Source organism: Meles meles, chromosome 11 (genome assembly GCF_922984935.1).
Source record: "Meles meles chromosome 11, mMelMel3.1 paternal haplotype, whole genome shotgun sequence".
Lineage (NCBI taxonomy): Eukaryota > Metazoa > Chordata > Mammalia > Carnivora > Mustelidae > Meles > Meles meles.
In genome coordinates, this window is record NC_060076.1 from 54,126,652 (window position 1) to 54,270,830 (window position 144,179).

Below are 144,179 nucleotides of genomic sequence, written 5' to 3' on the forward strand. Positions count from 1 at the left end.
TCTTAGCTATGTTTATAATTACCACTGGATGGTCATTAAATAGATTTTCATGAGCCAGACACAAAAGACCACATGCTCTCTGATTCAATTAATGTGAAATTCTAGAAAAGGCAAAACGATGGTGATAGAAAGTAGATCAGCGACTGACGATTGACAGAGGCAAGGGACTGGTGGTAGGTAATTGATAGCAAAGGGGCACAGGGAACTTTTGAGGGTCCTCTATATTATGACTGGGATGGTGTTTTGTAAACATTTGTCATGGAATTACAATTTACACTGGGTGAATTTTATTTGGGTAAAATAGAGTGGACAAAAAAAATGCCTCAACCCCAAAAAATAAAGCTCTTAATTTCCTAGTTGGATAGTGTGATTATTTCACATGTTAGAAGCAAGAATAAATTTCTGGGGGCACCTGAGCGGCTTAGTCAGATAAGCGGGGGACTCATTACCGCTTAGGTCCACACCAAGCCCCACCCCCATCCCGGCTGGTGGTGGAGTCTGCTTAAGAGGTTGTCTCCCTCTCCCTCTGCCCCTCTCACTCTCTCTCAAAAAATTAAAAAAAAAAATTTTTTTTAAAAAAGAATAAATTTCTAAAGTCAGTCAACAAATACTTGTTGAGTACCTACTATGTGCAAGACACTGTTCCAGGTGCTGGGGATAAAGCCTTAAAAAGGACAGCATGTCTCTACCTTCACAGAGTGCAGTTCAAACACGAATTAGATACATATGTTTGGGATTACAAGAGAGGTCAGTATGGGATGCTATGGGGACACAACTGTGACAGGGAAGTGGGGGGAGGGGTAGAGGAGCTCCAAGTTGTGTAAATATCTGTCCCGTGAATTTTCTTTCATTTTTCAAACATATACAGAAGAAAACACAGCGTACCTCTATCTGGCATGGTGTTCGGGGACGTGGCGTGACGGAGGCTTCTGGGTGACAGGTGATCCTGAGGCACCCAGGGCTGTCCCCTGGTCCCACTCTGTGCGACGGGGGTGTCCACCTGGAGAGGGAAGCGGACTGGCACTGGCCCAAGGACCAGGTAGGTGCTTCCACCTGCCTCAGGGGTAGCGTGGCTTGACCTTGAGCTCGTCAACCCGGCGTTCTCCTGGCTGCAGGGTAGCACAAGCCCTCGGCACAGCGCAGGAAGCCAGTCCCCTCAAGTACTCTCCCAGAAGGGGGGCCAAAGGACGTGAAGTCCGGGACAGGGAGATAACTCCTTCCAGGAGATGACCCCGCCCACTGCTGACCCCGCCCACATGGGGGTCGAGGCAGATGCGGGCTGGGGACGGAGACACGGTGCGGGAACCTGGTTGGCTCTTCAGTTTGAGCCGCGTGGGAGGGCGGGGCGAGGCCGGCGGGGGGCGGGGCTTGCGGCCAGGCGGGCAGCTCCGCGCCCGCTGGGGAAATGGATGCTCTGCGGGTCCGCGGGCGCCGGGGGCGGGGAAAGCACTCGCTCTGCGGCGCGCTGGCCCCGCCCGGGCCCGGGCCGGAGCGCGGGGCCGCCCCCTTCCTCCCTCACTGGCGCTGGGCTGATCCGGGAGCCGAGAAACGGAGCCGGTCCTGAGCTCCCTGTTTGGTTTTTGGGTGGCGGCAGCCTGAGGAGGAACATGGCGTTCGTAGGCAACGGAGCCGACCTGGAGGCGGACGAGGTACTGGCTGGTGGGGGTGCGGGCACTGTCTCTGGAGTCCCGGAGGGATGAGCGAGCCGATCTGGGACGGCCAAGGTCCCGCCCCCTTGGTCCCCAGTTCGGGACCCGCAGTCTCCCGTCCGGAGGAAGGGGCAAGGGCAGGGGCACCCGGCCTGGAAGGTCTGTCCGGACGCGAGCGTGAAGGGCGCTCGGAGCGGAGGCGCTGCGGAGGGTCGGGGCGCGGGCGCCGTGGGGTGGTGGCGATAGAAGACACCACGTCCGGGCTGCGGGTGGATGGGTGCGAGCGCGCGGAAGCGCGGGACGGAGCACCGCGCTGTTCTGAGCTTCTTCAGGAGCGCCGGGCTTTTTGAGGTCTGACCCTGAGGTCTCGACACTGGCCCTCTGCGGTGTGTTGAGTATCACTTCTGTGGAAGTTTCCAGGTGGCTGAACCGAAGGGCTTACAGTTGGTGACAGGAGGGGGCTAGCTGGGGAGTTTGCACGAGCGGGCGGGGCACGGGCTGCCGAGCGGGCTGGAGGGCTGGGGGACTGGAGCAGCAGCCCGGGAACTGGTGCTTTCTCCTCCGTCCGCAGGGCGCAGGCCTTTCTCTCGCAGGTCCGCAGTGTCGGTGGTGGACGGAGGTGGGGGGAGGCGCTTGGAGAACCGACTCCTGCCTCCTGACTTCTCAACTGTATTTAAGTAATTAGTCACTTCCTCCAGTGGCCGGCGCGCGGGGTCTGAGCACCCTCGGGAGCGCGCGCTGGACCTGTTGATTTATTGACTGTTCCTTTCAGCACTTGGCAGCTCCGGAGAGACGCTCCCTCTTGCGCTGGAAGTTGAGGCCGGCCCCAGGAGCAGCCGCCACAGCACCCACAGTTGCTGCTGCTGCCATTTTACCTGACTTGAATTTTACAAGTCGCTGCTGGAGGTGGATTTAGTTTCAAATGATGCAATAGTGGAAGATCTGGAGGAGGCGGGTTAAGATTCCTGTCCATCTCTTTAATGTTGGGAAACTCCTGACAACGAATACTGTCTTTTCAATGTAGCCCTTAAAATAAAAGCGAAACAAAAACCAAACGACAGCTCCTTCACTCGATTGACAGGCAAGAGGGCAAGTCAGGCTGTTTTAAACCTTCTTACAGCCGGTCCCTTGCAATGAGGACCCCAACACCCCAAACCAATGAACTAGAGCTTGCTAAGTTGCATCTTTTTATTGTTGAAACTTTTACACTACACGTGAGGTAAATGATGAAATAGCGTATTTGTTGCTATTTTCATCCATGACAACCTTTCTTTATTTATAGCTTTAGCCTGTCCTTTGGTATGGCCTGGAGGCTTCTGTTTTTCTTTCTTCCTGTCTTAGTTCTTTTCTATAATTGAGGTAGAAAAACTAATCGTGCTTTGCCTGTACATACCCTCCTTCCCTCAAAAGTTTTTATGGCTGTCTGTTGTATATTAAGTATTTATATGTCTGGCATGCAAGGCTCTCTACGGTATGATTTCAGTTTGATGTTCCAGCCGGTGCCCAGCTGCTTCCCTATGTACAGTTAGTTTAATCAGTGTTATGCTGGTATTACAAAGGAGGACACAAGACTGGCAGTACATAGTAAATGTGGATTGAAATTTTTGAATCCCTAGTCTGCTTGTCCAAAAAGATTTGGTACTCTTAAGGCTATATAATGTCAGGGCATTGTTGAGTGAGAAAGGGGTTGCTATTAATAATTAATGCTTGGACAATAGGTGTAAACTGGGACTGTCCTGGGCATATTCAGACCTATGGCCACCCTAGCCATACCCACTGTCTGCAAGATGAGCTGAAGCGTTGAGAGGCATTAGCTAGGGAGAAGGACTCTAGGTCGGTGGAGGAAGTTAGGTTTTAAACAGCAGAGAGCTTAGCACACAGATTCTTGGTAAATATTCATTTGCTGAGTGAATGAATAAAAGCATAAGTGATGTTGCTTAATGACTTCTCAGTGTTTGCCGTATCTTTCATTTATTAAATTCAGTAACTGTTAGGTTCATCTTACATGTAAGGTACTACATTGGTCCTAGGAGATGAGCAAAGTACAAACAGAATATTTTGTTCATGCCAAATTCTCTTTTGTCCCTCCATGGTATGCCATTTCTATTGATAGAAATTCCACAAACAGTTATTGAACATTTGCTCTGTGCCAAAACATCTGCTCTCTGTAGGTGTCTTAGAAAGAGAAGACATGGTTTTAGCTCTCTAGGATTCTCTGGCTAGGTAAGGAGATATGACACGTGTACAAGATCTCTAGAGGAGAGCGCAAGGCAGGGTAAGCAAGTACCATGTACTGCACTGTGGACTGGGTACTCTTGACTTACTTGTAGAAAGTCCTTAATCTTTCAGTGGCCTGAAGCACTGCACCCTGAGTGAACAAGACCCAGTTTGTCGGTTTCACTGGGCATGTGAGTCTAAAATGGCTTATTTCAGCTGGGGAACTTTTTAAACACTTAGTATACACTTGATGGTCTTTGTGGCCATTATTTTATATACTAGGGAAGTAGAAGCGACAAAGCAGTGTAGCTGGAAAAGTAGTAGACTAGGGATTAAATGAACCAGGCTTTCTGTCACTAGTTTGTCTAGTAGCCATTTATTCATGGCGTGTGCAAACATCTGCCTGCAGATAGAGCAGTGAACCAGACAGAGCAGGTCTCTGTCTATAACTAGTGATTTAACTGAGCTAGTCTCTCGTTCTCTTAGGGTTCTCTTAAGTTTCCTCCTCTGAAGGAGAGGCTGGATGAGCCGTAAGTGTTCTTCCAGTTCTAGAAGTCTGTGCTTGGGGGGGGGGGGGGGAGGGCGCACTTCTTTTTGGGAGAAGAGCTAATACTATGGCAGTTCCTTCTCTTCAGAGTTTCTTAGGACATGAAAGTCGTAGAGGAGCTGTCACAGTAGCTGGTAGAGGGGGTGCTTTCCTGGGTCAACTGGTGTTTGTTGTTGTTTTGTTTTTATTTTTTTCCTGTTTAGTTGCTAGGAGGATACATGTGGGAACATAGAAGATAGGGCTTGCAACCTCAAGGGTGGCAAGGGAGGGAGGCAGAAACATCTTAGTATTGCAATGATTTTGTAGCCCTTCAGAGCTTGGTCAACAATATCTTATTAACATTAAAATTTCTCTCATTGAGTTTTTTTGGGGATTATGTATGCAATGTTGACATCGGGTTCTTGGGAGATATGCACAATGTATGCAAGGTCCATACTATAGCCTAAGGCAAATAGATGGCTAGGATTGGAGGACTTCCTATAAGTTACTGGATCTGGAAGTCATCTCTTTCTTGGTGACCTTCTCATATGTGCAGGCTGCCTGTTGGCTGCCTTATGGATGTTGCTTTTGTTTGGCCTTGAGTGTTTTTGTGCATGACTTGGTATTTGAGAATTAAATAGGAATAGTTTATATTTTATTATTTAATCCTATTATTCAATCCACGTACAGTACGGAAAGAGAAAATATCGATAGGATGTGAATATCTAGCAGCTATTTAAGTTAAAAATTGTGTTTTCATATGAAACAAAAGTTAAGTTCACTAAAGTTAACTTTTTAAATTTTTATTTATTTATCTATGTAATTTCTACACCTCATGTGGGGCATGAACTCACAACCACCAGATCAAGAGTCGCATGCTCTCCCAACTGAGCTGGCCAGGCACCCCAAAAAATAACTTTTTAAAAAAATAAGAATTTTTTTGAGCCCAATGTGGGAGCTGAGATCAAGAGTTGGATGCCTAATTGAATGAGCCACCTAGGCATCTTCAAAATATAACTTTTAAGAAGATAATTTTTCCGTTGTTTTACCTTTGCTGGAAAAATAGCAGTGTTGAATGTCTTTTAAAAATTTGGTTACATTGCTGTTGTTATGTAGAAATGGGAAAGTTGCCTGTGTAATTTGATACATACATTAAAAGCTACTCAGCAAATATAACGTTAAATGGTAATAGTTTTAAAATTTTTAATTTAACTTAAAATATTTGTTATTCCAAATTCATTATTGAATAAAAAGAATAAACTTTAAGCTTGCCCTTTTAATGTATAAAGCACATATATATATATCTCAATGCTCTTAAAATTTCATGGTGGGTGTGGTTAGGGAAAAATGTCTAATAAGGCTCCTTAGAGGGCAATAATGAAAAAAGTTGAGAAACACTGAGTTGGAGAAAGAAATACTTCATGTGGCAGATGCTTTCATGGTCTGCCTTTTTGGCCCAGGATTTAAAAATTTTTTATAATTTTAATTTAATTTTTTTGGCTGTGGATTCTTCTTAGATCTATTTTTTAAAAAGATTTAATTAATTATTTGACAGAGAGAGACAGTGAGAGAGGGAACATAAGCAGAGGAAGCGGGAGAGGGAGAAGCAGACTTTCTGCCTAGCAGTGAGCCCGATGCAGGGCTCGATTCCAGAATCCTGGGATCATGACCTGAGCTGAAGGCAGAGGCTTAACCCACTGAGCCACCCAGGCACCCCCCCCAGATCTAATTCTAATTTAGAAAATTTATCCATTGGAATTTAAGATGAAGTTTAGATAAGATTGATTGCTGTAATTTATTTTTTAAAAATTTATTTATTTATTTATTTATTTGACGAGAGAGAGTGCGAGAGAGCAAGAGCAAGCAAGCAAGAGCAAGCAGGCAAGCACAAGCAGGCAGAGGGGCAGAGGGAGAGGGAGAAGCACGCTTCCTGGTGAGCAGGGAGCCAACTCTTGATACCAGGAGCCTGGGATCATGACCTGAGCTGAAGGCAGACGCTCAACTGACTGAGCCACCCAGGCGTCCTGATTGCTACCATTTTTTTTAAGAATCAGGTTTGTTCTTTCATTCCACCACTGTTTGTTGAGCACCTGACAGGCCTAACAGTCCATAGAAGCTGGAAGTACACACTCAGTGCACACTAAGATAAGACAGCATAACTGCCCTTGAGGAACATACACTCTAGCAAAAGACCCAGTTATACAAGTAACTAGTTCTATCTTTGGGTCAAGGTAGGTTTTAGGTAGAAGGGCTGTGTAATTTATCATCCATAGCTGGCCCATATGAGAGTAAATGGATGCTTGCAGTAATTACCCTAGGGCAACGAGTGCACCACAAAGATGGCATCCTAGTTTAGGGGCTGGCGGGTATTGAACTGGGTCTTGAATGGTGAGCAGGCTTGTGCTGGGCAGAGCAAGTGGGGTACGGCTCAGGCTTGGTGGAAGTTGAGGTGGGTGAGGATGAGAGCACACCTGGGGTCAGCAGGAGGGAGGGCCGGTGAAGGCTGAGACTGCAAAGTCCAGCTTGGATCATGTGGCACAGGGTCTGGAACATCATGCTAAGGAGTTTGGGTTAAATCTCCTAAAAAATGGCAATCTGGGAGGGTTTTTAGCTAGGCCAGTGGGGTAAGTTTATTAATTTTAGGAAGATAAATGTGATGAGGTTGATGCAGCCAGATTGTGGAGGTGGCAGCAGGAAGGGCGAATGGCTGTTGCAACAGTTAATGTGGGAGGCAGTGAGGACTGAAGTGGGGCAGAGGCCACAGCCTTCCCGAGAAGAGGCTAGACGTGAGGGAGGACGTGGAGGAGGACAGGCTTGGGGACCTTTTCCCCAGTTGGAGGATCGGTGGATGGGGGTGGGTGGAGAGCTGCTTAGTAATAATTCTGGGTTCCTTGTGTGGCTGAGTGTGGTGCTAACACAGGAGGAGTGGGTTCAAAGGATGGGGGAGGACCTCACACGCAATAGGCTCCCCTCACTGTGACTTCCCTTACCAAGGGGAGCACGCTCTGTTTATAAGGCATGAGTTTGGGCCAGGTTAAGAAAGCATGTTTGCAAATTGGTTCCGCAGGTCAGTGGGAGGAAAAAAATTGCATCAGTGTATACCACCATCAGCCTCTCACTCCTGCTCAGGTTAACCAACAGGCAGTTTTCCTGAGATGGTCATTCTTGAGTCTCCTGAGATGCCATCTATCCTTGGAATACCACCTTCTCAGGGAAGCTTGCCTTCAGTTTCTCTTCCCCTTCCCTTCGTACTTGGATACCCTCTTCCTTCCTTTCAAGTCCAGTAGCAGAGGTATGCTCTCTCTGGAGGCAGGTCTCAGATCTTCCTGGTGTTAGCTGTTTGCCTTCTTATCTTAGTTCCATGCCCAAGGGTCCTGTTACTAATTATCCACAGTGCGAATCTGATACCCTGAATTCTGTGACACTCATGGTTTCCAACTAACTGTCTGTTGACATCTCCCCAGCCCCAAGTCTTGGGGGCCCCAGTGGCCTTCTCAGGTGGGTCTCCTGGAGTCACTGTGTGCTCACTTTCCAGAAGATGAATACATGGAGACTGCGCGGGGGCTCATGAGGCTTCCTAGGGAGAGCTTTCTGCTGGTGCCTGACTGTGTCGGAGCTCTTCTTCCACTCACATGCTTAGTGCGTATTGGTCATACACCCTCCCCGGCTGGCTGTGTTGGTTCGGTATCACACCTCTCCAAAAGTACTTTTTGGGTATTGGATGCCTGGCAGTTCATGATGCGGTATGTAGCAAGTGCTTCTTTGCCGAGATCTGTGGACGTGTCCCCTTAGTACGGCTGATATTATGCTGACATATGTGTGTGTATGTATACACACACACACATCTGTATCTCCCACATTTTTTTTTTTTTAAAGATTTTATTTATTTATTTGACAGAGAGAGATCACAAGTAGGCAGAGAGGCAGGCAGAGAGAGAGGAGGAAGCAGGCTCCCCACGGAGCAGAGAGCCCGATGTGGGGCTCGATCCCAGGACCCTGAGATCATGACCCGAGCCGAAGGCAGCGGCTTAATCCACTGAGCCACCCAGGCGCCCCTGTATCTCCCACATATTTTAAAATATTTTATTTTTTAAGACTTTTATTTATTTATTTGAGAAAGACAGAGAGCGCGAGAGAGCACAAGCAGGCAGAGGGGCAGAGGGAGAGGGAGAAATAGGCTCTCCACCGAACAGAGAGCCTGACGCGGGACTTGATCCCAGGACCCTGGGATCATGACCTGAGCCCAAGGCAGACATCTGACTGAGCTGCCCAGCTGCCCCTAAAATATTTTAATGAAATAATACCACATACATGTATTTGTTGGGTCTCATTGCAACTAGTAAATAAGAATTATTCAGTCTAATTTAATGTGTTGGATATTGTGTTAGGTGCTGTAGGGGCAAACACAGCTCCAGCTCTAAGTTACGATCTAGTGGGGAATGGGAGCTGGTGTGTGGACAAATGGATGTAATACTCAGTGCTGAGAACGGTAGAGGAGGGAGACCAGGGTGCTTTGGGAACACAGAGGGGGGCACCACATCTGAAGGAGGGGATTGGTAGTCAGCGATGGTTTCCTGGAGGAGGCCACTTCTCAGAAAATCTGGATCTTACAGGATGAATAGGGGTTGGCTGTGTAGGAGAGAAGTTGGGAACGAGGGGAACTCTTGAAGTGTGTCCCTGGGAGAGGGAATGGTGGCATAAAATATAGAGGTGAGGGGGAGTTGGTGGTGCTCTGGGTGTCAGGGAACAAGTCTGGAAGGGTAGGAAGGGCCGTCCGAGTCTCCCATGACTAACTGTGGATATCGCTGTATGCATTTAAGGGTTTAAGCTGAAAAGAGATGTGGGGAGATCAGCCGGTGGCTGGGGCCTTTCTCTGGCAGCGTATGCAGGCTGATGGGACACAGGACCCAAGGTGGGGAGGCAGGTAGTGTTCCAGTGTTTCGTTTGTCCAATGACTGTTACAGCTCACTGGAGGCCGACCATATGCCGGGGTAGCTAAGTAGTGGGATAACATGATGGGTACAATACAGACCAGATGCTTAGGAATACAGACACATGCACACAACTCTGACCTGAAAGAGGGGAGGGTCTAGACAGCATAAGCACTCTGGCACTCCTAGGACGAGCAGTCGTCAGGACAGTCATCAAGACAACGTGGGGACGGCATGCCCCCACCCGCAAGTCAGCTGACTCGGCTTCCTGACCAAGTTTTTGTGTGATTTAGCGCTATCCAGCTGTGTGACTTGGAGCAAGTCCCTTAAGCCTTTTGGGCTTTGGTTTCCTCATAGGTAATGGGAAAGAGTGGGCACTGACCATCTGTTTCTGAGGTTCTTTTGAACTTTGACATCTGTGATCTAAACAGTGGCTTTTGATCTGGATTGTGGGGGTGGATTTCGGCAGGCAGCAGTGGGACGGATCACACCTTTATTCCTTCAAGCAGAGGGAGCAGCAGAGGAAACATGCTCAGGCATGGACGAAGCATGACGGAGGCCATTGTGCCGAAGCAGAGGGTGTGCGAGAGCTGTGGCTGAGGTAGGGGAGTCATAGGTAGCAGGTTCTGATAGATCTTCGGTGCTCAGCTAAGGAGCCTGGGTTTGGTTTTTTTCTAATTTCTTTTTTTTTTTTTTTAAAGATTTTATTTTATTTATTTGACAGAGAGAGAGAGAGATCACAAGTAGGCAGAGAGGCAGGCAGAGAGAGAGGAGGAAGCAGGCTCCCCGCGGAGCAGAGAGCCCGACGCGGGGCTCGATCCCAGGACCCTAAGATCATGACCTGAGCCGAAGGCAGCGGCTTAATCCACTGAGCCACCCAGGCGCCCCCTAATTTCTTTTTTGACACATGTATCCTTTGTATTTGGGGAAGGTCTTTCCTTCCCTTTTTTCCCTTCCTTCCTTCCTTCCTTCCTTCCTTCTTTCCCCTCTCTCTCTTTTTCTCTCTTTTTCTCTTTCTCTTTCTCTTTCTCTTTCTCTGTCTGTCTCTCCCTTCCGGTAAAGGAAGTAATGATGATTCTATGATTCTGTTTTAGTTTCCCTTTCTCCTTTCCCAACTCATTTCTGAAATTTTAAACTAATGACTGTGAACTACAGTGTAGTGGTTAAGGAGGCAGACAAGTCAGACGAGCCTGAGTAATTCCGTAGGCTTATGTTTCATAACATAGATTCTTACAAAGTTCTGAGATGCAGAACCACATGACCCACCACTCTGGTGTGGTCAGCAGAACCAGTCTGGGTTTCTCTGAGGGTCTCCTTAGTCCTTTTCTCCTTCCCCGCTTCCCTAGACCACTCTGCCCCAGAGTTCTGGAGGTCCTGGTCTCTTTTCAGTTCATCAGCCACAATTTCTTCTATTCAGAACTGAAGGAAACAGACCTCAGATTCTCGCATCGTTTCTCAGGCCAAATGAGGTGTGATCTATTCAAAAGGAGGTGAGTAGGACAGATGACTGAGTGGGAGATTCCTGAAGAGAGGGGAGTGGGGCCTGACTCCAGAACCTCTCCCAGAAGCACTCATGATTCATCATCTGTGCAGAATCATTGTCGGGTGCTCATTGCCCAAGAGCAGCTGTTCCCCGTGAGAGTGGTATTGAGCTTCTGAAGAGGGCCAGCTTGGGTTCAGATCCTGGCTTCCCATTTGCTGTGTGACCCGGCATGCTATTGAACCTGTCTGATGCTCTTTGTTTATAAAACGGGAATAATGATATCTACCCTATAAGGTTGCTGACGAGGATGAAATAAGAGTCTACTTGACAAAGCCCTCGGCATACAGAATTGCTCCAAAAATGGCAGTTCTCTTTTTCCATATGCTTTTACCTTAAGATCTTCTGCCACTGTTTATTATTTATGGATTTGATGAAGAATCTGCAGCAAATGTTTTAGTGTGTTCAACTCTAGTTTTGCCTTATTTTTGCAGCCAATTGAGAAGGAAATTCTGTGTAAGCACATGTCTGAGAAAAAGACAGTGATTGGCCCAGGGTCACTCAACGCCCTTGGGCACAGAATTGGCATTAGAAGTCAAGTGCTCGGGGTGCCTGGGTGGCTCAGTGGGTTAAAGCCTCTGCCTTTCACTCAGGTCATGATCCCAGGGTCCTGGGATCGAGCCCCACATCGGGCTCTCTGCTTAGTGGGGAGCCTGCTTCCTCCTCTCTCTCTGCCTGCCTCTCTCCCTACTTGTGATCTCTCTCTGTCAAATAAATAAATAAAATCTTTAAAAAAAAAAAAAAGTCAAGTGCTCTAACTCTGCATTCAGTTGAATGCAGAGGTTGGGGTGGGGGGTGGTAGACTTTGTCAGAAGGACAAATGCATTCTGCTCCCTTCCTGCCTGTTTTTGTAAATAAAGTTGTTGTTGTTGTGTTTTGTTTTGTTTTAGAGGGACACAGAGAGATTAAGAGCGAGAGAAAGAACGTGGAGGGGCAGAGGGAGAGGGAGAGAGAATCCCAAGCAGACTCTCCACTGAATGCGGAGCCTGACTCAAGGCTCAATCCCATATCCCTGAGATCATGACCTGAGCCAAAATCAACAGTCAGACACTTAACCAATTGTGCCACCCAGGTGCCCCACAAGTAAAGTTTTTATTGGGACACAGCCATGCCTGTTTATTTAGGCGTTAGCTGTGGCTGCTTTCACACTATAACTGTGGAGCTGAGTAGTTGGGACAGACTGTATGGCCCATAGGGCCTAAATATTTATCAACTCTTTTTTTTTTTTTTAAGATATTATTTATTTGTGAGAGAGAGAGGAGAGAGCACAAGCAGGGGGAGCAGCAGGCAGATGCTTATCCCACCGAGCTACCAGGCTTCCCAGTATTTACCAATTATTTATGGAAAACAGTTGCTGACCCTTGTGCTGGACGATTTTAGGGGCTATGTGTAAGTTTGTTTATAATGTGTTGTAAGCCTTCTGAATTCAATGTGCTTATTTCCTTGGGGTGCCTCGCTGGCTCAGTCGGTTAGGCAGCTGCCTTTGGCTCAGGTTATGATCCCAGGGTTCTGGGATCGAGTCCCGCATCGGGCTCCCTGCTCAGTGGGGAGCCTGCCTCTCCTTCTCCCTCTGCCTGCCGCTCTGCCTACTTGCGCTTTCTATCCCTCTGTCAAATAAATAAATAAAATCTTTTAAAAAAATTGCTTATTTCCTTACTACTCATATAGGCATCAAAAATTATGAAAAAATAGAAATCTGTTTGACACATCCCATGAGGTGGTATGGTACAAATTCTAGAGTTAGACGGACCTGGCTTTGAACCCCTGCTCCTCCATGTACAACCTTGGATAAATTAAGCTTGTTTCATCTGTAAAGTGAAGAGAACAGAACCTACTTCAATGGGCTATTGTGGGAAGTAAAGCCCTGTAAAGTGCTTCGCTTTTGGGGTGCAAAAGTTGGCTCTTGGCTCCATCCTGGTTGAGACCACACAGGCGGATGCTTGACATTGTTCTCCCAACGGGATGAGGAACTGGCTGTGTGAAGGTCGGCCTCTCCAGGCTCCAGGGCAACTCCCGTCCAGCAGGTGGATCCCTTTAGGATAGATGCAGTTAGCTCTCAGACTAATCCCAAGCCTCTAGCTGGCTCAATTCTGGAGTTAATAGTCTTCACACTTTCCTTTCCTGAGGCAGGAGCAGAAACCACTTACCACAGAAGAGAGTGGTCAGCAGGGGTTCAGTGCAGAACCATGTTAATATTTGTCAGGAGGGTGTTTGGCAGTATCAGCTATATTTTGAAAATGGCATTTCCCCATTAATGCATAAATGGTACATAACCTTCGTTTTTTCCAAGCATTTTGCTGTGCGGGGCAGTCCCCTCTTTAACATTGCTGAATGTCATAACATTCTGTGCAGTTTTCATGTAGCACCTCGATGTTAACAGGAGACTGACTTGTAAAAGGTGTGCTTGTGTTCAGTTACTTAGTGAAAGAGGTGAAAAAGTAAAGGAGGTGACAGCGTGTGCGCACTCCTAGCCCTGGAGGAGGGTCTAGGGTGCTTGCTCGACCCCACGGCAATGTGCCATGCCAGCCTGCTCTTCCTAAGGTTCAAGTCCTGTTTCAAATCTGTTCACAGCCTCTCATGGCCGTTGAGGTATTATGCAGACCCCTTAGCATGGTATACAGGGCCTTCCTTAGGACCTAGCTCACGGTTCTCACACTTCAGTTCGCGTAGATCCCCAGGTTAGGGGAGTGGGTGACTCTTTAAAATGCACATTCCTAGGCCCCTCCGAACTAGTCCTATTGAGTAGGTCTGGAGTGGCTCCAGGAACTTTGCTTTCCCAACAAGATTAATGGTATGAAAGTGCCTGTAGCTCCCCTTGCACTCCCCACCTCCCAAAAGGTCAGTCCCTGCTTTAAAGATGGGACCTCACCTGGACAGTTCTTTATCAGTCAAGACCTGTGGACACCTCTCCTCCAGCCTTTCTAGCTATTTCCTCCTTCCCTTCCCGCCAGGTGCTCAATAACTATGTAGCATTTTTGGGGGCCAGAAGGAGAAATGCCTCTCTTTTGGTACACATGCCATGGCACCTAGCAGGGATGGGACTGAGCCATCCCTTTGTTCCGAAAGGAAAGGGCAGTTTTTCTTTCCAGTGGAGAGAGAAAAGGAAATCCCTTTAGGGATTTCTAACAATGAGGTATTTTTATCTTAACCAGGAAGGAGAATTTGCCTCCACAATCTATTGGCCTGATTTCAATGCACTTGAAAAACAAAACAGCCTTATTGAGGTGTAAATACATATCATAAAACTGACTCCTTTTAAGTGCGCAATTCAGTGATTGTTAGTAAATTTACAGAATTGTGCACACATCACCACAATCCAGTTTTTTTTGGAATTGAGGTATAATTAACATAAATATTTATATTTGTTTTAAGTATACAGCGTAAAGATTTGATATATGTAAATATTGCAGAATGATCGCCACAATGAACCTGGTTAACATCTGTCACCATTTATTAGTGACATTTTTTTTCTTGCTTTGAGAACCTTCAAGATCTACCTTCTTAGCAACTTTCAAATATGGAATATATTATTATTAGCCATAGTCACCATGCTGTACCTCACATCCCCAGGACTAATTTATTTTTTTGTTGAAAGTTTGTACCTTTCGACCCCCTTCATCCATTTTGCACCCCTCTCCCCTGCACAATCCAGTTTAAGAACATTTCCATCACCCCATAAAGATTCCTTGTACCCATTTGCTCTCACCTTCATACACTTTTAACACTTAAAATAATTGAACAGTTTAAAATCACCAGAAGAAAATAAAATTTCTCAGGCAGAAATAAAAACGAGATGCCAGAATGTATGATAGGGATAATGCAAAAGTGTTAGGCATCAAAAAACAGGACTGGAGAACCGGGTGCATATTTTTTTTTTTTAAAGATTTCATTTATTTTAGAGAGAGAGAGAGAGAGAGAAAACAAGCTAGGGGGAGGGGCAGAGGCTGAGGGAGAAGCAGATTTACTTCTGAGCAGGGAGCCCAACGTGGGACTCAGGGCTCCATCCCAGGACTCCAGGATCATGAACTGGGCTGAAGGCAGACATTTAACCAACTGAGCCACCCAGGCACCCCTAAAAGGGTACATTTTGGTCAGCACTTGACTAAGCTTTTACACTGTGACATCATCAGAAGAGAGGTTTGAGGGCTGCATGAATTACCCCTTTCCAAATGACAAATTTGTCCTGTTTGCATGAAAGCAGATGTGTAGTTTTTCCTGATTTTCTAGCTCATTCCCCAAGGCAGATGCTATTATCCAGTACATTTAGCTCCTGCTAGAGGAATGAACAAGCAGTTGCATTTCTAAGCCATTTAGCAGTTGAATAAAAGGGACTGGCTCCATAGCTGAAGTCTCAAGTGGGACAAAGAGTCAAATGAAATCAGCCTCTTTTTAGGTGTCCATGAATTTCAGATCTGTTTTGGAAGGCATGTGAGAGAGAGGGGAAAGAATATAGGTGGGCTTGTGGGTTAGCGGGCATCACCTGAGAGGGTTCTGCCGCTGGCTGGCAGTGTGACCTTGGGCAAGTTACTTAATCTGATACTCTGTGAGCTTCAGTTTCTTTTCAAAGGGGGATTCTAATACCTACCCCACAGGGGTGCTGGGTGCGGCCTTGGCACCCCACACCCAGTGTCCGCTGTACTATACACACTTAGTTGCAGGCATTAATTTGAATAGCAACTATGTATAGATTTCGTTTTTTAGCACTACATGCCAGATGGGTCGAATTTTATAGAGCAGGAAGGAATCATGGTGAGATGGTATCAAATACAGCAACTAGCTATATTGAACATCTTGAAATTAAAAATTCATTTACTGATATTCATTTGAAGATTTAGGGTTTTTAAAAAAATATTTTATTTATTTATTTGTCAGAGAGAGAGAGCAAGCAAGTGCACGCGCATAGGCGGAGGCAAAAGCCGGCTTCCTGCTGAGCAGGGAGCCTGACGTGTGACTCCATCCGAGGACTCTGAGATCATGACCCTAGCCCTAAGCAGATACCCACCCACTGAGCCACCGAGGCGTTGGGAAGATTTAGTTCTGGGAGAGAAGGTTTTGTCTTGTTTTTATTTTAAAATGCCAGCAGTGGTAAATATCCTTCTGGAGAACTGGCTCAAGCTGGATAACCAAGGGCAAAGCACCTGGAGCCATAGTTTCCCGCTCCCACAGTGAGCCTAAGTGAAATAACACATGCAGTCCGGCGGGGGGAAGATAGGGAGCGCTCACAAAATGAAGATGACTGTAATTTATTCATACATTTAATGCTTTTAGAAGCTGGAGCTGGTCACATTTCTAACAATTTGCTGATTTAGTATTAATAGTGTGTGTGTGTGGCGGGGGTTGGTGGTGGGAGTATTTCTTCCAACTTTTCCAAATAGAAAACATTGAGGTTTGTGGAATTCTTTTCCACCAAAGATAAAGCACGTCTATTCTAATCTCATAAACAGTTGAGAAGACTTTCTCAGCTAAGAAAGACATGAGGCTTTCTTGACTCAGACATGAGGCTCCACGGATAAAAATGTGTCTAATTATATTTGGCATTTTAAAAAGTAAAGCTACTAGCTTAAAAGAATTATTTCCTTCTTCGAAAGGCTTACGTGTTCTTACCTCCCTTTGTAGTTTGCAGAGTAGGAGGTTACATTTGAATTTAAGCAAGTGTGTTTTTGAAACACACAAGTCTACTCTCAGTCCACACTTCGGGTCTGCACGCCTGGGAGCAGTTTTCACAGGACAGAAGATTAGGCTCCTCTCGGACATGTGACATGCTTAAATGAACTCCTGTCTCTTTATTAAAGACCACAAAGCATTCCAATTCAATGGTAGCAATGTGGAGACAATCGTCCTTTCTGTAATTACTTCAAGAGCAAACACAAGGCTTTGGGGAACAATTTAAAACGCCATTGTCCAACCAAACCAGCCCTCCCTGTGCCTCATCCACGATTCCCCATCTCTGTTCCCCTCACTTTCTCCTTCTTTTACTTCCACATTTCTGTCAGCTAGTCCTGTCGAATCTAGCTCCAGAACGTGGCTCCTTCTTTCCATGCACATCACCATTCTCTCATGCCTTCACCACTTGGACAGCATCCTATTTGGTCTGCCTGCTCCCTCTGCCTTCTGCAGCCCGCTCCTCTCTGCAGCCCTCACACTCACTCACAAACATTATTATATGTTACTACCCTGCTTAAGACATCCGTGGCTTTCTAGAATGGTTAGAATATAATGCTTCTATATTCTATATTCTTCAGCTCTGCCTGCTGCTCTACCTGCTTGTGCTCATTCTCTCTGTCAAATAAATGAATAAATCCTTTTTTTTAAAGATTTTATTTATTTATTTGACAGACAGAGATCTCAAGTAAGCAGAGAGGCAGGCAGAGAGAGAGGAGGAAGCAGGCTCCCTGCCGAGCAGAGAGCCCAATGCGATGCCGGGCTCGATCCCAGAACCCTGGGATTATGACCTGAGCTGAAGGCAGAGACTTTAACCCACTGAACCACCCAGGTGCCCCTAAATGAATACAATCTTAAAAAAAAAAAAAGAGAGAATACAATTCATGCTCCTTCCTGTGGTCTATGCGGTCAGGCTTTTGCCTTCCTCCTCTGGCTCACCTGCTGTTCTGCCCACCCTTTCTTCCAGTAGATCTCCTGAAAGTGCCCCGTTCTTTCCCACCATTGTGCTTCCCCAGCCTGGTAGGCTTCAACCAGCCCTTCACATGACCGGCTCCTTCTTAACTTTCCATGATCACTTTAAAGATCAGGTTGCAAGCGTGGCTTTCCTGAAGTTCTGTCTTCAAAGCAGCCTCTCTCTTTTCTCTGTTATGCATCCTGTGTATTTCCTCTTTGATATGATCAGAGTCTGTGTCATCTTGTTTATTTTCTCTGTGTCATCTGTCTCCATCAGGTTGACAGTGCAGGAAGCAGAAACTGCTGTGGGTCATTTAAGTAACATGAGTTTAAGAAGGGAAGTAGGTGTTCACAAACTGTGCGGAGGGCCTGAAGGAGGCCCAGGAATGACCGTCAGTCCTACCCAAAGCTGACTTACTAAGGGGAGGTGCTTATACTCCTTGGCTGAAGATTCTAGAGCTAAATGTTCATGGCACTTTGCAGTAGCTGTCATTCAGGGATCAAGAATCCAGAATCCAGAATCCAGAAGCTTTGATTGCCACTGCTTTTTATACACAGGAAGCTGGAAAATGGACGCTGGAGCATTCCTTTTTTTTTTTTTTTTTTTAAGATTTTATTTATTTACATGACAGAGATAACAAGTAGGCAGAGAGGCAGGCAGAGAGAGAGGAAGGGAAGCAGGCTCCCTGCTGAGCAGAGAGCCCGATGCGGGGCTCTATCCCAGGACCCTGGGATCATGACCTGAGCCGAAGGCAGAAGCTTTAACCCACTGAGCCACCCAGGCGCCCCTGGAGCACTGCTTTTGAAACGACCTCAGCTTCCAGGATGCCTGGGTTGACTCAGATCAACTGATGCTCAATTGATCTCAGCTTGGGTCTTGATCTAGGGTCATGAGTTTAAGTCCTGCAGTGGGCTCCATGCTAGATGTGGAGCCTACTTAAAAAAAAAAAGTATATAAAATTACCTCAGCTTCCTCACTTCTGTTTGACAGCAGAAAAGGTCAGAAGGGGGCAGGAAAATGGCCTTAGCCTTCTGGCTCTTGTACAGGTACAGGTGTATCTTGGTTTGGATAGCTTAATGTTCACCCAGAGTCAGTCCGCTTCCTACACAGCTGCAAATCTGTAAGGCTCTCAGGAGCTCCTCTCTGTGAAATGTATTGAAGTTTCTAGAATGTCTGTTATGACCCAAGCAAAACTCTGTTACAATTGATTTCTTCTGTTGTCTCTAGCTGTTTCTCAATATCTTAATTTTGGCAGTTTTTTGTTTTCAGGTTGGCTGCACATTTTTGCCAGTTTTCACTATAGATAGCCCTCCCTTAATTAAAAAGAAATGACTTAAGGAGACTTAGTTTTATAGTTTAGAGGTCTGTTATTCTGATATAAATGCCGACAGTTCTCTAGCTTTCCCTCTAAGTATTTAGTAATGAGTAAACAGCTAAGAATTGGTAATGAAACAGCTTCAAGTGGTGGCAAATCAGGCAGACCTTTAATATTCTCATTGTAATAAAGTCCATTTGGTAATGCACATTAGTGTGTAAGTCGGTGGCTGCATACCTCAGTTTTCATTAGAACAATCAGAAAAATAACTGAATATTATAGCTAAAGTTTAGATGTGCCTTGACCTTATAAGATTCCTTGGCAAAACAGAATTCTCATAGTAAACAAGTTCCAAGTATTAGAATATGCTCAGAGGAGATAAAGAGTGAGAAGTTTAAATGTTGACTAGGCCAAATTTGGGACAATTTGAGCACAAAAATAATTAATGGCAGTGATGTGTACAAGCCATTTTAAGTAATAGGACTCCTTGAGCCCATATTAATGATAACTAACTAGGTAGATAAATGGGGGATATGGAGGGCTTGCACTTTCAGTAAAAGGAGGGAGTGCTGGAGTTGGAAAATCAGTATCTTTACTATTATAGTAAAGATTGAGTCAGGCAGTTATCACCGTAGGTTCTGAATCTAGGGACAAATTTGTATAAGGAGAATATTTACATGGTCCTTTTTTTTTTTTTTTTTTTGGGGGCAGATAGAGCATGTGCATGCAAGCATAATTGGGGGGGAGGGACAGAGAGAGATAGAGAGAGAGAATGTTAAGCAGTCTCTTCCCCTGAGCAAAGAGCCCAGTGCAGGGCTTGATCTCACAATACTGAGATCATGACCTGAGCTAAAAACCAAGAGTGGGATGTTCAACTGACTGAGCCACCCGAGCACCCCTATTTACATGGTCTTACACTGTCTCACCACAAACTCCTTATTAACTGGAAGACAAAATAGTAACTGGCAGTGGAGATAGCAGACAACAGTTTGGTCAGGTGATCAAAATTAGAGAGATTGAGAGTAAATGAGAGAAGAGAGCATGAGGTTGGGGGAAGAGGCAGAGGGAGAAGCAGACTCCCCTTGAGCAGGGAGCCCATGAGGTGTGGGTTGGGGGGTGGGCTGGATTGGGGGTAGGCTTGGTGTGAGGCTCTATCCCAGGAACCTGGGATCATGACCTAAGCCAAAGGCAGATGCTTAATTAACTGAGCCACCCAGGTGCCCCAGGTAAAGTTTTATTTTTTTCTTAAAGATTTTATTTATTTTTGAGAGAGAGAAAGAGTGCACACATGAGCAGGGGGAGGGGCAGAGGGAGAAGCAGACTTCCTGCTGAGCAGGGAGCCTGATGCAGGACTTGATCTCAGGACCCTGGGATTATGACCTGAGTGGAAGGCAGAGCCACCCAGGTACCCAGTTTTAAAGTGGTAAAATCACAAATTCTGAAGTTGAACTTTGGATCTGTCACTTATAGATGCTTTGTGGCTTGGGCAAGTTATTTAACCTCTCTGTGTGCAGTTTCATCATTTGTAAAGTGGAGGTAATACTAAGCCACTTCAGAGGGTTGTTAAGAACAACAAATGAGTTAACACATGTAAAAGTGTTTAGAACAGTGCCTGGTGCATAAGGAGAGCTGCAGAACTGACACCATTATTATAATACCCTTCTTATGATATCAGTATCCAAATTTTTAACACTTTATATGGAAACTTTTTATATTAGCTTTTTTCCAAATTCTTTTAAAAACCAACTTTATGGAGGTATAATTTCCATGCATTAAAATGCATCCATATTAAGTGTACAAGTTAAATTTCATAATTGTGTATACCCGTTTAACCACCACTATAATGGAGATCTTGAACGTTTCCATCAGCCTCAAATGCATCTGCTCTGTGGTACCCCCTTTGCAGTTATTTCAAAATATTTTTTAATGTGTTAGTTTTACCAGATTTTTAGTTTTTTTTGTCTTTTACATGCTTAGAATTTTAAATTCTTAAATTATTTTTGATGTATATAACATATTCAAGATACTAATTATATGATCTGCTATACTAATTCCTTTTGGCAGCCTCTCCTGCTAGTTTGAGTAAGTTTCCGTACTTAATTGCTTCTTCTTTTTTTTTTTTTTTTAAGATTTTATTTAGTTGAGAGCGAGAGCATGTGAGACAGAGAGCATGAACAGGAGAAAATGGGTAGAGGGAGAGGGAGAAGTAGATCTCCCGCCAAGCAGGGAGCCTGATGCTGGACTCAATCCCAGGACCTTGGGATCATGACCTGAGCTGAAGGTAGGCTGTTAAGGGACTGAGCATCCCAGGCTTCCTTTATTTGCTTCTTGTTAGAAACCAACACGTCAGCATTTCAGTTATGATGGGATTGATACAGTTAATGTCTTAAAATATAAAGTTTATTTCTCTACATTATACAAATGTGTAGGTAAGGCATTTAGCTTCTTGCTGAAATTTTCTTTCTTTCTTTTCCTTTTTTTTTTTTTTCAAAGATTTTATTTATTTGTCAGAGAGAGAGAGGGAGTGAGAGAACATAAGCAGGGGAGAGCAGCAGGCAGAGGGAGAAGCAGGCTCACCGCTGAGCAGCGAATCTGATTCAGGATTCGATCCTAGGATGTTAGGGTCATGACTTGAGCTGAAGACAGATGCTTAACTGACTGAGCCACCCAGGCACTCCTGAAGAAGAATTTAGCCTTGAGAGAAATGACTAAGTTGGAGTCTTAGTCTTTTCTCTCTTAGAATGCCCCCAAAGCACAAATTTCCATGTTTCTGCTTTGCTAGTACCTATAATTTTCATTAGGGTAGATACCCTGGGAGGCAAAGTACTTTCTGAGTGGTTTAGTATTTGGACACATAACTTTTCTCTGCAGTATTAACAACAAAAGTAATAATTTAATGAGAGGTGACATTACTGAGTACTTATAGACCAGATACTAAGCTAACCCTTACATACATCTTGTGTATTTCTTCAGCCCCACAAGCTTGGTATTGTTGCTGTTCCCATTTTACGATGATGAATATGAATCCTAGAGACTCTAAGTAACTTCTGAAAGACCACACATAGTCAAAAAATGATAGAGATGATGGTGGGGACTCTACAGCCTATGTTCTTAGGCTTATTTCCCTCTTGAATTTAAAGCTTGAAGGCAGTGGGCTTTTGGTAAATAACCTATATTTAATAGATTTTTTCCCACATCTATTTCTTACTCTAGCCTCAAAACATAGAATGGGATAGGGAAGGAAATTTGATGTTTTATCCATTTGTGTAAGTATAAGCAAACTTTTTTGGTAAAAGGCCAGATAGTATTTTCAGCTTTGTAGAACATGTGGTCTCACTTGCAACCACTAAACTGTGGAAAGCAGCCACAGACAATATGTAAATGATTGAGTGTCATTTACATATTTACAAAAAAAGCCAGTAGGCTTTATTTACAAAAAAACTTTATTTACAAAAAAAGCCAGTAGGCTGGATTTGGTGCAAGGGGTTGCTGTGGTGGACTGATCTGTTTGGGGACACCAGGACATATCAACCAGAGGGAGGTAGAACCAGGATTCTTAGTGCCAATTGTTGTGCCCTACCCACTCTCCAGCTGTCCAAGATGTAGCACACAGTACCACTCACCAGTGCCTTTAGGAGATACAAGTTCCAAAAATGATAGGGTAATAACTAGTGTTTTGTACTCAGTATTTTTTCTACATGCTTTTTGCTGTATCATTTAATTCATGGACAATCCATGAGATGGGAAACTGAGGCACAGAGAAGGACAGTCGCTCACCCAAGGTCACAGAGCTAGTGAGTGATGAAACTGGGATTGGAAACCACTTAAGTTCAAGTCTTCCTTCCTTTTCTCTCCTGAATTTTGGGTTTTCTCAGTTTGAGGTCTCCTTTGAAGCTGTATTCTTCAAGAACTGCCTCTTCTGAGCACTCATATTAAATGACAAGAATCTGTGGTCTGTTTCAAGGCATTTACTTAAGAGCAGAGCTATGAAAGGGAATGCTAACTTTGCCATTTTTCTGTAATGGCTGGAAAATTTGAGGGTCCAGCAAGATGATGCAGGAGGTTTCATTGTGCTCATCCTTAGGCTGCACTGGACTTTCAGCTGTAGGAACACCTTATTATTTATTCATTTATTTATTAAAATATTTTATTTATTTATTTGACACACACAGAGAGAGAGAGAGAGAGAGAGAGAAAGAGCACAAATGGGAAACAGCAGGCAGAGGGAGAGGGAGAAACACATTCCCTGCTTATATATTCAGGGAACCAGGATCCTAGGACCCTGGGATCATGGGCTGAGCTGAAGGCAGACACTTAATGACTGAGCCACCCAGGCATCCCTGCAGGAACACTTTAATGATAACAGAAAAAATTGTTCATTAGTATCTGCTGTGTAATTGCGGTGTTAGATGCATTAAATACATTATCTTGGTTAAACCTCACAACAATGCTATAAATTAAGTGGTATTAAAACAGTTGCACAGATGGAGAAACTGAGGCTCAGTTGTGGGCTATTGGATATGTTAATTAAATCTCTGAGTCTTGGTTTCTAATTTGGACATAATAATGGTCTTATAAGGTCATTATGAAGATTAAATGAGTTAATAGATGTTAAGGATTAGCACTCAGTGGTGTTATGTGTTACTATTATTATGAGAACATAGTAGTAGTAGTAATAGTAGAGGTGAAAAACTCACTTTTTATGATTGTCTGTGAATCAGAAATAAGCATCCAGGAGTCCAGTAGAGTGTCTGGATGTTAAATGGACTTTATAATTATTTATTCATAGGAAGAGGCTATAAGCTGTGTTTCTTTCCTTTTAAATATTTTATTTATTTATTTGTCAGAGAGAGAGACAGAGAAAGCACAAGTGGGAGTTGGGGAAGGGCAGAGAGAGGGAGAAGCAGACTCCCCGCTGAGAAGGGAGCCTAATGTGGGACTTGATCCCAGGCAGACGCTTAACTGACTGAGCCACCCAGGCATCCCAGCTGTGTTTCTTTTAATTTTAAAATACTTCTACTAGTGATGGCTTCAAAATTCAATAGTTTAAAATGTTAAAACTCAACCTGTTAGTTCTGTTTGTTGCTGTTTGCTTATTTTGTGTAAAATTATTCCCTTGCAAAAAATGGCATGCCCTTGATTTTGTTCTGTGTACAATAGATTAAGTGGGGTTGGCACCACAGGACTGGAGTGCTTGACATGTTGAGTGGTTGGCAAGGTTCCTATTACCACCATAAAAATAGTAGCTGAGGACTATGTGCTGGTGAGTAAAATAATGTAATTATTTATGTTAAATTCAATAATACACAATTGTAAAAAAATTTAGCATATGTACTCTTTTTTTTTTAAAGTTTATTTATTTATTTTAGAGAGAGAGCACACATGCATGTGCACACAGTGAGGAGTGTACTGGGGAGGTGGAAGGGTCAGAGGAAGAGGGAGAGAGAGAGAGAGAATCTCAAGCAGACTCCCTGCTGAGTGCAGAGCCCAAGGCGGGTCTTGATCTCAAGACGTTGAGATCATGACCTCGGCTGAAATCAAGAGTTGATGCTCAATTGACTCAACCACCTGGTGCCCCTGGGTATGTACTCTTAATTACACACCAGACATCACTATGCACATGTTGTGTTTGTTACATACCCATTCCTCTGTGAGATTATATCCAAAGCCACGCGTACTCTATTTTATAATGGTAATTTACAGGATTTGTTCAATGTTGATTTTGACCATACACAATTTTCCTTTTAAAGGCTCATCTTAGAGCTTAACCCCAGATATAGCTGCAACTCAGCTTCATATTTATAATGAAATGCAGAAAGGGAAACGCTTTTCCCCCTTTGTAAAGTTAACTGTTTCTTTCTTCTTCCTCCCTCCCTCCCTCCGTAAAGTTAACTGTTTCTTTCTTCCTCTCTTCCTTCCTTACTCACTCACTTTCTTTCTTTCTTTCTTTCTTTCTTTCTTTCTTTCTTTCTTTCTTTCCTTCTTCTTTTTTTTTTTTACCACGCTCCTCTATGTGTTAGAAACTAAATCAGTGCTGTCCAATTCAGTTGTTGTTTGTGAGAGTGACATCTGGTGGTTTCTTTTTAATTCTCATGGTCTCTCTGTGCTTGACTAGAAGTTCTCTGAATTTCCTAAGAATCATTGTGTGAGCTGCTGTACTTGATACTTAACACACTAAGTAGCTTCTTCTTCTTTTTTTTTTTTTGGATTTTATTTATTTATTTGACACACAGAGAGAGAGCACAAGCCGGGGGAGCAGCAGACAGAGTGAGAAGCAGGCTCCCTGGCTCAGCAGGGAGCCTGACATGGGGCTTGATCCCAGGACCCTGGCATCATGACCAGAGCTGAAGGCAGATGCTCAACTGACTGAGCCACCCAGGTGACCCCACAACAAGTAGCTTTTGAAGATCAAGTTAGTATCACTGATTTGGCTCAAACTTGAAAGGCCCAGCATGCCTTTTAGATGCAGTCCCTCTGAATGCATTTATAATAATTAGCATTTATAATGGCCCTGAAACCCCAGAAGCCAAACACAGAGCCCAGCTTCAACATCTCCATTACTGGGTAGGATGCAAACACTGCTCACATTCTTATTAGAGGATTAACATCAAAGCAAGTTCTCTGTGAAAGCTTAACTGACCCACAGGGCTCTTAATGAAAGAGAAGGAAAGCAATTGGGGCCCATACATTCCGAGTTCCCACCTGGCATTTGCAGTGAACAAAATGTGACCCTCCCAAGGTTTAAAAAGATTAGACTACAACATAATTCTCAAATGTAGCAGATTAAAAAAAAAAAAAAATGACACTTCATCTTCTGAATCTGCCCAGAAGGTTTGTAAAACCTGATTTTGGGGGGATACACAAAGTAAAAAACTGGAGGTTTTCAAATATTATTCAAATCAGAGTTTTTTAGGGCCACTTGGTTGGCTCAGTTGGAAGAGCATGCACTCTTGATCTCAGGGTCATGAGTTTGAGCCCCAGGCAGGGTGGAGATTACTTAAATAAATAAATAAACTTCTTTAAAAATAGAGTTTTTTTTAAATTTTAATGATACAAACAGTAAGTCAGCTGCCAGAAGGAAAAAATTGAGTCTTAGAAGGTGGTTTGTTAAGCAGATGCCTTTAGCTCAGGTCATGATCCCAGGATTCTGGAAGCAAGCCCCACATCAGGCTCCTTGCTTAGTGGGGAGCCTGTTTCTCTCTCTCTGCCTGCAGCTCCCCCTGCTTGTGCACTCTCTCCCTCTCTCTGACAACTAAATAAATAAAACCTTAAAAACCTTAAAAAAAAAAGATTTGCTTTTCTGCTGCTGTGGTGTGGGGATGGGGATCTCTTACTGAGAGGAAGGTGTCTACAGAACCCCATCAAACCTTGTCATCCTAAAGAACAACAGTTCAATTAGAACATGGTAGCATCAGCCAACAGACCCAGGAAGTCATCCATATGCGAGAGGGAAAAATGGAGGCAGAGGTAGAGGAGGAGGAAAAAGAGCAGGCGGAGGTAAGGGAGAAAAGAAGAGGCCCAGAGGAGTGATTCAGCCTTTTGGATTTATGGTACCTAGTTTTCATCATGTTTCTTCCTACTTTTTCTTGGAGTAACATTTGCCACATAGTCCTTCTCATACTGCAAAATGAAATAAAATTTAGAAGGAAAGGCTTGAAAAGTTGTAAATCCATTGGGTCTCTTCGGAAGTTTGAATAGAGAGTATTTATTTATTTATTATTTATTCATTCATTCCTTCATTCATTCATTTATGAGAGAGTATGCTTGTGCATGTGTTGGGGGTGGGGGAGTGGCAGAGGGAGGGGGAGAGAGAGAAATCCCAAGCACACTCAGTACAGAGCCAAGATTGGGCTCCATCTCACGACCCTGAGATGATGACCTAAGCTGCAATCAAGAGTCGACCCTTAACCGACTGAGCCACCCAGGTGCCTCAATACAGAGTATTTAAATTACTACTGGTAATAGCGTATTTGTCATCTTTACCCTTTGCAATGCCCCACTAGGGATTAACAGAATGTAAACCTTTTCATCACTGGTATTTTCATTATTTAAGATTCTTAAATAGACATTTGTTAAAAGAACTGCTGTCACTTAAATGAACTTGCATGCATTTTGCCACTCAGAATGTGATGAATGTAACAAATTAAGGTGAAATTGCTTAAAAATCCTTAGTGGTTGATGCAGCACCCCTTCTCCTTCCTCAGTTCTGTGTCTCTTCCCATCTGTCTGGGGGCAGGGGGAGGTTTCAGGCTCCCCACCCTGCAGGAGCGGGCTCTGGAGTGCTAGCCTTGCATCCAGAAGGTCCTCCAGGGGATCTTTCACATACAGGGTTAGCCCATTTGCTAAACTGCAAAATAAAACCTCTCAAGGTAAGTACCTTTCCTCTTAAGACAAGGGCGCTTAGCCAGCCAGTCAGCAACGATTATTTGCTGAGTCTATGGAGTGCAAAGTGGTATTCTGGGTTACAAAGTGGACTCAAAAGGAGTACGATGGCACTTGACTCCAGCCAGGGAGACAAGATCGGCTCTGGAAAAAGTCAGGTGCCATTTTGAGGCAATGCACGATTAGGAGCCAGATGTAGCTCAAATAAGCATTTGATACACTGTGCTCAAGGGTAACTGCTCCTCAGGGTTGGCCCAGCGTGGGCCTGGGGAAGGCACATGCAGCAACCTTCCAGGAGGAAACCAAACACAGGGGCTTTCCTATGAGCGTGTCGTATTTATCAGCAGCATGATCTCTCCTCTCTGACTGTATTTCAACCAGAAGGACTCTGGATGCTTCCATGATTATATGTGTTTCCACTGGAGTCCACCTGGTGAGCCTACCCAGGCCTGGAAAGTTTAAGGGAAACAGCTTGTGGTGGTCATTGGGGAAATAAAAATCAGCAGTGGAGAAGCACGGGGAAGTTGGTGGTGAGTGGAGAAGCAAAGAGACCATAGGTAGAGAAACCTAGTTATGCTCTGTGGAGAATATATGCGGATGTACATAGTGCTGGGTGGGAGGCTGGTGACTAGTGGATCTAATGCCAGGCCTAAGAGTCTTGATGAGAATCTACAGAGGAAGGGAGCTCCCAAGGCAGTAGCAGAAGAGGGGTAGAATTTGAGCTGGGTGTCAAAATGTAGAGAAACAGAAGGAAAAGGAACCCATTGGCTCCTGGGTATGTGCTATGGAGGTCTGAGCAGAGGTCTGTGACTGCTGGTGTCTCTTCCCCCAGCAGAATCCACATCCGTTTTCCCACAGATCTGGGAAACCATATTTGCACGTATCTAGGGAGAGAGTGTATTGTCACTGTTCATGTATAATTTCCACAAACTACAAATATAAGTCCCACAAAGATATAAAATAAACATGTCAGAGTTTTATTTGACCCATCAGTGGGGGAACCAGTGAGATGGCAAACTGATTCAAAGAGTATTTGAGGAACTGGGTATTTATAGGCTTAAAAAACAATGGTAGATTAAGATTGCTGTAGGTCATATGTAAACCCGGGTACGGTCCTACAGGGTAATAAAACTATAGTCTATAAGGGTTTCCTGCTATTGAGAAATCTAGAAGTTAATATGTAACCTCACAGTGCCTGCATTCCAACCAAATAGTAAATAGGCAAGTCAAGCACAAGGATATTCTCCTAGAGAATGAGACAGTCCCTGGGAGGAATTATTCAACAATGCTGTTGTATGACTTTGAGAAGATATGCTGTCCCTTCCCCTCCCATCCTCTTAACCTCTCCTGCCCAACTGCCTGAGTTGCAAGTTGTGGCTAATTTTGACATTAAAAAATACCTGGCAGTTAAAGATCTGAGATTGAATCCCAGTTCCTTCCCTGTAATATTGATCAGGTAATTACCTATGATTTACCCGGATTTACTTGCTGTGAATTGGGAGGAGCAAGTGAGATAACTTTTGTGAAATGTTTGGCACCTTATAGGCACTTGTTCAATCTTAATTCTGCTCTTTACCTTTCTTCTTTTAAATATGAAGATTTCATTTATTTATTTTAGAGAGAGAGGGAGAGCACATGCAAGCAGAGGGTAGGGGGCACAGGAGTGAGGGGAGAAAGAGTCTTTTTTTTTTTTTAAGATTTTATTTATTTATTTGACAGACAAATCACAAGTAGGCAGAGAGGCAGGCAGAGAGAGAGGAGGAAGCAGGCTCCCTGCTGAGCAGAGAGCCCAATGTGGGGCTTGATCCCAGGACCCTGAGATCATGACCTGAGTTGAAGGCAGAGGCTTTAACCCACTGAGCCACCCAGGCACCCTGTGAGGGATGGGGGGAAGAATCTTAAGCAGACTTCTAGATGAATGGGAACCTGGGATTAGGTTTTATCTCATGACCTTGAGATCACGACCTCAGCCCAAACCAAGAGACAGACGCTCAACCAGCTGAGCCACTTAGGCGCTCCACCTTTCCTCCTTTTTTTTTTTTTTTAAAGATTTTACTTATTTATTTGACAGAGACAGATCACAAGTAAGCAGAGAGGCAGGCAGAGAGAGAGGGGGAAGCAGGCTCCCCGCTGAGCAGAGAGCCGGACACTGGGCTTGATCCCAGGATCCTGAGATCATGACCTGAGCCGAAGGCAGAGGCTTTAACCCACTGAGCCACCCAGGCGCCTGACCTTTCCTCTTTTTAAATGAAAAAAATTTCATCTTTTGTCTGTCCTTCACAGACGAAGTTCTTTTTCTGTCTTTCTCATCTCTAGTTTATTAGAATAATACCCTAGAACTCTGGTGGATTTTCTCCATTTCTTTTCTTTTCTTTTTTTTTTTCACAATTTATTTATGTATTTGAGACACACAGAGAGAGAGAGAAAGTGCGCACAAGCAGGGAGTAGTTAGAGGGAGAGGAAGAAGCAGACTCCATGCGGAGCAGGGAGCTCAAAGTGGAACTGATCCCAGGACCCTGAGATCATGACCTGAGCTGAAGGCAGATGCTTAACTGAGCCATGCAGGCGTCCTGATTTTTTCATTCTTCATGGAGGTAGTCTATTCAATTTTCATTATTCATCTAAATGGAAAGAATAGATTTCTCACATTCTTTTTTTTTTTAAATTTCCTCAACTTCTATCTTGAGATATAATTAATATTTAGTATTGTGTCAGTTTAAAGTATACAATGTAATGATTTGATACATGTACTTATTGTGATATGTACATGTCATATCACATGTAATATGACATATTACATATGAGCCCTGTAATAAGGTTAGTTATACTACCCATCACCTTGCAAGTGTGTGGTGAGAGCTTTCAAGATCTCTCTTTGCAACTTCCCCATCTACAAGGCAGTATTGTAAACTATGGTCATCATGTTTTACAGTACGATTTATTTAGAGAACTCTGCAGATGATAAAAGTAGAGATGTTATTGTAATGAAGATGATTTCTTATTTGATATACTTTAGTTTTTGTTTTTCCGAGGGAGTAGTTCTTGCATAAGAATAAAAGCCTTGTCTCCTTTTGTTATTTTTTATTTTATTTTTAAAAAAGAATTTATTTATTTATTTATTTGAGAGAGAGAGAGAGAGAGAGAGAGAGATAGGAAGAGAGCATGAGCAGGGAGAGGGAGAAGCAGGTTGCTCGCTGGGCAGGAAGCCTGACACAGGGCTTGATCCCAAGACCCCGAGATCATGACCTGAGCTGAAGGCAGACGCTTAACCGACTGAGCCTCCCAGGTTCCTTGCCTTAGCTCCTTTGAGATTAGGAGATGGCTTTCCGAGTTATACCTCTTGCAGGTCACTCCATAAGTATTTCCGTGTTTTCAGTGTGCCCCGTTTGGGTTGAGGTTTGTAAGGAGGGGAAGGATGCCCAGTAGCCTTCCAGGAGTGTGATATTTACATTCCCCCCTAATTGGGAAAGGTCAGCCCGGGTTGGGGTAACGGTGGTGCCAGAGGGAATGTGAGTTGATGTCTGATGTCATCACAGCAGATTGGGGTTCCTAGAGAGCAGATTTATCTCTTTCTTTGTAGCCTCTTGCAAGATAACCTGTGTGCTGGCTTGTAAGACATTGTGCTGGGATTCAAAGTGACAGAATCTGTGATACCAAGCTTTGATTTGGAGAAAGGAGTCTATTTATAATTTGGATTTTTAAAAAATATTTATTTATTTATTATTTATTTATTTAGAGAGAAAGACAAAGTGAATGTGTGCAGGGTGCGGGGGGTGCAGAGGGAGAGGGAGAGAGAATCTGAACACAGAGTCTGACGCAGGGCTTGATCTCACCACCCTGAGATTATGACTTGAACCAAAGGCAGACACTTAACCCACTGAGCCACCCAAGTGCCCCCCACTAATTGGTCATTTTTAATAGAGCCCAGAGATGCATCTTTTCACTCTTGGCTTAGGTTCTTTTGATTTAGGACTAGCTCATTTCTCTTCTAGTTGGTTTATAAACTTCTGCTTTTGCTTCAGTAAGAGTGTGATTAAGATTGACTTGCCCTTGACTCCACCTAACTCCTAATGTAGTAGATGAGTGGGTCAGGGATCCCAGTCTGAGTTTCTGCCACTACTTACAGTGTTGTTTCTTCTTAGTGTTTATGCATTTTTTTTTCCTTTCCTGCCTAAATGTAGAGCTTGATGTAGTCTAAACATTGTTTAGTATCCATTGTGACACAAAGGAAAAGTTCTGTAACCCTCTTTCCTCATTTCTGCATCATAGCTGTAAATGAGGTGATGTAATCAGTGCCTTGATGGCCTGAGCTCAGTTTACTCATTCATTAGGTCACTTGTATTTATTAAGCAACTACTGTGCCCAGCCCTGGTGATTTTTCTGTAGTCATAGGAAGTAAGAACCTGCTCTGATGGAGATAGACTGTAACCAAGGAAGTAAACAAGATGATTACAGATTTTGATAAATTTTATGAATGAAATAAATCAGATAATGAGAAACTATAAGCTGCTACTCTTAATAATTTTAATTGAGGTTATTAGAGACCTTCTCTTTCTGAGCTGGGCATATAAGGGTGAGAATGAGTCAGCCACAGGAAGAGTTGAGCGAAGAGCATTCTAGGAAGGAGAGCACGGTGAAGAGAGGTGTGAGATGTGTTTGGCTTGTTCAAGGAAGAGAAAGATAGACCTGCATACAAAATGGGGTGAACTAGAATGCAGGTCACTGGAGAGGTGGTCAGAGGGTGGTAGAGCTATCTGGGGCTCTGTAGATCATGGGAAGGAGTTCGGGTTTATTATAAGTGCAATGGAAAGCTCGTAAAGAGGTCTAGGACAGTGACATGGCATGAGCTTATGAAAAGAAGGGAAAGAATACAGCTGATGTGTGAAGACTTGGAAAGAGGGTGTCAATCATAGGAGTGGGGAGACCAGTGAGGTCCTGTGCTTGGTGGTGGTGGCACAGATGGAGGGAGTAAGATGCTTTGAAGATCGGACTAAGTTGTGGTGGGTCCCAAATATCTGAACGAGGAGGGTGCATTTGATTTTCACAGCCATGATGGAGCTCTGTGTGCATGTAAGTTTGTGAGTGGAGGTGAATTTGTGTGCTCATGTGTGTATGACTGCGAGTTTGAGTGTGTGTTGTTATGTATCAGTGTCAGGTGTGTGTGTGGCTTTGTAAGTGCATATTAGTATGCATTTGGGTTTTTTCCTGTTGCAGCTTTTGAACAGGCAGGCCAGTGGCACGAGGGAAAGGGCTGTCTTCTCTGGTACAGATTAACCCAGGGAAAGTTGGTGGCAGGAAGACTAGCCAGGAGGTTGGTGGAGCTGGATGTGAAATGAAGGCCCAGAGGATGCTAACTTGACCATGGATCAAGAGAAGACTAAATTGTGCAAATCCAGGTGTTGTTTTATTCTGTATCTGGTTGAATGAAATTGAGGAGTGAAAAATAATCCCATTAAAGAAATCACATTCTTCAAAGAAGCCCAGTGTGATTGCTAGTTTTCGCAGTCTTAATTATTAAAAAAAAAAAAAAATTAAACCTCACTAAAATTCATTTGCTTGATTTCTCAGGAAGACAGGCCGTTAGTGAAAGTTGAGTGAATTTACTGCATCCCACCCAGACTGTCCCCTAACCCTCACCCCTGCAGTTCTGTACATACTCATTTTCTCTATATTTAGAGTTCTTAATTCCTGAGAAACTCACTATATTTTTGTTCCCCTCTAGGACATCTTTGAAGATGCAGTGGAAACCATCTCTATGTGAGTAGTAACATGATAAAAATACATAGTAAAGAAAAATTGGTGGCCCTCTTATGTAAAATGTGTAAATATTTCTTTATTATTTTTTGAGAGTTGTGACTACTCCCAGAAAGAGATCACTTCTCTGTAATTCAAAAATTATGATGTGATAATGCTTAAGAAAAAAATCTATCTAGAGTTACCAGCAAATCTATTTTTGAGTATTATTTCTTGTAACCTTAATTCGACTAAAACAAAAGAAGAAATGTTTTCTAACAAATTTAACTTTATTTGTTTATACCCAACCCTATGACATCTTGTTCACATATTTTTACATGTGTGACCTCATATTGAGGATTTCGCTTTTGGTGTGCACTAAATTTTATTACAAGCATTTCCTGTAAGTCTGTGTCATTTTTGTACTGATTTTATATGATATCCTATTAGATCAAGTGGAACACCACAATTATCCATTTCTCCTTTGTTAGACATTTAGGTTGTTAACCGTTTTAAAAACTTAAAACTAAGTAATGAGTATTTTCATGTATATAGCTTTGTCATGTTTTTTAATTATCTCCAAAGATTAACTTCACAAATGTAGGATTACTGGATTATAAAGGATAGAGATTTTTATTGCTCTATTATTATATGCAATATGTTTAAAAATTTTATTTATTTATTTTAGAGAGAGACAGCATGAGCGGGAGGGGCAGAAGGAGAGAGAATCCAAAGCAGACCCCATGCTAAGTACAGAGCCTGATAGGGGGACTCGATTCTAGGACCCTGAGACCATGTCAGTGAAACCATGTAAGTGGCTTAACCAACTGTGCCATCCAGGTGCCCCCAATATATTTCAAATTGCCTTTCTAAATTAGTCAGCTCGGGCCACCGTAACAAAATACCATAGACTAGGTAGCTTAAATAATAGAAATTTACTTTCTCATAGATCCAGAGTCTAGAAGTCTGAGATCAGGGTGCCAGTATGGTTAGGTTCTGGTGAGAGCACTCTTCCTGGCTTGCAGATGGCTGCCTTCTCTTGGGTCTTTACATGACAGACAGACAGAGTCCTCTTCCTACAAAGGCACTAATCCCATGATGGGAGTCCCACTCTCAGGACCTGATCTAAACCTAATTATCTTCCAAAGGTTTCATCTTCAAACACCATTACAGTAGAGGTTAGAGCTTCAACATGAGAATTTGGGGGACACAGTTTATTCCATAGTACTTTCAAAAGAGTTTTATTACCAATTTATGTGGTTACCAATACTGTGTAAGTGAAGTGGTTTAAAATGTAGCATCACAGGGTGCGTGGGTGGCTCAGTGATTGAGTGTCTGACTCAGTTTCGGCTCAGGTCGTGATTTCAGGGTTGTGAGATTGAGCACTGCATTGGGCTCCATGCCCAGCAAGGAGCCTGCTTGAGATTCTCTCTCTCCCTCACCCTCTGCCCCTCCCCCTGCTCACCTTTGCTTTCTCTCTCAAATAAATAAACAAATCTTAAAAAAAAAAAGGTAACATCACTACTGGGTGCTATTTGAAATGGTTTTGCTACTCAAATAATAACTAATTGCTTACGTTTTTAAAATTTTTCTTTATTACCGTGGTTTACCACATTGTAGTTCCTTTTATATAAGTTCTAGTCTTCTTTTACATGTTTAATTTTTTCTCTGTCTTACATACTTATGAACTTTAAAACAGATATACAGTTTAATCTTTTGTTTTATATATATATATTTATTTATTTAAAGGTTTTTTAATTTATTTGACACAGAGATAGAGAGTACAAGTAGGCAGAGCAGCAGGCAGAGGGAGAGGGAGAAGCAGACTCCCCGTTGAGCAGGGAGCCCGATGGGGATCAATGCCAGGAACCTGGGATCATGACCTGAGCCAAAGGCAGCTGCTTAACCGATGGAGCCACCCAGGCACCCCAATCTTTTGTTATATTTGCTTAAAATATTTCCCCTAATTGCAATTTTTCTTTATGTTAGTTTCACACTTTTATGTTGTCCAAAAGTTTTAATGTTTATATTGCTGAATAAAAGTTTGTTTATGTGATTTAAAAAGAAAAAGTTAATTGTGATTAGGATTAAAAAAATGAGCTCTTTATTTTGGAACAGTTTTAGGTTTATAAAATTATTGTGAAGGTAGTACAGAGAGTATTTGGAAACGGACTTGAATTAGTCATAAATGGGTATTGCAAATTCTAGGGCAACCACAAAGAGAAGGAAGGATATATAACTGATATGTAAGAAAGGAGAGAAAATAAGATCATATAAAATACTCAATTAAAATCACAGAAAGCAGAAAAAGAGTAGAAGACCAAAATAGGAACAAAGAAGGGCAAAAAAATAGAAAATAGTAATAAATATGGTAGAGACTAATCCAACCATATTAATAATCACTTTGAGTAGCAGTGGTCTATATGGGCCAATTAAAAGACAGAGATTATCAGCATGGGTCAAAAAACATGATCCAACTACATGTTGTCTATAAGAAACTCACCGTAAATATAAAGACACATATAGGTTAAATGTAAATGGGTGGAGAAAAATATACCATGCTCACTCTAATGAAAAGGAAGCAGGAGTGGCCAAATTAATTTCAGACAGAACAGACTTCAAAGTAAGGAAAGTTATCAGAGATTAAGAAGGACGTTATGTAATGGTAGAATGATCAACTCTCCAGAAAGACGTGACAGTTCTTGGTGTGTATGTGTCTTACAACAGAGCATCAGAGTATATGAGGCAAAAACTAATAGATGACTCTGTTATCATAGTTGATGCCTTCAAAGCCCTTCTCAGAAATGGACAGATCCAGTTGGCAGAAAATCAGTAAAGGATAGTTGAACTACAAACAAAAACTAACCAAGCAAAAACCCTTGCACTTAATGCAGCTGGATTTAATTTAGATGCCTATCTCATGCCAACCCTAAAATTGTGAGCCCACTATTCCAACACCATTAGCTGTTTGGGAAAGAAAGAAAATTTATGTATGATGCTTCTTTTATCAAATAATAAATTCATTAAAATAATGGTGCTCTGTTTCTAAGCCTTCTGTTGTGTTCCTTTCATCTGTGTGTCTGTGTTTGTGTAAAAATTACTCTTTGTTCAACTGTTTTAGGTGTTTCAATGTTAGTATGACTTTGTTCAACTGTTTTAGGTGTTTCTTTTTTTTTTTTTTTTTAAGATTTATTTATTTATTTATTTGACAGAGAGAGAGATCACAAGTAGGCAGAGACGCAGGCAGAGAGAGTGGAGGAAGCAGGCTCCACGCTGAGCAGAGAGCTCGATGCGGGGCTCGATCCCAGGACCCTGAGATCACGACCCGAGCCGAAGGCAGAGGCTTAACCCACTGAGCCACCCAGGGGCCCCTGTTTTAGGTGTTTCAATGTTAGTATGACTTGTTTTTAAAAGAACAGTGTCCCAACAATGACCTCTGTAATGGTGATGCTTTTGAACAGCACGTCGACTTCGGAAGTATCTAGCATTTTATTTTCCATTCATTGCCTCTTCCAGCCTCTCTTTGGCTGTATATATCCACAAGCATTTTCTTTCTTCTTTTAATTTTTACTTCCCTGTCCTGCATAGGTTAGCAAACCCAAAGGTTTACCCATTCTGGAATTTATCTTGTTCTTTTAGATTTTTGATGTATGTATTTCTTGCATCCCTTAAGACAGTCTCTTAAACAGTTTTGTGTTAACTTTTTTAATGTTTCCAAAATGTTCTTGGTACATGTTCTGGTATGTAGCAACACCTTATAGTAATATATCACCAGATATATTATGGTAATACATCCCCTAAGAGAGAACCTCACCTTTTTGAAATAGAGTCCAAAGCCAGAATGGGTGGCCAAAGTAGATATTAGGGTTCATGGTCTAAAAATCTTGCCCTTTACCTGTAGTAATGGCCTCCTTCCAGATTCTGATTACAATTAATTTTAATCTGGTTCTATTAAACTTTGCTTTTTGGCATAATTTTGCTGGAGTTCCGGAAAGTATGGTGAGGAGGTAGCTTTAGAGGTCAGCTTGTTGATTGTGACAAGAAATGACAGTGAAAGAAGAAAGAAAATGTGTCATACAGTCATGGCACTCCAAAACACAACCTCAGGGTTTTACCTTGCTTAGGTGTACACAACTACATGTATCTTTCTGGAGAGACCAGCCCTCGGATTTGATAGGCTAATTTGCACTTCAGTCCCAATGTCCCATTTATTGGCTGGGAGGCATGGAATTAATTTCTCTGAGTCTCAGTTTCTTCATCTTTCCATAGATATATGGTAAAATAAGATGAAATTTAATTTAAAAGTGATAATGGGGGGTGCCTGGGTGGCTCAGTGGGTTAAAGCCTCTGCCTTCGGCTCAGGTCATGATCTCAGGGTCCTGGGATCGAGCCCCACATCGGGCTCTCTGCTCCGCAGGGAGCCTGCTTCCTCCTCTCTCTCTGCCTGCCTCTCTGCCTAGTTGTGATTTCTCTCTGTCAAATAAATAAAATATTTAAAAAAAAAAGTGATAATGGGAGTAAAGCACATAGTAGGTGCTCAGTAAATATTGGTACCTTCCTATTTCCCTCACCCCCCATCCTGATTGATATTCAGTCTCCAATGAGATCATGTTCATAATTCTGTCTCTAAGATGTTGAAAAATGGTTAAATCATATCAAATATATTCCATTTAAGAAGGTAGAGACTTGTGTCACATATATTAAGGGAATTTAAGAATCACCAGAAATATTTTAAAATGACATTTTGAAAGTTAATAGGATATACTTCAGTCATGGGGAAACCTCACTTGGATGGTTCCTTTTATTTCCTCAACACAGAAGGTGGTGTTTCTGTACTTAAGTCTCCTGTGTTACTGACCCTTTGTGAAATTAAAAATATTGCAGAAGTAATCCATTATTCAGTCTTTTTTCCCTTAACAAATTATTTTCCCTGTGATTACAAATACATGTTAATTGTCAACAATTCTTCAGTTATTTTTTGTATGTGTGTGAACTTTAAGTTTGTCCTTATTTTAGTTTGTCAATATTTTTCTCTTGTTTCCTCTTAAATTTGTGATGCCATGACATTCCTTTCATGACCCATTAGCAGCTAAACTCAGTAGAGCTCTTTTTCCTCATGCTGATTGAGCCGCACATTTTGGTTTCATGTTTCTAGTGCCAGTAGTGAGCCTTCAACTTCTCTGTAGCAAGATATGGTCCCCATGCCAACCTGATGATTAATTTATTCCTGTGAATATTTTTGCCTGAATTTCTAATGAAAAGATGCAAGCTAACAGATGAGGGAGGCCTTAAGTTGTTGCCTCAAAAGAAAACGATTTCCTATTCTCTTTTTTTGCTTAATGGATTTACCACTGCAGACATAGATTTTTCTACTTCTGAATATTTGTGGTAACCACCGTGTTATTTTAACTATTTTGGGAAGTTGCTAGGTTCGCAAAATTCTAGATCATATAAACATCTCCACCATTTAGAACTGAAGGGGAAAGAAGAGACTTTTTCTTTAACAGTTAGTGGCACATTGAATGGGTCCTTTTTATAATTTTTTAAAATATATTTTATTTATTTGACAGAGAGAAATCACAACTAGGCAGAGAGGCAGGCAGAGAGAGAGGAGGAAGCAGGCTCCCCGCAGAGCAGAGAGCCCGATGCGGGGCTCGATCCCAGGACCCTGGGATCATGACCTGAGCCGAAGGCAGAGGCTTTAACCCACTGACCCACCCAGGCGCCCGAATGGGTCCTTTTTAAAAATTAAAATTGTTTGGGACCTTTCTGACTTGTTTGGCATAAGGAAATGACCTCTTGGGGAGGGACTGTAAATTAGACCCATGTTATGATCTATAGAAATTTGCCAGAGGGATTAGCGGTCTTGCTTCCTGATTTAACAATTCCCTGCTGGCGTGTTCTTCTTGGTTCTCGGCACAAGCACCATCTCTGACAGTAGAGTGGTGGGTATAAAAAGAGTCTTTATAAATTGACTGTGATATGGCACACAAAGAATAAATAAAATGTTTCAGGGGTTCCAAAAGAGAGATGGGGATAGGAGCCTGGCACTGGCTCTGGGTTTTGAGGGATACCAGAATTACCCGACACACCTGTGGACCAAGTGAAGATGGGTCACCGAGGATCCTTGGCCTCTGTCATATGGAGAGCATAGATGAACCACCTGGAATTTTTGTGACTTGGTAGTGTTTTGTTTTGTTTTAAGATTTTATTTATTTATTCGAGAGAGAGAGAGAACGAGAGGGGCTGATCCCAGGATCAGCCTGAGTTCATGACCTGAGTGGAAACCATGAGCTGGATGCTCAACCCAGTGAGCCACCTACATGCCCCCATGACTTGGTAGTGTTTTCGATTAATCTCTTTTTCATAAAAACCATAGGGGGCCATGGAACAAAAATCTAATTAACTGGAGGGCCCTGGTGGGGTATTAGTTAATTAATATTTTCTTTTTTACTCAAAGACTGTTAGAACAGATGCAGGTATAATGTGTTGACAGCAGTGATCTCTTATATTCCATAGCATCTTATTAGTTTTTGAATTTATCCTTACCTAGAAATGTGGATGTGTTGAATCGAGTCCTGAGGCAGTGTGAATGCAGTGAGGATGAATGTGTTCATGTGCAAGAACTACTGTGAATTTATCCTTACCTCCAGAAATTGAAATCGACATTTTTAACCGAGGGATAAGAAGCTTACGATAGAAATAAAAATATTTTGTAGCACAACATTTCTTTTTTTTTTTCTTTTTTAAAAGATCTTATTTATTTATTTGACAGACCACAAGTAGGCAGAGAGGCAGGCAGAGACAGAGAGGAGGAAGCAGACTCCCCATTGAGCGGAGTGCCTGACATGGGCTCAATCCTAGGACTCTGGGATCATGACCTGAGCTGAAGGCAGAGGCTTTAATCCATTGAGCCACCCAGGGGCCCCGTAGCACAGCATTTCTTAGGGACTTTTTCCTTTTTCCTTCTTTACACTTTCTCCTTTGAACTGTAAATTATAGATTACAATGGGAAAAAGTTTATAAGGTCATTTTGTTTTTTCTTATTAGGTAAGATCAACTAATTGTGATCAACTAGTTTGCACTGTTTTAAGGTTATTTAAGGTAAAAGTCAGTGAATGTTAGTTGGAAAACATCTAGTTAATGTTTTTCTTCATAGTGGTGAAATTATAAATAGTAACTCCAGGCAGATTTGGATTTATTTTCATTTTTCTCTGATTTTGTTTGGCCCAACTCTCCCCTCTTAAGCAATACAATTATTGGAGAGGCAATACAAATTTGGAGAGGAACTGCTCCCCCTAGCCCACCTGCCTTTTCTCAACCAGGTTGACAATTATTTTATTTGTTCAAAGATGGAATTTAAATTTAAAATTTTTTTTTTTTTTGAGAGAGAGCATGTGAGCAGAGGGGGAGGGGCGGACGGTGAGGGAGAAAGAGAATCTTAAGTAGGCCCCGTGCCAGTGTGGAGTCCCACTCAGGGCTCCATCTCAGGGCCTTGAGATCAGCACCTGAACTGAAATCAAGAGTTGGGTGCTTAACCGACATGCCACCCAGGCGCCCCTACAATGGCATTTCTGTCATTATCTCATATGCCACTGAGGAAAAAAAAACCCAGAAGAATTTGATAGGAGACCTTGCATAAAAGAAAGAAAAAGAATACTGTCATGCGGGAGGACATGGTAGTAGAACTTGTGTATTTCAATCCTGGTACTAAGCAAGGAGGGAAAAGAAAAACCTCTCATGAAATTCTCTGCCCTGATCATTTCTTTTTAAGCAGCCCTCTTGCAATGCTAACTTATGTCCCATAAAATGCCCATTTTAAGTGTACAATTCAATTAAATGTAGCATATTTACAAAGTTATATAGCCATCACTATAATCTATCTCCAAAGCACTTTATATAACCTGAAATAATAGACACTTTGTGCCCCTTTACTGTCATTCCCCATTCTTGTCCCCACCCCCTAGGCAATCACTAATCTAATTTGTCTCTGTAGACGTTTCATACAAGTAGAATCACACAATATGTGTCCTTTTGTATTTGGCTTCTGAAATTCATTCATGTTGTACCATGTATCGATACTTCATTTTTTTATGGCTGCATAATATGCAAATGTATGGATACACCACATTTTGTTTATCCATTCACAAGTTGACGGACTCCAGTTTTTGGCTACTATAAATAATGCTGCTGGGAATAACTGTGTATAAGTCTTTTGTGGACATGTGTTTGCACTTCTCTGGCATACATACCAAGGAACGGATCGATGGGTCCGATGTTTGCATTTTTAACGCTCTTTAGAGTTTGAATAACAAGCTGGTTTGTAGTCTGAATTTTAGTTATCAGTGTGGCCCAAACAACTTTAAGCAGGTCATTTAATTTTAAGTGGATCAGGTTGGTGGTGCCCTCAGGTAATTGGCAGAAGCAAATGTAGATACTCTCCTTAAGAACTTTGATCTAGGCCAAAGTTGATGAAAACGCCTGTGTCAGAGTTAATGGAGTTAGTCAATGGAAATCAAGTTCTCTAAAGAAGCCAAGACTGAGCAGTATCCCTAGTGTCTTTCACCTGTACTGTCACTACTTGAATTGCTCTTCTTTGCATTTTCTTTTGTCCTTTTTAGGTGTCCTTTAATGGTCTGTGACTATATTGGGAACTTCCAAAATGAGAAGTTTTTTATGTAAGGTTATTGGGGGACAGAGTGTATATGTATTTTGAGTTAGGGTACATATATTCCATAAATGCTCTCTTTCACCCATGGAGGAGGATTGACAGGATTTTGTAGCTTAAAGGAAAGCTTCTTAGTGTCCCTTTGATCTAGTTATCTCATATTCCCAAGAAGCCCAGTGGAGGAAGAAGACTTGGTGGTGTTGGTGACAAAATGAATGGCTGGTGAACCCCTATGAACAGGGCCTTTGCACTGTGGTTACCCTTTCTGTGGACTCAGGAGCCTCTCTGTCACTCAGCCCCAGCTAGCAATGCCTGGGTTGTGTCTGAAAGCCAGAGGGATCCTGCTCCCTGTGCTGAGTTCCTCACCTCTTCCGTCAGTGCTCTTTTGCACATGGCATCTGCTCTTGCTGCTCTGTCTGGGGCTGTTTCGATAGTTATAATGGGAAATCGGTCCAGTCATTGCTTATGTGATCGCTCACTTGGATGTTTCACAGACACCATAATGCACGTGTTACAGACTGAACTCATGATACTCACCTGCCTTCTTTATCTGAAACCTTGTCCTCTCCTGGGTTTCCCCATCTCCACTCACTTGCTCAAGCCAGATACTCAGGAGACCTCTTTGATTCCTTCTCTTTTCCCTAACTTCCATGATACCAAGCCTGATGATGTCTACCTCCAGAATTTATTTCCCATCTCTTCACTTTTCACTCTCTCCTTTCTTTTTAATTAGCTCAAGGCAGTCTCAGGTTTGCCCAAATTACTTTAAGAGCAGCCTAACATGTTTTCTTGCTTCCTTTATTCTCTGTCCTCCCACCTTCCCAAAGGCACCCACTTCCCTTCTTCCCAGTGGCACCCCGCTCAGTCTCCAATCAGCAGCCAAAGCTATCTTATATTTAAAGAATTGAATATAAAAAATTTCAAACATGTACAAAAAGCAGAGAGGATAGGAAACTGAACTCGTCTGTGCTCGTCACTCACCTTCAACAATTGTCAACCCACAGCCAATTTTATTTCCTCTATAACCCACCCCTTAGTTATTTGGAATTGTATTGTAGACATAATTTATTTCTACCTTTAAATATCTCAATATGTACTTCCTAAAAATGAAGATGTTCTCTTATAGAATTACCTTTTTAAGAGATTAAGTCAGGCAATTAACATTGATACAGAACTATTATCTGTATGTCTTATATGGTATCATTTAGCACACAAATATAAATGCTAGATCTTTTTTTTTAAAGATTTTTTATTTTATTTATTTACTTGACAGAAAGAGGTCACAAGTAGGCAGAGAGGCAGGCAGAGAGAGAGAGAGGGAAGCAGGCCCCCTGCTGAGCAGAGAGCCCGACGCAGGACTCGATCCCAGGACCCTGAGATCATGACCCAAGCCGAAGGCAGCGGCTTAACCCACTGAGCCACCCAGGCGCCCCAATGCTAGATCTCTTTTTAAAAGCATCATGAGACTGTTATCACACCTAACAAAATTAACAGTAGTCATCAAGTATACTATCAGTGTTCACATTTTCCCAGTTGTCTCATAATTAATTGTTTAACAGCATGTTTTTTTAATTAGGGCGGAGTGATCCTTTTAGAAATGAAGGTGTGGGGCACCTGGGTGGCTCAGTGGGTTAAAGCCTCTGCCCTCAGCTCAGGTCATTATCCCGTCGTCCTGGGATGGAGCCCCGCATCGGGCTCCCTGCTTGGCGGGGAGCCTGCTTCCCTTCCCCTCTCTCTTTACCTGCCTCTCTGCCTACTTGTGATCTCTGTCTGTCAAATAAATAAATAAAATCTTAAAAAAAAAACCAGAAAGAAACGAAGTTGTATGATGACACTCCCCTACTTAGCACCCGTCCATGAGTTTACGTGTCCCTGAGGATGAAACCCCCAATGTACCGGGTCCACAAATCTTGAGGCACTCCCCACATCCAGGTGGAAACCTAGTCCAGGGCACCCCCCACTCTCATTCACTGCTCTCCAGCCACAACCCTCCTTCAGGGTTTTGACTGAATAAACCCTTTGCTGCCCTAGATTTGAGCCGGTGTCTCAGACTAGAGTGACTTCCTCCCACTCCTCCCAGGTCTTCTACCTGAGCAGCCTCACCTGTCAGCTTGAATATCTTCCTACCTTTCTTAATTACTCCACCGCAATGGGTTACTCCTTCCCCCGCTTCCCTATCTTGTCATCCTGTTTGTGTTTCTCGTTTCATTTGTCATTTTGTAGTTAATTGTTGCTTGCTTTTGACCATCTGTTCCTTTGTTGTCTAAGTTTCAGGAGGGTGGGACTGGTCTGTTCTATTTGTCATGGTGTGCTCTGCACCCACGCACCATGCTTGGCATGTAGTAAATGCTCAATTTGTGTGTGTCGAATTAATGAATTCGGTGAATTAATGTACTAGTCAGAAAATATAGAGGAGCCCTCAGAGTGGACTGCAAGGATTTCCAGTGCATTAAAAACAAACCAGTCGTCATTTATTGAGAACTTTCTAAGTAGAGGGCACAGTGGTAATGGCTGTGATTGTTCAGAGACAGAGTGGGTTAAAAGAGCTTTTAGGGTGTGTTATTTTATTTTATATTTTTTTAATGAAGATTGAGTTGCAGCTGGTTGGTTACTCAACCAAAGTACAGACATAATTAGGTCATGTCCAATTGTTTGGGCACAGTAAATACTATCCAGGATTGTTGGTGTCTCCTTTGCCATTTCTCAACTCAGGGCTGACGCTCTTTCCATCGGAGGGAATGTAAATGAGCTGTCAAAATCCTCAGGGACATAGTGAGCTAGACCACCTTCTGTTAACTTTCTACCATCTTTATCTGCCTTGTTTTGATACCTTCATCAAATAGCAACCTAAAACGACTAAAAAACCCCCAAAAGCAGATACTTGAGAACTTTACCTTTTGAAATGTGTCAAACATCTTCACTGCTTATGTTTGGAAAATTAATCACTCTCTCAGGTTCTCCCTTTCTCCCCTTCTTCCCACTGTCCCCCTTTTGTGTCATTGTGTTTATAGAACACCATGGGGAGAACCCCTCAAAGGGGGAGTAAAATTTGCATTTGTGTATATTGTGTAGTTCAGTATCATGTGTCATACACATTTAATAAATAGTCTGAAGACTTAGTCTAATTTAAAGGACTCTGATATTGCTTAAAACTGAAAAGGTATTTGTTTGGCCCAGTTGCTTAAGCCTCAGACTCTTGATTTCAGCTCAGGTTGTGATCTCTGGGTCATGACCTCAGGGTCATGAGATTGAGACCCACATCTGGCCCCTCGCTCAGCTCGAGTCAGCTTGAGATTCTGTCCTCTCCCTTTGTCCCTCCCACTTGTGCGCTCTTGCTCTTGCTCTCTCTCAAATAAATAAATCTATATAAAACCCCCCAAAACCTGAAGAGGTATTTGGGGATTTGTGTATGACTTTCATTATTGTGTAAAGTAATTTCTGTGTTATTTATTTTTATTGTCCAGAGTGAAAGTTTCAGGCTGGCAAGGGGATTTTTTTATTACCTGTAAGCAGAATGTTATAACTAGATGTCCAAATACGTTAAAGCTCCATGTAACTCTGATGAATTAACATTTTTAGAAGTATAGGCGTAGTTTTAATCTCCCCTAGAGGCACTATAGTTAGGAGCTTTTGGTTTCTATTTTTGGCAGTAAGAAAGTTTCCTGCAGGGGTAGCCTGACTTTACTTTTATGCAGTTAAAAAAAAAACAATGACTGTGTGTGTGTGTGTGTGTGTGTGTGTGTGTGTGTGTGTAAAGGTCTATGTGTCAGGTCCCCATTGATTTAAGTGATTCTTTGCCATTTGAAAAGTTTACCCTCAGGGGCACCTGGGTGGCTCAGTGGGTTAAAGCCTCTGCCTTCGGCTCAGGTCATGGTCCCAGGGTCCTGGGATCGAGCCCCGCATAGGGCTCTCTGCTCAGCGGGGAGCCTGCTTCCTCCTCTCTGTCTACCTGCCTCTCTGCCTACTTGTGATCTCTCTCTCTCTCTGTCAAATAAATAAATAAAACTTAAAAAAAAAACAGTTTACCCTCAATCTGAAAGAAATTATACCAATAATAAAATTTTTACTTTGATTAAAATAGTTCTGTGTACTTATAAGGAAATTAATTCCATGATCAACTGTTCAAAGCATATATATTTTGAAAGAACATTCTTGACGTCTCAGTACAATTTTATTGTTTAGATTCATAGGTGGATCTTATATTTTCAGTAGAACTTAGTCACTAAAATAGTACACGGATACATTTTCAGACAACTCAATGAAAGTAAAAAAATTACTTTGTAATATATGTCTTTAAGTTATGAAATAATTTATTTGCATTTTTAAAAATTGCAAAGTATAAAGCAGATAGAATATACATATTAATTAATTAATGTATAGTGTCATATTGGGAGCACTGCTGTTTTTATAAAACTACTCTTCCTCCCAATTATGAGAAATTTTGGTATAACTACTCTCATGCTGCCTCAAAATGGCTACCTCAAGATACAAAAACATTTTTTAAAAAAGTGAAAAGAAAAGAAGACCTTTAGTTAAATCTTACAAATATCTGAGAAATAAGAGTAATCTGAGATCGACCTCATCATCACCTTACAGGGATAAAGTGAGCTTGCCTGTTTTGTATAGTTTAACAAATGTTTGCCAAACTCTTTTCTTTACATGAGGTAACTCAGTTAGTTTGAGGGGACAGACTTGATATAGGGGGTATGAGTGTGGGTGGGGGTTTCCAGGAAGTTTCCCGTCTCCCTCCTTCATATTTATTCTCTGTCCAAGTTTTGGTATTGATGCTAGTCCAGGGACTGAAGTGTGGAGGGACATGGGTATGGCAATGTATAACCTTACATGATTCTTAGTAATGAAGAAAAGAAATTGGAGATTTTGTTTTTTTAAATATTAAAAGCAAGTGAAAATAAGGAATTCTGTATTCTTTGGGTTGAAAAATATATTTTAAGCCTGACGCCAACAGGAAAAAAGAGTGATAGTTTTGACCAATAAACCAAGTTAATAGAGAATTAACTGGGGAAATATTTTGAGCATATATAAAAGAGGGTTAATCCCAAAAAGCAAATCAAGAGAGAGAACACTGATGGAAATAATTGTCCAAGGGATGTATGCAGGTAACTGAAAAAGAAGAAACAAAGGTCTTTAAGGGTACTGTATTCACTTCCTATAATTGTTGTAACAAATTACCACAAACTTGATGGTTTGAAATGCAAATTTATTCTCTCAGAGCTCTAGAGGTCGCCAGTCTGAAATGCCTTTTTTTTTTTTAAAGATTTTATTTATTTATTTATTTGTCAGAGAGAGAGAGAGAGCATGCGTGTGAGTGAGCATAAGCAGGGGGAGCAGCAGGCAGGAGGAGAAGCAGACCCCCCACTGAGCAAGGAGCCTGATGTGGGACTCCATCTGAAGACCCTGGGATCAAGACCTCAGCTGAAGGCAGTTGCTTAACTGACTGAGCCACCCAGGCATCCCCTGAGATGCTTTTCACTGAATCAAAACCAAGGTGTTGCCATGACTATGCTCCCTTGAGAGACTCTAGGGGAGAATTCATTTTATTGCCTATTCCCAGCCTCTGTGGCTGCATTTCTTGTATTCCTTGGTTGGCTCATGGTGCTTTCCTCCAACTTCAAATCCAGCAGCGTCGTATTTTCAGATTTCTCTGCTTCCATCATCACAACATCATCATCATCATCATCATCTTCTTCTTCTTCTTTTTTAACAGCTTTTATTTTTATTTTTAAATTTTTATTTCAGAGAGAGAGCATGAGCAGCAGGAGGTAATGGGGGGAGGGCAGGGGGAAAGGAGAGAAAATCCCAAACAGCCTCCATGCTCAAAGTAAAACCTGATGTGGGGCTCGATCTCACCACCGAGAAGTCATGACTTGAGCTGAAACCAAGAGTTTTTCCCCCCCCCATATTTTAGTGTTTTAAGCATTATTTAGCACTTAACTGACTGAGCCACCCAGGCGAGGGCCCAGTCACAACATCTTCTGGCTTCTGGGTCAAATATCTCTCTGCCTCCCTCTTATAAGGATACTTGTGACTGCATTTAGAGCACACTCAGATAATCCAGGATAATCTCCCTGTCACAAAATTCTTAATTTTATTACACCTGCAAAAATCTCTTTTCTCACATATGGTAACATTCATAAGTTTTAGGGATTAGGACTTGGATAGCTTTGGGAACCATTACTGAGTTTAACACAGCTAAAAATACTATGTCTGGTCTAATGATACATACATACACACAATTGTTTAGTTTGGGATTGGTTATCTGAACATGGTAGAATTATAGGGTATTTATAGTTTCAGAAAGGCCCCTAATACCTTTTTGCATTGTCTAAATTTTTATGGGATATGTTTTACTAATGATCAAAAAAAAATTTATTATCAATTTGGGAAGGAGAATGTTTTTAAAAGACAGACTTTATTTTTTGAACAGTTTCAGATTTACAGAAAGGTCAAGTGGATAGTATAGGGTTTCCATATACCCTACACCCAGTGTCCCTCATTATTAACATCTGACATTAGTAGCGTAATGTATTATAATGAATGAACCAATGTTAATATGTTATTACTAACTAAAGTGCATACTTTATTCAGATTTACTTAGTTTCTCCCGAATTGGTTGTGATGGTTCTCAGGCTTTTCTCTCTTTTTGAAAAAAAAGATCTTGATAATTTTGAGGAGCACTAGTCAGACACTTTGTAGGATGCTCCACATTGGAATTTGTCTGGTGCTTTTCTCACGGTGAGACTAAGGTTAGGGGTTTTGGGGAGAGAAAGACCACAGGGATAAAGTGCCTTTATTATCATATCATTTCAAGAGTGCCTGCTGTCAACATGATTTATCACTGTTGATGTTGACCTTGCTCACCTGGAACAACTACATAACTTATTTGGACGTGTGGTGTTTTGTTTGTACCCTTAGGATGCGTCATTATGGTTCTGTCAGATTCGTGTCCAATTGTCATACCTCTTCCAACATTCTCAAAGGATTCTGTTAGCCTTTATGAGATTCTGAGCATGGCTAAGTTAATTTTACATTGAAGATTTCTTAGAGACATGTAACTCACAATTTTAGGGATGTTTGAAATTACCTGGGTGGGTTACCTGTTCTAGTATCTCAAAGATTGTGTTCAAAATACAAGTTAGATCATTTATTTTCTTAGATATTGAACATTATTCACAAAAATATAGCTGGACTTGAAGTTTCTTTTGATATAGGAAAAAAGAATATTAAATAAAAAGTTATTCATGGGGTGCCTGGGTGGCTCAGGTGGTTAAGCGTCCACCTCTTGGTTTCAGCTCAGGTCATGATCTCATGGGTCATGGGATTGAGCCCTATATCTGGCTCCCCGCTCAGCCCAGGGCCTGAAGATTCTCTCCCTTTGCCCCTCCTCTACTCACATGCAAGATCTCTCTCTTTCACTCGCTCTCTCAAAATAAATAATTTTTTTAAAAAAAGATAAGAAGATACTCATGTTGATAGGAAAGTGTAGGTGTGAAATACACTGTACTAATAATTTTGTAGTTGGGCTTGCCATTCCTTGAGAAACCTTGACCTTCGTCATACCTGGTCTCTTTGATATATCTAAAGTGTCTTGTAGTTCTCCTTTGACCTATAGTACCTATCATATATGCTATCATTTGCTGAATATCTGGCTTTCCGTCTAAACTGAGAGCTCCAAGAAGCAGGGACCATGTGTGTTCTGCTCACTGCTGTGCCCTCTGTGCCCAGCACACAGTAGGTGCACAAGTATATGACTGTCATTGCACATGCTAACACTTTAGACATGGGTCACATGTCTGGGTAAATAATCATAACATAAAGACGTGTGAAAAAGGTAGTACACAACATGTACAACAATAGTAGTAAAGAAAACAGTTTTCTGTATATCTATACGGAGGAACAAGACTAGAGATAAATATTGTAAAATATTAACATTGGTTATCTCTGGGTTATGAGATTATGGCTGGGATTTTTTCTTCTTTGTTTTCCATTTCCCTTCAAGGAGTTTGTTATTTTCTAATCAGGAAATGTTAGAATATGTTACCTGGTACTTTTATAATCAGATAAAACGGTGAGCCCCATTGTAAAAATGGTTCCATTCTAGTATGAGGAAGAGCACCTAGGGGAAGGTAAGAAAGCTGCAAAGTCACCGACCATCTCTAAGCATACTTTTTTTTTTTTTTTAAGTTTCATCAAAACCAGCTCAAATGTTGTTTATCTAATGTTAATTTTAAAGTGCCATTTAGAGGTATATTGGTCTGACAGGTCATTTGTATATTTCACTTTGCTAATTTAAATTTAAATTTTGTGCATTTAACCTGTTAGATTAAAAACCTCAGAGAACTTGATTTTCCCATATTTTAGTGTTTTAAAGAAGTCCTGGGATATAAAAGTTAACTCTTACCTGGGAATATTTGCCTGCTCTTATGTTTTTATTAAAATGAAAAAGGAGTCCTTTTATTTCTCAATTGACCTTCTTTAGATGGAGATGAAATTTTGGATTAGGTGAAAAAAATCACTCAGAGACCCTGAAGAATTGATTAATCCAGGCCATTTGTGTTTGTCTTGCCTGTTTCCGTAGGATAATTAAATGGTGATGGATCGGAATTAGGCTGCAGCAGAGACTCAGGGAAAAAAATCTCCCGGCATCCCTTCCCGCAGAAGCGTCAGCTACGGCAGTGAGTGTAGCTGCCACTTTAACTGACATGTCTTAAATTCTGCTCTGAGAAGCTCTGGGATGCTATCTGCAGCCTCGGCAACTTCTCTCCTAATGCCCTTTAATTGAGAGTCTCACTGGAGACCAAGACATAGAACAGAAACTGAGGATTTTTGTTGGCCTTTAAACTGAGGACTGTCTTCTTCTTTTTGTTTGCCTTAAAAAATCTGGTAGAAGAGAGGGAAAGGCATCTCCACAGTGAGGCTAGACTCATTCCTCCAAAGTTACAGCTGCTCTAAATCTGTGAGTATGTGGCATTTTTAAAGCTGTTGCTGGGGGTCTGATTGCAGCGTTCTGTTTCGATCTGTGAGGATTTAATTTAAGGATAGCTGTGAAAATTTCAAAAATAGGAGTTAAATCTCACTGGAGACCTGCAGTTTTTGTTAATTGACACTGTCTTTATTAAAGGCTTCATGTCAAGCTGGTCAGGGCTCTCCCGCAATCCTCCCCTTCGCCCCCCCTTTGGGCTTCCTGAGGGTGAGTGCTGAGACTGGAGAAAACAGTGCGTCTTGCTGCTGCAGAGGACGTGGTCTTCTCGGGATGCCATGGCTGGCTTAGTGCTGCTGCAAGGTGTGCATGGGACGGCAGAACAATGGAAGGCTGATGATGGCTCATTGTGGATTCACTGTGTCCATCTTATGGCCTTTGCTGGCTTCATTATAGGGTGTTGTTTTGTTAGGGTGATTAAAACCTTAAGGAAAGATTAAGTACACTTGGCATGCTCTCAGAATAGCGGGGGTTGATAGTCCTAGACTTTACCTCTCACTGTGAACCCCTGCGTTGGCTTCTCTCTGTGTCTCTCTAGCAGGTGACAGGGGGTAGGAATTACTAAAAAGTGACCTTTGCATGACCACCCCTTTTCTAATTGTGCATTTGAATTGGTACCATTTTTTTTTCTGATGACGTAGATTCTTTAGCCTTAACATCTGTCCTTAGTCACTGTGTCCCACTTTCCCCCTTTGGAATTCACCGGAGGCTGGAACTGTATCCTGGCTGAAATATTATGGAATCAATTTTGAACATTTTTTGAAGGTAGAGGTTAAGTTTTGGTTCCCATCAAAACCCCCATATGTTCTTGATTTGTCCTTGTTAAATGAAAAGTCTTATGATTTCAGTGATTCATATCATTGGGTTACTGATCTCATTCCTTTATCTTAAAAATCACATTAACTAAAGCAATTCCTAAAAGTTGATTTGTTCAGAGATCAGTAGTCAAAATACTTTTAAATGGCAACCGCTAACAGTCACCTTAGTAGGTATAGAATATATTTGACTGAGGGGGGCATACTATATGAGCTTTGTGGGTATCAGTATTTTGGTTGATTTCCTGCAGTGTGAAGAAAATCAAGGATTTTAAAAAAGAAACTACCCCCCAGAGATCAAACATATGCTGTTTTTATTTTTAAACATTTTCTTCGACATAAATGTAGCAACTTTAAATTTAATTAGGAAGGATTCCTAAAAATAGGAAATTCTGCCTTACCTAGACTTATAAGGAACTTAGGTGTATATTATTCATTCATTCATTAAATAGACGTTTATATTTGCTGCAAAGGTCTTGCCATGCCCTGGGGTTATGATATGGGGCAAGATATTACATGTGCCCTCATGGAGCAGATATTTTTAGCAGGTGAGGGGAGCATTTAAAAAGTACTTCATTATTTCATTACAACTGTGGTAATTTTTCAACTGTAAAAGTCTAGATAGTTTGTGGCCAGATATATATACAGGGCATACAGATCTTTGCAACTCCTTCTGTCCCAGATCTTCTGAAGTGACAGATCCTTGGTATACTTGAGCTGGACAAAGATGATGAAAATAATTTGATTAGTTCAACAAGTCTATGATAAGCACTGTATTAAGTGCTGGTTTCATATCACTAAGTAAGAAATGGTCCCTGCTTTGGGGGAGCTTACAGTTAAGTGCGGTGGGAGGGGACGGGAAATCGGTTATGTTAGTATATTTTAGTATCTTACTGTTTCATTAATCTAATACATATTTATTGAGTGTCTGCTGTGATGTTGGGCATGGTTATGGGAACTGTGCTGGGCACCGGGGATGGGGTGGAGAATATGGCAAAGACACCCTGCTGGCTGGAAACTCCTTAAGGGCCGCAGTGGAGAAATGCTGGGGTGCCATGAAGAATACACAGGATGGGGTCGAGGACTTCCCTATCATTTACTGAGCATCTGCAGTGGGCCAGCCACTAGTTGGTTTCTGCACACATTAACTTCCCTTTAACCCTACAAAAGACGTAATTATCTCTGTTGTAACAAGTAGGTACCCCAAGAGACAGAGAGGTGAAATTGCTGGGTCACATAGGAAGTAAGTGGAAGAATTAGAACTTGATCCGAGGTGTGACTTGATTTCCAGTCTCTGCCCCTTCTGGTGGTCACCAGTGACCCGAGTTCTAGAGGGAGAACAGCATTTATTACAGGCTTCCCTGGTAACTGTGGGTAACTAAGTTAAGAACCCTTCTTCTACTACTCCCTCGGTTTATAGACAGGTAGGGAGTGAGGACAGAGGTCACTCAAGTTAAAATGGGGCCAGTAAACAAGATTTCCTAGCTGCTGTTTATTTCATTGGAGTGTATTAGAAGATACTAAGAAACCAAAAGCAGAATTAAAAGCAAAGAACAGGCCAAAACCAACCATCCAAGTGAAACAAAACAAAGCAAAAATAACAGCAAGAGCCTGAACTTGTAAAGGTGTTTGGCTGGCCTTGACTTTGAAGAGTCCCTGGCAGCCTGACCTGCCTTCCCTCACAGCCCAGATTCAGAGGTCTGCCTGTGCTGCCTGTTGGTTGCTTGGAGGGAACAGTTAGCATTTTTTTTTTTTTTAAGATTTTATTTATTTATTTGACAGAGACAGAGAGCAAGAGAGGGAATACAAGCAGGGGGAATGAGAGGGGAGAAGCAGGCTTTCCGCTGAGCAGGGAGCCCCATGCAGGGCTGGATCCCAGAACCCTGGGATCATGACCTGAGCTGAAGGCAGATGCTTAACGACCAAGCCACCCAGGTCCTCCCCTTTTTTTTTAAACAGGAGAAAATATCTTGGGTTATTAATAGCCATTAATAGCAATACACTTAGAATTTATTGGAGGATACGGAGAATAAACTCTGTAGTTAGTTTAAAAAAAAAAGGACACTGTCATTGGGGTGTAGTGGGATAAATGCAGAGGTGTGGAGGTCAGGGCTCTGTGGGAGCAAAGATGAAGGGTGACTAACCCAGCCTGGGGTGATGGGCAGGACTCTGGGTAGAGGCTGACCTGAGAAGGCTTTCTGAAAGAGGCGATGTCTGAACTGAGGCAGACACCAGACATGATTGATTGGTTATAGCACGAGGGTTTATTAAGTACAAAGTCCTGGGATAGGAGAGACCGTTGTAGGAGAGGCCAGAATTTCTCCTCTACTGTCTTAAATGTATTTCCTGGGCCCCGCAAATTAAATGGAGAAAAGAGGAGCAGGAGGAAAAAAAGAAAGTTTAATTGCATACACACACAGGAGTTCACCAAAAAATGGACCTCAAGGAGGTGGTTACAATTTGGGGCTTATATACTTTTTTTTTTTTTTAAAGAGGCAGAGAGGAGAGGCAGAGGGAGTATCTTAATCAGGCTCCATGCCCCACACAGAGCCCTATGCAGGGCTCGATCTCATAATCCTGAGATCATGACCTGAGCCAAAATTAAGAGTTGCCTGCTTAACTGACAGAGCCACCCAAACGCCCCGCTTGTGTACTATCTTGACGAGGTACAATGAAGTGTGGAGAAGAGGCTAGGCCAAGGAAGGGGTTTCTGGATGAGCATTAAATTGTAGGAAGATGACTAGGAAATGTGTGGTAAGTAAGGACTGTTGAGTTAGGTTTATTATGTAGGTAAGAGCCCTCTCAGGTGGTAAGGTTTATCCCTGGGGTAATTCTCTTTCTGGTACAGGAAGGGGAAACACCTTTACAAAAGGAAATTTATGCCCTGCTTTTTGGCCAGGATGGGAAGGGTGAGAGCTAATTGCTTCAGCTCAAAACAGTCTTCATGTCAGAGTGACACATTTCAGGGTGACATACTCTGATCCCCTTCACCATGTTCTCTTCAGGATTTATCAAGAAGCTTGGGAGTCCGCTCGCTGTTCTAGTGAGGATAGGTTGGTCGGAGGAAGACAGATGCTAAGGGCGTCTTGCCAAGGAGCTGTGGCAAGGGCGGTGACAGACCACTGAATTGCATGGACTTGTGTTTAGACAGGATGACCTGGACACAGTGTGGAGACTGGCCTGAGGGGTGGGGAAGAGTGTGCTTCAGTCCTACATGATTCTTTCTCTTGGTTCTAATACTCTGCCAAAAGTTATAGATAATTTAGGGCTTAATGAACTGTATGGCATAGGCTGAGAATTTAACATATATGTGTATATATGTACCTATGTATGTATATATGTAGATACACACAAAGAAATAAAAATCAGTCATTGTTTGTATAGAAAATACATTTGATTTCCAGCACAGAGACAGACTTCTCATTTGATTAGTAAAAAGCTTGAGGCCTGCCATGAAGTAGGGAATTTTGAGGCTCTCTGGTTTCCTTTTTTGCTCTGTCATCCACCAAAGATTTTCATATCTTAGTGGGGAAGAAATGAACTAGAATCTTTTTAAAATGTTTGCTTCAGTCCTAGTACCCATGGTGAGTCTGTCTTTGTATTTTCTTTTCTTTTTTTTTTTTAAAGATTTTATTTATTTATTTGACAGACAGAGATCACAAGTAGGCAGAAAGGCAGGCAGAGAGAGAGGAGGAAGCAGGCACCCCATTGAGCAGAGAGCCCGATGTGGGGCTCGATCCCAGGACTCTGGGATCATGACCTGAGCCAAAGGCAGAGGCTTTAACCCACTGAGCTACCCAGGTGCCCCTGTCTTTGTATTTTCAATGCAAACTATGCTGACTGCTCCCTCCTATTTTATAGATGAGGAAGATGAGGTGCCCCTTGGAAAGCTGTTGTACTGTGTCCCTTAGCCATAGATTGATTGGGGTATAGATAGCCCTCTCCTCATTTTATTTATTTATGTATTTATTAAAGCCACAGTATACTCCTGGATACATGTGTCATAAAAAATGATTTTTTTTTTTTTTTGGTGCCTTATACCCAGAGGTCTTCCTAACATTTTGCACTTGCTTTCCACTTAAAAAAAAAAATTACTTATTTACTAGAAAGAGAGAGCAAGGGAGTGAGGGAAGGGGGGAAGCAGAGGGAGAGGGATAAGCAGACTCCATGAGAGCACAAACCGCCCCCGTGGGGCTTGATTTCATGATCTGAGCTGAAATCAGGAGTCTGATGCTCAGCTGGCTGAGCCACCCTGGCCCCCATGCTTTCCACTTTTTAACACCACATTTACACTTATGTCTTTGGCTCATTTTTAAACTAATCTCTACATTCAGTGTGAAGCTCGAACTCACAACCCTGAGATCAAGAATCCCACGCTCCACTGACGGAGCCAGCCAGGGCACCCCCGGCTCATTTTAGAAAGGGCAGACTGCATATATGGGCAGATTATGTGGGTATGGGTTTGATAGGAATTTCATGCGTGGTTTACTTTTCTTTTGATATTTCATCAGTCCACAGGTGTGGAAAGTCTTTAGTGACCATTCAAGTAGTATGAACGGATTTCTTTCGTGATTGTTTTTGTATTAGTGGGTTATAAACTATCTTATTTCAAGTCCTTATAGAGGACTATGTTTTAGAAAGCAGGGAAGTATGGGAACAAGACTCAAATTTCTCTTGTGCTTTGGGATTATATAGTCATTATCTTCTTGGGCACTGGGTAGGGCCGAATTTGAGCCTTCCTGTGATCTAGCAAACCAAGTCCTAATATATAGCATTTATGTGGCATCACCCCTCCTTAATATTAGTTTAGGTGTTTCTTCTTTTTTTTTTAAGCAGTAGCATCCCTATATACAAAAACCATTTTGTGTGCCTGCTTGATATCATAGGCTGACTACACCACACACTATGAAAACAGCCACACATTAAAGAGCTACTGAAAATTAAACTTTAATTCCGTGAGTAGGTATATGCTTCCCCTTCTGGTTTGTTTTTGTCTTACCTGATATTTACTGAAATTTACTTGTTTGTAAATGGAGAACTCCTGTGATAATACATACATGGGTATTTCCCATCTACATATATGATATAAAATGTAAGGTATTGAGAATGTATTTGGCACAAGGGCGCTAATATAGAATTAATACAAATGTCATTTGTTCCCCCCAAAATTCATTGAGCATCACTGTGCTAAGACAGAGAATTTCTGTCCTTGGAAAACTCATCTGCTACCTCCCACAGCTGAAAGCAATAATCATACTATGATGAGTTTTAAATTCTGACCAAGGAACCCAGAGGGGAAACACATTACCTAGCCTGAAAAAAAGCAATGACTTCAGGTAGCCTTTATTTTTTTTCTCTCCTTCATGGGCTGGAAGCCAAATGAAAGGAAAACTTTTTTTCTAGTATTGCTTTTTAAAAATTTCTCTTTTGGCTACTCTTTGTTATGTGTAGTTTGTAACGCTTGAGAAGAAATGATACCCCCCATCCCGCCCCCCCACGGAAATCCCGTGTTTACTCTGCATCTTGAAAATACCTGCATTTCTCCTTTGAGGGACAAACTGAAACTGGCCAAGCTCCTGCATAAGGAGCCTCAGCCACCCAGCTCCCCAGTAGCAGGAATGCCCCGTAGGAATGCTGCCCTGTAGGAATGCTGTGGTCTGGCTAATGGGAAGTTCTTAGCCCTAATCACTTAACTCTTCTAACAACATAAGCTCCGCATTTATGTGGTATTCAGCCTAAAAAGTGATTTTACAAAGTGGAGTGCGTTTCCTCCTTATAAGTTCCGTGTGAAGTCCACGGGGCAGGTGTTGTTAACCCTCCTCTGGCTCTTTGTCTCCATGTATGGTTTTTTGTTTGTTTGTTTTTCCTCCCAGTTTCTTTTTATTGTGGTAAGATACAGCTAACATAAACTCTACCTTCTTCACCACTTCTCAGTGTCCAGTTCAATGGCATTCAGCACATTCCCACTGTTGCACCACCGTCACCGCTGTCTGTCTCCGGAACTCTTTCATTGGGGAAAGCAGAACTCCATACTCATTAGACAAGAACTCCCCACTGCCCCCTCTTCCCCAGCCCCTGGCCACCACCTCTCTGCTTTCTATGATTTGTATCCCTCTGTTTTTGCACGCGAGATCTGAGCTGCAAAATCCCTAGCTGCGGGCGAACTGTCTGGTGTGTCGCTGTTTGCAGGTGAGCGGCACACTGGGACAGGGATCCGGGCTCAGCCTTGCATCCCAGCATGCTTTCGACAATATCACACTGCAAGTAGGACAGTGAGAAAGGGTGATTGGTAGAGTAGGTACCAGCTTTCTGTTAGAAATAAGAAAACCCTCCAATAGGGAAGGGATTTTTTTTTTTTTTTTTTAATTAAAAAACTAGCAAAACAAAATAGGAGCCTATGTATCTCTTGCCAATCTGACCTTCTGTCATTTGTTTGAAATACTGTGAAGGAGTACAGCTTGCTTTGCTTAAGGAAAAAATTTGAAAAGATACAGTCTCTGGTTTTAGTTTCCAGCTCTGTCTGATTTGCTCTGTGTGCCGGCAAGAGAAACAGCATCTGTTTGGGCAGTTTCTTTTTTTTTCCTGAAGAAACAGTAAGTCCTGGGGCCCATTTTCTTAGTGAGGAGGGTCTGGGGCATGCTTTCTAGTTTACATGAAAATGAACTTCTGGTCTTTTGCAACTGTTCTCACTTTGCTCTGGAACTCTCATCCCCCATGAGGGCAGAAGAAAACATTAAGTTGTCAATGAAAGATCCCATCATCTGTTCACATTTCAAATAGTCTCTTTTAGAGTGACTCAGATTTTCTTGGGGGGAATGGGAGAGGTAAGTGCCCAGTCAAGTAAAAATTTAAACTCTGCATCAGGCCTATTATCTTCTTTCTCAAAAGCTCCCCCTGTCCCTCTTTCCCAAAAGTACCTGGGTGTGGGAAGAAGTTCCATGGTGACTTACCCTGGGAATTGCTCTCTGGTTGACAGCCCCACCCACTTGTTTTTGATTAACCTGTGTTGTCACTGTCTCTGCCACCAAAGCACCTGTGATGGCTGGATCTGTTGGTATGCTCATGACCCCAAGGACTTGGCATTCCCCACTGGCTTTGGCTGGTCCATGGGGGCCTGAGGTCCATGGCCACTCTCATTTGCCCTTTGCTCCAGGGTCATCCAAGTTGTCTTTTAAAAACACCTTATTTAAAGACAAACAAACAAACAAAAAAACAAAAAACACCTAATTTTGCGATAATTTCAATCTGAGCAAAAGAGTATGAGAATGAGTATTTGTATATCCCTAATCCATTTTTTTTTTAATTTTTTTTTTTTTTGACAGAGAGAGATCACAAGTAGGCAGAGAGGCAGGCAGAGAGAGAGAGGGGGAAGCAGGCTCCCTGCTGAGCAGAGAGCCCGATGTGGGACTTGATCCCAAGACCCTGAGATCATGACCTGGGCCGAAGGCAGCGGCTTAACCCACTGAGCCACCCAGGCGCCCCTCCCTAATCCATTTTTAACACTTTGCCACGTTTGTTTTATTGTTCTTTCTCTGTAAGCATATCATTTTATGTCTTTCTGAGTCATTTGGGAGTAGGATCCAGTCCAGAGAAGGTAGTCTAGGATGGGCATTGAGATCGTCCTCAAGTGAGCAAGGGAGGGAATGTTTGTTCTTTCCTTTTCTCTGCTTTCCTCCAACTCTCCTTTTTCCTGAGTTAGGCTTCTCCACTCTCTTGAACTCTTCCTTCTACTGAACTGGCTCTGAGGCCTTTCTGTCCCTGGCTCTTGGCTCCTAGTTGCATTTCCAGTGTGTTCTTGGGAGGTGTGTTGACAGGTGTGTTGTTGGGAGCAGATGGGTGTACTGCTGACTTCCATGCGCTCCTGTGTCTGTTTGTTCAGGAAGTCAGGCTCTCCACTTGCATGGCAGGTCTGCCTGGGGACAGTTGGCAGACAGCTTGCTGACATGTATGCAAGCTTTTGGTTGAACTTTTTTTTTTAATTAATTATTTGAGAGAGAGAGAGAGAACACAGGCACACTAGGTAGCAGGGGAGAGGCAGAGGGAGAGGGAGAGAGAATCCTTAAGCAGATTCCCTGCTGAGCACAGAGGCCCTACACAGCCTTGATCCCAGGACCTGAGATGATGACCTGAGCCAAAATCAGAAGTTGGATGCTCAACCAACTGAGCCATACAGGTGCCCCTAGCTGGACTTTTTCTTCTTTTTCTTTCGTAAGATTTTGTTTATTTATTTGACAAGGATAGTGAGAGCAAGCAGGGAGAGCAGCAGGCAGAGGGAGAGGGAGAAACAGGCTTCCTCCTTGAGCAGGGAGCCCAATGCAGGACTTGATCCCAGGACCCTAGGATCTTGACCTGAGCTGAAGGCAGACATTTAACTGACTGAGCCACTAGGCGCCCCTTCTAGTTGGACTTTTTTTTTTTTTTTTTTTTAAAGATTTTATTTATTTATTTGACAGAGAGAGATCACAAGTAGGCAGAGAGGCAGGCAGAGAGAGTGAGAGGGAAGCAGGCTCCCTGCCAAGCAGAGAGCCCGATGCGGGGCTCGATCCCAGGACCCTGAGATCATGACCCGAGCCGAAGGCAGCGGCTTAAACCACTGAGCCACCCAGGCGCCCCTCTAGTTGGACTTTTGATCCAAAGTTAGGAACTTATAAGCAGGATTAAAAAAAATGTGACTTGTGGCTCAGTCATGATCCTAGGGTCCTGGGATCGAGCCCCACCTTGGGCTCCCTGCTCAGAGGGGAGTCTATGTCTCCCTCTTTCCCTGCCCCTCTCCCTAGCTCATGCTCTCTCTCTTTCTCAAATAAACAAAATATTTTTTTAAAATGTGACTTAGCAGCATGGTGGTAAAAAGTTGTAAGTAATTTAAAATCTATAATTTATTCTCCAGTATCATCTTTGAGATCATGAACTGTATGACTTTAGGTATCTGATACATGATATAGTGCCTGCAGTGTGGTGCTCCTAGATGTTTGTGAGGGAAAACTAAACTTTAATTTACTAAATTTAACCCTTTCATTTAGTGCATTACTTTTTTAGATTGTGGTCCATTCCCCGCTACCTTTTTCAGCTTTATTTATTTTTGCAGAGTTGGTTACCTTGTTTTATATCTTCTAGCCCACTTTCTAATAAAAATGTAAAAGGGTAAAAGGAAGTACCTTTCCAGTAACTCCATCTTTTGTGAAGGACTTTCATTTTCCATCTTTCATATAAGTATATGGCTTGTTGACATGCACACGGGCATGGTGTACTGCATTTTTCAGATCTGCCGAAGATGGGAATGGGGCTAGTATCAAGAACTCATTAGAATGTCTACTGATTTCCACCTGGGAGAGCCAGTTCCTTTCAATAAAGGAATAAACCCATTTTCAGCAAGTAGGTAGATACATTAAAAATCAGGTTGAGATCATAAATGTATATATAAAATAACACATTTGAAAGCAATTCAGGAATATATTATTACAGGTATTTTAAGTTGGAAACTTAAAATAGCATGGAAGTGTGTTTCAGTGTAGGAAACAGAAAAGATAAAATTAGAAAAACTGCAACATGTAAGTACTGATTTTCTCAAAGTAGTGAAAATTTGGAAGAGTTCAATAAGGTCTAAAATTACATTAGAGACACATTGTGTAGTGATGTATTCTATCTTCCTTACAAGGAAAGGACTAAAAATAATATACTGTTCTTGCATTTTTTTCCAGAGAACTGTTGTAAGCTGTGTGTGACAGTAGAGGCAGTGAACAGAGGGTATTTCCTTAAATTAATATTCAAATGTTCCCTTTGTGAATTTGAACTTAAATTGCTCAATATATATAGTTTTTTCCCAATTATTAAAGATACTGCATGATCATTTTTGAAACTTTGAAAAAAAACATCAAAAAGCGCAAAGAATATAAAAATCACCCAAGCTCCACAGATAATATGAAAGAAAGTTTGTAGTTTTGATTGTCCTAAGCCCAAGCACGGACTATTTAGGGGCAGGTCAGTTGGTTTATAAATTCATTAGTATCTGACTTAATGGAATAATTATATCCTTTGTTGGTGCTTGTCTTTTGTTTTTTTTTATCGTGTAGATCCTCCCTATAACAGAACATGACTTGAGTAGAGAGAAAATGGTGGCATTCCTTTGCTTTGATTCGGTAGCACTGGTGAGAGGCTGAGGTTGAGGCTGGCAGTGCATTTGGGGGTACCTGTTGATTTTTGGGCTGCTCTTGCTGAGTCAGCTGCAGCAGCCACATCTCCCCTCTTCCTTGATCACAGACTGTGAGAATGGCTATTTGAAGGAATCAGCCAATGGACAGAATTTGTTCTTGTGAGTTTTCTTTAGTGAAATACAAGCTGATCATGTGGTTGAAAATATTAAGCAGTGGATTTCCCGGGAACCTGGTGGTGGTGTCCACCAGAGTCTTGTGTTTATAACTCCAGTGGACACCTATCCAGACTGTAGATTGTATATAAATGGTGCCTCCCAGAACATACCAGGTGGTCTGTTCACTTTGATTCCTTTTCTCCCCCAAAGAGAGATTTTAACTTTGATGAAAAAGCTTAAAGGATACTACATGTTTTTTTATTAATTTTTGAAATTTCATTTCATTTTTTTCTTCTTTTTATAGAGGGCTAGCAGGGCACCTGGGTGGCTCTTTGGTTAAGTGTCTGCCTTTAGCTCAGGTTGCAATCTCAGGGTCCCAGGATCAAGCCCTGCATGGGGATCCCTGCTCCATGGGGGGAGTCTACTTCTCCCTCTTACTCTCCTTCTGTGCTCTCTCTCTTAAATAAATAAATAAAATCTTTTAAAAAAGCAGGGGCTACCTTTGGGCGCCTGGGTGGTTCAGTCAGTTAAGTGTCTACCTTTGACTCAGGTCATGATCCCAGAGTCCTAGGATCAAGCCCCATGTCAGGCTTTCTGCTCAGCACAGAATCTGCTCTCCCTTTCCCTCTGCCCCTCCCTCACTCATGTACGCATGTACTCTCTCTCAAATAAATAAATAAAATCTTAAAAAAAAAAATGGGTTAGCTTTTATTTCATTGTTCAGGACCATAGCATGTTGTGTTGGATTTATTGGGGAAATTAAATTTGAATTGATTCTGCTAATTATGATTTGAATGAGAGGGAAAAGTACTAAAAATAGCTGTAAGCTTTTCATTTGAAAATAGTTTTACCTACTGATTAAAAATTAGAGCAGTATGGAACTCAATAGTAAAAAGACAAATAGCCCATTTAAAAAATGGCAAAGAACCTGGATAGACATTTCTCCGAAGAAGATGTACAAATGGCCATTAAGTACCTAAACGGATGCTCCTTCACTAGTCATTAGACAAATGCAAGTCAAAACCACAATGAGATACCATCACACCCACTAAGATGAATAATAATAAGCATTGGCCAAGGTACGGAGAAATTGGAACACTCCTACATTGCTGGTAAGAATGTAAAATCACATAGCCACTTGGAAAAACACTCTGGCAGTTTTTTGAAATGTCAAATATAAACTTACCATATGACTCAGCAATTATCTTCCTAGGTATATAGCCAAGAAAAATGAATTATATTTCTATACAAGAACTTGTACGTGAATATTAATAGCAGCATTATTCAAAATAGCTAAAAAGTGGGGGACACCTGGGTGGCTTAGTTGGTTGTACGTCCGACTTTTGATTTTGGCTCAGGTTATGATCTCAGGTCATGGGATCAAGCCCCACATCTGGCTCTGTGCTTGATAGGGAGTCTGCTCGATATTCTTTCTCTCTCCCACTGCCCTTTCCCCCACTCTTGAGCACAAGTGCTCTCTCTCTCTAAAATAAGTAAATAAATCTTTAAAAAAATACCCCAAAAGTGGAAATAACACATGTATCCATCAGCTGATAAAATGATAAACCAAATGTGTTCTATCCATACACTGGAATATTATTTGACAAAGAAAGGAATGAAGTACTGATACATCATCAACATGTACCTTGAAGACTTTATGCTAAGTGAAAAAGCAAGTCACGGAAGACCGCATATTATATCAGTCCATTAATATGAAATGTCCAGGCTGAAAAAAAAAAAACCTGTGGATACTGAAAGCAGATTCGTGGTTGTCTAAGACTAGAGGTGGAGGGGAGAGATGCAGAGTGAGTGCTAATGGATGGATGCAAGGTTTCTTTTAGGTGACAAAATCTTGTAAAATTAGATTGTGATGATAGGGACACCAGGGTGGCTCATTCAGTTAGGCACCCGATTCTTGGTTATCGCTCATGATCTCAGGATTGTTGGACGGAGTCTCTGCACTCAGCAGGGAGTCTGCTTGAGAGTCTCTCCCTCTCCCTCCTCCGTGACCTTCCTCCAACTCTCTCTCTCATGAATAAATAAAATCTTAGATTGTGGTGAAAGCGGAACACCTCTAAGAATGTACTAACAGCCCTTGACTGTGTACTTTACATGGGTGAATTTTATGGTCTGTGAATTACATCTCAATAAAGCTGTTTAAAAATTTTTTAAAAAAGACATAAAATCAGGTCAAAAGAAGGACAAATTTTCCAACATAATTGAAAACATTGAGATATGATGTATTGTTTTTCTTATTTTTTATCAATGCAATAACAGTATTTTCCACTATCCAAAAATACATTTCTTTTACTTTATAGAGATAACATCTAGGTTATGTTTGGGAGTAGAACAGTCAAGTCATTCTGTTCAGTTAAATTTTTAATAATTGTGCTTGCTTTGGTGGTACAGATTCTAAGCCTGAAGCAGTCTAAGGAGCATTTAGATGGAGGACATCTGAACCTCAGTGTAGTGTTCCATGTATTAGAAACATTGAAGGAAAAAAGACCTGAATAAATGTGTGTATAGATGAGAAAATATAGTATTGTAGAGGTAGTGTTAAAAAACAAAGTTCAGCCTAGTAAATTTGAAGATCTAACTGGCTTTATTTAACAATTCATTAATTGGGCAGCATCCCATCTAACAAGTAGAAGGACAGTCTGAGGAGTTGTACAAAACGGCAGGATTTTATAGGAAGAAGGGGAGGGCTGCAAAGTTGTTAGCAAAAGGAAAGGATTATTCCAGGCAGGGTCGCTTTCCCAAAGGAGGAAAAGTAGTAGGTCTTACCTTGCAGATTACCTCATCTTCCTCTGGGGAATGGAGAGGGCCCCGGTGGCAGACTCATGTAGGACTCATCGGCCCCAGGTGGGGAAAACTCCTGACTGACTGGTTAAGACTCTTTTTGGGGGGAGGTTGAAACTAGAATTAGATGAGTTATTAAACCCCAGTTTGGAACTCTAAGAGACAAAGAGACACTATTTTGGGCTTGTGGTTTTTCCTTTTAACAACGTCAAAGATTTATCGAGGAAATTGGCAAGATGGTAAAACTGGTTCTAGGAGCATTTGGGCAACTGATGAATGTTGGAATAAGATTTTTATAGGAGAAACTTTTTAATCTCCTGTAAGGCAGTATTTGCAGAAATACCAGACCAAAAAAATCTGTAAGTTTATATTATTTTACATACTATGAACCTTAATTGGTAGTAAATAGTAAATCAAAGAAACTGATATTCCTTACAGAATGAAATACTGGTTGGTGGGTCCATTAATGCTCCAAGATGACGTCGAGAGGACATGCTCTTTTTTCTTTGTGTTTCTTCTAAGCCAAGGAGTAGCTGAAAGAGGACTTATTCACTGGTGTGGGGATAATTGCCTATTCATGTGGGAAACAATTAAATTTAACTCTCACAGTATACAAAAATGGATTCCAGGTATATATGCCTGTCCTTTTCTCACTGTATTTGAAACATTTATCATAAAAAAGAAAATAGGTTGTGGATGAAATATTATATAGTAGTCTAAGTGAGTGAATTAGGTCTATATCAAAAAATACTGTTGAATAAAAAAATCTATATGTAGCCTGATGTACTGACTGTGATAGTAATTTTAAATTTTAAAATACTATAAAAATTATAAAAATTTTAATAAAATAAAATAATAAAATTATAAAAATATAATAGGATGAGTCAAGTAAAATATATATGCTTTTCTCCTGTTAATCTGTCTTTCTCCATTTTATTGCCAGGCCCAGCCAGGGACTCTAAGAGGGTCAAGGAAAACTTCTTCCATCCTTACAATAGTATTCCATTTTAATAAAGTATAAAAATACATGTATAGTTTTACTTGGGAAAAGATGTGGGAGGATATTTATATATAGGATACAGTGTTGTCTTCGGGTGGAGAGCTGTGGGGGTGATTTTATTTCTTTTTTGTGTGCTAGAATAAACAAAATAAGTTTATTTTATTGCTGCTATATTTCAGAAATGTCCACCATGTAACAGTACATAGATTTTTGTTACTGGATTTTTAAAATTGATTAGACATAGAGGTGAGATGTATTAAATAATTGAAGGTCTTATGTTGTATACTTGAATTTATGGGGACTTTTCCTGTAGGACAAAAAATAAAAACCTCATTCTGTTTTGTTTTGTTTTGCTTTTTTATTAATAGGTTTCCTCGCACAGATATGGCAACAAGCAGCCGTCCCTTTGCATCACTTGATACAAAACTGGCCTCTGGACGGCTCGGATCATCTAATGTGAGCAGGTCAGGAAGAGGGTGCAGGTGTTTTTGGGACAACAGGGGAGAGCAGTACAACCCTTTGGTGAATTGCAGTGTCGATGTTACCATAGAGCTTTGTATTTTACTGACTGGCGAAATAATCAGGTGTAGTGTCTATTTTATAAATTAGGGAAGGAGAGGCAGAGCTGCTAAAGGACCCGTGAATGGATGGCGCTGTTACCTAAAAAGAAACTAAGCTAAATCAACATTTGGGACGCACCTTCCCTTTTGAGGCTTTTGTATCTTAAAATTTTTTAAATCATCAATTTCCTTTATAAAATATTATAACCACATTGCCAAGCATTGGAGAAAATGGAAGGAAGGAGAAACATCCACCATAAGTATGACCTCTTAAACTGTATTCTCATCTTTTTCCTGGGCACATGCTTCTGTCTGATATGGATGCAGCCATAGCGTTTTCACTGAATGTTGCAGCATGATTATTTTTCTACTTACATTCTTGTATCCTTGGCTTAAAGAGCATTTTAAGAAACGTTGATTGTAGAAAATTCAGGAAATATAGAAAACTAAAAAGGAGAGAGAAAAATGTATATTGCCATACTGTAACTTTGTGTGTGTATGTGTGTGTGTATCCTTTTTTTCTCTTTATATATAGAGTGCTTTTTTTATATATAGAGTGCTTTTTTTTTCTAATTACTTGGCATCATGTTCTATATACTATTTAGTAACCTGCTTTTTAAAAATTTTGTTATTTTTTACCTTGCCTCTCCATCCTTTTTTTTGTATCTGCTTTTTCAAAGTTAATGTATCGTTACATTTTTCCTTTCCATTAATATTTTTGTAATATCACAGTTGCTAAGTAATATTCCTTTCCTGCCTATTCTAGAATTAATATAATGAGTTCTTTCTTTTCGAACACGTATGTTTCTTTATCAGATATTAAAGGTGACTCTGTGAAGTTGCCTTTTTATACTATGAGAAAGGGCTTTTTATCTATCCTTACAGGCTTATTAAACTTTAAGTTATACACCAGATCTTTAGCATTTGAGAATTTGCATTTGAAATTTCAGCTACTTGTAAGTGTGTTCCTAACACTCATGGCTTTGGCAGTTTGCCTTAGGGCTCAGCTCTTACAGTACAATGAAAGGGTGTGATGATTGGAAGACTGATGAGTGGAAATGAAGCTGGAACTAACTCCTAAGGATCTTAAAGTCATTTATTTTTCACGTTACGATTTTATTCCATACGTCTCTGCTTGTGGAAATCTGAGCTTTCTGTAGAAATATGAGTCTCTCCCTCAGGGTTAACCTCTAACTCATCTGATAGTTTCCTAAGTAACTACTGCATCAACCTTTCTAGATCTTCCTTGTTTACGGTGGGCTTACATCCCAAATGAGCCCATCATAAGTTGAAAATATATTCAATGCTTCTAACCTACTGAACATCACAGCTTAGCCTTGCCTACATTGAATGCGCTCAGAGCATTTAACGTCAGCCTGCAGTTGGGCAAAAGCATCAGAACCCATTTCTGGTAGAAGAGTAACTGAAGTGGGATTTTGTTTTCATGCTTGAAGGAAGGGATTTGAAGAGGTTGGTGGCATGGAAATGTGATTTTAAGTTCTTTTAAATTATCATACTGTTCATTTACTTACTGAAATATTTTCGTATTAGAAGTTGTTACACAGGGGGGCGCCTGGGTGGCTCGGAGGGTTAAGCCTCTGCCTTCGGCTCGGGTCATGATCCGAGGGTCCTGGGATCGAGCCCCACATCGGGCTCTCTGCTCAGCGGGGAGCCTGCTTCTCCCCCTCTCTCTCTGCCTGCCTCTCTGCCTACTTGTGACCTCTGTCTGTCCAATAAATAAATAAAATCTTACAAAAAAAAAAAAAAGTTGTTACGCAGGGGTGCGTGGGTGGCTTCGTCAGTTAAGCATCCCACTCTTGATCTCAGCTCTGGTGTTGATCTCAGGGTTCTGTGTTCATGCCCTGTGTCGGGCTCCATGCTGGGCAGGGAACCTACTTAAAAATAAAAGTTACACAAAACATTTTGGAGAAGGCTCTGATTTTATTATTTATTATTTGTTTATTTGTCTGTTTATTTTGGTTGAGGGGAAGAGCACAGGCAGGGGGAGAGAGAGAGAGAGAATCTTAAGCAGGCTCCGTGCCTGACACAGGGCTCGATCTCACAAATCTGAGATCACGACCCAAGGCGAAATCAAGTTGGACACTTAACTGATTGAGCTACCCAGGCACCCTAAGGGCCCTAATTTTAAAGAGCAAAATTTCTATCAAATAACAGATAATTTTTAATAAAGGGTAAATTCATAATGATTATACAGATGTAGAAATAAACACGTTAAAGATTTTACTTAACTTGTTAATCGGTGAGGGAACTAGGCAGATGTTATAACAGATTTGAAGGAGAAATTGAAACTGCACAAATTTATATGGGGTAAAAGAATATTGAAATTAATGTCCAAAGTCAGCAAAACTAGCTTTTTGTATGCTGAAGTAGAAGAGGTAATTGAACCTCTACTAGTCAGCATAGAATTTACATGTCTATGGACATGTCTATAGACAATTATTTTCCATTGCTCTCAGTTACAATTTACAGAGTTGCAATTGAACACTAAAAAACCAAATCTATTAAAAAATGGGTGGAGGGCCTGAATAGATGTTTTTCCAAAAGGACATACAGATGGCCAACAGATACATGGAAGGATGCTCAACATCACTAACTATTGGAGAAATGCAAATCAAAACCACAGTGAGATATCAATTATATCTGTCAGAATGCCTAAAATAAGCAAAAAAAAAAAAAAAAAAGCAAGACATAACAAATGTTGCCCAGGAAACTTTTCCTGGAGAAAAGGGAACCCTCGTGCATTCTTGGTGGTCATGTAAACTGGCACAGCCACTGTGGAAAACAGCATTGAAGTTCCTCAAAAAAGTAAACATTGAAATGCCATACGATCCATTTTCATTGCTAGGTATTTACCAAAAGAAAAGGACTCAAAAAGATGGTGCACCCCATGGTTATTCACATTCTTTACAATAGCCAAGATATGGAAGCCAAGATACAGAAGATATGGACACCCAAGTGTCCAACCATAGATAAATGGATAAAGAAGATATGGTGTATGTGTACAATGGAATATTACTCAGCCATAAAAAACGATGAGATCTTGCCATTTGCAACAGCATAGATGGATCCAGAGGATATAATGTTAAGTGAAATAAGTCAGACTGAGAAAGACAAATACATTCAACACTTATGTGTTGAATCTAAAAAACAAAACAAGTGGATAAACAAACAAAATGCAGAATCAGACCTATAAATATAGAAAACAAACTGATGATTGCTACAGGGATGTGGTGGGTGGGTGGATGGGCAAAATGAGTGAAGGAGAGTGGGACATACAGGCTTCTACTTAGGGAATAAGTAAGTTTTGGGAATAAAAGGCACAGCATAGGGAATACAGTCCACGATATTAGACTAACATTGTACTGTGACAGATGGTAGCTACATTTGTGGTGAGAAAAGCAAGAGAAGATGAGTCACTGTGTCATACACCTGAAACTAAGGAAGCATTGTATGTCCACTATACTCTAATTAAAAAAGAAAATACAGTTTACAAAGCTGCAAGGTAGTCCCCTAGAATCAAAAAGCAATCTGAAGGGGTCTCTTCTACAGTCTAGACAATAATGTATAGTTTTCCGCTGAAGCGTATTTTTTCCCCCTACATGATCAAACTAAACCCCAATAACTTTCCCTCTCCTATGAGTAAATGTAGTTCCCCTGCTTGTGGGTCTTTGTGCCTGCTATGAGCCTTGTTTGTCAATTTCTTCCACCCTCATAACAGCTTCATGAGGTAGGTGGTGGTGGTGTTCCCGTTTTACGGATGAGCCTGTCAGGCCTCAGAATGTTAAAGACGTAGCTACTCAGTGGTAGAGTTAGAATTCCAGCCTTCCATCTCTAAAGTGTCCACGCGCACACATGCGACAACGTGTTTATAGTAAAAGCTGTAGACATTCTGTGTATTTTTTCTTGGTCTTTAGGTCAACATCAAACAAGGTGGATCTCAAGTGTGGCCTAGAAGAATGTGAAGTGGCGTTGAACTTATTTCTAAGTAACAAATTTACAGATGCCTTAGAATTGCTTCGACCGTGGTAATTAACTTTATTTCTTTCAGATGTTCTTTATTTTTTCAGATGTTTCTGATGATTCTTTCTTTCATGTCATTCTTGTCAGTTAATTTATCTGCATTTCCACCTGCACATTTCTAAGCTGATTTGGTGGAGACCCCCTACTGTTGGTCAGTTTTAATATCCAGTTAAGAAATTTGTCTTTTAGGGGCTCCTGGGTGGCTCAGTGGTTTAAGCCTCTGCCTTCGGCTCAGGTCATGATCTCAGGGTCATGGGATCGAGCCCCATATCGGGCTCTCTGCTCAGTGGGGAGCCTGTTTCTCCCTCTCTCTCTGCCTGCCTTTCTGCCTACTTGTAACTTCTCTCTGTCAAATAAATAAAATATTAAAAAAAAAAAAATTTGTCTTTTAAAATTTAATCACTAGAACGTTTCTGACTCTCATATTTTTATTTCTTTATGTGTTCAAATACTATCACTGTATATAGTTTCATAGAGTTTCATTTTGTTTTCCTCAGTGAAATGTTTTTATGGATATGCCTTTAAAGCTTATATATTAAAAAAAGTTTCCTTTGAAATAGGATGGGAAGAACTAGAATATGCTAATCTGAAATGTTCAAAAAGAAGTTTAAGATAATAAAAAAATGTTCTTGGGACTCCCTATTTATGTGATAAATAAGTTAAGCGATTTAATTTCAGTTAATAATACCTGTTCGTTTTTCAAATGTGGCAGCAACACCCATGCTCAGCCCTGATACTAGGTGCCACCTTGACCACAGCCCATGTGGACATATGTGACTATGTCTGCAGTGTGCCTGGAGCTTGACAGGAATAGTCTTACATTGTGCCTTCAGACATAGTCACTTGCTTGGATGAAGCTTAGATCTTATATCACAATTTTTTATTCATTTTTCTTTTTTTTATTATTCTTTTTTAAAGATTTTATTTATTTGAGAGAGAGAGAGAGCATGGGCGAGTGTTGGTCCGGAGAGGCAGAGGGAGAGGGAGAAGCAGACTCTCCATTGAGCAGGGAGCCAGATGTGGGGCTCGATCCCACGACCCTGAGGTCATGATCTGATTTGAAGGCAGACGCTTAACTGAGTCTCCCAGGCACCCTAACAATTTTTTAGAGGGTTACTTGAGCACAATAGTGGGAATCTCATTTCTTTGGTCAGTAGGGTAATGTAACTCTGATCACAGACTTTCAGTCTTACTAAACTTGTGGTGGTGAGCACTGCATAATGATAGAATCGCCTAATCTCTATGTCGTACACCTGAAACTAGTATACTGTCCTATGTCAACTACACATTTCTATTAAAAAAATTACATTACCTCCTCAGACGCTGCTGTGGTAATTCTATTACAATGTAGAAGAGCTGTGAGTATTTCAGACCTTAGGAACAGATGATAAAATAGATGGTATCGCCCACAGCTGAAGGACATTGTCCAGTGTTATCTTTAACACATATCTGTCCTGCTTGTCTTCTGCCTTGTTTCCCTCTGTCCTTCCCAGTCCTCAGACTTCTCTATCTTCTCTCTACTTCCCTGTTTTCCTCTCTCAGTCTGCCTACCTTTTCTTTTTATCTCTCCTCTCTGAGCTTACCTGCCTGTCTCCTTTGTTTTTTATTCACACAAGATTCCTTTTTTCCGTCTCAGACACCCAGCTGGTCATAACACAGAACGAAAAGAAGTGATCATTTTATTTGGTCAAGTTTTGTATTCTCTGATCTTTATGCAAGTTTCATTGTTAAACATAAGCTTTTCCCACGTGAATTCCTGTTTTCCTTTTGGAACTTTGGGTTTAAAATTTGAGGTGTAAGGGCGCCTGGGTGGCTCAGTTAGTTAAGCAACTGCCTTCGGCTCAGGTCATGATCCTGCAGTCCCACATCAGGCTCCCTGCTCCACATGGAGTCGGTCTCTCCCTCTGACCTTCCCTTCTTGTGCTCTTTCTCTCATTCCCTCCTTCTCAAATAAATAAGTAAAATCTTAAAAAAAATAAAATGATGAAAAAATTATAAAATGTGAGGTTTAATACCACAATACATGATTAATTTTGCACTGCTCCTAACTCCTTGCAATTTTTTCCAAACAGCCAGTGACCTCACTAGTCAGGACAAACTGCAAATTACCAGAGGATGCTTTAGACTATTTCCATGGGGAAAAAGAATAATGTGTCTTGCATTTGTTTTTCGTAGCTGTGGGCTGTTGTGCATTATATTTGAATTAAAAACAGAATCGTGCATTACCATTTTAAATCTTACAACAAATTGACCTAATGAGAAGTTTTGAGAAAGAGATGGTGAGGTTTTCACAGCCTGAAAGTCTGGGATGTGCGGTCCATTAGGACTGATCAATGCCCTTAAGAGTCCAAGTAATTCTCACAGATAATTTAGTAATTGGAATTGTCTAGAGCTTTAATCATGAATTGTAGATAATGGGATTAGATTAGATATGAGGTCTAAAACGTACATTTGCATGGGCCCATTGGGGCTGACCTAATTTATTGCAAAAATCTTGCTTTCCTTTGGCCTCCGGATTCTGTATCAGAATCTCCCTGTCACAAAATGCATTTCCAGGGGCCTTTATTTTAGTACTTATATCAGAGCTGAAGATAGTAAGTATATTGCCTGGTGTTCAACTGGGAAAAATTGGTTTGCTTTGAAATGTTTCAAGGAAAAGAGTCTGCAGGCTGCCCCCTTGTGCTGAAACAGAGAAAAACAATTGTCAGCTTCTGCTTCAACCTGGAACATTCTGTGCAGCCTCTGGAGGCTCAATTTGGAAAGTCCTTGATATTTGAGTTTTTTAGGACATGCCTTTCTCAGTCTGTATTATTTCAGTGATTATGGTGTAGGAGTAAACGTTATCACTATCGAAGTCACGATATGCATTTATTAGGATTTCTTCTGATTAGTATCAGACAAGACCTGCATGTTTTACCTCGAATTGGAATGTATTAATTCCCTGTGTTTTGCCCCCAGGGCTAAGGAGAGTATGTACCATGCTTTGGGCTACAGTACTATCGTGGTGTTGCAGGCGGTCATGACCTTCGAGCAACAGGACATCCAGAACGGCATCTCTGCCATGAAGGACGCATTACAAACCTGCCAAAGGTATGAACTGAGTAATTGACTACTTGAGATACAACTACAAACCTTTATGTCTGTGTGACAAAGTGCGTGTGGTTTGCCCTTGGAGACCTCTGTTTGAAGTTCGCCCCCATTGTAGTAAGGGACTTATACTCCAAAGCTTCCTGGCCTCATGTAGTTCCATGTAATAGAGTTAACATTTCCTATTAAGAATTATAACAGATTCTCGGTTGGCCAAACACTTGGCATCTATACCTCCACCTTTCCTCCCCCTTCCTTCTTTCTTTCTGTTCTTTTCTTTCCTTCTTTCCTTCCTTCCTTCCTTTGGTAGCTTGAACTACAGAGAAAAACTGAGGGAGACGTGTGTGGAGTCAGCAGCACGCATCTCTCAAGTGGTCTCTCTGGAGTGGATGAGTTCAGCTACTGCCTGCCAAGCCAGTGTGTCCTTTTATTCAGGAGATGCTGCCTATTCAGAAGGGAGAGCTTTATTTGTCTAAAAGGACATATTTGGACACTTACAGTTGGTGAAAATGAGACGGATTTTCAGTTTTATTTTAATCTTTGCTCTGTGTGTATAGCAAGACCCCAGCAGCAGCTGTTAACTAGCATTGGTGAAGTTTAACATGTCCTTGTGTCATTGTGTTTATGTCATGTCATTTATGTCATTGTGACATAAACTATGTCCTTGTGTCATTATGTTGCCACGCTACAAATGAGGAGAGTTTCCAAATACTGCCCTCTAAGTGATTCTTAACGTGCAGGTGCCTCTTCCCCCAGAAATACTGATTTCGGCCGAACAGATCAGGGCAGGTACTTGGCAGGGTTAGCATTCATTGTTCTGTGTGGGTTTGTCCACTCACGTGTCCAGTAAGCCTAGGCGGAGTGCCCACAGAATGCCTGCCTAGTGCTGGGTGCTGGGTATGTAGTGTGGAGGAAAAGAGTGGTCTCTGTGCTATAGACTTGAAGGTTTAGTGTTTCTCCTTGCTAACTCTTTGGTGTGACTGTGAGAAAAATGAATGTCAAAGGAAAATGAGCCTGGCCTGATTCATTGTCATTTTTTCTTTCTCTTTCCCATCTCCCCTTCTGCTTATTCTCCACAGATACAGGAAAAGATGCACGGTTGTAGAATCTTTCTCAAGTCTTCTTTCTAGAGGATCATTGGAGCAGCTGACTGAAGGTAAGACCCATTTAAAGATTAAGTTTTTCCTGTCTTTGAAAAGTTAAAACATGATCATACTTATAAAATTCAGTATGCAAGTGTAGAATATAAAGGACATGGAATATCTTTTTCCTTTTCCCATCATGCCTACCCTGCAGAAAGTAACCGCTGGTAATGGTTTAATGGCCTAGGATTCCCCACATAACAGAGTGGGGTTCAAAGCTGATCTGCCTTTCTGCAAGCCACAGTTCTTTCCACTGTACCCCACACTTTCTCCGGTAGCCTTGTAGAAAAGAGAACAAAATGTTCACATATGGATGAGGGAAATGTTGAATCATTCCTATGTGAGACATCCTGAAAGTAGATGGTGCTGTGTTATTATCTTTTTATAATTTTTTTTACATGGCACTTTAGAAAATCTGGACATATTTACTTATTACTATTTATTAAAAAAGAAAACAAACAATGAGATACTACTGTATACCTATTAGAACTTCCATAGTCTGAAACACAAACACCAAATGCTGGCAGAGATGTAGAGTGAAAGGAACCCTTATCCATGGCTTGTGGGAATGCAAAATGGTACAGCTACATTGGGAGACAGTTTGGCAATTTCTTACAAAATGATACAATCCAGCAATCAATCTCCTTAATATTTACCCAAAGGAGCAGAAAACTTATATCTACATGTGGGTGTTTACAGCAGCTTTATTTATAATTACCAAAACATGTAAGCAACCAAGATGTCCTTCAGTAGGTGAGTGGATAAATGAACTGTGGTCCATCCAGACAAATGGAGTATTATTCAGCACTGAAAAGAAATGAACCATCAAGCCATGAAAAGACCTGGAGTGACCTTAAGTGCATATTACTAAGTGAAAGACACCAATCTGAAAAGGCATCAGGCTAAATGATTCCAAGTGTATGACATTTTGGAAAGGGTCAATCTGTGACAAGATCAGTGGTTGCCCAGGAATGGGGTATACAGAGTACGTGGAGCACGGAGGATTTTTAGGATAGTGAAAAAAACTTTGTAAGATATCATAATGATGGATACATGTCTTTACACATTTGTCCAAACCATAGAATGTACGTCACCAAGAAGGAACTGTAATGTGAATTGTGGATGTTGGGTGATCATGATGTGTCTGTGGAAGTTCATCAGGGAGGTTAAGCACGCATGGGGCAAGGGATACATGGGAAATTTCTGTACCTTCCCCTCAATTTTGCTGCAGACCTAAAACTGCTTTAAAAAATAGTCTTAATTAGAAAATAATAAACGTAAATTAGCTTGTGACTATATAGTCTGAGAAACAGGTTTATTTAGACTTTTACACCCAAAGGCATGCTTAGCTAACATTTTAGCACAGGATGAAGATATTTCCTTCCGCAGACTAAGGAAATATAATTAAGAAATGTTCTGGTAAGGTACCTATTCATAAATGCCAAATGGTTAATTTTGAGAATGGGGGAACTGCCCAATATAAATCAAGCAGAGTGAAGGAATGCGACTTTTATAAATTAAGTTGCATTTTATTCCTAATGAGTTTGGCTGTCACTACAACCCGAACAGACTTTGTGTTCAAGGGAGCATGTCACAACATTGTAGCTTTAGTATGTGATTTGTTTTTCCTCTTGGTAATTTTCATTTACATCCTTGAGTGGCTGGTTGTCTGCAGGAGTCAGTATATTTAATTAAACTTTTCATGGGTTTAACATGAACATACCCTTTCTTCTCTCAGGGCTGGCATATTGCCCTGAATGGTTTTCAAATTTCCTTTAAAAACAGATATGTAAATGCAGTACTTGGGATGTGAAAGGAATTTAACCGGAAGGACACTTACATATGGTAGACAGAGTTCAGATTTCCTTGCCTTTTATCTCTGCCTTCTTGGCCTATGCTTTGGCTGCTCTGAGGTTTGTCCATTTTTAACTTCACCCTGAGGCGGCCTGTCCTTCTGCTCAGACCTCTGCACAGACTCAGTGTTACCTGTTGTTACCGGTCTCTGACATGGTTGAGCCTCGACTTACCTTTCCAGACTTACTTTACACTCCTCCCTTTACACACCTGTGCTTCATCACATGAACCCACCAGCCTTCCCCTGCCACACACAATCTGTGTCACTGAGAAGACTTTCAAAGTGAGCAATGCCAAAACTCTTTCCACTCTGTTCCAAATGAACCTAGGAAGAGGAAATGAAGGTGGCTCTGTAAAAATCGAAGGCTCCGCTTTTCATTCCCCGAACACTGGGAAAATGGGGGGGGGGGGGCACATGTAGAGGTGAGGCGTTCTGAAGGACCGAGCCCCTGGCTGGTGATGGCCACCAGAACGTGCACAGGCCCTACATCCGTGAGGTTGGCCCCAGCAGTAGGCGGGCCGTTGAAGGATCTCCACCGCCTGGCTTCTTCTTTGTCAGTCCAGCCTTTGGCCTGTGAGCATGGTAGGGATTGCACCCAGTTTGCGAGAACCAGCCTGTCGTGTGTCGGGTGGCAGGGACACGGGACCGGGTCTGTGTGTAAGTGAAAGAAACACAACGCTAGTCCTTCTCCACTTTGACCCAACAGCATTGCATAAACATGAAAGTACCCTATTTTTCAGCTATTTACATCACATAAAAATGTCCTGCTTTCTGAGATTTTATGAAAAAGCCCACGGTGAACCAAAGGCAGTAGTCTCTGAGAAAGTAGCTAATAAAAACCGAGGGCTTACTCTCCGTAGTGAGCTCTGCCCAGCTCCTCGTTTGATTCTTTAGCTGTAAAGTGAAGACGTTACCAGCTAGACTTTATGAATGAGGTGGCCGGCTGCAGAGAGGTGGATGCCCATGACACAGCAGAACCTTTCCCCCAACCCGGGCTCTTAAATCCCCCAGGCTCATTCACTTAAATAAAATGCCAGTTTACATCCCATGGATAAAACAGGAATCTGCTGATTTTGTTTATGCAAAAATGCGAAGACTTCCCTCCCACCCCAGTCTCTGCAAGTGTAAGGTATTGTTTGGGAAGCCCAGCCATGTGTTTTGGGGCATTCCATATGTCCCTAGGATATACATAGCTTTAAAGAGTCCCTTTTGTGAGTGCCTCGTTCCTGCACTAGATAGCTCAGCGATCAAAATAGCCTGGAATGGTGCTAGTGTGAGCTCTTTTTAGATCATGTCTTTGATGTGTGAGGAGTCATGACTTGGGGGTGCTGGTCCATACTTGTTCACAGAACTCGAGAACTGCCTCCTTCTCTTTAAGTTAATGGTGTGTCTAGTCATTGCCATGATTATCATACCTGCATATTTTGAAGCTAGAATTCATAAATTTAAGATAGTTTTTTCCGATCTCTCTAACTGGGTTAAACTTCTGTGTTACTATTAAGTTAAAGAGTGATTTTTTTAAAGTGCTTTTAAATTTTGGTTTCTTCTTGTGAGCTGAGTTTGGGTCTCTGGCGCCAAGCCCCAGACTTTTTGCAGTTATATTTGAGTGGGACCAAAGATGACTTCCTTAAATCCTTTTACACATTCTAGGAAAATCTTGCCGAGGGACTGAGAACCGAGGTCATCGTTCTGCTTTTATGGAAGTACCAAAGCAACCTAGATTTCTCTCTTGGGTTCATGGAGCTGCGAGTCTTTCCTGAACATCTCAGAGCAATTGCTGTGGACATGGGATTTTCCTTAATGTCATTTTATTTGTTTTTAATAGAGGAAATGCATGCCGAAATCTGTTATGCCGAGTGTCTCCTACAGAAAGCAGCACTCACGTTTGTGCAGGTAATAAATGTTTGGCTTCGAATCAGTAACGCCGGGGAAGCCTGCCAGTACTACATAGGAAAAATGGGGCTCATTCGATGTCTGTGCTTCAGTTCTTTTGACTTCGACTTGTAATGGAAGATACTTGTTGTTCTGATAAACTTGGACTGAAAAATGACCCCAGGGAGCTTTGTTCCTACTCAAATGCACTTGGAGTCTGTTTCGAATTTCAGTCTATTGGGAACCACTGCCTTGTAAAGGGACTGTTTTGCAACTACTGCACCAAATTTCTGGATGCTTCTCTGTATGAGAAGTGTGAGATTATCCCTCTTTGCATTTGCTAATGGTACAGGGCTACAGGCCCTGGGCAAAAAAGAGGCGTTTTTATCCTTGCCCCTTCCCTTCTTTCACCAGATGCTTCAGCAAAGCTCAGGCATGCATGCTTGGAGCACCAGGCTTTTCATCCATACTTCCGATTTTATTTTCTCCCCTCCTTCTATTCTCATGCCCCTTTCTTGCTTTTATTTCTTACTTTGGAAGAGCAGTTGTAAAAAGTCACTAAACCAAACCATGAATACCTTTCTTTAAGGGACATTTTAATTTGACCTCTAGGATCTGTTACAATGAGTACCTTGTCTAACACTGTATCTTCCAGTGCCTCTAAGAAACTAGGATTTGAACATCAAGGCCCCATGGGTGGCTGTGATGAATACACTGGGGGTAGAGGTAGGGTCAATATTGTAAGGGGGCAGAAATGCAATTGTAAAGAAGCTCTTCCTCAATTGCAGTGTTTTACATTGTATTGAGAGTTGCTGTTCTTTTTTCTTTCTTTCTTTCTTTTTTTTTTTTTTTTTTCCTGGAAATGGACTTCTTCGGTTGGATTCTGGTTTGGTAAAATTGAACCAGTCTGGTCTATGACCCTGTTTCCTTAAACCCTATGTATTATGAAGTCTGGTTCAAAACCACATTCTTAACGCCTCGGTAAACATAATGCTAGTCACAGAGGCCCCCATTTTTCTGATGTGTTTTCCAAATGGGGCTATGACAATCAAATCTGGGATTTGAAGATTTATTTTATATTGTGGGGACTTATAATTAAACATCTGGGAGATAGCCAAGACTCCTCCCTCTTCCTCATGCTTCCGTATCCAGTTTAATGCTCCTGTTTCTTTGACCTTGTGAAGATTTAGCGGGGACATCTCTTCTTCTTCCTTCTTGGGTGTTCTAGTGGGGGTGTTCATCAGCTCTTCTCTACATGGCGCAGCGACCTAGTGACCCTCTGGCTCTAATTTCTCTTAACCTCCTGCTTGTTGTCCGTTGTGCCGCTGAGTGCCTTCCCAGAGATGAGACTGTCACCATGTCATTGCTGTGCTATAGCACTGAGTTGCTCTCAGGGACTATGGCAGTGGTTCCGTATCAGAATATCAGCAAGGAGGCAGGGGGAGGCTTTTTCAAACTAAACTGATGTCTTCGCCCACACTCCCTCCTCCCCTCTTACCCATGTCCTCAGATGCTACTGACAGGTGTGTTGCATACCTGAGTGGCATGGGTAGCGGTAGCTTTCTTCCTTCGTTCTGTCTCTGTAGAAGCTTCTGTGGCAACGCTGACTTCTGTAAGCCCAGGTGGCCAAGCATGCCATGATCGTTAATGCTTCCTTGCCTTTCCTGCTGCTTGAGTTTTCCCTGGCTCCCAAGGTCCGCGTCTGCTTTGCCTTCCTTAATCTGGCCACTTCCTAGTTATTTTCTGTTCCTTAAGCCCCAGTGCTTCCAGGAAGCTTCTATGGACCTTTCCATGCCACCCCGCCCCTGCTCTGTGCTCTCCTGGCATCCTGTGCATATCTCCATCTGTGTGCATGATTCCAGCCCTTAGCACCTTGTACTGCTTTTGCCTGATATTTCATTCAGATGCCTGGGATAAAATAGGCATTTAGTAAATATTCGGTGAATCATGAAATGAAATATTATTATCTGAGGCAGATTTTAATGTGACTTAGGAAGTTCTTTCCTGGCCTATCTTGGAACTTGTGTAATCATAAGATTCCTTAAAATAAGAAGATAAACATTTAAGTTGCATAGTAAATTTTGCATTTATTGATTCTTAGAATAATTTAAATGTTAAAGATTTAATAATTAATGAAAATTGTAAGCTAAAGCAAATTTTCCTCTTCTTTAGAAGGATGCCACAGGAAATAAATACCAGAGTTTCTCTCCATTATCAATAGACTAGAAAAATACTCTCCTTAGAAGTGTGAAATATGAGACTGTCTCCATTAGCACTGTTAGATTAACTTCTTTTAAGCAGGTTTTGATATGATTTATTAAGCAATTCTCTTGGAATCCTAGAATGCTGACCCTGAAAATGATATTCATTTAGGCCCTCTGCCTCCACTTTATGGTAGATGACCATAGGCAAAGAAAAGTGAAATGACTTTTTTTTCCCTCCAAAACAAAACTGTATATTGGTGACAATCAGTTTAGAATCCAGATCAATAATTTTTGTTCTAGAAATGTATGCAAGTGACATTTACGGTGTTAAACAGACTGAATACTAAAGTACTGTGCAAAAGAAGAACCATCAGCCCATTTCCTGAAGTGTGATGGACTGGAAAGTTTGTCCTTAGAGCATGTCCTTAAATCACCCATTTTGGATTCTGTTGAACCCAGAAGAAAATTCTGCAATAGATGATGTTTTCTCACAGTAGATTTGGACTAACATATTTGGCCACTAAGTGGTAAGGATTACTTCCTTAATTACTTGCTTGAAGTAATGCTTAAAATGTGTTCTTTTTATTGCCATCTAAGTTGGAAGGAAAATTGCAAAAGAAAATTGCAAATGTAAAGCAAGAAACTGTTTTAATTTAAAAATTATGTCCTCAAAAGATAGTGTTTTATTCTAATCACACGAATATATAACTGTGCCATGTAAGAATCTTTTGCTAAATGATCTGATTATTTAACTGAATTGTTTTCAGGATGAAAATATGATCAACTTCATCAAAGGTGGACTCAAAATTAGGACAAGCTACCAAATATACAAGTAAGTTAAAAATTAAGATGTCTTTTCTAAAAGTTTTTTTTAAACTTATTTATTTGACACAGAGAGAGATATCACAAGTAGGCAGAGAGGCAGACAGAGGAAACAGGCAGACAGAGGAAACAGGCTCCCCACAGAGCAGAGAGCCCAATGTGGGGCTCAATCCCAGGACCCTGATATCATGACCCAAGCTGAAGGCAGAGGCTTAACCCACTGAGCCACCCAGGCGCCCCTAAGATGTTGTTTTTAAATGATTCTTGTATTCTGTCAAATTTGTACTTCAGAATTCTTATAAAGTGTGACTAGGCTTTATTTGGTGTTGGTAAAAATGCACTGATATTTTGGCTTATTGTGTATGTATTCAGTGCTATAGGACAACGGAATTTGTCCTATAATTCCGTTATTATAACGGAAGAAAGCTGGAAAAAAATAGCTGGAAAAAAGGTACTGACAGAATTTCTAATTACATAATCTTAGTTTCTCTCTTCTAAAATAAATTTATATATTTAAAGTTACAGGTATGTCTTTGGTACAGACTCTAGAGCAGCACTGCTTTATAGAATTTTCTATAGTGATTTAAGTGCTCAGTTAGGATGGACCATACTATTGTCCATATCTTCTGTATCCTTACTGATTTTTATCTAGTTGCTCTATCATTTGTTCACAGAGTGAAAAACCTCCAGCTTTGATTCAGGATCACCCATTTCTTTCTTTAGTTCCGTCAGTTTTTGCGTTGTATATTTAGAGCCTCCGTTATTAGGTTTATATATATTTTATCTTCCCAATGACTTAACTTTTTTTTTTAAGGTTTTATTTATTTATTTGACAGAGAGAGTGAGATCACAAGCAGGTGGGTGGGGAGGGTGATGGGGAAGCAGGCTCCCTGCCGAGCAGGGAGCCCATTGCGGGTCTCGATCCCACAATGGGACCCCGGGATCATGACCTTAGCTGAAGGTAGAGGCTTTAACCCACTGAGTCACCCAGGCGCCCCATGACTTAACCTTTTTATCATTATGAAATGTCTCTACTTAACTCCTTATAATAAGTATTTATCTAGAAGTCTGTTTTGTCTGACATTAATATAGCTACTCATGCTTTTTTATAATTAGTGTTAAGTGTAGCATGACGTATTCGTGTACTTTAAACCTATCTTTGTTTTTATATGTAAATTGTAGTTCATATGGATACTTATAGTTGGGTCTTGCTTTTTTATTCAGTATGACAAATGATATGTTTGTACTTGTGGCTACCATTTTTCTTGTTCTCTTGCCTCGTTTGGTATTCTCACTTCTTTTTTTGCCTTTTTTGCATTACTAAAATTTTAAATATATATATATGTACATATATATATACTCCACTATAATCAATCACTCTATTGTTTTCTTAGCTGTAGCCCTCTTTAATTTTTTTAAAGATCATTCTAGTGATTATAATTTCCTTCTTAATTTATCACAGTCAACATAGAGTTAATATACTCCTCCTATACTCTTATAAAATATAAGAACTCTGTGAAAATATAGTTTCACTGACCATTTGTCTTTTATACTATTCTTTGATACCACACTTATATATATTAGAAGCCCCACAATGCCATGTCAAATTATTTTTTCATAAAGATGTATTTATTAATTTATTTGAGAGAGCAAGAGAGCATGTGAGATGTGCCCAAGCATGGGGGGAGGGGCAGAGGGAGAGAATCTTCAAGCAGACTCCCCAACTGAGCATCTAGCCTGACCTGGTCTCAGTCTTATGACCCATGAGATCACGACCAGTGCTGAAACCGAGTCGGGCATTTGACCAGCTGAGCTACCCAGATGGCCCAACAATAGGACTGTGGCTTTCTGTATCAGTTCTAGGCACCCCACGTTGAGTGGATTCAAGAGTACCTTCAGCTGACTAGCCATGTAAATATAAAGTTGGCGTGAGAGATGTTCCCATCTTTCAAAGTTCAGCTCTTCTCGTTTTTTACTACTTTTTGTTTTCACTTTCCAGTGCCTGAAAATGCATTTTAAATATATATTTAAATTCCAAAGTTTATAATTGTTATCTTGGGGGGGTATTCTAATATAAGCTAGTATGTGTGTCATTATTAGCAGATCCCCAGGGGCGCCTGGGTGGCTCAGAAGCCTCTGCCTTCAGCTCAGGTCATGATCTCAGGGTCCTGAGATTTGTCTGTCAAATAAATATATAAAACCTTAAAAAAAAAAAAAAAACAGGGGGGCGCCTGGGTGGCTCAATGGGTTAAGCCTCTAACTTTGGCTTAGGTCACGATCTCAGGGTCCTGGGATCGAGCCCCACATGGGACTCTCTGCTCAGTGGGGAGCCTGCTTCCCCCTCTCTCTCTGCCTGCTGCCCTGCCTACTTGTGATCTCTCTCTCTCTGTATCAAATAAATAAATAAAATCTTAAAAAAAAAAAGCAGATCCCCGTTAGTGAAAGCAGAACCAAGATTTAGTATCTTAAGAGATAATTTCACCCTAAGTGATTTCCTAAAATTATATTTCATTCAAAATTGTGGAGGTGGGCGGAGTTTTGGGAAATTGACTATTGTTTTTAGTTTTCTTCTTGAAATCATTTTTCTTTTAAAATTTTTTTTTCTTTTGTTTGACAGAGAGAGAGCACATACACAAGCAGAGGGTGGGAGGGGGGAAAGGCAGGTTCCTTGCTGAGCAAGGAGCCTGTTGCAGGACTTGATCCCAGGATCCTAGGTTCATGACCTGAGCTGAAGGCAGACATTTAACTGACTGAGCCACCCAAGCACCACTCTTGAAATACTTTTTAGATGCTATGGACTCCTGGGTAGCTTAGTCAGTTAAGCATCTGCCTTCAGCTCTGGTGGTAATCCCAGGGTCCTGGAATCGAGTCCCGCATTGGGCTCCCTGCTCTGTGGCAAGCCTGCTTCTCCCTCTGCCTCTGTTTCCCTCTCTCTTTCTCTCTCTGTCTTTCATGAATAAATAAAATCTTTGAGAAAACAAAGAAATACTTTTTAAATGATAATAAAAGGATGTGAAAGAGCTAATTGCTTTTCTAGTCATCAGAATTTAAAAACCGGGATGAATTCAAGTATTCTTAAAATGGCACAAACATATCAGTGTGTGCACGCATGTACTTTTATACATACACGCAGACATTTACTTGGGAATTAAAAATATGTGAAATTCGGGGCGCCTGGGTGGCTCAGTGGGTTAAAGCCTCTGCCTTCGGCTCAGGTCATGATCCCAGGGTCCTGAGATCGAGCCCCACATCGGGCTCTCTGCTCTGCGGGGAGCCTGCTTCCTCCTCTCTCTCTGCCTGCCTCTCTGCCTAGTTGTGATTTCTCTCTGTCAAATAAATAAAATAAAAAAAAATATGTGAAATTCCCTTGTATACATAGGTCTCTTTCAGAATAGTGGGAAAAATAGATACTTTTTGGGAAAACTGGTTCTTCATTCTGGAAAGAGAGCATAAAAATAAATTACATGTAGATTTAATATTAAAATTTTTTTAAAGATTTTATTTATTTATCTGAGAGAAAAAGAGAGAGCGTGCATGTACAGGAGGAATAGAGGCCGGGAGAGAGAAAGACTCTCCAGCAGACTGTGCTGAGCAGAGCCCAATGCAGGAGTCCATCTCACAACACTGAGATCACGACCTGAGCCGAAACCAACAGTCAGATGCTTATCTGAGCCACCCAGCTCCTCTAATATTAAAATATTTTAAAAATGGTACTCTTGAAAACATAAGGAAAATATTTTTATAGTCCTAAAACACAAAAGCCTTTACACTTTTATTTAAAAATTTTCACTTTGAAATAACGTCAGAATTTTTACAAAGAATTTTTATATATTCTTCATTCAGAGTCACAAATGTTAACATCTTATAGAACCAAGTAATAATTATTTTTTTCACAGTAATCATTATTAATACCAAGAAACTAGCATCGACACAGTAGTATCAATTACTCCACTGATTTTACTCTTATTTCTCTAATTGTACCACTAATATCCTTTTTCTGGTCCAGGATTGAATCCAGCCTTGGGGATGTTGCATTTAGTGGTTATGTTTCTTCAGTCTTTTTTAATCTGGAGAGTCCCTCAGTCCTTCTTTATTTTTATGACCTTGACATTCTTGAAGTATACTGGGCAGTTATTTTGTAGAATATCTCTCAGTGGGAACTAATCTAATGTTTCTTCATGATTCCATCCAGATTTTGCATCTATGGCAAGAATACCATACAAGTGATATGTGTCTTTCGTAGTGTATCGTATCGGTAGATACCATGATGTCAATTTCAGAAGGCTTTTTGAGTGTGACATCAGGAACCAAAAAGACTGACTTGGCCAAATAAACATTACGGTTTTCATGAGGGTGAAATACACCATAATAAAAAATACAAATGGAAATGTGATACAAATGATTCAGGGCAGATGCCAGTGTGAGGAGCTCATAAATTGGTGGGAATCTAAACTGATAGAGTTTTCCTGAAGGATGTTTTAACAATATGTATCAAAATTAAGAAAGTATATCACCTTTGATCTCAGAAGTCCCTTTTCTAGGAATTTATCCTAAGGATAATTGTGATAGATTAACTATAGTTACAGTACTTGATGTAGGAAAAGTACTTGATGAATGTACAAGCACACTTATAGCAACAATGTTTATAGTATAGAAAATTTGGAAACAATGTAAATATTTAATAATGGAATTTGGTTAAATAAATTATTCCATAAAATAGAAAAATATGTACTTGTTAAAAAATAAGGTAGCTCTCATGCATTTTCATAGAAAGTCATCAGTAACACCCTTAGGACAGTATATACTATACGATCCCATTTGTGGTTTTTAAAGTTTGCATTCTTACTAAAACATAAAACACCTAGAAGGTTAGGTACCAGGCTGTTAGCAGTGACCATCTCTCTTATGGGATAGTCATGCAGGGCACTTACACTTTCTCCATGTTATTTGAAAACCTTATAACTATCATCTATTACCAGAACATAGAGCATTTGTATTTTGATTAAGAATGAAAAGAATTCTGAAAATAATTTCTACCTCCTGCCATCCTATTGATATTTTGATGTTCGCATTCTTAATGCATGCATATGAGCATATATAATTATCTTTTTATGTAAGGAAATCATATTCTTCATGTCATTTTGAAATTTCCTTTCTCACTTCATGTCACAAATTTAGGTCAGTAAGTAAGTATTTTTTGTTCATGGATTTTAATGGCTATGTAGCATTCTATCATGTGGATATATCACCCATGTGTATGTATAAGTATATGCACTCATGTGACTCTCTTCTTAATTAATTTCCTGTTGTTGCCAGTTTAGCTTGTTTATACATTTTCATTATAAATAGTAATACAGTATCTCTCCTTATAAGTAAGTTTTGTGTTTATCCATGCTAGTTCCTTAGGATAAAATTAGATTTATTGGGTTAAAGGTACACCTGTGTTTAAGACTTTTGATATATATTGCAAAATCATTCTGAAAAATAATTGGCTTGGCAAACTTTTTCTTAAAGGGCTAGATAGTAAATATGTTTGGCTTAGTGGGTCTTAAGATCTCTGTTGTGGCTACTCAACTCTATGTGTGGTATAAGCATAGACAATAATAGAATGAATGAACATGCTTATGTTCCCATAGTTTGCCAATCTCCATACTATAACCACCTTTTATAAAGTAGATGAATATGTCTATTTGTTCTTTCCTTTGCCAGCACTGGTTTTCCATTAAAATAATGCTTATTATCATGAAAATGGCACATATATTTAGGAAAATAAGAGAAGGTAGATGAGCAGCTATTAACATACAGAATTCATATTCTTTTCACACAGTGATGATGTCTGCGAAACTGAGTATATATTATTTCAGAATATTTTCTATCCAAATCTAAAGATAGGTCTACTTTTTAATGTGCCTACTCTTTTGTAACCTGCTTTTTTCAGTTAATGATCTTTGCTTTTCCATGTGAATAAATCTTCATTTCACATAATACTCGAGTCTGTCTTCACGTTTTCTTGGTTTCTTTTACTGCTGGTATGTCTGTACTAGGACATAGCACAGGACTGTCTCCTGCATCCTATGTTTATGTCCATTTAGTATCTTTTATTCTAGAACCATCTGTCTATTCATGATTGTTGTTGAAAAGCCCAAGCCAGTCGTCCTGCAGAATATTCCATGGATTTGCTTGATGGCTTTCTGGAGTTTCTGGCTAAAGAAGAGAATTTTATTTTCTCCCAGTTCTGGAGGTTGCAAGTCCAAGATCAGGGTGCCAGCATGGTCAGCTTCTGGAGAGACCTAAGACTTGTAGACAGATAGCTAGCTGCCTTCTCCCTCAGCCCTAATAGGGCCAAGAGAGAGATAATCTCCTCTCTTTCTCTTCTTCTGAGATCACCAGTCTTATCAGAGTAGGACCCCACCTTTAATTACCTCCTAAAAATCCCTACCTTCATACATCCTCACACTGGGGCTTAGAGCTTCAACATATGAGCTTGGAGGGGAGCATAATTAATTTTATTCCATAGTGTTCTTCAAGAAGCTTATATTCCCTGTAACTGGAAATTAGATCTATAGGCATTCTTGATTCAGTTTAAATAAATTTGGCTAGAATACATCATAAATGAAGTTGTATCTTTATAATTATATTACACAAGGTGATACATAATATCTGGTTATTTCTTATTACCTTTAAATATATATTTGTCAATTTGGTAAGCAATTCCTGTTCATTACTAAGTTTTATATCTTTGTCATTGTTTTAATTTGCATTTTTCTGAATAACTATTTGCCTTTTGAAGACATGAAGGGAAGGTGGGAAAGGCACAGAAAAGAACTTAAAATGAGAAAAAGGAAAGAATTGCTTGAATGGAATAGGAAAAAGAGACAAATGGTGCAGTTTGATGGAATTTTCTGTCCTTTTTCAGTATTTCCTACTTGCTAGCTCTAATTTATTTGGTCTATTTGAGATCATGGTGATCACACTGAAATTCACATCTTTTTGGCAGTAGCTTCTCAGATACTCGGTGGAAAATAGGGTTGCTCAAGCGTGCACAGGAACCGAGGGATGGAGCACCCCTGGGAAGTCTTATATGAGACGTTGCTGGAAAGTTGTGAGGTCACGGCCCTGTGTCCTGGGGCTCTGGAGTCCTGCATGCTGATGTTTGAACCCTGTCTCGGTTCAGCCCAGGAAGATTGCTCCTGATAAACAGGGCAGAAATGGGTGTGTTAGTTTTTCCTTCATGACTATTTACCCAAGTAGCCTTTAAGGTTAAACTCAGCACAGTTGCCATCTAGCATTTTGGCTAATGACATTTGTCTTATAACATGTCCGTGTGAATTTTGACTTCACATTAATTTTCAGAGTCATAATAAAACTTATGCGATAACTTTTTTCTTCAATCCAGAGAATGTCTTTCTATCCTGCATGTAATTCAGAAGAATAAAGATGAACAGCAGTTCTTCTATGAATTTGAAGGGGGTGTCAAGCTTGGAATAGGTGCCTTTAATTTGGTAAGTAAATAATTATAAAATAGCCACCAGAAGGTTTTTTAACAGAACCCAAGGTTTCCAGTACCTTCTCTAGGTGTGTGAACATCTGCCTGGGTTTGGTTGACAAATGGCTAGAGTGGGATCGAATTTTTTTGTGTTGTGACCCAGTGGTAACTTTGGCCAGTATGTGTTGTAAAGTTCTGCACATGCTTAGAGTCAGTTTGGATTGTACAGGAGGGGAAGCAGGCAGCACGCTGAATGGACTGGCAACATTTTTGGTAATAAGGAGCCAGGAATCTGGTTCCATTTCCACATCAGAAATATTGTGGCTTTAGCAATGGCAGCTCTGGAATTGAAAATAGGTGAGGCAGTAATCATCTATTTTGAGGCATGATTTTGATGCTGTGAGAGAGATGGAAGTTTGAATAGATATTTGTCAAATTGTAGTATGTTATTTAGAGATTTTGAAATTTATTAAGGTTTGACTATAATTAATGAGACAATGCCTTGGTAAAGGGAACAATACACACGAGTGTGCACATCACTGTGGCCACTTTGTTCATGAGCCCAGTTAGTCAGTGGTAGGGGTGTCTGGGGAAAGAGGCTGGCTGGCTGTTACAACGGGTCATCCTATTCCCTTGATTATTCAGATCCTCCTCTGCTGAGGTCTGGCTTTGGTGAACATTCACATGCGACACAAATTTTTTGCTCATTCGGAGAGGTCTATACTCTTCCCTAGACTTCCTTGTCATTAATATTCTGATGATATTCCTTCCAAATCCCTGACCGTCCAGCCAAACTGTTGGCTCCAGCTGATGAACCCATATAGAATCACACACATGGCTATTTCTCCTTCTAGGCACAGTGAACAAGCAGGTGACCTGCTTTTGCCCTGCCTGGATTTCCCCTCCCCACTGTTCCCCAGGGATGTTCTAGAAAGCAACTGGAGGGCCATGCTGTTCACTTTTAGGTGGTGCCTGCATATTATGCAGAATTCAACAGCCTCGCTTTCTGGAAAAAGATGTTAAAAAGAGGTCTTGTTTGCAAGTGGGCACTGAGGGATTCCCTTCTCAGTACTTCATCACTGCACATAAGAGGAGCAAGTATTTTCTCCAGCGTCCTGAAAAGGGCAGGGATTTTGCTGTTCTTGTTGTCATTTGGTTGGTTGTTTTTTTAATTTTTTAGGTTCATTGTCTTAGGTAAGTGAAATTAATTCACAAGTGATGAGTAACTGTATGTGCAATATGTGATGATTGAGATATGTATAGTGGTTCAGACTTGGTTCTAATACTTCATATTATCGAATCATGAAACCTTTAAGTTGTTTGGAGGTTAATATTTGTCTGTAGATAGATACACTAACAAATAGACTTTTTTTTTCTTCTTGCAGATGCTCTCCCTTTTACCAGCCCGGATTATCAGACTGCTAGAATTTATAGGATTTTCGGGAAACAGGGTACACATTTAATTTTATCTTAATTTTGAAGGAAAGATAAAACATTATTTACTGAGTATGAGGACAGTGTAGCACATCTTCATAAGTAGCATGACAATTATTGGCAATTTGTTTGCAGGACAGTAAAAGGTCATGGGGGTCTTGATCATGCTTTTCAGGAGCTGCGATGGTTTTTCTTTCTTTTTTTTTTTTTTTTAAAGATTTTATTTATTTATTTGACAGACAGAGATCACAAGTAGGCAGAGAGGCAGGCAGAGAGAGAGGGGGAAGCAGGTTCCCTGCTGAGCAGAGAGCCTGATGTGGGGCTCGATCCCAGGACCCTGGGATCATGACCCAAGCCGAAGGCAGAGGCTTTTTTTTTTTTTTTTTTAATATTTTTTATTTATTTGACAGAGAGAAATCACAACTAGGCAGAGAGGCAGGCAGAGAGAGAGGAGGAAGCAGGCTCCCTGCAGAGCAGAGAGCCTGATGCGGGGCTCGATCCCAGGACTCTGGGATCATGACCTGAGCCGAAGGCAGAGGCTTTAACCCACTGAGCCACCCAGGCGCCCCCGAAGGCAGAGGCTTTAACCCACTGAGCCACCCAGGCACCCCTGCGATGGTTTTTCTATTGAAAACTAAATTTTTTTTTTAAATCTTTGTTACCTAAGTTCTGGGATTAAAAATTATGTTTTACTAACATGGCTACTTGCTGGACTTTGGTACTCTTGTGTGTTTAAAATATGCTTCCTTAACCTTTTAGCAACCACAGAGTATTCTATAAAACCAGGAAATTAGACTAGATTTCCATGTCTCTCATTTTATGATTCACACAGTTAAAAATTAGTCATGGTGTTTTAGGTTTCCTTGCACTTTTAAGTTTCATGATAAAATTAAGCAAGGAAATTTTGTTTTCCCTGAGTTTCACTCATTATATTTCTGTATGGCTATTTGTGTAGTGTTTATTAAACCTAACACTCAATATGCTATTACCAGGATTGCCTTATTGAAATAGCTGTCCCTATTAGCGAAGAGGGCAGGTTTGGAGAACTGTATGAGAACAAGTATTCGAAGCTGTTGCTCGCCCCACTCACCCCAACCCGCCCCACCGGTCCTGTGCTTTTCTGTTTTCAGTGCTTCTCATGCCCTCTGTTTTGGATATCCTGCCTAGCCAGCAGCCTTCCAAATAATGTTCTTGTGAGAGCCTCTCCATACATTAGGTTTGAGATAAATGTCAGCTATTCCTCAATCTCTCCCTTAATCTCTCCCAGTGAGGCTTATGTACTCCTAACTCAGAACCATACATCTTTCTTATGACACTCACCATATTCTAGTACAACCATGTGCTCATGTAGTATCTTCCCTATTTGATAGAAAGATCTTTGGAGACAAACCTGTATTTGCTCATGACATTAAGGAGGGCATGTGATGTAATGAGCACTGGGTATTATATAAGACTGATGAACCACTGACCTCTATCTCTGAAACCAGTAACACATTATATGTTAACTAATTGAATTTAAATTTTAAAAGTTTTTTAAAAACCCTCTATTTTTTCATACCCACCATAATGCATTACACTTAGATCCTCAACATGTTTTAATAAATTAATATTTTTATAAGAGAAATTCAGCATTTCTATGGAATGAGCAGTGCCTTTATCCTTTCCCTAGAATCACATAATAAGAAAGAATTTATGAGATTTATCTCATGCCATTTTAAAATGTAAAGTTTGTTTCTGGTCAGGCATTGTCCCTGTTCTAAGCTCTTGAAAAGTAAACTCCACCTTCTTGGAGGGTGGAGATACAAGAACTTGGCCTCTGTAGTGTCTGAATGTGACTTTTGAGTCAATCATGTTTTCTCCTTCTGAAAGGCATTTGCTTCCCACAGGAGTTGGGCCTCCTGCAGCTTCAGGAAGGTGCATCAGGAAGAAGCATGAGGTCCCCACTATGCTGCCTCACTATACTCGCTTTTCATACTTACATCTCCCTCATACTTGGTAAGGACTGGATTATGTTTTATGGCATAGAAAGTTGGTTACCTTTCATCTGAGTAAGTAAAAAATTTAGATTGTACCCTCAAAACCAATAGAACATTGTATGTTAATTATTTTTCCACTAAAACAATTAGGAAGAAAATTACCAAGAGCCAGTGGTCTGTATCTGTTTACTTTTTTCTTTTTCTTTTTTTTTTTTTTTGAGTAAAGATGAAAAATAGTGACATTTGTCATAGTGACATTTGGCAGAGGGTGTGGAGGGTTTCTTTCCCTGACTATTTTGTATCTGTTCTCCACTAAAAACATTCTGTAAAATTTAAGGTGATCTGTTTTAGCATATTCATATTGGATATCTTCTTGAGTAGAAAATTAAATTTTTGGCTAAGTTAATATTGCTGTTAAAACCAGAAAACCCAGTTAGGACTCAACAATAACTCCCTCCATTTTTTTTTTTTTTTAAGATTTTATTTATTTATTTGACACAGAGAGAGACAGCAAGAGAGGGAACACAAGTAAGGGGAGTGGGATAGGGAGAAGCTCCCTACAAACGGGGAGCCCGATGCAGGGCTTGATCCCAGGACTCTGGGATCATGACCCAAGCTGAAGGTAGACCCTAACGACTGAGCCCCGCAGGGGCCCCAGCTCCCTCCATTTTTAAGAATTAGTTGGTCCTAGAGCTTTTCTTAAACTAAAGTCATGGGAGGGCCCTGTCTTGCCAAATTAACAGTTCTTATCTTTTCCATGAATAGGTGTTTGCTATAGTTTACTAATATGTGGAGAATTGCTTTTATGTGTCTCCCCTATTTCGTGAAAACTGAGGCTTTTCCTGTTGAATTTCTAGGTACAGGAGAAGTGAATGTCGTGGAAGCAGAGAATCTCCTCGCGCCCTTCCTCCAGCAGTTTCCAAATGTATGCTTAGAATTTCAAGTGCATGTTTCAGCCATAAGCAGTCAGGCAGGGCTGACCACTGATCAGTCTGTCTGCTTCCTTTCTCCCCAGGGCTCCCTCATGTTGTTTTATCATGCCCGGATAGAGCTGCTGAAAGGGAATGTGGAGGAGGTAATTTATCGTGGGGGGAGTAACTTGGGGAACTGTCAGGTGGAGTTGTGTCATACTCATTCAACATAAGTAAATTCAGCTATATGCACTAGACAGAAATGTAGACAAAATATGTTATCAAAACACCCCAATTTAATTTTATGTATGTATCCTACTCTATGTAGATTACTGAATACGGTCTATTACTTACACATTAAGTACGTGTGGCAGCTCGGGGTAGAATATACAGAATACAAGTGGGCATCTTTAAAGGAATTTCAGAAAGTTTATCTGTTTCTGTGTTGCATAGTGACTTTGAAATCTCTCCCCTGCGTAAGATACAGCTTCACTATACTGCATATACTCCTCATCAAAGGAAATTATTCACTAATTCTCTTGAAGAAGACAACTGTGGGGCTTTTCATATAAGTATACTCACAAATAATTTTCTTCTACACAAATGAAATCAAACATATATATTTTTCTTTGATTTTGTTTTTTTTCCTACTTATATTTGGATTTCTTTCCATGTCATTAAATCTAAATCTCCCTCATTCATTTTAATGGCTGGATTTCATTCCATGAGGAGGCTATGTGGTACTTAGTGAAGCAGTCCACTATTAATAGACATTTATCTACTATAACTGTGCTGTTGTAACATCATTATGTGTATGTTTCCATGCACAGATACTGATAATCAGGATTTATAGGTCAAAGATGTTCGCATCTTGATAAATCTAGCCAAGCTGACCTTCTAAGGTTAATAACTAAGTTTATTCCATTTAAATGCCTATAAAGATGTGAGAATACTTGTTTCCAATGCACTTTGCCAACTCTGCACATTATCTGTTGTATTTTCGCCCATGTCATAGCCCAAAACATAATCTAAGTTTTAAAAAGATTTTATTTATTTCAGGGAGAGGGAGAGAGAAAGCATGTACATACTTGTGCAAGAGCAGGATGGAGGAGGGGCAGAGTGGGAGGGAGAGGGCCAAGCAGACTCTGTGCTGAGCTTGGAGCCTGACATGGGGCTTGATCTCGGGATCCTGAGATCATGATCTGAGCCAAAACCAAAAGTCAGATGCTCAACTGACTGAGCCAGGTGCCCCAAGAATCCAATTTTTAAATTTATGTTTTTCAGTTTACAAATTTCTTCATGTGTATGTTTATCACGTGTTTATCTTTTCCTCTGATTACCTATTCATATCTTTGACAATTTTCCCATTGAGTTGTTTGTCCTTTTTATATGGATTTTATTAAATTGTTGTGGATAAGGATTAATTTTGGAGAGTTGTGAATGTAGTAATATCTTCTCCCAATCTGCCTTTAACTTTGTTTAAGGTATATTTTAACTTCTGGGAGTTCTGGCTTTTATGTTCAGTTCTTTGGTAAAGGACTTCTGCATTTTATATCTTCCTTGGGAAGGAACTTCACTACTCCCACATGATAAAGTGCCATAGCCCCCTCACGAAGCTAAGTCAAGAGGCAGAACTTAATTGTATCATTTCATGTAGGGAAAGGAACATATCTCATCACATTGAGTGGTTTAATGAGAGATGATTTTGTTCTTTTTGTACAAAGTGATTTATGTATTTTTCCATTAGGTTATTATCTCCTTGTCTAATATCTGGATGATCAGCTTTATGCAATTGACTTATAGGCACAAGAGATATTTCGAAAATGCATTTCAGTTCAAGAAGAATGGAAACAGTTTCACCATCTCTGTTACTGGGAGCTGATGTGGATTTATGTATTCCAACAAAACTGGATGGAGGCATATTATTACTCTGATCTGCTTTGCAAAGAAAGTAAATGGTCCAAGGTAAAGTGCTGTGCTTTTGTTGCTGTTACCTGTTTGCTAGTAAGTGTCCAGGTTGATTTTTTGGGGGGACTCTTCAGAAGTATGACTTCAACCTACTTTCTCAACTCGGGAATTCATCAAAGGAGGAAATAGGCATTAGGTACCTACTGCTTATAAACACGGTCCCTAGCACAACATGCTCTAACAGCCATCCAAACAGTCCTCGTCAACAAAGAGGTTTTATCTCTGAGGATGAAATGTACTTACATTTAAAAAATTATCAAGCAGTCTTGATAAATTTTTTTTATAGATTTTATGATGCCCTGGTGACGAGGCTTTTCACAAGAATTAAAATTAATTCTGAACTGTTTGTGAGAAGTTGGGAGAAATGAGATGATTTCTTATTCATTCTGTGTACTTTCTTGACCATCAATGCTACCATTGTATAATGGGAAAATGGAAAATTAACTGAAAAGTGTTATTCTCAATAGGAACCGGCAATGTAAGACTTCATTTCCTTTTATTTCTTTGATGCCTTTTAAATGTTACATCTAGACGGTTTGTAGGTCATTCCCAACTTGCGAGAGAGAAATGTCATGTACCTAGAGATGCCCTATAAGTAGCTGCTTCTCTTCTTTTCCTCCAGGCAACGTATGTGTTCTTAAAAGCTGCAATTTTGAGTATGCTTCCAGAGGAGGCTGTCATAGCAACGAAAGAGGATGTAGTGACTTTATTCAGGTAAGCCAGGAACTCTTGCTAGAACGAAGATCCTGAATATATCTTTCTTTTCCCCTGAGTGTTCTCCCATACTTGACCTTCATGTCTTCTTTATTGTCTACTCATTCGATGCAGGAACCCTTCAAAACCACACTCTGCTATGAACTGCTCTTTTAACTGTGTTTAGATCAGTATCCACCCATCCTCTGCAACCTTGTTTTTTTTGTTTTTTTTTTTTTAAAGATTTTATTTATTTATTTGACAGAGAGAGACCACAAGTAGGCAGAGAGGCAGGCAGAGAGAGAGAGGAGGAAGCAGGCTCCCTGCGGAGCAGAGAGCCCGATGCGGGGCTCGATCCCAGGACCCTGAGATCATGACCTGAGCCGAAGGCAGCGGCTTAATCCACTGAGCCACCCAGGCGCCCCCTGCAACCTTGTTTTTGAAGACCTGCTGTGTGAAGGGTCCCGTGTGAGGCGCTGAATAAGCAGGCAGGGCTCCTGTCCTTGTGGCATGTATAACCTTGTTGTGGAACCAGACATCAGTGAAATTATCACACAAATAATGGCAAAATTGTAGTATATGACCAATTTTTTTTCTATACTGCCTTTGTTGCCATTCCTTCTCAGTATTTTTGTAGGCTCATCCTGTTTTATCCAGCTATTGAAGATTGATGTCTTAGAGCCACAACCTTAGGAAATCTCAGCCAGGCCAAGTTTAAATTCTCGTTCAGACTTCCTGACTGAGCTCCCGACCCATACAGCCAGCTCCCATTTGTCACCTTTCCTTGGATATGTGAGAGCATTTAAAAAAATTATTTATTTACTTATTTTTTAAAGACTTTATTTATTTATTTTAGAGAGGGGAGGGGAGGAGCAGAGGGAAAAGAAGAGAGAGTCCCAAGAAGATGTGGGGCTCAATCCTAGGACTGTGAGATTATGACCTGAGCCAAAACCAAGAGTGTGACACTCTATCAACTGTGCTACCCAGGCACCCTGAAAGCATTTTAAACTTACTGTGTTCAGTCTTCCTGGACAAACCTAGTATTCTTTCCTCTTTTGGTGACTGGAACGACAGTTCTCAAGCCAGAAGCTGGTAATACTTGCATCACCAATGCTACCCACAGTGCCCCCCCATTCCTCAATGGGAAGAGAAATATGGATATGCACGTGGAGGCTGTAATGGTTGAGATGGTGTCTGAAGGTGGAGTAGGAGCTGCTGAGGCAGCAGGGAGCTGTGGTGGTGCAGTTTCAGACCAACAGGATAGCACATGAGAGGACCTTGTTGCAGGAAGGAGCACTGCACATTAAAGAACCATAAGGTGATAATTTGGTAAGACATCATGCTGCATTTGGGGTACAGTTGACCATTGAACAACATGAGTTTGAACAGTGCGGGTCCACTTACACGTGGATTTTTTTTTTTTTTTTTTTTTGGATCACTACAATACTGAAAATGTATTATCTCATCCTTATGATTTTCTTCATAGCATTTTTTCTTTAGCCTACTTTATTGTAAGAGTATGGTATTTAACACATGCAACATACAATATATGCGTTAATCAACTGTTTATGTTACCGGTAAGGCTACTGGTCAGCAGTAGGCAGTGAGCAGTTAATTTTGGGGAGGGGATCAAAAGCTATATGTGGATTTTTTTTTTAAGATTTTATTTATTTACTTGACAGAGAGAGACATAGCAAGAGAGGGAACACAGGAGGGAGAATCAGGCTCCGTGCTGAGTAGGGAGCCTGATGCAGGGCTCTATCCCAGGACCCCAGGATGATGACCTGAGCCAAAGACAGTCGCTTAATGTCCAAGCCACCCAGACACCCCTATATGTGGATTTTTGCTATGTGGGGGGAAGGTGTTGGTGCCTTTAATATCCATGTTGTTCAAGGGTCGGCTGTTTATAGGTCAAAAGAAAAGAAAGGCTAAGGGTGACTCAAAACTTGTCTCACAGAACATAGTCTCCATTTAAAAATAAGCCAGAGTGGCGGGGATCATGGGTAACTGAACAGGGGCTGATAAGGTCCTCGAGTAGATGAGGGGATCAGACTGAGGTGGCTGAGGAAAGAAATGCAGAGCTGAGCATCAGTGTGTTCCCGGATAACCCTGACTATAAAGGGGAGGGGGGCGAGAGAATGGTGGTTGGCGGGAGATGGCATGTCAGCACCTGTTTTACTGGGAGACTTGTGAGCATTCTCAAGAACCACTGGAAAGGATCCAGATGGAAAGTTACACACAGAAGTGAGAAATGGGATAACTGATTTGTAAGTGTCCTGAAAGGGCAGGAGGAGTTAGAATCCAAAGCCCTGATGGCATGGATGGTTTTATGTAGGCGGAGGACCCGGTCTTCTATTGTATCTGAAGGGAAGAATCTAGAATATAGGTGCAGAGGCAGGCAAGCTTCTGTGCTGTAGTACAAGAAGGAGGGCACTCCATCTCCTAGCTTGTGTTTTTCTTTACAAAACTGGAGGCAGAGGCATCTGCCTCTGGCTGGTGGTGCAAGGGCCCATTTGTGGTGGGTGTTGATGAATTCACAGGGATAGCAGTCTGCTCACAGTGCAGGTGCAGGGGAGATGGTCATTGACCTCATCCAGGGTTGGGTTTTTGCCAGACGAGCGTGGTGACCAGGTAGTGGATGAGGGAGGTTAGGACTGCAGCCAGTGCGTACTGCAGTAAGGGACAGGCCATCGAAGCAGGAGTATGGAGGGACAGGGAGAGAGAGGGAGACTGTGCACAGGGAGAAGGTTGAAGGACAAGTAGACTGACACAGTCTTACTAGACCAGCCGCATTAGAACGAAGAGAATGGTATTCAGAGTGGTGTGCCTGAGTTTGTGCTTTGAGGTAGAGGAGATACAGGTGCCAAAGTGTGGTCTGAGATAGGACTGCAGAGGCCAGAGGCTGTGGTAGAGGGGAGCTAACCGAGGAAGTTCAGGACCAGAGAAGCTCTGCTACATTCCTCAAACATAGCTAATGACAAAACCTTTCACATGGAATCCTGCAATCTGTGCTGGTGTTACGAGAAATAATATCTTAGCTGAGCCCTCAAGACTCATCAGGGCAAATCTGAAGATACGACCGAGACCACTTTTCATCTTCTTTTCTAAAAGCTCTTTTTGACAGAAGGACCATGTATACTAACTATAGATAGAATCAGCATCAGCGGAAGCCATGGTGGGATTCATGTCACCTCTTACTGTCCTCGCTTCACACAAATAACAGGTGGAATGGAATGGGATAACATGTTAAGATACGTTGAAATCTTTTAAATCTCCCTCTGTTTCTTTCACATTAGAGTAAGTTTTCTTCATATCAGAACAATTTCTGGGGCACCTAAGTGGCTCAGTCATTAAGTGTCTGCCTTCGGCTCAGGTCATAATCCCAGGGTCCTACATTGGCCCCCTGCTCAGCGAGGTGTCTGCTTCTCCCTCTCTTACTGTCCCTCGCCCCACTTGTTCTCTCTCCCTCAAATAAATCAGTAAAATCTTTAAAAAAAGAAAAGAAACAACCAAAAACACAATTTCGGTGAAACACATAACCAATCCTATTTTCAGGAGAAAGCTTGAGGTCTGCTATGTGATAGCATGAATTTGTTGGGATAATGAGAGGAGAGTCACCCAGTGAATGTTTTCTTCATACAGACTCTGCAGTCTTTAAACCACACGATTTCCTGTTAAATAAATCCTGTCAGAATAAAGCCTGCTTCTGTCCCACATCCTCAATCCCTACTTCACATGTCCACTGCTTCTTCCACTGGTATTACTGATTTGATGTTAATCATGGGCGTTCTGCTTTAAAATTCATACCCCCAGATTGTGCCCAGAAAGAACTGAACACAGTCTTGTCCTCTTACTGGAATATTTTTTCTGTTGTTTCGTCTTACTTTTTCTTTCAATGATGTAATTGGCTATTTATTTTCCTGAATATTGTCTCAGCAACTGGTTTGGTGCACTTACAAATTTGTGTGGAAGAAAGTGCTGTGGGAACATAGTCTCTTTGTCCTACTCTCATTTTTGTGTGATTGTGGATTTCATAATTGGGATTTCTTAGCTTTTAAGAAGGAGTTTGTAAATATGGTGCATGTCTTTAGCTGATTATTTTCAAAATAACCTATGTTCGGGACACCTTTTCTCTAAGTATACATTAATTGACAGCTGTGTTTTGAAACACATCATCTTATAGATCTGTGTCCTAGGAAATAGGAATAAGTAGGAATAGATAAGAATATGAAATGTATCATATACCCCTTTCCTTCTCTCTGAGTACCCACAGTGTAAGTAAATATTTTGGATTCTTTTCTTGCTTTCTTATGGAAATTGCCAATGTTTGTCTTTATTTATTTTAAAGTTTTTAATTTAAATTCAATTTAATTAACATATACTATATTATTAGTTTCAGTGGTAGCACCCAGGCTCATTACTTCAAGTGTCCTCCTTAATGCCCATCACCCAATTATCACATCCCCCCACCACTTCTCCAGTGACCCTGTTTGTTTCCTATAGATCAGAGTCTCTTATGGTCTACCTCCCTGTTTCCATATTACTTTACTTTTCCTTCCCTTCCCCTGTGTTCATGTTTTGTTTCTTATATTCCACATATGAGTGAAATCATGTGGTATTTGTCTTTCTTTGACTTATTTTGCTTAGCATAATACCCTCAAGTTCCATCACATTGTTGCAAATGGCAAGATTTCATTCTTTTTGACTAATATTCCGTCTCTCACACACACACACACACACACACACACACACACACCCACCCCACATCTTCTTTTTTCATTCATCTGTCAATGGACATCTGGGCTCTTTCCATATTTTGGCTATTGTGGACATTGCTGCTGTAAACATTGGGGTTCATTGTCAATTTTCTATTTAGATTTCCTTCATCATATTTGATAAAGTCAGATGTTAGCCAAGTTAACTAGAGAGAAGTATGTGTCAGTCAGTGGTTCTCACATTTGAGCACACATCTAAATCACCTAGAGGACTCGCTAGACTCCAGATTCCTGGGCCTAGGTCTAGAGTCACTAATATTAGGTCACTCCACCACTGGGGTGGAGTCTGAAAATTTGTGGGTTGTTTTTTACATTTTAAAAAGATTTTATTTATTTATTTGAGAGAGATAGAAAGAGAGAATGCACAAGCACATAAGCCAGGGAAGAAGCAGAGGGAGAGGCAGAAACAGACTCCCGACTGAGCAGGGAGCCCAACTTGGGGCTTGATCTGGGGATCCTGGCATCATGACTGGAGCCAAAGGCAGACGCCTAACTTACTAAGCCACCCAGGCGTCCTGAAAATTTGCTTTTAGAACACACGTCCGGATGACACTGATGCTGCTGGTATCAATAATGTATGTGTTCTAATGACCTTTTGTTGGGACTGGGTTCTTCACAGACAGGTGGATAGCTTGAAGCAGAGAATTGCAGGGAAATCTATCCCTACTGAGAAGTTTGCGGTCAGGAAGTCTCGTCGTTACTCTGCCTCGTTGCCTGCACCTGTGAAGCTCATCGTGCCTGCCCTGGTATCTGTCTTTATTTTATTTACTGTTTGTATTTTTTTTTAAAGATTTTATTTATTTATTTGACAGAGAGAGAGATCACAAGTAGGCAGAGAGGCAGGCAGAGAGAGAGGGAAGCAGGCTCCCAGCTGAGCAAAAAGCCTGATAGTGGGGATCGACTCCAGGACCCTGAGATCATGACCTGAGTTGAAGGCAGAGGCTTAACCCACTGAGTCACCCAGGTGCCCCTACTGTTTGTATTTTAGAAAGAAATCATCAAGTTACAGCAGTGGGAAGCACATCTGTGAAGTTTAGCTCAATTTAACGCCATTGCAAGGGTGTTTGTAAGGTGAACATTTATGAATTATTAATAATCAAATAATCATAAAAATTATAGCCAATGTTTTTTGACTAGTTGGTATGTTCTAGGCATTATGGTGTTTAAGAATATATAATTTAATATTTTTTTGAAAAACTATTTAAAAATATATATCATTTAATTCTTAAAGTAACTCTCTGTGAGTACTTTCTCTCTGTAGCCCCATTTTACAGATAAGGAAATTTAGGGAGAGAGGTAAGTTGGCTTAATTAGAGTTGACTTGAATTCTCATGCAAGCCACTTATATGATTTTACCTTTTCTAGTAAATTAAAATTAAAATTTTAATTTTAACTCTATTAATTTTAATTCTAAAAACAATTTTAGAATTTTAATTCTAGTAAAAATTAAAAGGTCACAAAATGTAAGAAATTAAAGGAAACATGAAAATAATTTTAGGAATGTATTTTGTTTAACCAGATATATGTAAAATGTTTGTTTGAACATGTAACCAGTAAGAACTTAGTGAGATATCTCACATTCCTTTCTATTGTACTGATTATTTGAAGTCCAGTGTGTATTTTACTCTTAGAGCACATCTCCATTTGGAGTAGCCACATTTCCAGTGCTCATGTGCCCTCAGTGCCTGGTGGTTGTTGCGTTCGACACGGTGGTGCTGGAGCTCACATTCTTTTTTTTTAAAGATTTATTTATTTATTAGATAGACAGAGCATGTGAGAAGGGGGGCAGAGGGAGAGGGAGAGAGAATCTCAAGCAGATTCCACGCTCAGCGAAGAGCCCAAGGTAGGGCTCTCATGACCTGAGCTCATCTCATGACCCTGAGCTCTCACCTGAGCCAAAACCAAGAGTGGGCGCTCACCCGACTGTGCCACCCAGGTGCCCCTGGAGCTCACATTCTTGATCGTTATGCTGGTAAGACTAGACTTCATGAAAAGCATAATTTCCACAGGAATTTTTTTTTCATGAATATTTCCTTAAAAGTACTGAATAGGGGTGCCTGGGTGGCTCAGTTGGTTAAGCTACTGTCTTTGTCTCAGGTCATGATCCCAGGGTCCTGGGATCAAGCCCTGAATCTGGCTCCTTGCTCAGCGGGGGGCCTACTTCTTCAGACTGTTCTGCCTGCTCTGCCTACTCCCCCTGCTTGGGCTTTCTCTCTTTCTCTGACAAATAAATGAAATCTTTAAAAATATATAAAAGTACTGAATGTATCATATTATTCTGGTTCTTTGGGGCTTCAGTTTTGGGTGGGTAGTCAGCACAAGAAAACCATTAAATACAAACTGAATGTCTGCTGTCTTCCTTTGGGGTTTCTTGATTAATTATTTATTTATTTTTAATTTTTTTGTGTTCCAGAGTTATTCAGTGATTCCCCTTTCACAGTTTGGTTTCCAATTTTTACAGTTACAAATATGTTGCAATGAATGTTCTTTTATTTTTTTTTTTAAGATTTTATTTATTTATTTGACAGTGAGAGAGAGCACAAGTAGGGGGAGTAGGCAGAGGGAGAAACAGGCTCCACACTAAGCAGGGAGCCCAATGTGGGGCTTGATCCCAAGACCCTGGGATTGTGACCTGAGCTGAAGGCAGCCGCTTAATGACTGAGCCACCAGGCACCCCGAATGTTCTTTTACATTGCTTTTTTTTGGGTACATGGTCATATAATTCTCTGAAAAGATTTCTAGAAATGGAATTCCTGGTTGGAGAGTATATACGCTTATTATTTTGACATTGCCAAATTGCCCTCCAGAAAAACTCTACTGGTTTAAATTTTTACCAACAGCATTTCACTATTTTAATTTATATCCCCCTGTTGGTATGGTTGAGTATCTTTTCCTGTGCTTATTATTTTTATTTCTTCTCTTATGAGTTGTTCATATACTAATGTAATTGTTCATTAGGTTGTTTATTGTTTTATCATTGACTCATAGGAGCTCTTTATATATTCTGTGAGAAAGAAAACTTCAGCCTCTATCAGGTATCCGAGCTAGCCTATACGTAGGTCCAGGTGTTCTCTACTTAAGATCAGCAGTCTCAGAGAGCACCACTGTCAGACCAGGTTATTCTGTGCCTGTGATAGAATGAAACAAAAATAGCACTCTGTCATCAAATCCGAGCACAGATAAAAACAGGAACACCATGCAAATCACAAAGGTGACCAAACATCCCCCTTTCCCAGCTAATATGGGAGCCTCTTGCTGTTTACCAATTATAGCTTTTAGATCCATTCCTGATTGATTTCTGTCAGGTGATTTGCATTGGGAAATTTCTTCTTTGTGTCACAGAACTTTTGTGAAAAGATTTTAAAGCACAATAGCCCCTTCTGTGCCCTAGAACTTAGATGCTGGTGTGTACATAACTATATCCTATTTTGCTCTGTAAGGGTCTTAAGGAAGGACAACTCACTGTACTTCTTTCTACAGGTTTAAAAGTGTAGAATTGGTCTGAATTTGTGGTAACTAGGAATTTCACCAAAATGTTATTTTTATAGAATCTCACATATGAGCTTGCCTTCTTCTGATAAAACAGTCTATCAATAAAAATAAAAGTTAAAAGATCATCGGTTAATTATTCCATTAATTATTGAATCAAGCTCTTACACATTAGCAATAAGAAACTGTTAGATGTAAAAAAAATTTTTTTAGAGTATTGTGATCTTAGTTTTTAGTGTCATAGAGTAAAGATGACTTTCTGCCACTTGAATATATTTTCCTCATTTCTACTTCTTCCCTGTAAGAAGTTATTCAAACAGTAGCTTTATCATATTTTAAAATTCATTTATGTCCAAGAAGATAATAATTACCCTGCTTATTTCATATACTTAAAAATATGAACTGTGCTACCAGAAAGTTAGAAAAATATTTTCAAGCAAAAGCATGTTTACTTTTGGTCCGAAAAATTTCTCATCTGTTAGCCTATGAGATGTAATTTTCTTTTTTTTAAGATTTTATTTATTTATTTGACAGAGAGAGAGAGAGGGAACACAAGCAGGAGGAGTGGGAGAGGGAGAAGCTGGTGCCTCACTGAGTAGGCAGCCCTATGTGGGGCTCGATCCCAGGACCCTGGGATCATGACCTGAGCTGAAGGCAGACGCTTAACGACTGAGCCACCCAGACGCCCCTGAGATTTAATTTTCAATGAGAAATCATTAGTTTACATTTTCAGAGGCTGTCATTCAGTCATATGGCCTTTAAATGATTGTGCTTCCTGCATGTTGGATTGTATCTCTGGACTGTCACATTTTTGTGTGTGTGTTTTTTAAAGGTTTTATTTATTTATTTGTCAGAGAGACAGGCATAGTGAGAGAGGGAACATAAGCAGGGGGAGAGAAAGAGGGAGAAACAGGCTTCGCTCAGAGCAAGCAGCCCGATGTCGGGCTCAATCCCAGGACGCTGGGACCATGACCCGAGCTGAAAGCAGACGCTTAACGACTGAGCCACCCAGGCGCCCCCTGTCACATGTTTTTAATGGGATAAAAGAACCATTAAAATACTTTCTATATTCATTTCCAGTGAAGTCCTTGGGAACATTTTATGTACATAATTAGCAGATATTTTTAAAATGTTTCCCTTTACTTAAAAATAATGACAAAAATTTATATCATATACAATTGTTCATAGTATCAGTTAAAAATATTTTATTTATTTCTGTATTTGTAACCCGTTATCTTCCAAAAGGATTGAATACCAGTAGATGCTTAAATGAATTAGTAAATTTTTCAGTAAAAACATAATATACTGTATATATTGAATTACTTCATGGTATAAAAGGCAAAAGGCATATAATAAAATGAGAAATAAAATGAGAAAAGGGGAAATTATAATTACTACACTCCAAATGAGGAAAGCTAAGGAAAGTGATCTCTGGATGTTACCTTGAGATCTGTAGCAACCAAGAGATTGGTTTCGTTGTTGTAAAGGACATTGAATAACCTCACATAATTGCAAATGGCTTTCATTCTTCCTTGTTAGGAAATGATGTATGTCTGGAATGGTTTTCCAATAGTAAGCAAGAGAAAAGACCTTTCCGAAAATCTGTTGGTCACTGTCGAAAAGGCTGAGGCTACTTTACAAAATGAAAGTAAGTATGAAAAGTAAAAGCCTGAAAATCTTTTTTATTACCACTCTCCTGCCCTTTCCCTGTGTCTGTCTGCCCATGGTCATTTGTGTGTATCCCAAGGACAAAGCTCTTGGGCTGCAAGGATCTGGGTGATTGTGATCAGAAGAAGGGAGGAATGACACATGCTGCCACATGGACAAGTTTGGGGACACAAGGCTATGTGAAAGATGCTTGTTGCAGAAGACAGCATATCGAATGGTTCCATTTAAATGAGATAATGAGAATAGGTAAATCTATACAGACAAAAAGTAGACCAGTGGTTTTATAACTAGGGATGGAAGAACTGGGGTCTGCGTGTGATAGCTTTTAAAGGGTGTATGGAATTTCTTTTTGGGGTGATGAGAATGTTCTAAGACCGTAGTATTGGTTGTACAACTCTATAGCATACTCAAAACCAGCAAAGTGTACTTCAAGTGGCTGAATTGTATGGTAGGTGAATTATATCTGAATAAGTCTGTGGCTGAGAAAGATGAACAATCAGTCGAGTTTTAGAGTGCATTTCTGGTTTTTCATTCATGACTTGTTCCATCCTTTCTTTTGCTCTGTAATGACTATTATGTTTTTGCAGACAAAGAAGATTGTTTTCAAGTTGAAATTTTATCACGATTTAATTTTTTTACTCATTACTGCTGGTTGTCCTAGAGGCCCCTCTCCAGTTTACTGGAAGCTCCGTTTCCTGGAAGCAGCTGGCATAGTAGAAGGAAAAATCAGGCCATCTGGGTTTACAGTCCCAGCTTTGCAGCTGTGAGACTCTGGAAAACATACCTCATCATTTCTGGATATCATGAGATGATGATATTCAAAAATACACAGATAGTATCCAAAGTTTTCTTGATCTGACATTGTCTAATTCTCTAGCTTAAATAGAGGATTTATCTTTGACAAATGATACTATAGATGCTAGCCTTTGTAGTATTCCTTTCCAACCTCCCAATCATTTAGGTCTTATCCTTTGGAATGTTCTAACCACAGAAGTAAAATGAAAACTTCCATGGAGATAAACATGGTAAAGGGCATAGAAGTTCAGGTAAAGGCAAAGAAAATTGTAACAGTTAACTCATATTTTTTAACTGGAAAAAGATGGGCATTGATGGAGTGGCTAGCCTCACACTCAATATATTCTCCACATGGGAAATTAAATATTGAACATAGCTCCAGGGATGAGGGACCTCATTTGTATTTGGAGCTATAGAATGAGGCTGAAATGTTAAATGACATTTTTCTTTATAATTATTGTTAAAAAATTAAGCATATAATTGATAGATGGAGGTGAAAGAAATTACCCATGTTCTTGCTATTATAATACAATTAATTTAGAATATTTGTTTGCTCCATCCTAGCCTTATTTTTACAGTTATAATAATAGTGTACCTGGATGTACACTAGACTACTTTTTTTTTACTTAATATATCATAAGCTTTTTTAAATTGAAGTATAATTGACATATAACATTATGTTAGTTTCATGTGTATAGTATAAAGATTCAGTATTTGTGGACTCTCTAATGATCAGCACGATAAGTCTAGTTAACATACATGACCATACATATTACAAAGTTTTTTTCATGTGTTCGAACTATTAAGATCTGCTCTCTTAGCAACTTTCAAATATGAAGTATGGTATTATTACTTTTTTAAATTAAAGATTATTTATTTATTTATTTGACAGAGAGAGAGAGAGATCACAAGAAGGCAGAGAGGTAGGCAGAGAGGGGGGGGAAACAGGCTCCCCACTGAGCAGAGAGCCCGATGCGGGCCTCGATCCCAGAACCCTGAGATCAGGACCTGAGCTGAAGGCAGAGGCTTAATGCACTGAGCCACCCAGGCGCCCCTGAAGCACAGTATTATTAACTAAAATCACCATGCTGTACATTATATCCCCATGATTTATTTTATAATGGGAAGTTTGTACTTTTGACTCTCTTTACCCATTTCTTCTACCTCCCATGCCTCACCCCAGCAACCACCAATTTATGAGCTTGATTTTTTTGTTTTGTTCTGTTTTAGATTTCACATAAGTGAAAGTATGGTATTTCTCTTTTGCTGTCTGGCTTATTTCATTACTTAGCATAATGCCCTCAAGGTCAATCCATGTTGTTCCAAAACTGCAAGATTTTATTTCTTATGGCTCAATAATATTCCATGGTATGTATCTACTACATACAGAAAATGTAGTATATATTTTCTTTATCCATTCATCCACTTACAGCTTCCATATCTGGGCTATTGTAAATAATGCTGTGATGAACATGGGGTGCATATATCTTTTCGAGTTGGTGTTTTCATTTTCTTTGGATAAATACCTAGAGGTGGAATTGCTAGATCATATGGTAGTTCTATTTTTATCATAGACTTTTAAATTGTTGCTAAATGGCTTTTATAATAATTTCGAAAGCTTCATTGCACTCCATGGAGCTAATGTATCATAATTTAATCAACCCTTTCAGTGTTGTTGGGCATTTAGGCTGCTTTCCATATTTAAAATAATTCTAGTTTTAGATTACCATCAATAAGGAGAAGAAATATAAAAGAATGAAAGCTGAATCAGTGGCCTTAGTTGCTAATAAGGTCAAGGTTTCAGATAGGATATCTGAAGAAGTCAATAGAACAAAAAGCAATGATGTTCTGAGGCCACGGATCAATACCCCCGCCCCCCAGATCTCCTAAATAACCATTCTGTGAATATAAACTGGTAATCACAGGGAGAACAGGTAGATGGAATATTCTAATTTATTATTTAAAAAAGTCACCTGCAAAGTTTAATCTGTTGATGGAGGGTGAGCAATGTCCATCTCCCATATTAAAGGCAGCATTTTTATTAAAGAACCATGGTTCCCTTTCTCTCCTTTTCCCTCCCCCTTCCAGAAAAGTATTAAACCTCAGCCCCTATGAACTGGGGCTTAGGTAGAGTAGCTAAAATATTGAGGTATTTATCTTCATGGACTGATAATTCTCTGTGATTTCTGGGCACCAGGGAAACAAGTGGATGAAAAGTCTCAAGAAACTGAAATGAAAAAGAGAAATCCAAAGTTTGTACTATTTAACAGAGAACCAAAGGAGTGTATGTATGAGTACAGACTTACAGACTCACTATATGGACAGTTTAGACTTTCTTTGTATGTTCTAGATGTTCCATTATGATATATTGTCTACATAGTTTCTACATAGAAAGTTGTATTAAGCTTCTTTATGAATCTTTTTACAACTAAATATTTTTAATTTTAAAAAATTATTTTATTTTATTTACTTATTTATTTATTTTTTTTGTGGAGCCCTGTGTGGGGCTTGAACTCATGACCGTGAAACCAGGACCTGAGCTGAGATCAAGAGTCGGACACTTAACCGACTGAGCCACCCAGGTGCCCCTCTTTTTAATTTTAATTGTAGTTAAAATTATATATATAACACAAAATTTACCACATGATCCATTCTTAACTATGCAGTTTGGTAATGTTAAATATATTCACATAGCTGTGCAACCAGTCTCCAGAACTTTGCCATACCCATTCAAAATAACTCTACATTTCCCTCTCCCCACTGCCTCTGGCAGCCATAGTTCTATTTTCTGTTACTATGAATGTGACTATATTAGGTTGCTCATATGAGTGGAATCCTATATGATTTGTCCTTTTGGGACTGCTTATTTCGCTTTGCATAATGGCACCTCAGGGTATGGGGCACCTGGGTGACTCAGTGGGTTAAGTGTCTGCCTTCAACTTAGGCCATGATCCTGGGGTCCTGGGATTGAGTCCACTGGGTTCCCTGCTCAGTGGGGAGTTAATTTCTCCTGCTCCCTCTGCTGCTCCCCCTTCTTGTGCTTTCCCTCTCTCTGTCAAATAAATAAAGTCTTAAAAGAAAAAAAAATGACCTCAGGGTATATCCATGTTGTAGCATATATGAGAATTTCCCTTTTTAAGGCTGCATAATATTTCACTGAATGTATATATCACATTTTTCTTTCCCATTTACCCACTCCTGCACATTTGACTTGCTTTCACTTTTTGACTATTGCAAATAATACTTCTGTGAATGTGGGTGTGTAAATATTTTTTTTGAGATTGTTTTTTTTTTAATTAAATTTATTTTTTTTTCAGCGTAACAGTATTCATTGTTTTTGCACAACACCCAGTGCTCCATGCAATACGTGCCCTCCCTATTACCCACCACCTGGTTCCCCCAACCTCCCACCCCCACCCCTTCAAAACCCTCAGGTTGTTTTTCAGAGTCCATAGTCTCTTATGGTTTGCCTCCCCTTCCAATTTTTTTTTTTATAAACATATAATGTATTTTTATCCCCAGGGGGAGATTGTTTTTTTTAAATTTTTTTTTATTTATTTTATTTATTTTTAAAGGTTTTGTTTATTTATTTGAAAGACAGAGAGTACAAGCCGGGGGAGGGGAAGAGGCAGAAGCAGACTACTGGCTGAGCAGGGAGCCCGACAATGCCAGACTCCATCCCAGGACCCCAGGGAGGTGACCCGGGCCGAAGGCAGATGCTTAACTGACTGGGCCAGCCAGGCGCCATGCTTTGGGTTCTTTGAGATATGTCCCCAGAAGTAGAACTGCTGGGTCGTGTGGCGTTTCTCTTTTAAGTTTTTTGAGCAATTTCCATACTGTTTTCTATAGCGGCTACACCATTTTACATTCCCTCCAGCAGTGCACAAGGTTCTATTTCTCTATATCTCCACCAGTATTTGTAATAACCTAGGGTTTTTTTAGTTACTGTGGTTTGTTTGTTTGTTTGTTTTTAAAGATTTTATTTATTTGACAGACAGAGATCACAAGTAGGCAGAGAGGCAGGCAGAGAGAGAGGGGGGGAAGCAGGCTTTCTGCTCGGCAGGGCAGAGAGCCTGATGTGGGGCTCAATCCCAGAACCCTGGGATCATGACCTGAGCCGAAAGCAGAGGCTTTAACCCACTGAGCCACCCAGGCACCCCATGTTTGTTCGTTTTGTAGTAGCCATTCTGATGGATGTGAGATGATCTTTACTATTTTCAGTGTGAAGTTCAGTGTGAAGTTACTTCAAAAAGGAAAAAAGGCTATGGACATTGGGGAGGGGAGGCGAACCATAAGAGACTATGGACTCTGAAAAACAACCTGAGGGTTTTGAAGGGTCAGGGGTGGGAGGTTGGGGGAACAGGTGGTGGGTGATGGGGAGGGCACGTTTTGCATGGAGCACTGGGTGTTGTGCAAAAAGAATGAATACTGTTACGCTGAAAAAAAAAATAAATAAATAGAAAACATAAAAAAAAAAAAAAAAAAAAAAAAAAAAGGAAAAAAGATTTCAGTTTGATTTGAGTGTAAAGTCGACATAAAGTTACATCATTTTGAAATTTAGATGAAATGAAACTCCACAAAAGTTTACTTTAAAAAATGAGATTTCACAAAATGCACCTTTATAAAGTCCATCTGGACTTTTAAACAAATTTTAGTATTCATTTTTGTTCAACTACTTTGGCTATGTTTTATTAACTTGCTCATTTGAAAACTCGTAGATTTTCCGTACTGGAGATAGAATTGTGATAGGCTAAGAAAACATTGTTCCTGCCAGTAGGGGAATTATCTATGATTAAAACCCACATATCCAAAACCAGATGGGAAAATGGATATCTTTTTTAATAAGTGGATAATAAAAACTGAGAGGTGAAGGAAAACCTCTTTTTATTAAATGAAAACATTGGTAGAATACCCCCCCCCAAAAAAAAAGCTGGACCATCTTGTTCCTTGTGTTTTTCTACAACTCTAAGGGCTTTGGTTCAGTTGAATAAATTCTGACATTTGAATGTCTATCCTTTGTAGTATAGACTAATGTTTACCACCACCAGAGAGTGGGGCCTTTGTATATTAAGAAGTCCTGGGGGACCACTGGATTGTTCTCTATTTGAACAGGCTCTTCAACCTTTACCTCAAAGTTTATTTTGTCCCATTATTGGTTGGGGGGAAAATATAAAGGTGTAATATACGTATCAGACTATGGATGTACAGTGCAATAGAGGCTTAAAAAACAGACTGCTCTCTCCAATGGTCTGGAGAGGGTATTCTTACTTCCTGAATTTTTAATGGATAGGAAGCCATCTGCTTCCTTCTCTTTTTTTTTTTTTTTTTAAAGACAGAGATCACAGGTAGGCAGAGAGGCAGCCAGAAAGAGAGGAAGGGAAGCAGGCTCCCCGCTGAGCAGAGAGACAGATGCAGGGCTCGATCCCAGGACCCTGGGATCATGACCTGAGCCGAAAGCAGAGGCTTTAACCCACTGAGCCACCCAGGTGCCTCTCATGCCTTTTAATGATCTATCGAGATGATCAGCTTAGAGATATCTAAGCGGGGACCGGGGAAAGCCCAGACAGACAGATGCACTGTACTTCATACAATTCTATTTTTGTGTGTGTTCCCTCCAGGTTAAAAAATAATAATAATAAAATTTTTCTGAAGATTTTGTACACAAAATTTATGATAATCTCTACCAGGTCCATTGCTCTATGCAAAAAAATGACCAGATCTCCATCTCTGTTCCCTCCCTCCCCTCAGTAACGACCTTTTAGTAATTAAGCTCTTATCTTTCAGAGCAAGGGGGAAAAAATCCAAAACTGAAAAAATGAAATGAAGTTGTAACCCCAAGGTGACTCCAACCTCTACCCCCTTTCTCCTAGTATTGGGAATTGAATGTATTTTCCCTTCTTCTCCCCTTGGCGAGTGTCTCTAAAGTAAAAGAAGGTAGAAGATACAGTTGGTGTTCTACTCTGACAATGCGATTATGAAAGGGCCTTTAGGGATACAAAGGGAAGGATACAGTTTAATAAGAGAAGAACACTTGGTGTGATGTGCCTGGAGTCAGTGTCTGCCACTAATTCCGTTAGTGTTCCATTTGAAATCTAACTAAACTCAACACATAGCCAGAAGTTGGTACAATAGATCTTCTCTGACTCTTCGTTGCAGTTAATTTGCTTTGTGAAATTCTATAGCAAAAGCAATCAGAGTTACATAAAAGAGAAAATGCTACTTTATGGCTTTTCACTTTCTAAATCTGTTTTTAAATTTTTCCTTTGTGGCATTTCAACTAGTTTCTAAGAAGTTCGATGTGGATATTTTTGTAGTTTGGGCTTGAAACTTTCTTTTTCCTTAGCCTACCCTCTGTTTTATTAAATTAAGCAGATCTTTTGTGATGAAAATGTGCTTTGGCAGCATTGTTGTATAATTTTCTTGGAATGTGAAATGGAAATTGTGTGTTGAAATGTTCATCTGTGAACTCACCCAGGAGGTTGAGAATCATGATAAAGAATTCAGATTTTAAGGGAAAATAATCATCTGATAGAGAATACTCTGTGGTCTGAGGAAATGATGATTTGGCTAAGGTTTAGAGGAAGGTGGTGTCTTCGGACCCATTTTCATATCCTTAACTCATGATCTAAATAAAAGCTAAATGCAGATTTACTGGTACTTTAATTTTCCATAGTTTATGTCTGTTCTTTAGCAAAACCATCATTCACTGAGCACCAGAAGTTTATGTTAAGACAAATTGTCATAAAATGCTGATACAGAAGTCAATAGAATGCACAAAAATGTTATTAAAAACTAGCATCCAGTATGGACCCTAAGGGTTTGGTTCTAGGCCTGGAAAGATATTTCATGATTAGAAACATAGATATATTTGGGGGGGAGGGGCAGCAGGGCTGAAAAATGATAACGTGATGTTGATGTCCGTGATTTTTCCTGGTGAATGAGCTATTGGAGCTTGGAAGTGAAAGGTGAATATCAGCTATTTTTAGCCCTAGGAGTAAAGCGATCCCCTTCCGTTAGTTAAGTGGCATCATTAACCTCCCATAAACAAGCAGTTTACTAACGCAAACACCGACATGTGTTAATAGTGATTTCTGAGGTTTGTACTGAAAGCAGGGGAATCTGACGGAATATGAGGACTCCCAGGCCTCAGTGGTCTGGTTTGCTACCCACCCCCACCCCACCCCCTGTATTGTCACAGCCTGAAATGTATAAATTATCCGTCTGTCTTGGGAATGACTTAGTTTCAGTCACTTGTGAAAGCACCCAGATTCAAAAGTGGTAGATGGGAAATGTCTACCTTTTTTAGGTTAATGTCACACAGGGTATGGTTCCTTTTGCTTAATAGTCCATAGCCTTGGGCTGTAGAAGGCAGAGTCATTTTCGAAAGGGAAGACGTGCTGAAAGAAAACCCTTTCCGTTAGCCTCAAGCACTTGCAAGTTTGTGAGGATTTTAGGTACCTTGCATGTACTTGGCGAACCATTTTGTCCAATTTTATGACAGAATTTTTCCCCCCAAAAGAACAAAACCTGGGAGAATTGATAAGTTGTAAAACAGAATGGTCTGGAGAGGGTATTCTTACTTCCTGAATTTTTAATGGGTAGGAAGCCATCTGCTTCTCCATATGGATGTGTTATCCTCTCCGGTGCGAAGCCAGCACAGTTAGACGCCAGAACCACAGGGGGAGGCCGCCTTCTTGCTCCTCACTGCTTTACCTTTTCTAGAATTAATATAGCTCTTACTTTATTTAGAGTTCAGATTTCCTACTCTTACACCTAAGACCACGTAACTCGGAGACTGAGCCCTGAGCACCTGAAGAACGATTTTCAAGCGGATAGAGTGGCAGCCCTTAGTCAAATGGTGTATTGAGGTAGTAAGCTGCCTCTTCTTTTGATTTAAAATATTTTCATTATGTTTTCTTAAGGGAAACCTAACAAATACTAGAAATATTTTCCTTATTTTTCAGTATTCCATCTGAAACCTCATAGCTCTTCTTTGTCCCTCTTCCTTGGGGTGTTTTAAAGCAGTTTTCCTTCTGTGTGCTTTCTGTTTGCCTGGCTTTAGACATGAGCGACTACTCTGTGGATGACGAGTGTCTGGTAAAGCTGCTGAAAGGGTGTTGCCTGAAGAACCTGCAGCGGCCCTTGCAAGCCGAGCTGTGCTTCAATCACGTCATCCAAAGGTACAGACAAACGAGGAGGCCGAGCTGAGCACAGACTGTGGTTCCCAGGGAATTGCTGTGAGAAAGCGACGTGTTCTCTCCCGCAGCAAGTGTTCCAGGGTTACCGGGAAGAGAATCCAGTAGCTCTCTCTGTCCTTCAAGAGCAGACTCAGAGCCCAGATAGAAGATAGCTTTATGCATTTCTACATAGTGTTTAAGGGGAATGCTAAGTTCCACAAAATCTAAACACTGGCTTAGATGAGAATGTAGAGGTCGGCTGAGGACTGGTGTCCTTATAAAGAGGAAAGGGACCATGTCTATTTCCCAAATAGGTAATCTACTGTTGTTAGTAAACATGTTAAAGAAGTAGCCATTGATTAAAAAAAAAAAGTAGCCATTGAGTTTGGTTTTACTGGTGTTCCTGGAAGGATCGAAAGGATGACCCATTTTGTGCTACATGTTATGTTTATCGAATCTACAGTGAATTGTTTGCTCATGTGTTTTGTGATTTTTGAACCGCGAGCTCCCCTTCCTTAGGGTCTTATCTTGAGACATTTGTGAGGTTAGGCTGTAAGAAGAGTCTCTAAAGTGATTTTGCTTTTATTTCTGCCAGGTTCATGTTAATGGCATTGCTGAGAGGTCCTTGGATCTTTTGGGCCATGTAAATTTGTAAATTTGAATTGCAAATTCGTGTGCGGTCAGGCCTGTTGGTTATTAATTTCCCAAAGAATGTGTTTTTTTCCTTCCAACCTGGACCCAGATTGAAGAGCCAACTGCCCTTGTCTTCCTCCTATGCCAGGGAGTAGGTTTTTCCAATCTGCCCCCCCCCCCCCGATGGAGAATGGCCCCAGGTTTATATGGAGGTCTCAGGCTCTGCTCTTCTGTGGACTCGAGGCCTCCACTGCGCAGACCCTGAGATAGAAAGCCCTGGTTGACTCAGGTCGAAGCAGATCCCAGGGCTGCTTTGACATCATCCACACCCTTAGAGTTCTGCTTTGTTTTCAGTTTGAGAGTTTTTCTTATGTTCTTGTGAGCTGAATTATGCATTTGGAAGTGCGTTACTTATATATATTTTTTATTGCTTCTTGATGTTTTATGGTCAGATTTCATACTATTGCTGAAAATAGAAGTGTCGACTACTTATTTATGGACTTTTTTTTTTAGCCTTATAAGACTTAACAGTATAAAGTAATACAGTGTTCTCATTTCTAAATGGAGTCATTTTCTGAACACATTCACTTTTTTTTTTTTTTTTACGAGGATGACCTTGTCCTTTCCAGGGTTAATCTTTGAAGAGCTTGCATGCTTTCATCTTCCTAAGGGGTGTAAATAATGCTCAGGACTGGATTTAGATTAAAGAATAAAATAAAAGAGGAATATATTCAAAACAAACTATTTATTGCCATCGTTTATTAGATCCCTTGGCTGTATAATGACAGTCTCTCTGATGATAGGCTTAGTGGTGCACCTGCTTTCTGCAGAATGGGGAAAGTACATACTTTGAAAAAGAATGATTTGTTTCTTGTTCTGTTAAGACTTAATTGCTTTCCTTTCACTCTTTTAGTGAAAAGCTACTGAAGTATGACCACTATCTAGTGCCATTTACTCTGTTTGAGTTGGCCTTTTTGTACAAAAGCCAAGGGGAAATTGACAAGGCCATAAAGACCCTAGAAACTGCAAGGTAAGTGATGACGGCACCTTTTCCTGCTTGCTATGAAGTCAGGAACATCGACACCGGTATAACCACAGCAGTAATTTTATATACTTAGAAGTTAAAACATGAATGAAAAATGAATAATAATGTTACGCTCGTGACTTTTGCTCTAGTTGTGCTATTTCCAACCTTCTTAATGGCTGACACCCTGTGACTGTTTATAAGTGTTGTGATTGCTGGCATCGCTATGCCAGATTTTTAACCTGTTCTTTTCTGCATTGGGGTTGGCAGATGTTTTCTATAAAGGGCCAGATAGTAAGTATTTCTAGTTTCACAAGCGTAAGGTCTTATTGCAACTTCTTCAACTGCTTTCAAGCAGCCAAAGAAGATAATATGGGAATAAATGGTGTCTCTGGACTTGGCCATTATTTGGGTCATAATCGCTGACCCTTGGTGTCTTCAACCACATCTCTCATTCCCTTCAAGAGCTGCTGATTAGAAGAAGCCCTCTGTATCTTTCTCTAGCTCTCTTTCCTTTCTGTCTAGTGTAGTAATTCTGAAGCATTTTCATTTCTGCTAGACAATGGCTCTCTGTCTTGTGATCATGGCTCACTGTGGTCTGTTTGCACTGAATACTTGTTATAGTAGAGAAAGAATGAGATAATAGCTTTAAGCCATAAATAGCTTAGTGATTCATTGGTTTGTTCATTCACTCAAAATCAGCAAGTATTCACTGAGCACTTATTATGTGCCAGACACTAGTAAAGGCTAGACAGACATCTATACATAAACAGGCAGCGTTTCCTCTTGCGTAGTTAGGGAGAGGTGTTGAATAAGCTGACAAGTAGGAGAACCAGCAATAGTATGTGCTTTGCTGATATTTCTAATATGATACAGAGTCCTTGGGTATTACTTTAGATTGGGTCGAGTCTGGAAGGTTTCCTTGAGGAGATGATATTATAGTTGAGATTTGCATATTTAAAGCCAGTCTTGAGATGATCAGTCACCAAAAGACTGGGTGGGAAGCATTCCTGGCTGAAGTCACAGCTAGGAAACCTCTAAACTGGGCGGTTGATCCACTAGGTAGTACGTGATGCTCTTCACTGAAATGGGTTTTGCTTAGAAGATCAGGTTCCAGGAAAGGAGAAAACATACTCTGTTTTAGGACCATGGGATTTTGAGGTGCTTGTTTAGTGTCCATGTGGAGATGGGGACTTGGCAGTCAAATAGACAAGCATGGAGTTCAGTGGAAACATCGAGGCTGAATGTAGCGATTTCAAAGTCACCTGCACAGAGACAGTGGTATTTAAAGTCATGACACTTGAAGTGATTCTGGGAAAATAATATAGCGAGAGAAAGAGGTCCAGCCCAGAGCCTTGGGGTATGCCATCCTTTTAGAATGAAACAATAAAATTAAGAAGAAGTGGCCAGCGAGTTAGGAAGACATCCAGGAAAGCAAAGTGAACAAAGTGTTTCAAAGAGAAGAGAGTGATCATTTGTGAGGATGGCTACTGAGAGGTCAAGCAAGGTGTGTCCAAAGAAATGGTTGCTGAACTTGGCAGCATGAAGATCCTCAGTGACTTTGACCCATGAGGGGGGAAAATGGAGTCAGCTACTTCAGGCAACTTTTTGTTTTGCTGTGAATAAAGCCTAGTAATGGGAAAGAAGCTTCAGGGTATCATGGAGTGGAGAGAGGCTGCTGCTGCTGCTGCTGAGTTTTTTAAAGGGTGATATCAGAGTGAGTCACTTTTAAAGCTAATTCTGTTCAGAGTGAGAATGACTCATATTTCAACTGACATGTATGTACCTTCGGATCTAGCTATTGGAAAATTAGGGACTCTCATTACTGTTGTTTGCAGTATTCATTGTTTGGACCTACTTGATGTTATCTCAGCAATGTATAATAAAACAAATTTATAATGACGAAAATAAAAGACTGGTAATTCATAATAGAAATGGAAGACCATCAGTGGTCAAAAGTCAACCACTAACTCAAGCCAGTGCTAATGAAGCCACCATAAACAGACTTCCCATAATTTCAAGACATTCAGTTGTCTGCACCTTCCTTTATGTAGCTGGAGCTTCGCAAAGTCATGAAAATTAGTGGCCAGGCATTTAGGAAAATACTCAGTTACATCCTTTGGTAACCCATAATGCCTCATCAAGGTTACCAGTGAGTAGCTCTTAGACCTCTGTAAAATGAAGAGCTGTAGAAGGAAAGAATTGCCCTTGCAAAGAAAGGAGTTACAGTTCACCCACGGGCCAAGGCAGCGTGTGAATGCAGAAGCCCGAAGTCAAAGCCATTCCATTCTGCTGATTCTTAACAATTCTAGTAGACAGAAGTGAACATGGATGATCTAAGTAAAATTTTTAATCTGTGATTTCTATGGCCCCTTCTGACATTGTCCCACAACTGTTGGCCAAACCGTTGATATTTGCTTGTTAGAATCGGAATAAGTAATTTTGGTGTCACCACGTAATCCTGCTTTCTTTGTTGTAGTTGTTTCATGAGGTTTCAGCATGATTTCTTTGTGTGGAGGGGGTGGTGATTGATCATGTTCACGTGAAGCTGCTTTAAAATTCCTGGTTTGGGAAAGGAAGTCAACTATTTAGGAAGAGTTCCCAAAATTTGTTGAAACCCTCTTCATAAGCTTGTGGCTGTGTTTGTGAATGGCTTGGTCATCAAATAGGAACTTGCTACTCAAAGTATGACTTTCAAATCCCTGCCAGGGAGCTTCTAGAAGTATAGAATATTGTCATCCTCACAGGATCAGAATCTACATTTAACAAGATCTGCTGTTAATGCATATTCATGTTTGGAAGCAAATAAGGAATGAAGATGAGAAGAAGGGGAGGTGGTGGTGTAGCCCTTTGATACAAAGAGATTTTTGACATTACAATTTCATTGTTATTTTCTTTAGAAACAACTACAAAGATTACTCCATGGAGTCCAGGCTACACTTCCGAATTCAGGCAGCTCTTCACCTCTGGAAAAAAACTTCCTCTGATTGATCAGAACATGAAGCATGGAATTTTCCCTCAGTTAGCACCAACATTTGCTATAGATTGGACCTTGTATTAAAGTGGAAACTGATCTTGTGAATGAGAGACAAAAAACTAATTTTATTGTCAATATTTTTTATCATCTGTGTGGTTTATTGTTGGTCTGCATAAATGTTTTTTTTTCCTTGTGAAACAATGTTCAGTGTTCAGTACTGTCTAGAAAATTCTTATATTTTGCCTCTCCAAAAAGAATTTTATATTAGATTTGAATTGGAGAGTGAAGAAGTCTTTTAAAGGACTCACAGGTACAACAAAGTTTGATTAGATTATTTATTTTTTTAATGTGGAAATTAATGTTTAAGTAACAAATGGCTGATAAATTGAGCCACTTTTAGATTTGTTGGTTAGAAATATTTTGTTGCCTACTATTTAAATTTAAGAGGGGAAATAAAAATCATCTACTTCAAAATAGATTAACAATAACTTGAAGTCTCCTGAAAGAGACAGGCAGTGGGTGTGAATAGGGACAGGATGATGTCCTTAATGGGTTGAAGATAATCGTATCTAGAAAGATGGTGAACTGTTAGGTTTTGGTTTTTTTAAATTCTTCATGTAAGCTAAAGGTGGTGACATTTTTGAGCAACTAGCCTTTTATTGAATGTATTGACGTCTATTATAAAAACAAAACTCAAAAAACTGTCTAAAGGGAAGAAAAAGTCCTGTTTTAGAAATTATCCTCAACCTTAGCCATGAGAGTCTAAAATAACCTACATTGATTATTTTTTTTATAGGAAGCAAAATTCCTGCTGCTTTAAATATGTAAAATATCAATAATTTTTATACTTATGATGTTGGTGAGTAAGATCTAATTTTCTAATCTCTCTCTCTAGCACTGTGATGGTTCCTTGTAGATATCTGGACCATGCTTCGTCCTTTATCTGGGAAACCCAATCAGGGAAGAATGTGGGGAGAGCCTGGCTCTGCTACTTCATAGCAGTTACTGGGGTGACCTTTAGAGATCCCCCTGCTCTCTGCAGCAGCATATTGTCCTCATCTGTGAAATGGAAAAAGAACAGATGACTTTTTAAGGTCTCTTTCAGTTTTGTAACCGTGAGTCTGTGTATTAGGCATTTTCAGCAAAAAGTGTCAAACCGTTTAACCCAAACTGGTACCACAAAGTGCGTGTCTTATTCTACAATCCTGTCTACTCCCAGTCCTCCCATGGGTTGGAGTTAATGACAGGATTGCATCCAGGGCGAGGAAAAATAATTCATGGATCCATAAATCAGGGTGTGGTCCTATTTCCATTCCATTTTGAAGAGTAACTTATCACAGAACGTTGTGCAGTTTAGCAGAACAGCCCCAGACTGGGAGTCTGGAGCCCACCTCTGCTACTCAGTAGTTCCTTGATGTGGTGTAAGATCCTTCATTCTTTCTGCGACTCCATCCCCCGCCCTGCCCCCTGGGGTGGGGGATAGGGGAGGAGAGGACACACCGTTCATGCTACTGACGGGATCAATTAGATAATCCCTGAGATAGCTTTTGGTAAACTGTGAAAAGCTATGTGAATATATGAGTGCTGTAATAATTATGGTTTTTATGCGCTGATTACAATACCAACACAAAAATATTGGCTGAGTTGTGGTCTCTGATGTAAAATGATGGAAGTGTAGGAATTGCAACACGTTTAAACTTCTTCTTGTGTTTGGCACTGACGATAACCCAGATTATGAATTTGCTCCTTACTGTTCATTCCTTGCTATGCGAGTCTGTACCCAGCAGATATTTTGGTCTTGTTTTCTTTAAGGCACTAATTCTTGACCAATACTGAGGATATGTTTCCGGTGGGAGATGATTAATACAACTTGAGTCAGAGAACTAGCCCTTCCGACAGCATGGGGGAGCTCTCACTGTGTGCTAATCATATGAATTACAGAGCTTTATTTTAGGTCCAGACAAGAGAAAATAAAATGAACTGTTATGAAATCACCAGTGGAAATATGTTTCATAATTATTTTGCATACAACCTGAAAAATAGTTTATAAATTCCTTAGAAGAGCTTTTGTAGCATTACTTTTTCAAAATATAAAGACCCATATTGTTTTTGTGAGAAGCTGCAGGTCAGAGTGACAGTCAGTCAAAACTTCTCTTTCTGGTATAATTTGAAAACAATATGAGGTATAGTGGTTATTTTTTTTTTATTTTAACTCTGTATTACCAAACAAATATAAAAGAAATTGCTATGTCTCATTAAACTTTTTCCTTTATTTTTTCTTATTTTGTTTTTCTTTTTATTTCCTATTCTTTGTATTTAAATTCAGTTAACCAACATAGAGAACATCATTAGTTTTAGATGTGGTTCAATAATTTATCAGTTGCAGGTAACACCCACTGCCCATCACCCAGTTACCCCACCCCCTCATCTACCTCCCCTCCAGCAACCCTCAGTTTCTTTCCTGTGGTTAAGACTCTGTCACGGTTTGTCTCCCTCTCTCATTTCTTCCCATTCCTTCCCCTTTGATCCTCTGTGCTTCCGTTCCTCATGTGAGTGAAACCACATGATAATCCTCTTTCTCTGATTGTCCTGTTCTCTTTGTAATTACCTGATAATATGGATAATCATCCATTAACTTTCAGTGTTTAATTGTTGTAAGATCATTAACACTACAAATATTTCTCTGTTTCCAGCCCTGTTCGTGATACCCTGGTGGCACAAGTTTCATGTGGCATCAGCTAATACCGCTTTTTTGGAGTTCCTTTGGATTCAGGGTGCTTTGTGAAGAATGAGTGCTGAAGTGACAATATTTTATCTAATGTTTTGTGGGGCATATGTGATGGGTTTGGGCTGCCAATGTGTCTGACAGTTTGTGCAATTTGTGTCATTTTTGGTAGAATTTTCTTTTCTTTCGTTCTTTTTTTTTTTTAAGCGGAGAGCCGGGGTTCTGATTAGTGCTGTATAAATTTTGAGACTCAAGCAGAGGTTCTGCTTTGTAGGATCAGTGACAAGGAAGGCATGACTTCTGCTTGATAACTAATGGAAGGTTGACTACATCAACTCCTATATGGACATATGTTTTAATGTTTCTGTGCTTCTCCTGGATACAAGAAGGTCTCAAGTCACATAAGAAAAGGAAGAGCACTGATTCTCTTTCCTCAACAAGTGGGTGAAAGCTATAGGGAGGTGAATTTCAAATTAATTAGCGTCAAGGAAGATTTTTAACCATTGAAGCCATCTAAGAGTATAGCTATCTCTTTGGCAAAGTAGGCAGGTTAGCAGAACTATGTGACTGTCATTCCTACCTGGCCTGGAAACTTATAGTTGAACTTTGAGGTCACTTTCTGAGTCTTTGATAAGGGCTTCAAATCAGTGGAATGTGTATAAATGTTCCCCCCTTTTGAAGACAAGTTGAGTGTTTCTTTTGAAGCTACTGTAAATGTAGTTACATTATGATAGTTCCTAATAGCTCCTATGGTCATTATGATTCTATTTCTCATCCTTTCTTTATTTTACCTTTTTTTTTTTTTTTAAGAGATCTTGTTTATTTTTTTGACAGAGTGAGAGTGAGAGCACAATCTGGGCGATGAGGGAAAGGGAGAAGCAGGCTTTCTGCTGAACAGGGAGGCCGATGAGGGGCTCAATCCCAGGACCCTGGGATCATGACCTCAGCCAGAAGGCAGGATTTTAACCTACTGAGCCCCCCAGGTGCCCCTCATCCTTCCTTTAAAGTACCTGATACTTTAATAATTGAAAAGGTCTTTGTAACTAACTGGAAAAAAATTTTGGAATTACTCTGATTAATTCTTCATTGACTTTTCTTTTTACATATTTCTATCTTTCTCCTATTCTCTCCATCCTTATAAATCATAAATTCAAAAGCACTTAGTTAAAATGAGTTAATGAAGACTCTAGTGATTGTTTAGATGCCCTAAGATTTTGTGATTCATAGGGCCTAGAAAGGGTCTTGGGAAGTTATCTCCTCCCCCACCCCCCAACCTCTGGATGGTTTTGTTTCCCCTCAGTCCTATTCTGTCTGGTGTGGTAACCACTGGCCACTTGGGACTAGCACTTGAAGCATGGCTAGTGGCATGTGTTGGAATGACACCGAGTGTGAGGGAGTATTCATTTATATGTGCTGCAGTTTTGTTCAAAGGAAAAAACCTCCCAAAGGCATGCTTCCTGGAGTTTGGGCTTTTACTTGATGTTGTTGTATATAGTTGTATTTTCACTTCTGGTTCAAATATGTATCTGTGAGGTTTGCTTTTTCTGTTCAAGTGCCCATAAACTTCCATTTCATCATTTTATTCTGCAGATGATCAAGGGCATCTTTGGTCTTTCTCCACTCTCCCAGAGCTCCTTAAATACTAGACTGAGACTTGATTTTTAACATTATTATTTTAATCTGATTTTACAAACGTTCCTTGCTTTTTCAGAAGCAGCAGCGCAAACTACTAGAGTTGTAGAGTAACTCACCTTTGAGATGTTTTATGATTAAAATTTTATATATATATTAAAATTTTATATATATATAATATATATATATATTATATATATATATAAAATTTAAGTAGGCTCTACACCCAGCGTGAGGCCCAGTAGGCTCTACACCCAGCGTGAGGCCCAACTTGGGGTTTGAACTCATGACGCTGAGATTAAGACCTGAGCTGAAATTAAGAGCCGGATGCTTAACTGATGGAGCCACCCAGGCACCCCTAAAATAATATTTTCAAGGTTAACATTATTCTGAAGAATTTGGTGTGCAGTGTTTCAGCATTGACTCAGCTATGCCAATATGACTATTTAAGGAATATTAGGCACTAGTTACCCACTTATAATTTGGCAGATAGTTTATTTAAAGTTACATACTTTAAGCCTTTTGCTGCCTATTATTAATATTTTTAATATGTATGATATACTTGAGTGATATGTATTCATGTAATTGACATATTTTTAATCTCCATAGACATGTCTAGATCAGATAGGTAGGTAGATAGAAAATAGCTTATAAATATGAAATAGACAATGTTTTATCCTGCTCTTCCAGAAAGAGTGCTGAATTTTCTCCAGATTGTCTCCCCTCCTGCAGACCAATTATTTATATGTTTTTCTTTACTTATTAAAGTGCTTGTTTGAAACCCTGTTCCCACTTGCCATTGTTGATAGCTTTGTCTTTTTTGTATCTGCTATCATATTTAGTTATTTCAGGTTGTTGACTTTATCATGAGGATGAATACCTTCTCTGTTGAGCAGTTATCTGATTTTGATGGCGTGGAAGTCCATTCCAATCTGTTTATGACTTGAAAACTGCAGAAAGAAATGATGCAAGGACTAGTTAGTGGATTCAGAAAGCTGAGCAGGTTCTTGGCCTGACTCATCCCAAAGGGCTGGGTAGATCTGGCTTTGGTGGAAGTCTAACCCCCATTCTGTCCAGTGTATAAACGTATCAGGCAGTAATACTGTAACCTGACCATGCATGGAAAAATCCAAGCAGCCGCCTCACTGTATTTAATAAAGAATGCATACAGATGCCTACAGGTCAGCTGTTTAATAGGAAATCTCAAGGTACTTTGAAGTATAATGCTAAGCTTTATAAAGTAGAACTTGTATGTTAATACACAATACACCTTGTATGTTAATCCAGTAGCTATTAGAAACACACAGTTAAAGTGATGAATGTCAGGGATGCTGGTATATCCCAGTGGGAGCTTTGGTTTTATTGCTACTTAATATTTTCTAGGAGACTTGTTTCAATTATTGGTAGTCTGTTGGATACTATTTAGGAAAAAAAAAAGTTGGTCTCTGTAACTAAACTGATAGGCAGAGAAATTGGTTACAATGAAATGTTTATGAATATTGCTTATCATTTCAGTTTTAAAGGAATTCTGGTTTTTTGGAATGCTGGAAAGTCTTCCTCAATTTGAAGGGATGACACTCCCTGCTTGGGAAATCATACAGACATTTTAATTCCTTCTTGTCTTTATAGAAACCAAGTGACCAGGTTAGTAAATGAGTTTAAACAATATTCATTATGACTTCAACTTTTATCTGAAATGATTTTGTTCTTCATAGTAGACAGTTGCTTTTTATACATTGATTTGTTTTTTAAGAAAATACTTTACATGAAAAGAGAGATTACGGTAAATGTAAATCTTAAGCTATTGATTTAATGGTTGAAGAAAACAGTACTGTTGGGTACTTTGATTTGGAAAAGGAGAACACATGTGTTCCACTGATATGTGCTGTCTAGAAAAATAACTTCATTCTGAACCAGTATGTCACATTCTCATGTTGTCTTAGGGGAAAATTTTATAAGTAGGTAGTTTATTATTTATTCTTTTCTTCCCTTTGCTAACTGTTGACATCCAAACACCTGAATACCAGCTGAGGCATTTATATGCTAGTGTTTTAAATATTTATTTGCAAATATTCATAGAACTCTTGAATTTTTTGATGCAAGTTGCTAAATCAGATGTAAAGGTAAAATATATATTTAATAAGTGAGAAGTATTATTTTATTACTGAAATTTATTTCTAAAGCAAATTTATTTTGTAGGTATTTCACTTGGGAAATTTTGCTTTGCCTTAAAACACAAACAAAATAAACCTGTCTTGTGATCTGCTTGCCTAAAAACCCTCAACGTTACCTTGCCGTGTAGGTGGATTTTGAAATTCTTTGAAAATATGTATTTTTCACTTTCATTTGGATTAAACAAAAATAGTTAGAGGTCATAGACTTTGTAAATCAGTGTGTGGTTTCTTGTTGAATCATCAAAGCTACCTGTATGGACTTTATAAAATGCAATGTTTCATTGCCAACATTTTCTCTCCCTCTTTCTCATCTCCTTACACTTGAACTTAGTTTCCTATCTTTCCCATTCCCAGTGGTCACAGTTTTACAGAACAAGACATTTTTAGAAATTAAAGATGTGTGAGTTCTATGTAAGAAGAATGTGTTAGTAGCATCCATCTGCTGATCAAACAGGCCTTGGGTCTGCCACCAGAAGGTGAATAGATTGTAGCTACAAAAGCATTTTATCAATGTAAGTCGGGAAGAAAGAAGAAAACTGTGAACTTCTGATATTTTTAATATAAAAACTGTGTTCCCAATGAGTATTTGCTCTCTGATTTTGTGTTAATGTTATCACCTATGATTTGTAAGCTAATGCTGATACGACATCCACATTCTCAACATGAATACAACAGTTCCTATAGCATATTTTTAACATTAAGACATTTTTGAAAACAGATGTCATCTTAGAAGTTGTATTTTTAAGTGCAAATAAATCATCCCAACTTGAAGTCAACATGCTTTCTTTTTCATTCTTCAGTATTACAGAATACTCTGTGTTATTAGATGCACGTTTAAGTTGCCAGGTAGTCCCAGAATTTTATATTCTCGTATTGCCATAACTTGTTTACCTACAATGTGCACTTGAATTGTTAGATGTTATTGAAGTAAATTCCACTTGATGAAATTAGTCTTATTGTGGTTGGTCTACACCAACACAACATCTGTTTTGCCGGTCTCTAATTGTAGTATGGTATACACTTAACTTTTTGCTTCTTGGTAAGATTTGTTAAAACCTTTGCAGGTTTAAAAGGTCTCTCTTTATGCCATGTTCTTGACTGAGCACAAGGCACAAAGAGATAAATGGGATGGCCCAGTTGGCTTGAGGGAGGATTATCATCTCTTTCGTCTTTTTATACTCTATTTCTTAGTTTAGAGGTTTAGATTAGGTGTTGATATGTTCAGTTTAAGGAAGACTCTTTAGCATTCAGTGTGATAGAGTGGGAAAAGATTGGCCTCTGGGAATCAGGAAGGCTGTATTTGAGGCTGCCCTTGGCTAGGTAGTGGCATGGGATCCTCTTCCCACAACTTCACTCCTCTGAAATTTGCCTAACCCCCCTGTGGAATGGGGACAGTTTCACTATCTCGTTCAGCTGCAGGGAGGATCAAATGAAGAGGATGTAAGAACCACCAATGGGTAACCTAGCATAAATGCTTTCTTCTACTCCCTTAGATGAGTTAGGGTAAGCTAACATCGGTCATAAAGCAGGTATTCCTGCCAGTCGGTGACTTTTCATGTTGTGATTCAGCAACCCAAGTTCTTTGTCTTGTGGCTCTGGTGTCTTCAGTGCATGGGTGCTGAAGTCACTTAGCATCAAGCTGCCAGAGGCCTAGGGGGTTGTGTGAAGGAGATGGTGTTATCGTGTGTTCACATTCCATTGGTTAGAGCTCAGGCATCTCGCTTCACCTAATGATGAAGGAGGCAGAGAGATGTAGTCTGTGGGCTCAGGTGCCCCAATTCTTTACTCATTTTTAAATTTCATTGCCTCTTTATTTAGTGATAAGAGTTCTTCATTTATCCTGGATGCTAGACCTTGTTTTGTTGGGCTTCACTTTATTGTACTTCACAGATACTATGTTTTTGTTTTTGTTTTTACTAATTGAGGGTTTGAGCAACACTGCATTGAATAAATCTATTGATGCCATTTTTCTGACACTATTTACTTACTTTGTGTCTTTGTGTCACATTTTGGTGCCTCAGTATTTCAAACTTTTTCATTCTTATTGTTTGTCATGGTGCTCTATAACCAGTAATCTTTAATGTTACTATTATAATTGTTTAGGGGTACCACAATCCCACCCCATAAGATAACAGACTTAATAAATATTGTGTATACTCTGACTGCTCCACCTACCAGCCGTTCCCCATCTCTTTCCCTCTCCTCAGGCCTCCCTATTACCTGTTACACAGTAATGTTGAAATGAGGTCAATTAATAACCCTACAATGGCCTCTAAGTGTTCAGATAAAAGGGAGAGTCACACATCTCTTACTTGAAATGAAAAGCTAAAAATGATTAAGCTTAGTGAAGAAGGCATGTTGAAAGCTGAGATAGGCTGGAAGCTAGGCCTCTTGTGCCAAACAGTTAGCCAAGTTGTGAAGGCAGAGGAGAAGTTCTTGAAGGAAATTAAAATGCTTCTCCAGTGAACACAGGAATGACAAAATGAAACAGCCCTGCTGCTGAGATGGAGAAGGTTTTAGTGGTCTGGATTGAAGATCAAGCCAGCCTCAACGTTCCCTTCTGCCAAAGCCTAATACAGAACAACGCCTTAACTCTCTTCAATTCTGTGAAGTTGAGAGAGGTGAGGGAGTTGCGGAAGGAAAGTTGGAAGCTGGCAGAGGTTATTCATGAGGTCATGAGGTTGAAGGAAAGAAGCTGTCTCCATGACAGAAAAGTGCAAAATGAGGCATGCTGATGTAGAAACTGCTGCAAATTCTCCAGAAGGTCTGGGTAAGATCATTCATAAAGGTGGCTCCACTAAACGATAGATTTTCAGTGTAGACCAAATAGCCTTCTGTTGGAAGAAGGTGCCATCTAAGATTTTCATAGCTGGCAAGGAGAAGTCAATGCCTGGCTTCAAAGTGTCAGAGGATAGACTGACTCTCTTATTGGGGCTAATGCAGCTGATGACTTTACATCGAAGTCGATGCTCATTTACCATTCTGAAAACCTTAGGGCCCTTAAGAATTATGCTAAATTGACCCTGTCTGTGCTCTGTAAATGGAACAACAAAGTCTGGATGGCAGCACATCTGTTCACAACATGATTTACTGAATATCGTCAGCCCGTGTTGAGACCTGCTGCTCAGGAAAAAAAGATTCTTTTCAAGATATTACTGCTTATTAACAGTCTACCTGGTCACCCAAGAGCTCTGATGGAGAGGAACAATGAGTTTAATATTGTTTTCCTGTCTACTAATACAGCATCCTCTCTGTAGCCTATAGATGAAGGAATCGTTTTGACTTTCAAATCTTACTATTGAAGACAGACATTTTGTAAAAAGGCTATAGGGGCCACAGACAGTGATTCTGCTGATGGATCTAGCTAGGAGAGTAAATGGAAAAGTTAGGAAGGAGTCACCATTCTAAATGTCATTTAGAGCATTCATGATTCATGGAAAGACATAAAAATATCAATGTGAACAAGAGTTTGGAAGAAGTGGATTCCAACTCTCATGGATGACTTTGAGGGGCCCATGATTTCAGAGAAGGAAGTTAACCGCAGATATGGTAGAAATAACAAGGGGACTTGAATAATTAGAAATGGGGCCTAAAGATGTGACGGAATTGATGCAATTTCATGATAATTTTTTTTTAGGAGAGAGAGATGGAAGAGTGCCTGGGTGGCTCAGTTGGATCCTGGAGTCCTAGGATCGAGCCCCGAGTCAGGCTCCCTGCTCAGCAAGGAGTCTGCTTCTCCCTCTACCCCTCCCCTCATGTATGCACATGCACATGCTTTCTCTCTCTCTCTCAAATAAAAAGAGAGAGAGAGGGATGGAGGGGGCAGTGAAGTGGCAGAGGGAGAGCGAGAATCTCAAGCAGGTCCCACGCCCAGCAGATAAGCCTGACCCAGGGCTCCATCTCACCACCCTGAGATCAGGAAGCTGAGTTGCAATTAAGAGTGGGAGGTTTGGGACACCTGGGTGGCTCAGTTGGTTAAGCTCCTGCCTTTGGATCAGGTCATGATCCCAGGGTCCTGGGATCGAGTCCCATATTGGGCTCCTTGCTCAGCGGGGAGCCTGCTTCTCTCTGCCTCTGCCTGCCACTCTGCCTGCTTGTGCTCTCTCTCTCTCTCTCTCTCTCTGACAAATAAATAAAATCTTAAAAAAAAAAAAAGTCGGAGGCTTAACAAAAGCCATCAGGCTCCCCTTGCCCCCATGATTAAAATTATAATGGCTGAGGATTGCTTCTTAGGGAGGAACAAAGAAAGTGGTTCCTTAAGATGGAACCTACTACTGGTGAAGAGTCTGTGAAGATTGTTAAAATGACAAGAAAGTATTGAGAATATTGCATAAACTTAGTCGGTAAAGCAACAGCAAGTTTCGAGGATTATCACCACTTTTGTAAAGTTTTACCTGACTAAAATGCTATCAAACAGCACTGCGTGCTACAGAGAAATTGTTCATGAGAGGAAGAGTCAATCCATGAGGTAAACTTCATTGTTGTCTTATTTGAAGAAACTGCCACAGCCACCCCAGCCATCAGCAGCCACCACCCTGTCAACAGGGAGGCAAGACCTTCCATCAGCAAGATTACGACTCTGAAAGCCCAGAGGATGGTTAGCATTTTTCAGCAATCAAGTATATTTTAACTAAGGTGTGTACATTGCTTTTCTTAGGCATAATGCTGTTGTACACATAATAGACTACAGTACACTGTAAACATAACTTTTATATTCCCTGGAAACCAAAAAATTCATTTAACTCGCCCTATTGACATCTATTGGTTTGGAACTGGATCTGCAAGGTCTGCCTGTATATGATTTGCAAGTATTTTCTCCCATTCTAGGACTTGTCTTTTCTTTTTTTTTTGATAGTGTCCTTTGACACACATTTCTTTTCTCTCTCTCTCTCTCTCTCTTTTTTTTTTTTTTTTTTTTTTTTTTTTTGGCTGCTTATGATTTTGGTGTCCTAAGAAACCACTGCCTAATTCAAGGTCACACAGACTTACTCTTATGTTTTCTTCTAGTCATTTTATAATTGGAGCTCTTATATTTGGATCTTGGATCCATTTTGAGTTAATTTCTTGTGTATGATGTGAAGTTGAGGTTCTCCCTCGTTCTTCTGCACGTGAGCATCCAATGATCCCATCACCATTTGTTCAAAAGCACACTGGCTTTTGTAGTTTTCACCCAGATCTTTCACGTGCATCATTTCCATTCCTGTTTCATTTTTTGAAACACATCACGTAGATACACACAGCTTCAAGGGGACAGGGAAGTACATTTCTACCACATGTGTCCATAGTTTTAAATTTCCATGTTACATTTCCAGCCACATGAGATGACTGGGTTTTTCAGTGTAAGTGAGGGGAAGGAGGGTTTATTGTTCTACCTTGGGAGAGGTTCTGACCCTCCCTTCACATAACTGTGACCAGGGGAACAGGCTCATTTGGAACAAATGGGGCTGCTGAAACTTTATCCCTATTGACTAATGAGAGGGATAGTTAAGGGGAAGGCATCATTACGAAGTTAGACTTACTTGACTTTGTCTATATCAAATGTGGTCTGTGAGTTTGAAACTAATTCCAGTTTAGTTATTTGAAAATTGATCTACAAGTATGTGTTCCCCGACTGTACTTTTGTTTGGCAAATAATTTATTGAGTCCCTGCTATTCCCTTTAGTCACTGCTCCAGACACTTGGGAAATATTAATGAATAAAACAGATTACTGCCTTCATGAAGATTATATTCTAGTGCAATGAGGCAAACAAACAGTAAATGTGATAACTAAGTTATATAATATGGGGGTTGACAATTTAAAGCCTACAGGCCAGCTGTCTGGGTTTTTTTTTTTTAATTTTTAAATTTTTTTTTGAGATTTTATTTATCTACTTGACAGACAGAGGCCACAAGTAGGCAGAGAGACAGACAGAGAGAGAAGGGAAGCAGGCTCCCTGCCGAGCAGAGATTCCGATACGGGGCTTGATCCCAGGACCCTGGTATCATGACCTGAGCTGAAGGCAGAGGCCTTAACCCACTGAGTCACCCAAGTGCCCCTGCTGTCTGTTTTTGTAAATTAAGTGTTACTAGAACACAGCCATGCCCGTTCACGTATGTATTACCTATGGCTGCTTTGCCACCACAATGGCAGACTTCAGTAGAGGTCTCCCTTGACTTAAAATGGAATTACACTCAATAAACCCATTATAGGTGGAAAATATCCTAAGTCAAAACTGCATACAATACACCAAACCTGCCAAACCTGCCTCGCTTAGTCTAGCCCACCTTAAACACGCTAGGAGCTCTTGCATTAGCCTACAGTTGGACAAAGTCATCTCACGCAGAGCCCATTTTCTAATAAAGTATCGAACAGTTCACGTAATGCATACTGAGGGCGGAAAACAATGGCTGTATGGGTATCAGATGGCTGTGAGTTCTCGGTGGTTGACCGGCACGAGCACGTGGCTGACTGGGAGCTGCGGCTCGCTGCCACTTCCCAGCATTGCAAGAAAGTATCATGCTGCGTTACTGCTAGTCTGGGAGAGATCAAAATTCAAAATTCCAAGTACAGTTTGTACCGAAGGCTCATTGCTTTCGCACCATTGTAAACAAAAAAAGTTGTAAATCGAACTTTCGTTAAGTTGGGGACCACCTGTAGTGGCAAGAGAGATCTTTAGGCCCACAGACCTAAAATACTTATTATCTGGCCTTCAAGAAAATATTCGCTGACCATCTATATAGTATGTAGAACGTGATATGTGCAGTGAAGAAAAGAGAAAAGAGAGCCAAGTCAAGGGAACTGGGAATGTTGAGGAAGGAAGGAGGGTCAGTTGCATCTTGAAATGAGATGGTTAGAGCCAGCCCCATTGAGAAGGTGAAATTAGAGCAAAGCCTTGGTGAAGAGGAAGGAGCTAACTAGATATCTGGGGGAAGGGTATTTCAGGCAGAAACAAAAGCAGTGGAAAGGCCTTAAGAAAGGAGTTTGCCAAATGCAGTCAAAGAACAGTGAGCAGACAATGTGGCTGAGCCAGTGAGTGAGATTACAGTAGGAGATAGGTGGACGGGTGTCCAGGACTGTGTGGGGGCTGAGATTTTCTTCTATTTGCAAGCGAGTAGATTCAGCCTGCACAGTTTTGTGGATTCTGTCAGAAGGCACGAGGCTCCTGAGTCAAAGACCCAAACCCTTATTATTCATGGCACAACCAGGAGCATGACAGCAGTGTATTTCCATCAGTTCCCCTTTCCTCCAAGTCTGAGGGAGGAGAAGTGAGGCCCCCAGGTGGACGCGATTATCGCAGAGTCTCTTATAATGGTTGCAAGCAAGCCTACCTAGCCTTTGCATGGAGGAGACATGATCTTTGTCACACTGGATAGCAAGCAAACTGCTCTCAGCTCTGGAAAGAGAAGCTCTATTTTCCAAAGCTGCTTGCTGTCCAAACATTTCTGAAAAGACTGCCTGGAATGAAGTGTTTCTTCTTGCAAGATGTGCAGAAAAGCAAGAGACTCATGGGGAATTTTCTCCCACTGGTAGGTTTATAAGGTACCTTCATGAGGTAATGGGGCCATTTAAAGAACCTTGGCTTTTATCCTGACTGAAATGCGGGGCCACTGCAGAGTTTTTGGCAAAGGAGTACTGTGAGCTGGCTTACGATTTGAAAAGATTACTCTGGCTGCCATTTTGAGAATAGGGCGAGGTGGGTAAGGGCAGAAGCCGAGAGATGGGGGGCCATTGCAGTGATGCAGACAAGAGGTAATGGTGGCTCCATGACAGCAACCTCTTGCAAAGGCAAGGGAAAGAAAAGCAAAAATGAACTGTTGGGACTTCATCAGGATAAAAAACGTTTGCACAGCAAAGGAAACAAAACAAAGAGAAAACCTACAGAATGGGAGAAGATATTAGCAAATGGCTCTGAAATCTATAAAGAACTTATCAAAGTCAACACCCCAAAAACAAAACGTCCAGTCAAGACATGGGCAGAAGACATAAACAAACATTTTGCCAAAGGAGACATACAAATGGCCAACAGACACATGAAAATATGCTCACAATTACCCAGCATTAGGGAGATTTGCCACAAATCAAAACCTCCCCAGACCAGTCAGAATGGCTAAAATTAACCAGTCAGGAAACAACAGATGCTGGCGAGGATGCGGAGAAAGGGGAACCCTCCTACACTGTTGGTGGGAATGCAAGCTGGTGCAACCACTCTGGAAAACAGCATGGAGGTTCCTCAAAATGTTGAAAATAGAACTGCTCTAAGACCCAGCAATTGCACTACTGGATATTTATCCAAAGGATACAAACATAGTGTTTCGAAGGGGCTCCTGCACCTCAATGTTTATAGCAGCAATGTCCACAATAACCAAACAATGGAAAGAACCCAAATGTCCATTGACAGATGATGGATAAAGAAAACGTTGTGTGTACACACACACACACACACACACACACACACACACACACACAGGAATGTTACTCAGCCATCAATAAGAATGAAATCTTTTCACTTGCAACAGCATGGATGAAACTAGAGGGTATTATGCTAAGCAAAGTAAGTCAGAGAAAGACAACATTTCACTCATGGGGAATTTAAGAAACAAAACTGACGAATGTAGGGGAAGGGAAGGAAAAATAACAAGATGAAAACAGAGAGGGAGGCAAACCATGAGAGACTTTTAACCAGGAAAGAAACTGAGGGTTGCTGGAGGGGAGGGGAGTGGGGGTGAATGTGGTAACTAAGTAATGGGGATTAAGGAGAGCACCTGATGTAATGAGCACTGGGTGTTATATGCACCCAATGAAACTCCTAATACAGTATATGTTAATTAAATTTAAATTTGAAAAAAAATAGTGACGGTGGCTCGACCAGAGTGTGGGGTTTGAGTTTGGTTGACTGGAAGGATGTAGTTGCTTCAACCGAGATGGGGAAATTGACAGATTTGGGGGGATACTCAGAAATCAATTTTGGACAGAATGATTTTGAGATATCTATTAGGCATCTTGATATCGAGGGGGCAGTGGGATAAGGGACTCTGGAATCTAGAGGAGGGGTTTGGGTTGGGAGTTCTCGGCACACAGCTGGCATCAAAAGCCATAGGACCAGAGACTTTTATAATGAGGGTTCAGGGAGTGACCCTGATATTTCATCAACAATTATGATTTGGGGTGAATTATATGCTCTGCTCACTGTCAAAGCTAAATCGAGCCTGTTGGGGTTCGGATTGAATACAATTTAATCCAGATGAATAATATTAAGGACAGACATAAAAATGAGCTCTTGCAGTAAAACAGGGCTGTTATCTGGCTTTTCTGTAGCCTCTTAAAGGGGGCAGAGTGACATTTGAGCTTCAAAGGGGAGAAAAAAAAAGAGGCAAGCATAAATCTGAAATTTTAATTAAGAAAATTTGACAATGTTAAACAAGAAGCAGCTGTGAGGGGGAAGATTTGTGTGCATTTTTAGCCCCTTTTGAAAGCCTCAGATTGTCTCTGGAGCAGAATGGAGCAAATTGTCACAAATCTTGTTTTCTGAGAAACCAGTTATATCAACATTATGGCCTGCCACCACAGCCAGCATGCCAAAAATAACATGCAGAGAAATGACTGCAAATCTATTTAGGATTAAGCCAGTAATTATTGGGTTTGTGATCATTTCGAAGAATTGTTCCTACCCAAATATTAAATGGAAATTAAGAAGAGCTCATTCTAGCCCGGCAAGCTTCCATTTTATTTTCCTCCTTTTTTCCCTTAATGGCTCATGTTAGTAAACTATTAATAGCTTTAAACAAAGCCCTTCTACGCTGAGACTAAAAGTAGAGTCATTTTAATATTTTGCAGACTTTATGTTTTTCTTCATTAAAAGAGGAAACATTTTTTCTTTTCACTTTGTTTTTGTGTCTGGAGTTATTTATAACACTAAAGCTTCTTAAAAGCGAGATTTTAAGTGTATGATCTTTTGAAGTCTTCAGGCACCAGGTATTATCTTATTTCCCTCCATTATCAAATAAATCTTCATTTGGCAAAATATGTGTTTGGCAAACTGTAGGTAGACGTGGAGAGTGGCAAAAATAGAACCAATGTAAGGACAGAGCTAAACCCTTTGTCTTTACTCTTAAGATGGCTTCTCTGAAAAGAGATAGACTCCTTTATTCCAGGAAAGCAGTTTTTTAGGAAATGATCTGAGCATAATTATTTTAATAATAATAATATGGTAATGTAATATATTTAGTATATATAAGTATAACAGGTATAGTTACAATAGGTATACTTTTTTTTTTAAGATTTTATTTATTTATTTCAGAGAAAGAGAGCACGAGCAGAGGGGCAGAGGGAGAGGGAGAAACAGACTCCCACTGAGCAGGGAGCCCGATGCGGGGCTTGATCCCAGGACTCAGGGATCATGACCTGAGCCGAAGGCAGACATTTAACTGACTGAGTCACCCAGGTGCCCAATAGGTATACTGTTAAGCTTAAAATAATGTACTTAGTATCTCTTACAAGTACTAAGAAATCTACATTTACTTAGTATCTGTCCACTTCTCCCACAGTTTCTATACTCCCCATTAGATCCGTCAGTAGACCATATAAATATTTATAGTGCTCATTAATCTAGTAGGAAATATGTATATTCTGACAATTCCAGTGCCTTGGGAGAATCTTTTTTCCTAATCTCTGTCAGGGTTTTATGTATGCCTTTCATCCAGTAAGACTAAGACCTGTTCCCTCTCCACTGCTTCTCCATCAGGCCATCTTCCTAAGGCCAAACTGGGCAAAGTGCCCCACCACCCCCTCCCACCCACCGCCTCCCGCCCAGCGGACTTACTGACTGTCAGAAAAATGAATGCTTCTTTTTATTCTTATTTTTATTTTATTTTGGTGAATCCTTCTTTTAAAAATAGCTGCATGCTATTCCCTGTCAAGGAAGCTGACTTAGAAAGGAATCTTCTGTCGGAGCTGTCTGGGAAGGTTCGGCTCATCTGTAGAACAAGGACTGTTCTGCCACCAGATTTCATTCATTGTTCAGGACCAGACGTTGTCCCTCAGCTAATCCGTGCGTGGAGTACTGCCCACAATATGGTTTAGGATAGTAGTTCTGAGCTTTCCACATCTTAAATTTGACTGTGTGTTTTGTTTTGTTTTGGTTGTGCAGTGGGGAGGAGGCACCAATAAGCAGAAAGTGAGATGGCGGGGTTTGTGGGGAGGGGTGGTATTTCAGATTGGTGTACCTTTCTGTGCCTCCAAGATACCTTCCTCACCCTTTTTTTTTTTAAGAGTTTATTTATCTGACAGACAGAGATCACAAGTAGGCAGAGAGGCAGGCAGAGAGAGAGGGGGAAGCAGGCTCCTCACTGAGCAGAGAGCCCGACGTGGGCTCTATCCTCAGGACCCTGGGATCATGACCTGAGCTGAAGGCAGAGGCTTAACCCACTGAGCCACCCAAGCGCCCCACCTTCCTCATCTTTTCAGATGAATTTTGTGTCCCTAGCCTTAGTTTAATCAAACACATCAAAGAACAAGAAGCGTCTGAGATTTTGATTAACAAAATCCATGTCATTGTTGGGTAGAGCTAGCGATGGCACTCAGTTCAGGCACTGGGAGGTCAGAAGGCACGTATTTCTTACTAGATTAATGAGCACTATAAATATTTACATGGTCTGCTGACGGATCTAATGGGGATACAGAAACAGTGGGAGAAGCGGACAGATACTAAATAAAGGTAGATTTCTTAGTACTTGTAAGAAATACTAAGTATAAGAGAACCCAAATCATCAGAATTTTCAGACCAAGGGAGCAGATTCCTGGTAATTGATGGTAAAGCCCTGTGTCTGCCATTGGTTATCAAGCAACAAGTCAGCGTCAGGTCCACAGAGTCTCCTAGAGAGAGGTCATCTTCATGGCTCTTACTTAATAAACATCAAGCTACAGAAAAGTACACGTTCAATGACTGTCTCTTCTTTCCTTCTAGACAAACTCTCTTTTTCCATATTCTTTATACTGAGTTTTCCATTAATAGTTAATGCTCAATATTCATTTCCCCGAAAGTGATTCCTGGAAGTCTTCCAGAATCTTGGGAAGCATCAGATATGTGATTTGTGTCCCTAGCCTTGTGATTTCACCTCTTCCTTTCTCACCTGTGTCATCATAAAGTTGGCTTCTTGATTTAGTTGAGCAGTCTTCAGCCCTCTGAGGAAGGGTGGTTCATAAAGTTTAGTTCAACGGGAAAAGCCTTCTGTTCCAAGAGCGGCAATCTCTTTCTCCAGATGGCCTCTAGCAGACAGCCAGCTACCAACTGTCCTCTCATTGCTGCCTTTTGTTGGTTCTCCCCTGAGTGTGGTGAGCAATCCCGGACTCTCCAGCTGCTCTTAGCTCTTCTGGCAGTGGCCTTTCCTGGGGGAGGACCTGGAGAAGAAGCTGAGGCTGCTTCCTTTCCTGTCTTTGTGGGCCGTAGCTACAGAATGACACAGATAGTTCATGGCAGGGCTGGCGATGGTACTCATGCCGGACTTCCACACTGTCTCCTGGGCTTCCTTGTTCTGGGTTATAGCTCAGACATTTATTTAGTAAGAGCCCTGAAAACAGGATGTCTGTAGGACTGAAGGAGATTCTGCTAGATCCTGGCCTGCAGCTCACGTTCACGAAATCAGGCATCCAGTCCTTACAGGCTGTGAATGATGAATAAATAGAAGCAAAACTGGGAAATTTTTAGGGCCTCTCATCCCTTCCTCAAGTCCCTCGGTTTGGTTAGACTCTAACTCACACCCAGTGGCTGTCATCATTGCGTCATTAAGCACATGTACACTTTCTTCTCGACAAGATATTTTGTTCTCCCAAATCCTTCAGACAATGCTGAGTATGAACGACAGACATCTACTGAGACAGGAGGGTTTCAAACTGTAGGCAATGATGCATCATCAAAAGACTGAAAACGGTTATTTACAAAAGAAAACACAGACACCAAAAATGAAACGTTGAGAAAAGAATAGACAGTCTACAACTAGGATATTCCTAGTTTGGTTTGGGGAAAGGCCATGGTGGAACATTTCCTGGGAGTTGCCTTTAGACATAGCTGTTTGTTTTTTAGTTCCAAGCCTTCTTTTCTGAGTGGGCCGGACTCAGAGAACCCAGATCATCAGATATACATTAAATAAAACAAATTTTACCATCATGGACCTCTACTCCCTGACTCCGTGAGGACTCCCACTGGTGGGACTTTGGGCAGGTCGCATAACAGCCCAGACCAGAGTGAGAGTCTGCTACTTCAGGATGCCCCAGGGGAAGGCTGAGGTGCTCCTTCTGAGTGGGACAGACTAGGGGTCATCATGGCACTTCTATAGAGTGGCTGAGTTTTCATAGGGTTAGACCACAGGGATACACCCAGCCAAGCCTCTCAAAAACCCAGGTTCAGTCCTAACTGAACAGAATTAAACTCACTGCATTTTAACAAACTTGAGGTATCTCTAATATATATATATATATGTATATATATACACACACACATATATAAGATTCCTAATATAATTACTAATATATTTTATTTATTTATTTGCTTGTTTGTTTATTTTGTATGTTAAAGCCTGTAGACTTAAACCAATTCAGAAGACAGCCTGTTGGCCAAAGGGGAAAATCTCCATTGCCAGGTAGCATTTGCTTAGAATTCCTGTGCTCCAGAAGAGATCCCCTCGCGCCTTTTTTTTTTTTTAAATTTTTTATTTATTTGAGAGAGACTGAAGAGTAAGAGAGAGAAAGAGAGCAGAGAGCCCAGCACAGGGCTTGATCCCAGGACCCTGAGATCACGACCTGAACTGAAGGCAGAGGCTTAACCAAGCAAGCCGTCAGGGTGTCCCCTTTTTCTCTTAAGATCCCTACCAAAGAGTGTGTAACATGCATGTGTTCTTGTGTATACACGGATACACACGCACACACACGTGGGGAGTCTGCCTTGTGCAGAAACATTTTATTTCAAGACTAAATGGGCTGCCCTATGGCTTTCCCCTGTTCCCACTTTCCACCTGCCTTAAGGCTGCCTGATGTTCATCTCTCGGGAGGAGGCTGCCTTGCTGAAAGTCTCCTTTGGGTTTTAGAGCTGCAGGGAAAGGCAGCAGGATCAGGCAGGCACGGAAGCTCACTTCTGATGTGCTCATTTCTTCTTTCAATGTTAACATAGATTTGATCAGCAGGGACAATTTGGTGGCTCCCTTCTGGTCCTTGGCATGATTATACCTTTACTCTGGGGACTTCGAGAACTTTTGCAGTCTCTTGCAAGCAGCCTTGGCAAAGTAAGGGCATTCGTTATGTAGCCAGAGAAGAGATGCTTGGAGGCGCTTTCAGACTTGATCCATAGCTAAGTGTGAGTGTAGAGGAGAGGCGGGACCTGTCGGCACGTTCCTCTCTAGGACAGAAGTCCTTGCAAAATTAATGCACTGGCCCAGTGAATACGCTGCAACGACTGCTAAGGGGATTGCTAAGGACAGAAACCCCTTGCTGGTTCTCTCCTGGTTGCTTGTCTGTTTGAATATCAGTTGGGGTTTGACAGAAAACATTCTAGGTACTTTTTTTTTTTAATGTAGAAGTGTTTTTATTTATTATTTTAAAGTTTTTATTTCAACCCCTATTAACATCCAGTGTTATGTTAGTTTCAGGTGTACAATATAGTCCTTCGACACGCCCATGCCACACCTGATGCTCATCACAAGTGCCCTTCTTCATCCCCATCGCGTATTTCACCCAACCCCGCACCCCTCCCCCCACTGGTAACCATCAGCTTGTTCTCTGTAATTAGGAGTCTATTTCTTGGTTGTTCAGAAAACTATATGCTTACAAAATCACTGGAATGGTTGGACAAGAAGGTTCTAGGCTGGCACTCCAGGAATGTCTCCAGAACACGAAAAGTAGCGGATCCTCAGCAGGGGATACAATCAGGAAGGTAGAGAATTTAACCTTGAGTTTAAAGTCTTGCCCTGTGGCTGTAATCCTGGTATCAGGAAGTACCTGCTCTTTAGATATGTACACAGAAGCCTGCTGCAGACAAATCCCTTCTCTCTGTGATCTTGCTTGCCAGGGGACACAGCCCCAAGTTGCAAGATGGATCAGCCTCATCTCTGCCTTCAGGCATCTCACTGAATTCCCGCTTACCTACAGCAGCAAGGGTATTTGGGAAATGTAGTTTTTAACTTCTCAGTGTCTTCAGTTCTGGAAAGCCCCCTGGAAGGTGGTTGGGATGGATCTGAGCAACGGTTCTCTAGAATTTGAAACCTGCCCAACCGTGGATAGGCCTGCTCAGCCTGGCAGCAGCTTCAGCTTCCTTGCCAGGGGAGAGGATGTGAGCTCTGCGGTGTTTCTGTGCCTGGTTGCCTGCTGGGGAAACAGGAAGGATGGAGGTCAAGGCTGTAACTGCTGTGAAGAGGGCGGCTTCCAGCTGGATAAGAGGCCGTGATGAACCCTTTAGGGCTTGTGGGTGATTTCAGTGACTCTGGGTCATTTCTCTGTACTGCAAGGCTCTTTCTGGTAGCAGCTCTGAGGGAGAAGCATGGAGAAGTAGTTGAGAGGCTGGTGTTTGCTGACTTTCCACAGATGTGCTGGCAGTGTCTGCGTTGTGTAGGCTTTTTCTTTTTCTTTTTTTAAAAAAGATTTTATTTATTTATTTGTCAGAGAGAGACAGAGACAGAGCACAGGCAGGGGGAGCAGCAGGCAGAGAGAGAAGCAGACCCCTGCCGAGCAAAGAGCCCCCCGCCACAGGACTTGATCCTAGAACCCCCAGGATCTCAACCTGAGCCAAAGGCCAATGCTCAACTGACTGAGCTACCCAGGCACCCCTGTGTGGGCTTTTTCATAGGAGTTTGAGTGGGCAGATGGGGAATGGGTACTCCTGGAACCCCCAGTTCCCTCTGGTGGGTGCTGGTGGCTTCAGGTTCAGCTTCCAGCATAGTCAGTGTATGAGCAGCACTTGGTGGCCTGTGTCTGGGGAGGGGGGTTCGCGGTCCTGAGAGGAGCCCATTCGGAAAAGGTGAGTATTTATGGACCAGCTTCTCCCAGGACATGGAGAGTCTCTGTGTCTCTTCAGTCTTGGCCCTGGTCCCATCAAGAGAGTCACTTCCCAGCTGGACTGGAGGCAAACTGCCTTTATTGGAGATCATGTCAATGCCTGCTTTAAAATCTCCCGGGGCTCCCTATTTGTGTGAGGCAGAAGTCCAAGTTCCTAATATGACCACAAAGGCCTTATTAGATCTGGGACCTGAGAAGTCTGACTTCATTCCTTCTACTCTTCTTGCTCTCATTGTCCCTGCTATACCCATCTTCTCTCTGTTCCCTCCACGTGCTAACTTGTGTGGACCCGAAAGCCTTCAGCTTTATCATCGGCTGTGCCCATGGTAGTCTTCCTCAGGTCTTTGCTTGGTTAACTTCCTCTCAGCACCGGAGTCCTACTGTCGCCTTCTCAGAGTTTAGAGTTCTCCATTTATTCGGTTAATAAGAAGTGGGTCCGTCCTATGTGAGGGAAATTGGAGAAATAGAAGATTTAAATAAAAGAAGAGAGGGGTAACATGGTTGGTGGGTGGAAAGATGAGATATTGCAAAGGATATCACTCAGTTTTCCCAAATTAATTCCCCACTCCCAATCAAGATACCAGTAGCAAGGCATAACGATGGTACAGTTGGTAGTGAAAAGTAAGCAGGCAATACTTGTTGAGAAATTAAGAAAAGAAAAATTAAGGGTGACTTACTCTATGAAGTAATGAAACATAAGATGTGTATCTTTGCGAAAGAAGTGACAGGACAGGGGAAGAGATTAGTGCTGAAACTAATCCTTAAATAAATAGGAATTTAAGTGTAAGAGCAAAAATAAAAAGTTGGTGGGAAAGTTACTATGAAACAAAATATTGGAGTTTCACTCCTAGGTGTATGTCCAAGAGAATTAAAAACATGTGTCCATGCAGAAATCTGTACACGAATGTATATAGCACTATATAGTCATAAAGTAGGAACAACACAAATGTCCATCAAGTGATGAATGGGTAAAATGGATAAAATTGAAATATTACTCAAAAAAGGAATGAAGTACTGAGACATAGACAAGTCTTAGAAAGATTCTACTAAGTGAAAGAAGCCCAACACAAAAGCCACATAAGACGTGATTCTTATGTGATGAAATGTCCAGAACAGACAGAAAGTAGCTTGGTTGGACGGGCAGAGGAAAGGGTGGATAGGGGGTCTTTTGGGGCATGAAAATGTTTTGGAATTAGATAGTGGTGATAGTTGCATAACTTTGTGAATATACTAAAACCCACTAAATTGTACACTTTAACATGGTCAATTTTAAAGTGATCAATAGTTACAAGAAAAACTCCAAGACCCTCGCAGAAGAATAAATGCACAGAGACAATACACAGAGGAAGGAGTGCGAGACCGATGACATGTGAAAAGTGAGTGCAAGGCAACACTTACACTCCGAGGCACTCTTCCCTTTTACCGCATTAACAGTGACTCTCTTTCTCAGCTAAAGTGATGCTTCTCTCATCCCCACCATCGGAAGCAAAATATCAGTCAAATTTGCAATGAAGGCATGAAACAGGAGAGTCACCTGTGCGGGTACTCTGTGTGGGTGCTCTGTGGGTGTGCACCAGGCTACCTGTAAAAAAAAAAAAATCCAATGTGCATGTTTCCTACCTTTTAGATGTAAGTTTTACAAATTTTTAAAGATTTAATTTACTGGTTTGTCAGAGAGAAAGAAAGAGAGAGAACAAAAACAAGCAGGGGCAGTGGCAGGCAGAGGGAGAAGCAGGCTCACCGCTGAGCAGGGAGCCCAATGCAGGGTTCGATCTCAGGACCCCGGGATCATAAACTGAGCCGAAGGCAGACATTTAACTGACTGAGCCACCCAGGTGTCCCTAATTATTATAATTTAACTTTCGAGAAACTTGAGATTTACTTTTAAAAATCCTCACATGTTATTCGTGTTTCATGAAATGTAACACCCTTGTTTCGCTTTCTGCATGTTCAGTTACCCACAGCCGGCCATGCTCTGGAAGCAGACGATCCTCCTCCCGACATATGGTCAGAAGGTCGGTGGCAGCCAGCAGGGTGCTGGGTCACAGCGCTTCTGTCCTGCCCCTCCCCTCATCCCAGCGCCCCACCCCCCGCATCTTATCATCTCACTGCGTCACTAGAAGGCAGAGTACAGCGTGGTGAGAGATTTCAAAAGAGAGATCACATTCGTAGAACTTTAACTACAGTATTTTATTATGGTTGTTCTACTTTAATATGAGTTATTATTGTTAATCTCTTAACAATTGTTGTACCTAATTATGAATAAAATTTTACCGGTATGTACATATGGGAACAAAACATCATGTAGGTAGGTCTTGGTACTGTATGGTTTCAGGCACCCATTGGGAGGATTGCTGTATATATAGTTTTTAATTTTTTTAAAAAGATTTTATTTATTTATTTGAGAGAGAGAGACAGAGCATAAGCAGGGAGAGCTGCAGGCAGAGGAGAAGCAGGCTTCCTGCTGAGCAAGGAGCCAGATGTGGGACTCTATCCATGTACCCTGGGGTCATGACCTGAGCCGTTGAAGGCAGATGCTTAACCA

The 144,179-nt window shown here is 40.8% G+C and overlaps 1 protein-coding gene and 1 pseudogene across 2 annotated transcripts; both read left to right on the forward strand.

Moving 5' to 3' along the window:
- The first annotated feature begins 1,409 nt into the window (after positions 1 to 1,409).
- On the forward strand, positions 1,410 to 121,332 carry TTC39B (tetratricopeptide repeat domain 39B). Of its 2 annotated transcripts, XM_046023643.1 has the most exons (20): positions 1,410 to 1,649; positions 32,899 to 32,933; positions 65,864 to 65,959; positions 69,991 to 70,101; positions 73,055 to 73,186; positions 74,263 to 74,339; positions 78,006 to 78,073; positions 81,024 to 81,088; positions 88,475 to 88,580; positions 89,950 to 90,015; positions 91,885 to 91,993; positions 92,832 to 92,899; positions 92,990 to 93,049; positions 94,689 to 94,850; positions 95,476 to 95,567; positions 100,941 to 101,067; positions 105,350 to 105,458; positions 114,336 to 114,453; positions 115,997 to 116,113; positions 119,008 to 121,332. In XM_046023643.1, exons 1-20 carry the CDS (start codon positions 1,410 to 1,412, stop codon positions 119,096 to 119,098), a joined length of 2,049 nt encoding a protein of 682 aa, XP_045879599.1. In that variant the 3' UTR covers positions 119,099 to 121,332. The 2 variants fall into 2 exon arrangements, with proteins under 2 accessions (XP_045879599.1, XP_045879601.1); XM_046023645.1 differs by lacking the exons at positions 1,410 to 1,649; positions 32,899 to 32,933 and adding an exon at positions 50,313 to 50,551.
- Positions 121,333 to 127,880: 6,548 nt separating this feature from the next.
- On the forward strand, positions 127,881 to 130,198 carry LOC123952721 (annotated as a pseudogene).
- Positions 130,199 to 144,179: the final 13,981 nt, after the last annotated feature.

Bases quoted from the DNA above. Each gene is read 5' to 3' on its own strand.
- TTC39B (XM_046023643.1), top strand. From the start codon at position 1,410: ATGCTCTGCGGGTCCGCGGGCGCCGGGGGCGGGGAAAGCACTCGCTCT. The intron at 92,900-92,989 runs GTATGCTTAGAA...CTTTCTCCCCAG, and splicing joins TCCTCCAGCAGTTTCCAAAT to GGCTCCCTCATGTTGTTTTA. The intron at 93,050-94,688 runs GTAATTTATCGT...ATTGACTTATAG, and splicing joins TGAAAGGGAATGTGGAGGAG to GCACAAGAGATATTTCGAAA.